At 34.2% G+C, this 121,896-nt stretch overlaps 2 protein-coding genes across 2 annotated transcripts; one reads left to right on the plus strand and one right to left on the minus strand.

The window, feature by feature from the left end:
• Positions 1-69,248: 69,248 nt before the first annotated feature.
• LOC128551018 (fibrillin-1-like) lies at positions 69,249-94,828 on the minus strand. The gene is made up of 16 exons (XM_053531270.1): positions 94,823-94,828; positions 80,058-80,214; positions 79,523-79,780; positions 79,244-79,366; positions 78,739-78,996; positions 77,567-77,689; positions 76,193-76,315; positions 73,151-73,273; positions 72,708-72,965; positions 72,368-72,474; positions 71,943-72,099; positions 71,487-71,603; positions 70,935-71,216; positions 70,325-70,351; positions 69,838-69,950; positions 69,249-69,412 (listed from the first exon to the last, which is right to left on the minus strand). The coding sequence occupies exons 1-16, from the start codon at positions 94,826-94,828 to the stop codon at positions 69,347-69,349; spliced, it is 2,298 nt and encodes a 765-aa protein (XP_053387245.1). The 3' UTR covers positions 69,249-69,346.
• Positions 94,829-100,353: 5,525 nt separating this feature from the next.
• Positions 100,354-121,009, plus strand: LOC128550913 (deleted in malignant brain tumors 1 protein-like). The gene is made up of 7 exons (XM_053530966.1): positions 100,354-100,519; positions 100,967-101,122; positions 108,055-108,193; positions 108,641-108,792; positions 109,100-109,256; positions 112,985-113,151; positions 120,845-121,009. Exons 1-7 carry the CDS (start codon positions 100,378-100,380, stop codon positions 121,003-121,005), a joined length of 1,074 nt encoding a protein of 357 aa, XP_053386941.1. The 5' UTR covers positions 100,354-100,377; the 3' UTR covers positions 121,006-121,009.
• The last annotated feature ends 887 nt before the right edge of the window (positions 121,010-121,896 follow it).

The raw sequence follows: 121,896 nt of genomic DNA on the forward strand, positions 1-121,896 counted from the left end.
ACGCTTCACTTTGTAGAATACACCATTTATTCTGACAGATGTGAGGAGAAAAGAAGCAGGTCAACAGATCACTTCAAAGTGACTTTTTCGTTTCTCTCAGGTAGATTTCTATAGAGAAGGAATTTGCATTTGTCTTCAGAACATTGGGGTTTATTGAAGCTTTGCATTATTTTATTGGTATGTAACCCCATGGAAATGAATGGTACTTTGTGGGCATCACCGCACTGGAATGTACTCTTTCACACTAAATATCAATGTGTAAAAAGCCGCAACTATCTGTTAACTGGCTCCTGGTTCGCGTAATGACACCAAGCCCCCCTACACTTTCTACAAACAAACAGTCTTATGGCAAGTGTGTCATTGTGAACCTAAAAGTGACGACCTTGCCACCAGTATATTACATTTGGCATTTGAATACAGGCAAGTAGTAGTAAAACGCCAACAAAATGTAATAAATACGAATTAAATGTCACTTGGACAGATGTCCAAGAATCTTTGTCCTATTGGGATCTTGAATAAACTAAGCGTCTAACTTCAAAAGCGTATTGATCAGGATACAGATCTTTCGAACAATATTTTTACATATGAGTGAAATTATGGGAAAATAAACCAAAGATCCTGTGTTAATATTCTACGCTTATACGTAACGAACATCATATCGTACTGGTATATTACCCATATATACATGTCATAGCATCGTAAAATGGAAGATTTATAAGTGTTTTTTTTTTTTTTTGGAGGGGGGTGGGGGGGGTGGTGGGTTCTTGAACAATAATGTTGAGTCACAGAATGAGGTAATAAGGTACAGTTACCTGCCCATCATTACCCAACTAAAGGAAATGTATCCGAGATAAAAGAGATCCCTCATTTCATGATGGATTTGATTGCAAATAGATATTCTGAGCTTCTGAAAGTAGCCAAATTTTATAAGTCTGATGTAAATGAAGAGAAAGGGGTAAAAAACTGTGGAAGTCATGGTTTCTTGTGCAAATGACTGCCTGCGGATTTCTACAAAAAGCAGGCTGGACCGCTTCACTTTGTAGAAATGCAATACACTATTCATTCTGACAGATGTGAGGAGAAAAGTAGCAGGTCAACAGTTCACTGCAAAGTGACTTTATTGTTTCTCTCGGATTGATTTCTAAAGAGAAGGAATTTGCATTTGTCTTCAGTACATTGTGTCATTGAAGCCTTGCATTAATATATTTGTATGTAACCTTATAGGAAATTAAAGGTACTTTGGGGCCATGACCTCACTTGTAATGTACTCTTTCACACTAAATATCAATGTATGAAAGAAAGCCGGAACAATCTGTTAACTGGGCTCCTGATTCGCGTAATGACACCAAGCCACTACGACTTCTACAAACAAACCAGTCTTATGGTTAGTGTGTCATTGTGAACCTAAAGTGACGGCCTTGTCACCAGTATATTACATTTGACATTTGAATACAGACAAGATATAGTAAAACGCCAACAAAATGTAATTAATACGAATTAAATGTCACTTGGACAGATGTCCCAGAATCTTTTGTCCTATTGAGGGATGCTTGAATATCTAAGCATCTAACTTCCAAATACGTATTGATCATGGTATATAGATCTTTCGAACAATAGTTCTACATATGATAGAAATTATGAAAAGTAAACCAAAGAACCCGTGTTAATATTCTACGCTTATACGTAACGAACATCATATCGTACTGGTATATTACCCATATATACAAGTCATAGCATCGTTAAATGCAAGATTTATAATTTTTTGGGTTTTTTTTTTCCTGAACAAAAATGTTGAGTCGCAGAATGAGGTAACAAGGTACAGTTACCTGCCCTTCGTTACCCAACTAAAGGAAGTGTATTCGAGAGAAACGAGATCTCTCATTTCATGATGGATTTGATTGTAAATAGATATTCTGAGCTTATAAAGGTGGCAAAATATTATAGATCTGGTGTAAATGAAGAGAAAGGGGTAAAACATTCTGGACAATCATGGTTTCTTGTGCAAATGACTGCCTGCGGATTAGTACAGAAAGTAGGCTGGACACTTCACTTTGAGAATACCCATTCATTCTGCAGATGTAGGAGAAAAGTAAGGGTCAACAGGTCACTTCAAAGTGACTTTATTGTTTCTCTCGATAGATTTCTATAGAGAAGGAATTTGCAATGTCTTCAGAACATTGTTCATTGAAGCCTTGCATTAATATATTTGTATGTAGCCCGATGGGAAATTAATGGTACTCTGGAGCCATGACCGCACGTGGAATGTACTGTTTCACACTAAATATCAATGTATGAAAGAAAGCCGGAACCATCTGTTAACTGGGCTCCTGATTCGCGTAATGACACCAAGCCCCTACGACTTCCTTCTACAAACAAACCAGTCTTATAGCCAGTGTGTCATTGTGAACCGAAAAGTGACGACCTTGCCACCAGTATATTACATTTGGCATTTGAATACAGACAAGATATAGAAAAACGCCAACAAAATGTAATAAAAATGAATTAAATGTCACTTGGACAGATGTCCAAGAATCTTTTGTCCTATTGAAGGATGCTTGAATATCTAAGCATCTAACTTCCAAATACGTATTGATCAGGGCATATAGATCTTTCGAACAATAGTTCTACATATGAGTGAAATTATGGAAAGTAAACCAAAGACCCCGTGTTAATATTCTACGCTTATACGTAACGAACATCATATCGTACTGGTATATTACCCATATATACAAGTCATAGCATCGTTAAATGCAAGATTTATAAGTGATTTTTTTTTCCTGAACTAAAATGTTGAGTCACAGAATGAGGTAACATTGTACAGTTACCTGCCCTTCGTTACCCAACTAAAGGAAGTGTATCTGAGAGAAAAGGGATCCCTCATTTCATGATGGATTTGATTGTAAATAGTTATTCTGAGCTTCTGAAAGTAGCCAAATTTTATAGATCTGATGAAAATGAAGAGAAAGGGCTAAAAAATTCTGGACAATCATTGTTTCTTGTGCAAATGACTGCCTGAGGATGTGTACAAAAAGTAGGCTGGACCGCTTCACTTTGTAGAATACACTATTTATTCTGACAGATGGGAAAAAGAAAAGTCCCCAAATAATTAAAATACTTTTTTGTTTTTTCCAGATTTTTAAAAAGGAAATTTTCTTGTCTTCAGAAATTGTTCATTGAAGCCTTTCATTTAAAATATTTTTATTAACCCATGGAAATTAAAGGTTTTGGGGCCCGACCCACGGAAAAGTACTGTTTCACACTAAAAAAGTAAAAAAAAAAAAAAAAAAAAAAAAAAAAAAAAAAAAAAAAAAAAAAAAAAAAAAAAAAAAAAAAAAAAAAAAAAAAAAAAAAAAAAAAAAAAAAAAAAAAAAAAAAAAAAAAAAAAAAAAAAAAAAAAAAAAAAAAAAAAAAAAAAAAAAAAAAAAAAAAAAAAAAAAAAAAAAAAAAAGATTGAGGGAAAGAACAGGTCAACAGATCACTTCAAGTGACTTTTGTTTCTCTCAGTAGATTTCTATAGAGAAGAATTTCATTTGTCTTCAAACATTGTGTCATGAAGCCTTGCATTAATATTTTGTATGTAACCCTATGGGAAATTAATGGTACTCTGGGGCCATGACCTCACGTGGAATGTACTGTTTCACACTAAATATCAATGTATGAAAGAAAGCCGGAACAATCTGTTAACTGGGCTCCTGATTCGCGTAATGATACCAAGCCCCTACGACTTCCACAAACAAACCAGTCTTATGGCCAGTGTGTCATTGTGAACCTAAAGTGACGACCTTGCCACCAGTATATCACATTTGGCATTTGAATACAGACAAGATATAGTAAAACGCCAACAAAATGTAATAATAACGAATTAAATGTCACTTGGACAGATGTCCAAGAATCTTTTGTCCTGTTGAAGGATGCTTGAATATCTAAGCATCTAACTTCCAAATACGTATTGATCATTAAAAACTCCTTGTAAACTAATAGCAATATTTACGTTACCAATAACAACGTTAATATCTTATAACATAAACATTAGTCAGTGGAGTTAGCTTATCCACTTTGTAAAACAGAAACCATTTTTTTCCTTACTGCTTCATTTACAACAGTATGAAGTAAAAATATCAAAATCAGTACTTCCCTCTGTCTTCACCTTCCCTTTAATGCCACTGAAAAATTCAAATGACCGAGCTTTCTCAACTTTTTCCCGCCACAAACTTTTAACAAGTATGGCTGCCAGGTATTGTAGTACGCCTTACTATACAAATGGTGCATATAGCTACATGAGGGACAACTCTGAACGCACGTTAAGATCCAATATATACTTTTTTAAAAAATCATGTATCGTAAATATCGGTAATGTAAATATTTTTTCAACATGTTTACTTACTTTAAAAAAATTCTTCATTGATAAAACAGTGAGTTTAATCTATGATATGTCATGCATGATTTCATCAATCTTTTAGCTGATATAAAGTTCATATACAGTCTAGTGGTGGTAGTCTAACTATACTAAGTCACGTAAATATTGCAGGAAATTGTCTCTTGCAGAAAGGAAAAATGGTACAAGATTTACTTGAAAGATAATAGTGTTTCACTAAAAATTTAAATTGCATTACAAACTGGTGTCTGTAATATTTTGTATGAAGTTGAGACAACTTGTTTTTATCGTTTAAGTTACTCGAAATTTATTGTGTACCTTTATGATTCATTCTAAATGTTTGCAGATTGAAATTATGAGATACCGTTTTGATTGGCTATTGTGGAAATATGATTTCTCTCTGATTGTTAGAAATACCGATATCATATTCTCTGGTATTTTCTATTTAAAGATATATTACATCAGAAAGCAATTACCTATATACCTGTCTTTAACGTCAAGTTCTTATACATCTTTTGGCTTTGAGACATCACGTAAATACCGCTTTTCAGCATAAATGAAATATTTAATCAATTTCGTTTATTCGCAGTTCAACATAAATGAACTTACTAATGATAACATGTAGTTTTCTATTAAATGTATAGGGAAAAGATTTGAATACAATATAGTCCGTTTCATGAACTAGCTATGATAATGAGAAATCCAGGTTTACTCTGAATTGGGGAATTTTGTGAACTGGCCTGTTTAACACTACCTTTGGAATATCGTTACATATTCTTTACTGTCTTTAAAGACCGGGACAATGCAATCTGAACCTGGCAAATATATTTCAAGTTAATATCCTCCATGACTGTGGAATCATTCCAAATGTGTTCTTGATATAAAATAACCATGGCTGTCCCCAGTGTCACGATCACAGATCCCTAATAAACGCCGGTTCACCAAATGAACAGTACTTTGCAGAGTACTATTTACAGGATACACTAATACAAATCTTTATGTATGATAACAAGATATACTGTACTGTGTTTCAATCAAGTGAGAATAATCCATACACCCCCACTGCTTATCACGCACTATAAATGATACAGCTTGCAATATACTTGTGCATGTGTAATAAATTTTAAACAGGATGAAAAATTTGTAGTCGTTTCTTTATAGTATATTTTCCGGATTCAAAATTGTTTAATTTTATGCAAATTTCATAACGTTTTTTTTATGCAACAGAAATAAAACAAATTGGAACTTTAATGTCGTTGCGTCTTTCTAACGTCAACAACACGTCCTGACATCATGTTCATTTTACGCCCGTCTGTTTCCCGCGCTGGAGATTAAAATTTGTGCAAACTGCATATCTTAATCTAATTAAACATAATTAAAACTAGAGGTTTGTTTTGCATTTTCGTGAATATGGAATATATCTCACTCTAATTGAGAAAATTTCACATTTTACTCCGCTACGCGTTCATCAAAATATTCAAGAACAAACAAATAACCCATAATACTATTAGCTTAGAAGCAAATAAGACAGGTGAATAAGATGTTAGACAAGTAAAGAAAAAGTGAATTGGTCAGTTTGAAAACATCGTACTGGAAGCAGGTAAGGGATTTTAATTAACAGGCATCAATCAGTCATGTATCGGCATTTTTCATCGTGATTTTGACAAATGTCCATAGTTTTCGTTGCAGTTCTGCACAATTAATCCGTTTGTAACACATCAACAGGTATGAGACTTCATAATAACTAACGAAACTTAATCATCTGATCTTATCGTTTCTCAAAAATAACTTTACCATCAAATTGCCCTGGTCAAGTGAGAGTAACCAGGAAGTTTACACGGATTTTGGGTATCTTCTCGTTTCATATAAGTCAAAGCAAAACATGTCTGCTATTATATTGCTTTATTGCATTTCATTCTGCGACTAAAGGAATTCCATTAATTTCCATTCATATTTTGAAACAAACATAGACGAGAAGTTACCATATTAGCAAATTTAAAAAGAACTTATTAATTTAAAAATATTTTTTTTTAATTAAGAAGTCAAAATTTTCACTTTAAAAGTTCTTTATTGTAATTTCTTGATTATCAGTGTTGATATAATAAGGACTCTACTTCACCAATGCATGTGCCACAGATTAATGGCATATACAGGTAAACTCTCCCGATATATTCATTTTATCATGCTGAACTTTTGTTTCCTCTATTCCCATATTTTGCTGCAGCATGCCATATGTTTCCTCAGTCCTATAACTGCACCTCAAACCACTATAATTGCATTGTCCATTCATCAGGTTTACGCAGAGAACACCGTCGTCCACTTTTTCTACGATCTTATCCCCTATGTTTCACAATGCTGGCCGACTCATAGCAAAAATCCGGTTAGTGCATTTTCTCCTCCAAATTTTTCCATGTCTGGTTCAATCCAGTAGAGAATCCAATGTTCTTATTTATTCCTCTCCGTATGATTTTCTCTTACCGACAATTTTTATGAGATTTGAATTTAAGTTGACCCTTGTTCCCATTAAAAATCAGTCCCGCTGGAACGACCTATTCGTGAACTGAGAAAGCATATGTATGTATACTATTATTCATAATAAAATATTTTAAGCAGAGTGATCAATTTCTCATTACAAAATATGATTTTTTATCTTTGTCAAACGTTCTATTTATTCTCAACTGTATCACAGAAGTTGGGACATGTTTTGAGACGCTTATTTAACAATTAGTACTTAAGATAGCTGCGCCTCAGTCCGATGTTTAAAGGGTCCGTTTCGACAACTTTTTTCAAACGCAAATCATCATATTTCCTTATTTAACGCGTATTTTTACTTTTTGATAGGTCTGTAACCTCTCTCTCAAAAACTAACATAATGAGAAAGCGTAATTTGCTATCGATTGGAGAAAAAACTTACGAGTCCTCGTAATTACCTTGTACGTGTTACCCGCTACCCCTCTAAATTACAGGCTAATTTTATTTAGGTTTTCCCACTCATATATCCCTTTGTCAATTTTAGTATCTTAAAGCCTCATCATTAGGTTTAAAACAGGTTATGTTTTCATCCTTTCCATTCCAAGTACCATAAAGAAGCTTCCGTTCTAGTAACACTGCAAAAAAATGAATAATCATAAATTGTACAGTTAATTTTTGTGAAAATTAACACAATCAATTATCACAAGAGTGAAAATATACAATATAGCACAAATGAGTTCTGAACTTTATTCATATTCATGAAGAAGGTATTATATGTATTTTAGCTTTGCTTTCGATGTGATGATATTCAATATACATGTATTATTAAGCTTCTAATGAATATTTAACTTTAAAATTTAAAAAAAAAATTGGTCCTTTTAGGGTATACATTTTATACTTTATGCCTGTCTGTCTACAATTAGTAAAATACAGATAATGTGCTGAAATTAATTCTGTTTGACAAAAAAATAAATGAGTCGGATTTGCCCTTCAATCCAACCAAACCGCTTGGTTATCTATATATTATTTACTATTGTTTCTTAGGATCTTCACTTTTCTATGTTGAAGAAAGCAAATGGGCCTTTTAAGCTTGTTGAGACGAGAAAATACTTACGGATATAGCTATTAGTGGATGGTTCCATAATATTATTTTGTTTACGATCAACAGTAATTTTTAAACAGCTTGAGGAGCGAAAGTCAAATTTCAAAAGAAAAAGAGCGCTTTACTCCGGGTCTGAAGAGAGCTGAAGGCCTAGAGTGCAGCTTGCAGTAGACCGATTAAGCTAGTGAAGAAAGTGCCACGTCTAAAGACTTGATTATAAAGTTGCAAACATGTAATTTGAGGTCACACAACGGTTAAAACCTGTATTTGATTAATTGATTATCAAATAAAGTGTAATTTAGCGAGCTTCACTGATCGTAAATTATACGTGCCAAGGTGATTATTAATATTTTGTTTGTCATAATGTGTTGCTTAGAATACCGATAACGTTGTAGTATTAGTCCCAATGTTGACCTTTTTTATTTCGGTTTAAAGACAGCGCCAGTGTAAAAAAAGAGGGGGGGGGTGGGGGAGGGGGTATATTAGGGGATATTTTTTGGGGGGGGTTGGTTGGGGGGGGTGTTTATATGTTATGACATTGGGTATTTGGGTATTTATGTGTGAAGGATATAATGTAGGATTGGAATTTTGTTTTGGAGAATTACGAATGTTGTTGTTTTTATTGGGTGATGTGATTCTGGAAGGGGGGTTGGGGTGGGGTGGAATGTAGGATGGGAAGTATGGGGGGGGGTGCATATGTTTGTAAACGTGCGGATAAAGTCGGTAGGTAGTTGGTGGCTGAGGGGAAGGGGTGTTATCACAGAGTTGAGGAGGGCCAATTGGTCCACGGTTATCTTGTCAAATAGCTGTATTATAACATCAATATATACATGATGGCGCGAAGTTCAATTCATGTGAGGAATAAGTATCACTAGGTTGTGGTATTCTTTAATAAAAATTATCGTTGCAAACACGTAAATGACACTTCATAATATTTGTTAAATCATATGATCATCAATGTTAATGTCCGACTACTCTCTTCCATGTAAAATTTGCATTAATGTTTAAAAATCAATAATGTTTATTCGAGCATGATAACTAAAGGTCTTTCAAATATTCGGAAGTTTGAATAACTTAGGCAAATAATTTTTGGCGCGTTGTGCTATATTGAAATAAATATTCCTCATTTATCCTTTTTCATATGTTCCGATGTCGGTTAGGTTCTGTATACCCCAGTATTATTTTCTGAACACTGAAGAAGGCTATTTTTATTTAATTTTACTAAAAAAATCAAACAGTACAGTTTGTCTGAAAAGGGGATATGCAGTAAAATACTTAATTGCTGTGCCTTGTGGTTAGGGCTAGGTGTAGAGTTATATAATTTGTACGAAGTTTTAAATTGGTGACCCCGTTTCTTCAGTCGACAGAAAATAAATTATTCTTCATTTTATCAGGTTTGTTTTTATTCGTGTCAAATTTTATCGTTTTATGGGTGTTACATGAAATAATATTGAGGGATTTTTTATTTAAAACTCAACGTCATATGTGTCGCCTTGATGTCACTTTTATCGTAAATAATTATCCACCTTTTCAAATTCAAATGACATTCACAAATTTTACACCACTTTAAAGACTTTTTGAATAGGAAAAATCCGGACGAATGATAAGCTAATTGTCGATACATCAAAATTGCAAAATAGGCATTAAAGTGAAAATATCTTAATTTCATATTAAAAGGAGGGGGGGGGGGGGAAACAAAATGTCGAAACGAACCCTTTTAACTTAAACTTAGGCGCATTTCCCACCTCAAGTTCCTCTGTTTGAAATTGATATATACCGTTAAAACGTTATAAATGTCTAATTTTAGCGTTTCAAGGGGGGTCAAAAGGTGTTAGTATTTTCTATTGCGTCAAAGGTAACAAATGTTTTGGCAATTGAAGTGAAGACAAAGACATTACAGCACCTAGCGATATCCTCACTACGTTCCCCTTTTTGATTGCAGAAAAAGACCAAATTCCAATTTTGCAATATACATAATAAAGCGTATACATACCGTCTCCCAAAGTATGACTCCAAGAAAAAGATTGGCGCAATATTTCAATTCACAAAATATGTGTCACACTTGCCATGAAACGCTTAGAGATGAACTGTGTCTATTAATGTAAAAGACGAACAAAATATAGAATGAATTTGCAACGTAAATCCAGCTTTACTTTGATTGTAAATATTTTAGCAATATCTTTTCTATTAAGGGTCTCCGATATGTGGCACTTAAAAGCAACACTTGTTTTCAGATATATAATGAATTCAAAATCATCGCATCTTCAAATGAATTAAATGAAACTTAAGGTGCGGAAAATGTTTAGTAATAAAAATGACAAAAAAGTAATAAATATAATTTACCTGAATACATAAAGTGTGACAAGCAAGTGAAAACATATTGAAAGACAAATTTTAAGGTCGTTGATTTCAAATCACTTATCCGTCACCGATGAGCACTTAAACCTCGTTAAGTTTTTCATGTGCGAAAGTTATCCGGCTTGCTCCGGTTCTTCCCAGTTGCCCGCCTGTGATGAAATAATGTACAGGACTGGCAGTCTGGGACTTCCTCCACCACCAATAGCTGGAAAGTCATCATATGACCTATAATTACATACTCAGGTATACATTCCGTTAAGTTACAGCGAACCTGAAAAGTGATTTTTTTTCCTTTTGACGTTCCAGTTTAATATCGGGTGTGTGACCTCATTTGTGACGTCAGTTCAATGCATGTCGTCACGTTCAAAAGTTTTTTAGCGATGATATTTTCAGTTTTATACAGGCTTAAGGACAATTTCTATCATTGATATAATAATTACAATGGTAATGTGTGTATTAATTACTAAAGATTTTGAGAATTTGCAGCAAGAATTTGCATTCGTTCAGTTTCGAGAATAATATCGCGCTCCTAAACTCGCGCCATATTTTCCGCGCAGAACTCGTGCATATTCTCAATACAAATCAAGAACATATATGACCTTTGATTAGTCGTTTGACGATCAATCCATATGAGTATACGAATACTAATAAAGGGTTTATGCAAATTCTTGATCAACTATTTTTATCTTTCCTTAACTCCTAACCCTGCTAAATTTTCATGTAATGAACGATCATCTTAGTTTATATACAATGATTTATTTTAGGTCGATTGTGAAAGAAGTTTTACAACTTATAACACTCTCGACACCACATTCCTGATGGAATCCATCGCCACGAGGGTATAAGGGAAGAGGCCAGTTTCCCTTTTAATGCTGAGCGCAATGCAAGGGAACTACTGGTATCATTTTCCACGTCTTTGGTATGACGCGGCCGGGTAGCGAACCCACGACCTCCCACACTCGAAGCGGACGCTGTGCCACTAGGCTATCGAGAAGGTTATCCACCTTTCAGTTTGGACAGTACCATTAACTGTTAAAAGGGGTGCTTACCAAAAGGATACTGACTGAATGGCAAACAGTGCAGATTGTGCAGGCTGATCATGATCTGCACTGGTCGCAAAGACTCAGTAGTGCTTAGATAGTGAACCCGTTAAAATAGATTACGTAATCTTGTATGATACTTTCAATTTCATAGGTTATCACTTAAGCTAATGCAATTATAAAGTTTTCTGTATCAGACGGGGAATGCCGAAAATGACATAAGAGAAATAAATAATCACACTTAAGTTGCCGATTGTCAATACGGGTTCGCAATCTCCTGTAAACATGCACAGTGAAATAGGTTATTGTTCGACTTTGTGTCTGTTTCGAGAGATTTAATGTTAATTGTTTTGCATCACACCACAAACAAGGAAATTAATTCAAAGCGTCATTTGCCTAAATTATGTACAAATCGTAAAATGTTTTGAATTGATTTCCATCGCTTTCATTGCTTTTTATACGTTTTCATCAACCTTATATTTCGGTCGTTAATGTGACATTTTCAGCAACACCTGTGATATTGTTTTGCATTAAACTACAGCAAAGAGAACAAATCTGACACTTTATTAGCGTATATAAGGTATTTATCGTGAAACATCGTTTCAGTTGAAATATAATCATTCCCATTGCATTTTCTGCTTCTTAACTTCTTTCATCATGGTTCTTCTCTTCGGGCGAGACTACGATTTGGAAGTTTGTTCGCAACTAACAATTTTAAATGTGGTAGTTTTAGCAATGAATCAGATGACCGCAATTATAACTAAATGCAAATGTAAACGTGTTTGACTTTAGTTTGTTTAAAATTTCTTATCTACTATCCGTAAAATGCTATATTAAGGTTGGGTATTCTTGCCATTTGAATTAAATGATGATGTCGTTCAAAACTATGTTATAATTTCTGTTTTGATCAACTTACAGGTTTTATGAGAGGCTCGTTTCTTTGTAGACTATATTTGTAAATTGCGACATGGTTTTATTTAAATTTATAGAACGACTTATTTTATGAAATACATTGATAACATGTTGATGAATGCTAGTCAACATTTGAAACTACTCGACTGAAACATTTTGTGGGTTTTGGATGACATGAAATCTTGGTAAACATTAATGCATTTTGTTATCTTTTCAATTGATTTATTTGTTTTGTTTAGCGTTGCACCGACATAATTATAGGTCAAATGGCGAATTCCAGCTTTGATGGTGGAGGAAAACGCAAGTGCTCCTACGTGCATGTTTTTCATTACGAGCGGGCACATGTTCAGAACCATTGACCTTCCGCAAACCAGCTGGATGGCTTCCTCACATGAACAATACAGCGTCCTGAGTTTGGCTGGAACCCACATCGAAGATGGGCAAGTGATTGAAGTAAGCGACCTTAACTACTCAGCCACGGAAGTGCCGTTATCTTTCAAGGAACAATTGTTGCATTATTTTATCTAAAACATTCATCATTTATTAGGTTTACATCAATTAGATATGGTGCAAATGTATCTGTTTCATTTGTTGAAAAGTTTATATCATCATCAACAAATTATGTAAATAATCTCTTGAAATTTAGATAATGTATATACTATATTACCGAAAAATATCTCAGAGTTTTTTAGTTTATTTGGACTCGAGCTTTCTTTTTTCATCTGATCTTCTTTTTCTTATTTCTATTACTGTTTTCTCAAGGGGTTTTATAAAGATATTGTTTTTAAAATTAATAGATACCATCAGCTTTTTAACCAGATTTTATTCTATGTTTCGAGAACCTTATTAACAGCGCAACAACTTGTCGTTAACCATTATTACGTTGAGTGTATGTTTCACTACTTCAGAATCTATGACAAGCGTTAGAATGTCACTCGATCTTTTGTTCATTTTACTTCGATAAAATGTTTTTTCTCTGCGTTAATACTATACATGTTATGAAAACTTCTCCAATCCCTAAACCTGGTCACAAAGCTTAGAAACATCATTATTATTTGTCTGAAACTTGCACTTGGTCCCCTTTACTATGTTACAAGATGTTAGACTGGTAATGTTTCTGCCATTTTCTTTCAATACCTATGTGCCGCTATCACTAGCTACAGCTTCTTTTTTCTGTTTCTTTTTTCTCCTCTTCCTCTGTAACATCTTTACACTGTAGGGGACACAGTTAGTCTAATAACAATTAACGTTTACACCTTATTTGCAACAATATTCCTTTAAGAGTCTCTATTACACTTGCGAACATTTTTGTCCTTTTTAATGAATGTCATTTTATTGGTTTCTTCATATTATCACATACCCACAATCAATCTCCGTTATAAGTCCTTATATAAGAATGGTTATTAGAATTATTAGATATTAGAATTATGTGACACATAAATATTTTTCAATACTGTTGATCAGATTTCATATTATGTATGTAACATCATTTGTGACGTACTTTTAATGTAGGTCATCGTTTTCAAAGTGTCATTATTTGTAATTTGTTTCATGTTATAAACATTGTTTTTTTCTGAACCTAGATATAAGTACTCTTGTTTTCGCAGATTTTTATTGCCAGATATTCCATTGACAAAGTATTATGGAGTGAAATATACACCAGTATATGCATTCGGCAATTGTGTCATACTTGTAATTCAAATGCTTTTCATGTAACTATGTTAATGTTAGATGTTATATGTTAGCTGCTTAGTGACAACTCGAATTACGTAATACCGAGATGGTAACTAAATGAACAAATTTCCTGATTTCAATTAGCTCCATCTCATTTTGGCAGCAAAAAGATGTTTTCTTCAATGTCAGTTTTAAATGATTACAATTTGGGGTCCCTAAATCAAGTCTCTTGTCACAATGCACTATATCAAAATAAATATTCCGGGAATAATTTCACAATAGTTTATAAAGAAAGGTATTTTAATCCAGGAGTTGTGGTTTCGAGTCCCACTAGGGTCACGACCGTGATCCCTCATACGACACAAGTACCGACTTTCCCAGGAAGCGGACTCGAGAGTTGTTCCAATAAGCCTTAAGCTTTCATAACAATCGAGCTAAAACAAATTAATTTAAACTAAATGTGTGCTATCAATATCAAAATTTTGACAACGGCTTTTTTTCATCTACTAAAAAAACATGTACACCTGCTCAATATAAAAGATGTTCATGAAATGTTTGTTTCCTAATATGTCAGATATTACAACAGGACAATCCATAAGTCGTAAATAAAGCAAATATATGGTGAAATAAGGTATGCTTAAATTTGTTCTACATTGAAGTTAATTTAAACTCACATTGACACATAATGCAAGCATTAGGTATGAGATTATACGTTTCCTGTTACTGACAAATGTCCGCTTCAGACTTGAACTTACAAACGTGCGATATTGTCAAAGTCCAGATTTCAAAGTCCATATACGTATTCGTTCGTAAACGAGGTACTGAAACAACCTAGAGAAATCAAATCGAATGTAATGAGGAGACATCGTGTTTATTTTCATATGATACCCTGAAATCGCGAGAATAAGCCGGTTTTGAAAAAATAAAAAAGCCGGTCTCGAAAATAAGCCGTCCAGTTTTTGTATCAGTAATAGTATCAATGACTTTGTTAGGACACATTTTTGCTGATTTTTAAAACCTGGACAAATTAAGTCTTTAAAAGCAATAAAATGCCTGTCTCAAACACTTCCTGTCAGGTCAGTTTTTCTTATTAACATGACCGGTCTTTATAACTCAATGCAGTGTTTATCACGTATTGTGTAAGTTATTCATATCCGTTGGCCGATTAAATCATAGTTGGCCAGACAAAACTTTTTAATGGGTAATTATCTGTTAGCATAGGATTATTTTTCTTGTATGTAAACAAATTGAGCATTTGTTGGATAAACTTTAATTGAAACTTAGAAATTGCAACAAATTGTAACTAAACTGGTATGTCAGAAGTATAAGTATTTACCGACGTCGATGTTTTTACTTAAAAGCTTAATATATGACATCCATATCTTCTGTATTGGGGTACTCGAAAATACGTCGGTTTTAAACCTTACTGAATATGTGTACTCAAAAGTTCGCCAGGACTCAAAAATAAGCCGGTCTCGATAATAAGCCACCAATCTCGAACACCACACACAAAAATGAACACAAAAGGACAAAGCAAACTGAACAGGAACATAGTGGGGGACCGCCTTGGAACGGGCAGTGGCAAAAGCATCACTGGGGAGTTTAAACTGGTTTATGGTGCACCTAACCTCATTCTTACCCTCCTTCATGTTCCAAAGCCACAAGACAGTGTAAATAAATGTAATCCCCACCAGGTGAAAACCTTACATACGTAAAGGCAACAGAAGGTATGTACTGTAAAACACAAAGATGACCTTGTAGATATAATATAAAAATTCAGTCCTTCAGAACCTAAAACGCATGTACTCAATGCCTTTGCAGAAGACAGAGCAACAAAGAAAACAGCCTTAAGGGCCCGACGAAACAGGCCAGAAGACGGAATCAAAATAGCTCAGTCCTGGTGGAATTTAAGAACTACTAATCATAGAGTCCTCCATCTGATCCGTCAGACACAATCAAAGAGGAAAGCGTAGCGTCCAACTGTAAGGGTTGAACACCAAACATGCGGTGTGTCTCAAAACAGTAGGGTCATAACCTCTTTTCATAAAACGTTTAATTACTTTACTAAATTGCCAATGACCCAAAATCTTACGAAGTTTGTAAACCACATCCCCACAAAAAGCGGGTTTTGATATACCTTCTCGCAGAAGTGATTTTAAATTGCTATTGTATTTTAAAATCAAATATGAATTACGATAGTAAAATTTGGAAAAGTATTTACGTAATTTATAATAACGGTAGCCCTTAGCCTTACAAAAATTTAAAATAAATTTGAAAAGTATTGAAAAGTATTAATATGTATAAATGTGATCATATTCCACTTAAATGAATTACAGCGGATCAAAAACAACAAGAAATAGGTAAAAAAAAGTCAAATCTGCACAAAAATAGGGATTGTGTTCATGTGGGAGTCGAATATCATATTTTTCTACAAAATGATATGTTAAATTTTATTTCAGCTCAATTTATTGTTTTAGTTTTGATAATGTTCTGCCTGAAGTGAACACATCTACAGTCATCGAAACATACTATTATGCAGATACACAAAAGAATGAAAATACAAATCTAAGATAATTACTACGCGTTAGTTACTTGGTGAATCGTTTAAACAAGGAATTGAACACGTTAATGCAATCTGAAATGACCGATAAATTATATTATGTTTCCTCTGTATCCGACTTTGTCATTTACCTGTGTGAAAGAGAATTCGTGGTAGCTACAAAATTTTCCAAAGAATGCCGAAAGGCTATACACAAACACATATACTATACCGACTGCCATTTCAACAGTGCAGACAATTGTGCATTTCAACAACACATCCACAAACAACTCGAACTGAATTGCACTATGGAGTCTCGTCAGAGGTAATGAAATGTGCAACACAGCTCACATCCCCTAAAACCGGTTTAAGCGGAATTCTATAACTGCCCTTGATCCCAAAGGACCGGGAAATATAACAGCAAATGTGACAACACTGAACAGTAAGAATTCATGTCAATAAAGCATATCTTTATATCAGGATGACCATATTGACAGCCTGGGCCGATCTAGTTTTAATCTAACAAAATCTGTAATGTCATTTAGAATTATATAACTCAACAAAGCGAAATTATAGCAGAATCGCTTTGATTTAACTCAGTTTATTGGAAATAATGAAACGTGTAAACACATTTCAAATCTCCTAGGACCGGCGTGAGGCAACCTCTGTTATAAAAATGAGTGTGATTAGCTTATTTGTAACAATACTGAGTCTAATTGTGGGAAGACTATTTACAATCGCAACGTTGCTTTTAAAGGTCGATGTCCATAAAAGTCCATAACATCATAAGAAAGCGATTGTTTTTTGTTCGTTTCTTTTTTTACAAAAAGGAGCATGTTTCTCATAGGCAACTAGATTACTTATTCGCTAGCTGATCTCTTATAATTTCTGTCCTTTTGGAATATATAAAGGGCATTTTAAAATTTTTTTTAAGAAAGTGTCTTTAAGCAGAGAACAGCTTTGAAAAAGCGTTTAAAAGTTAGGACACATGGGGGAATTCCCCAAAAATCTCATACAGTGCTACCAACGAGTAAGAAAAAATCTGGTAAACCCGGGGATATGAGAAGCACACGACTTAACTTGAAATTTCACCCCCCCAAAATTGGGTTTCCCCCATTTGAATGAAAGGACCATACAAAAAAAATCTGGGTTTTCAATAATAGTGTCCTTTTCAACACCCCCCAATCTCTTTAAACCATTCCTCCTTTAAAAAAAAAAAACAAAATGTTTAGAAACCTCTTACCCGGGATGGTCAAAATTTTGCACTACAGCCCACGACATAATGACAGTTCAAAAATTTCAGACTGTAACGATTGAACGCAATAAATCGCATGTAATTCCCGGTCAAGATTCACTGACAACAGAAATTTGATAATGATAAAAGAGAGCCAACCCATCACATGCTTGCCTTTCGGGCATATGCGAAAAAACAAGACTTGCAGTTGTAAATTACAAAAGCTCAGTAAAAGTTAAAGAAAAAACCATTTAAAAACTTAAACAAAAAGTGACTTGATTTCACAAAATCTGGATTGAGGCTTTTTTACACGATGGAAGTTATCACGTCCTATCCAACTTACCCAGAGAAATTTTCATTTTAAAAAAAAAAGGAAAATTTTGATGCAATTTTGTTATTTTTTTTCCACTTTTAAACTACTGCATTAAGTACTGTCATAAGAGATTAACTTCAGGTCGCGCCGACATTTGAAATTTCTAGCTGATTTTGTTATTATTTAAAAAAACCCTTTGTTTTATCCGTTTATGAATGTATATGTGACGGCCTCTACCCAAGTACTTCGACCTTTTTTAACAATTGTTAACACAATTAACATTTTTTTTCGCACACTTTGAAAGGGGAATCAATATCATTTTTTTTCATATTTGTTGTAAACTTGAAAATTTTCCAATGACCTTTCCCCTAAAGATTTGAAAATTATTTAAATGACAAAGTTTACTCAAAATATAAAAAACGTTTCAATTTTCCCAGCATATTCTTCATTTGAAGGAGTTCATCACAATATTTTGTGCGCAACCAACGCGCAGCAAGCGATAACCAAAAGTAAGCAAATTTCCGATTCGCCCCCGAAAGTGAATAAAGAGAATATCAGCGCATTTTGATCAAGAAAAAACGATATACTGACATTAAAGGGTCGGAAATTTTGCCCCTTAAAAGTGAGGGCTTTTTAGGGAAAGGCCCAGTCGTAGGAATTCACTTGCCAATCGAATACATTGGACATCCAAGAAAAACTATTTTCCCGAGTTTAGTTTCAGTCGACTCTAAGTCACATAAAATTCCAGAAAATTTTAAACGAGATCAATCCTTAAGCCCAATGGACTCCCTAAAAATGTCGTTTAATTTTTTTGTGCCCCACCCCGGTTTTACGTAGTAAGCCAGAGTTAGGCCCCCTTGACGTAAAAATGACAAAAAGGGGCCCAAAAAATTTGTGTCGCATTTTACCTCAAAAATATAGGGCTAGAGTCACGAAACCATACAAATTAATTCACATGCAAAGTTGTGCCCCGCACTTTTATTTTGTTTAAAACTCAGAAAAAACGGTTTGATGTCCCTTGACTTAGTCAACTAATACGAGGGGTTTCCAAAAGTAAGTCCTTGCATGGGTTTTTTGCTATACTGCAAATGTTCTAAACTTTTTAAAACTGCCTGCCCTTCAAAATACCTCCTCAGCCTAAATACACCTTTTAGCCGGAAAATTCTTGGGAAGCTTTGTTCATACTCTTCAATGGGGGAAACCCACAGAACTGATAAACAACAGATCCAAGGGCATTTCCGATCTGTTTCTCTTCCAGACAGATAAATTTTTAATTTTGGGAAACAGAAAATAGCGCGGGGCCCAGTCGGGGGGAAAAGGGAGGGTGTGGAAGGAGGGAACCTCTGACTCCAAAAATCGGTCAAAGCGTGCCTTGGAGGGGGTGCGTTACATGCAAAAGTGGAGGTACTTAAGTCCTGTTTTGGGGAGGGCTTTTGTAGTATTCTTCAATTTTTTAAACAATTTTTTATAAATTTTCCTATGACCGTACTACCTTTGGAACGGCTTTTTTGGAATTTTTTGGACCCTTATGAGTGAAAAAAAAAAACAAAACCTTTTTTTCACCGTTCGTATTCGTTTGGCAATATTTGGCCCCCCTCTCCAAATTCGGTTGGAATACTTCCGTTTTGGGTTCAAAAAAAAATCCAGGTCCTTAAACCAGTAATATTTTATAAAAAAACCTTTTTTGCTGTATTTTGGTACTTTTTCAAAATTTTTTTTGCCATTGTTACAGGGGCCCCTCTTTTGTTCATTGTTAAAAAATGGGGTACCATTTGCATTTTTTTTTTAAGTTTTAGGTGTTTCTTAAAAATTTCCATGACCTGTGCAAACGAAAGTAGTCAGTCGGGCCAATTGCCTTACGGTGAATGGGGCACCTTTTTTTTAGAAATTGAGGTTTTTTTTCGATGTTCCCTTTTCGACAAGTTGTTGCAGGACAAACTGTCGAGCGAACTTGATTGCTGCGCCGCCCAAAATTTTAGCTACCCCCCACAAATAGTCCTTGAGACATTTGACCTTCCCCATAAATTCGCACACCTCACGGGAATCCCACAAGCTTCATCCGGAGTACGACCCCCTTTTTGTAGGCCCAATTTCAACATTTTCACCCCTTTTTTTCCCAGTCATTTTGTAAAAAGTGTAATGAATACGCAATAAAGCAATGTACACTTAAAAAGCATAAACGTGTGAGCGCGATTTTTACCTGTTTTAACGTTTCATAACCGTTCTATCGACACGGTGGTTTTTTGTACACATGACACGATTTCCGCAAAATAAAACAAAATGACTTTTTTTTGGGAACCCCCCGTACGTAAACAGCATGAAAGCCTGAAGCAAGTACTAAAAAAATTAATTAACCTAAAGGCATGGGACCAAAGAGATTTTTCACATGTAGTAAAAAATTATTTAGAAGCTGCTTACAACTTGTGCAATTTTTTGTGAAAAAAAAAAATTGTTCAAATTTATGTGCTGAGTAATGAAAAAATATTTTGTGGGGGAGTAAAACATTTTTTTTTTTTTTTCTTGAAAAAAAGACGGGATGTATTATTTTTTTTAATTTTTTTTTTGCCCTAGTTTTGGTTTACATAAATAAAAAATTTGGTAAAATGCTGCCCCAATTTTTTCATACCTTTAGGAAATAATTTGGTTTTCCAGTTTAAAATACTTTCGACACCCAAGTTTTTTTTTCTGTGTTAATATATCTAATGTTGATATTTTATGCTAGAAATAGTAATGTCTTTAAATTTGTGAGAAAAAACCAATAACATCAGATGAAATTTTAAGAAAAGTTTTTTGCATTTCTAGTTTTTAAAATATTACAAATATATAAAATTTGGTGTCTTAAAAAAAAAATAATAAGAAAAAAAAAGGGGTACCTATCATTTTTACTTTTTTTTTTTAAAACTTGTGATACAAAAAACATAAAAAAGCAAATCTAGAAAAATATGTCCGCTAAAAATAATTGTGATAAACATCTTTAAATCAAATAATCTTTTCAGGGGAATCCCGGGACAATTATTACACTTCTATGCCGGCCCCTTTTACAATGAACAAAAAACATTAATGACAGCAAAATGCACAAAAAAACAATAACGGGTATGTGTTAACAAATAATTTTAAAAACCCCAAATAGATTTCATTTAACTATAAAATTTAAACTGTGCCAACAGCATCTTTAGCGCCGTGAGACGGTCTCGAAAAGCCCCCCCGTTCAGGTTCGTACTTATATTTTCTGTCCTTTGGATTTGGAATCTATTCAAAAGTATGCGAAAAACCCACCACTTAAGGTAGTGACCCATTATTCAATCGACGATTTCCGTTTGCTCAGTATTCTCTGGGGGCTAACGGCTTTTCCAGTATTCAAAAACAATTTTCCCAACGAACTTTTTACTTAATGCGTTTTAAATACACATTTACACTGAGTTGCCCGGTCCAGATTAACGACTTTTTGCACAATGCCGACGACTTTATAAAGAATTTTTAGTTATAAAAATTTCCTACCTAAAAAATGTATTTTCTTGGTTTTTTAACCCAGTGCAGAGCCCGGGGTTTAATCTATTCTTTTCTTGCATTTTCTCTTTTCTCCCAATTTTTCCATAAGATTGAGCAACTTGATCGTTTTTATTTTGGTTTCCAGTCCCGCTAAAACCCCCTTTCCCGTAAATTGAAAAGGTTTTCATGATGCTTTCTGTATAAAACGTTTGGTAAAATAATCAATTATTATTAAAAATGATTATTAATCTTTTTTTTTTCATTTTTAATTTAATGTACCTTTTTTGCATGAATCGTTTGTACAATGTTTTTATTTACAAAAAAACAAGGATAATAGTAATGGGAAAAATCACGTTTCAAACAGACTTCCCCCCCCAAAGTAAAACGCAGAGCACATAGCACAAAAGTTAGCACACAATTATAAACACATACCAGAAAAGACTAAGAAATAAAGACTCAAAAAGACGGTAAAGGAACACATGGGGTTTCCGCCTTTGAAAGGGGTCAGGGGAAAACCCAACATTAATGACAAAATTCATTTCTCTACGCGAATGTGCATCTGTCAAAATTGATATTTACTTAACAATATTATCGGGTTCAATAAGGGGATTTTAAAATTTTCCCGGACAACATCTTTTTTTTGCATGGTTTAAAGCTTTGGGAAAATGTGTCAGTATTCCGGCGATTTAAAGAAAACCCGGGGGTGCCCTTCTGGACATATTACGGCAACATATGAACCCAAAAAACCGTATTTAGCCATTTTCATTTTCAGCTCAGGGAAATTTTATTTCGCTTTGAGGTGGAGCAGGTACTTAAAGTAACACTTTTGCAGCTTGGTATGTAGGCCCCTGAAATATTTCGATCGTCATTAGAAATTATATACATACGTCCTCTTTGCGGGTACCAGCCCTCTAAATTTTTTCCCAAATACACATTATATTTTAAAAAAAACCACCCCCTTAATGACCAATTAAAACGAGTCCTCAGTTTACACAATTGTGCCACCCCGAAAATCAATATTTTTTTTTAATACTTTTTTTTAAGTAAAAATCTTCTGTCCGAGATTTTATTATATAAGCATTAAAGAAATACTTTTCTAAAAAAAATCTGAATAGCACCAGATCACAACTCAAAGGGGGAAAAATAAAAAATGAAATAAAAAACAATAAAAGTACATAAAATATATAAATTACACAAGGGCAAAGCGTGACAAGCCGATGAATCATATTTTAAAAAATTGATCTGATCAAAATGTAAAATTAATAAAATTTTTTTAAAGGGAATAAAATTTTCCCATTTGCTGTTTATCTAAAAAACCCATCTTAATTTACTTTTGTTATACATACAAACTTAATCGATATCGCATTAAAAGAACTAATAAATGGTATGTTTTGGCAAAATGCTTTTTAAAGCAGACGCAAACGATGCGAACGAATCATTTTTGCGGAGGGGGATCTAAAACCCCTTAAAGTCAAGAATGCTTATACATTTTCTATGAACAATCTGGGAATTACGGGTCAGCCCTCCTACGACAAAATCAAAAATTTTTCTCTGAAATCATTTTGTACTTAAGCAGCTGTTTTAGGGGAAGGGGGGTCCCGCCCTGGGAAAACAACTTTTCTGTTTTTTGTAAAAGATTTTTCCCTTTTCATTTCCTTATCATAGCGAACGCTGAATACGGGTGAGTTCCTTTTTTTAAAAGTAATTAGTGAGGGTAGTTTTTTCCACTGGGGATTTTATGTAAGGGTGGCAGGCAATCCATAAGCCCCAAATGCACCATTTTTAAAAGTTTTGCCCCGTTCTTTGCACAAGTGGCATAAATTCATCTTCCCCTTGCGTTTCCCTATACTATTCGTTTTTTTTAAAAAGGGCATGAAATAAGTACTTTTATTTTTCATCTGAAAACGCGAATTCCTCTTTTTTTCGAAAATGCCAATTTTTTCCTATCTGGTTTCTGTTAAAATTAAGATCGTGCCCCCAAAAAGGTGCCATTTTTTATATTTCGTTTATAGTTATGGATGAAATATAATTTCTCCAATAAAATTTAGATTTTTTTCCGACAACTTTACATTCACTTTCTTAACCCTACCCCCTATTTTGTCGGCGTCCCGACCTCTTAAAATCTTTAAAATGCGCCAACTTCAAAACTCCTTTTTCCCCCCACTTTCGCACCCAATGTTCTTTTGGTCTAAAATTAGCTATTTTATAAAATTTTGCCTCAAACCTTCTCCCTTATAACCCAACAGTTGGCAGATCGTTTGACAGTGAATTCATTTTGTCGCAATTGAACGACAGCTCCTTCTTTTGACAACATGGCTGAAAAAACAACGGATGAAACCAAAATCTTTTCAGCAAAAAAGGGTTTTCAAAATTTAAAAAAAACTTTTTCATAGTAAGAATTATATTTTAATATATCCATGTTTTTGACCTAGTAAATTTCTTTTATACCTTTATAGATGTTTGTGTTTAATTTAACGCCGCAAAATTTTGCATTAGCTCGGTTAAAGTCTGTTTTTGACAAATTGATTTAAATACAATACCCTACATACAAAAAAAAACCAAAAAGACATGTTAATCAACTTTTAGTAGTTAATAAGATAGTGAAGAATGGAAGAGAGCAAAAGACGTTTTTTTAAAAAAACTTTTTGTAAAAAAGCAAACACGGTTTGTTAAGTCTGTCAGGAAGGTAATGAATGTGAAGAAACCCTAACGCCCCACGCTCTCCCACGGCTTACGGCATTGGCTATAACGGAATTTGTAAATAGCAGACAGGGTTTGGTTAAGTCTGTTCGGAGAGGTAATGAATGCGAATACCCTAACGCCCCACCCCTTCCCACGGCAAACGGCTTTGGGCATAACGGAATTCGTATAATAGAAACCCGGGTTTTGGTTAAGTCTGTTCGGGAGAGATAATAAATTTTGGAAGTACCCCAAACGCCCCACGCCCCCAGGCTTTACGGCTTTGGCTAAAACTGGAATTCTGTATAATAGCAGCCACGGTTTTGGGTTTAAATCTGTTCGGGAAAGGGGTAATGAATGTGAGATCCCTAACCCCCACGTTTCCCCCAGGGCATTACGGCATTGGCTATAAGTGGAATTCGTAACAGAAAAAAAAAGTGTACTCCACGTTTCCTACAGGCCAAAAAATGTAACAACACTGGTCACGTATCTACGAGGAGACTTTTAAAAAAAAAGCCAAAAGGAACAAAAGACGCTGTTTAATGGTTAAATCTGTAAAATGACCTTTTTAAAAGGGGCCTTTCCCCCCAGAAAAAAATAATAAAGCGTCTTTTTGTTTGACGTTTATGAAGTAAATGAAAGTAAAAACACCCCCATCCCCTTTGGCTATACTTGATAATAAGAAGCGAATTTTATTACAAAAATAAATTAATTTATCCCGAAAGGACCAGAAATGATTATAACAGTGAATTACGCTTTAAAAGCTGAAGGATGACTAAGTAAAATAGAGAAAAGGGGAAACTTCACGGGCGCTAAACACGATAAAAAACGAAAACGGGGGAAGACCTTATCTTGTTAGGTAAAAAAACTTTTGGGTTAAAGGTCCATGAAAACCCAAAAAACCTCACATTTTTATAATTTTTCATTTCACTTAAAATAGCCTTTTTAAAACCCAAACGGATAAATTCAAACACAAAAGTCATGATTTTATTTTACTGATTTAGAACCTTGCTTGGCGCCAAAAATTGAAGTGCAACGTACCATTTGTGCTTTGGGAAAAATGTATGCCTTTGTTATCATTTTGATTTATGGTTTCCAGGCAGCTTACTTTTATTACACGTACCTTTTAAGTAGAATTAAAATACAAAAAAAAACCGAAAAACTTAAAAGAGCTGTTTTTGGCATTGATTTTTTTTTCCCAAACCGACCTCCACGTTCCCCTTTTAAATTTGTTTTTTGACCTTTTTTTTTTAAGATTAGCTCTCAGACCCTTTTTTTTGAATTTCAATAACTTACACTCCATACATAAACGTTTCAAAGGGGCGCCCCCATCTGATTGTGTAAAAATTCATAGAGAAGAATATACAATGTTTCGGGGGAAACAAAGTTTTTTTTGTTTTTTTTGGGGTTTAACGCCGTTTTTAAACAGTATTTCAGTCATAAAAAACGGGGCATTTAAACCTAACATGTTCCGGGTTCTGTCCCCAGTACAAACCTGTTTCTCCGCAATTTAACTGCCCTTCCCCACAAAATTCAAAAGGGGAGGACTAATAATTTCAGACACAATGTCGCTTTTAAATAGTCCCAAAAAATACGCCCCCCCGAGGATCGAACTCACGACCCCGCGTCCGTAGACCGACGCCTACCTACTGAGCAAAGCGGCGGGCAAAACAGAATTCTTTTTTAAAACGAACATCAATATACTAATGCAGTAACTTTGTGAACAAACTTGAATATTTACCTTAAACACCTTCACCCCCCCCCTTTTCGAAAGGAGAACAAAGCCCTAGCACTTTTGGTTTTTAGCGGGGTTTCAATTAAGTCCTCTTTACACCTAAAATGCTAAACTGCCGGTTTAAAATATTTCACCCTGCGCTTTCCTCTCCCCCTGAAATTGAAGGAGTAAAACCCTACATCATTTTAATTTTAACCGCTTTAATTTCTCTAAACTAGAAAAAATTTAAAATTTTTTACATTTCTTTTCCATAGATCGTGCTTTTTCCCTTTAAATTTAAAAATAACGAAGCTTCTCTTACCTTTCTACAAAATTAAGTCATTTTTTGTGGGAAAAAAATGCATTTGGTGTGACGACGCGGCGGGGCGTCAACGTTAAATTTGTATGTCAAATCTTTTTTCAAAAACACCTTGTTTTTTTGGTTGGAAATACAAATGCTTTGGGCATTAGGCGCGGGACCAGGCCCAATTTTCCCTAACTCTACATGAATTTTTAAAAAAATTATTTCCCTTTTGTCTTAGAATTTTCAACGTTGGGGCTTCGTATTTGTATTTTTCTCAAAACTGGGGAAGTTTTTTGGGCTGAAAAATTCACCACGCCTTCAAGATAATTTGGCCTGTACAAACCCAAATTCCAAACTTGACATGAAATTAACAAAAATTTTTCCCCCCTTTAAAAATTAGAAAAGAACGTAAATTTTTAGTCCCCAGGGAAGTTTTTCAATTTTTGTCCCTTTTTGGCCGCATGCTTGATTGGAACTTGTTTCGACTTATATAACGCATTAAAGTTAAAAAGCAATCCATGTAGACACATCGATTTTTTTAAAAAAGAAGACCCTTGGGTCATAGGGGAACAAGCGTCTATGTACTTGTTTCCCCCCGGAAGGATGAAATTTATCTTGGCCAAATAGTTTTCAGTTGCAGCTGATAAATCCGTAAACGGGGGGGCAAAAACGATTGCTTTACACCCCAACAATATTGTTTTACATGCACATTTTGGCAGTTCTTACAACATTTTCAATTTGTGGATTGTTGTCCCGTGCACTACCAAAGGTACCTTTTTTTTCTCCCCCTCCCCCCTTCAGAGGATTTTTACTTCCCTTGGGAAACAATGCCTGTCTTTTTAAACCTTTTCCCGAAAACTTGACACTACAACAAAACTGTAAACCCCATAAAAGAAAGCAAAAACTTTTTTCTTTTTCCATGGCCAAATGATTAAAGACATCATTTATGGGAATCCTCTCAAATTTCCATATGTGGGGCTACCCACAGTTGTTCAAGACAAGATCTTTTTGCTAAGAAAAAACATAATAGCTTTGAAAAGCAGTTTTAACACATCTGCCCTTTAAATTTTCAGCAACCTGTTTTATGACCCCCACAACACTGCAGCTAAACATCCCTTTCGATTCCTCAGTTTTCATGGCTCGACCTTCAAGACGTTTTCCTGGCATACAGTCTTTTCCTTTCTGGCAAAAAATTTCAGTTTTTTGTGTGGCATGTCTGTCCCCCCCCGAAAAAAATAAAAAGATCAGTCTTGTTATCATTATCCCCCCGAAACTGCACCAACGAGTGGGATTTTCCCGTTCTATAACCCTTCGCAGCGCCATGACCCCATTTTGTTTTTGTTGTCATTGCTTTTCAGATTTTTTTTTAGCTGGAAGAGTTTGGCCCTTTAAAGCTGTGGGGGTCTTTTAAAAAGGGAACAAAATTTTAAAATTTGGATTTCCCCAAAATGATGTCATCAATCAATTTGCCAGTCAATCAGTAGTGCACGTTTTCCCGGGAAAAAGGGTTTAAAAGGGGTTTGTAGAACTTGGGAAAATTTTCCAGGAAATGGGAGATTCTTTAGAACCTAGGGAAAAAGAGAGTGATGACTAATGAAGACAAGATGGTTCTTGAAATGTTTGTGATCTTTATTCTGTCAAACTGGACATGTTTGCACAAAAAACAGAGGTCATATGATGTTATTTCCCCAAACAAGCAGTTTTTTCCCAACACACAAAGGGGCGCATAACAAGCGATTGGGATAGGGGACAGGCACTGTTTGCCAAACCGAAGTCAGAATCCGCGAATTGGATGGGAAAAACAGAGACCTTTTGGGAGATAAACTGACAACAACCCCCAATAGCAAACTGTTTAAAGAACTGACCATATATGATTTTTAAAAGAATGGTGGTAGGGGTAAATGCAATGATTTTTGGCCCCCCCTATGGATTTAACAGCTGAAAATGCAAAAACATTTTGGGCCAAAATATAGTCTTGAGAAAGGCTTCCGAGGAAAAAGTACGGAAGATCTGCAAATTTTTCTCCATGACACCAAGCCGACCTTTTTTTTTTATCAAAATTGATGGTCTACGTGCATTGCTACATACCCTTTTTTAAAAATTTTTTAAAAATTCTACCCTTTTTAAAATTTGACTAAAATTTTAATCCCGCGTGACGGGGATAAAGTGAAAAAACTGGAATAATTCCAGTAGAGAAAAAAAACTTATGGTTCAATTTTCAATTTTAAAAAGGGGGGAAATTTTTTTAAATTTTGTCAAAATTGAACTTGGCTTTGAAAAAGTACCTAAGACATGAAGGAGTGTGAAATTTCAACCCAAAAAAATGTATTTCTGAGAAAAAAAAACTTAATACGAAGACCCAAAGTTAAAAAATTTTAGTTGAAAAAAGAATTAAATTTGTTAAAAAGTAAGCAGAAATTATCAAATATGGAAAATTTTCTTTTTACAGCGCCTAATGATTCAATCCAATTTACAGAGTAGTTAAGAAAAAAAATCTTGACATGCAACCCTAACGTTTACATCACCGCCGTCGCGTCATTTCTGTCCCTGAAAAAATACCCTCAGTCCCCCATCAGTTTTAGAATTTGTAGGGGAGACCCAAAAAGACATTCAAACCTAATATGTTATTGTCCATCATTAAAAATTTATTTAACTAGAACGTCAGTGTAAATGGGAAAATTTGTTTTTTCGCTAAAACGGCGGCCATCTTTAAAAAAAGACCCATATAGGGTTTTTTAAAAAGGTCTTCTTGTTTCGAAAAAATAGGTTTTTACACGCAAAACACTTTTAAAAGATAGTTTTTCAAAAAGACAAAGATAAGTCGAAAGGTATGTTAAGTCAAAAATCACTTTCTCTGGCGACCATCTTGAAAAAAGGCCCCCCTTTTTAATTTTTAGTGGCTAAGGCTTTTTTAAAAATGGCTCATCCCTACGATACACGCAAAATTTCATGCTTTTACACTAAAAGCGGGATGTTTAGTTATCTGCCCGCTATAATGGCGTAAAATTTCAATATCGTAAATCTTAATGTTTTTTATTTTTTAAAATCCGCCCGCTTTTGCTCGTAGGGGGAACGCATATCCCTGATCCTGGGGCGTGAGTTTGATCCCCCCTGGGGTTTTGCGTTCCTGACAATTTACAGAAGGGATTGCCTGAAATCATTCGACCTTTACCCCCGTTTCCTGTGGAAAATTGGAAGTTACTTCGGAGAAAGGTTTTTATTTTACAGACAAGGAACATGGTTAGGTTAACTGCCCAACGTACATAACAAAATACCTTTTTGGGAAAAAGGGTAAAATCAAATAAAATTTACGTTTCATGTATACAGAGTGTGTAAGACAAGTGTATATCTAAATCTTATTTTAGAACAAAGTGCATGATACTTGATTTATTCATAATTTTTGAATACAATTAATGCAGGGAATACACATTATTTTAAAAATAGTTATAAATGAAGATACAGGCTCTATAAATATATTAATTTTCAAACGGCTTGATTATACAAAGCGTTTTTTACCAGAATCAATTTATGTGCACTTTTAAACAAAAAATGATAATGTTCAATACACAAAAAAACGCCTAAAATTATAACTCATTACAACAAAAATGTTGGGTAAACTCCCACTTGAATTTGGTTTATCAACCCACACTCTACAAAATTCCATCAATTTTTCGTTTTGTTCTTGTGACGTGGGAAACCCAAAAAAGCAATATTTCCCAAAGGGTCGTTAAGGCAAATTTTTTACCTAGTTTGCGAAACTGTAGAAAGAAAATTTCCCCTTTCTCTATCATTTCATACACAGGTTTTTAAGAGGCTCTTATTTAAAATTTTGCATGCAGGAAGGTTACCATTACACCAAAAATATTTCCTTTTTAGGAGGTGTACGTACGTAGGGGGAAAAAACCAGCTGCAACACAAAGGGGATACATGTGCTATACCCCACAATTTCCCAACCAACCCCTAAGCAAAATCCGCCCCCCTCGAATTTTATTTCCATAGCTTCGGCCATTCCGGTCCTTTAAACTCGACTTAAAAGTACCATCGCACAATCCGAAATCGTAAACATATTTTAATAAGGCATGCTTAAAACGCCAACATTTAAGTTAACTAAACTCAAATTGACATAAAATCAAACATTGGGTCGAGTTTTTAACTTTCCTTTACTGATGTAAGTCCCCCTCCTTACTAGAGCGTTGCCAGTATTTTACAAAGTTTCGGTATTTTCATAGTCCAGATTCAAACACTATAAACATATTTTTTTCATAAATGAGTTAGGAAAAAACCTAGAGACATAAAAGGAATCCACTTTAAAAATTTACAAAAACAGCTCGCTCAAATTTGTATATTTAAAGTTTAAAAAAAGAATGAAAAAAACGTATTAATAGCATAAAGCGATATATTCCGTTTAAAAGAATTTCAAAGAACAAAACAAAAAGAATAAAAAGTTAGGCCAAACAGACAAAAAAAATTTCCCAAAAATAGGGGCGGTTCATGCGGATCGGTATTATATTAATTTTTTTAAAATAAATGTTTTATTTTATTTCACCTCAGTTTATTGTTTTTGCTTGACAGTGTTTTGTTTTTTAAATGAAACGCACAGTAACAAAACATTTCAGTTGGCAAATCACAAAATTAAAAATCAAATTTAAGACATTTACCAAAAAACTACAAAAGCAAAAAATTTGAGACTGCGATTTCGAATCCCTTTCCTTAAAAAGACCCGAAAAGCAGGGGGATGTGACACTTGTTTAGCATTTTACCTTTTTTATTATTTCGAAAGGGAACTTTCACTTAAAAGGGAAAAAATTTAAAACTTTGCAATTATTTATGCCGCGTTTTAACACAATTTTTCAAAAAGTTTTTAACAGTGTATCTGTTTTCAACTCTATGGACAATGGTTTTGAATGCTATCCAAAAATTTGTGTTTTTTACTTTAAATCAACAAAAGGGTGTAACCATCTGTAAAAAACATCTATAGGCCGCTTAATAAAGGTGCTTTTTGTCCCCAGAAAGGAAACGGGAACGTTGGGTGTCGCCCGAAATAAACATTCTTGAATATGCAAAAAATAATAAATTCCTTAACTTGCCTATTTATAATTAGTCCCGTTAAACCTTTGATGAGATGTCGTTATTACTGATATTTCAAAGGAAACCCCAAAACATTCAGAAAAAAATAGTCACATTTTGAAAACATGTATAACCATAAAAAGTGACATTTTATTCGGGGATGAAAATTTTTTCAACCAAAAGATATACCCTGGAAAGGGAGTAAAAATTTTCGACAGTATTTTTTTTTTTTAAAATGACAACAACCCTTTTTTTAACGAAAAAATGTACAAAAGCTTTTTCAGGTTTAGTTTTTGCCTAAACACGTATGGTTCATGTTCTTTCCCTATAGGCATTACGAACAAACAAATGAAACAATGAGTGGCGTTAAACAAATAGGGATTCACCGTTGAAAAAGGGGGGTCACCATACCACTGTCTGTGATAAAACAGCAAAAAACTGCTGCGTATAGAAAACGCACTAATGCTCATTTCCGCCGTAAAAATCCATTGTCATCACGAATTGCCATGAGTCAGCCCAATTCCGGGGGAAAACCCTCTCATTCGAAAGTAGCTCGTTTTTTAGACAAATTTTTTTCTTTTAAATTTAACCCCGTTTTCAACAACAAAGCCCCCAAATTTCACCCGCGCCGTTTTCTAGTTTCAACATTGCAGGAAAACCAAGCAAAAAAACAAACACAAATCGTTCAAGTAAAAAAAAAAAAGAAAAAAACAAAAAAATATTTTCAATCCAATAAAAATTTCAAAAACCTAACAAATTAAAAGTAACTTTTATAGATACAAAATTTTTTTTTGTGATTCACCTATCATGCATCCACTTGCATTAAGCAGCCAATTTCTCTAGTTGACATTTTGGTCTAATTGTCTTAAGGAGCCTCCTGCCTTAAACTTCTACTAAAGTTTTTAATTATACCTTCTATTACACGTTATTAAAATGTATCAAAGATTTTTTCACAAAAAATTGTGTAAGACAAAGATCAATTTATAGGAGCTTTGGATAAGCTGCGACTGTAAAAGTCATAACTTTGAAAGGTTAAAAGAGTATCAGTACGTACAAGTAAAGAAAAGCGTGAACATTCATTTTACCCATCAGGGAATTTGTCGCAATCCATTTCTGTCGTCAAATGTAAAGGCCCTTTTTTAATCATGCCCTCCGACCATTGAATAAAACTGCTCCGCGCAGCCAAAAAATTTTTGGGTTTTTGATTTTGAATTGGCTGTCATCATTGCCTTAAGCTTGGACTTGGGGAAAACATTGGGATAGTTGTGTCATTAAACGAGAATATATACTAACATCAACATGCACGTCAGGTAATTGTACGAAGAAGAAAACATAGGAACATTGTATTATTTGTTTCATAAATCATAAGTTGTAAATGGATATTATAATTGAAAAGCATAGAAAGTTAACACAGATATTTCGTGTTATACTGCCCATTTCTGAGCTTGCACATGGGTGAATTTTCCCCGCTCCTCAAAGTCGGCAAAGTAAATTAATTTTTTTTTTTTTTTTATTGTTTATTTATCAAGAAGGAAAACTACAAAGATTTTCTGTTTCCTCGAAATATAACTTTAAAAAAGGAATTCCGAAGCCAATAATAATGCAAAAAAACTTAAATCCTTAATTTGGGATTAAAACCATGTCGGACTGAAAAAAAAATCTCAAAAGGGGCCCAATTAAAAAAAGAAACAAATGCTTTGATTAAAAATCTTAAAAAAATTTTTAAAAAATTTTTTGAAAATTTTTCATTCTTGCCACAAGGAACTCATTTTTTGCTTGAGAAAATGGGAAACTGATGAAAAAGACTTTTACTATCTTACACTTATATTTTAAAGAAAAATTTTTGAAATGTTTCGATAAACAACATCATAAGCAAAACCCTGATTCCATTTAAAGGAAACATTGGTTGATTTTAATGTCGGACTAGAGTTATAAAAACAAAGTGTAAAAAATAATTAAAGGGCTACTTGCAGCATAAATAGATTTTGTCCCGAAGCTGTTACGATTTTCTTTTTTACATACCTTTTTTTTCCCCAAAGTTTCTAATAAAGCTCCAAAGGAACAATCGTCCCAGAAAGAAAGACCCATCCGCCCTTTATTCCCTGGCCCTGTATCGATGAGACGACCGCAGCATGTTGTCGATTTTTTGACAGAGAAGTCGTATGGATAAAAGAGGGACATGACTTTTGGGATGTGCGACTATTGCTTCACAAGCAAAACCAATTTATTTCCAAATATTTTGTAATTGGAATATATTGATAATTTAACAAACAACAGAATTGCTTTCCATCAGTTAGAAAATTTAAAAAAAGACCATTTATTTGCACAAAAGAGTAAAAAAAGCAAAAGCAGACTTTTTGTTTAATTCAAGTAATTTCTGGAATTGTTTTTTCCGTGTTTTTACTTGCAAATCGAGAAATAAAAAAAAATTAAAAAATCCCGATATTTTTAAGTTGAAATATATTCAGGAACTTTTCTAATCATCTGTGAATATGAAAATAGTTCAAAGGTTTTCATAGACTGGGGACAGTCTTCCGTCTTTTTATAAACTTTTTTTTGAATACATTTACAGCCAAACCAATAAAAGACCCAAACAGAAAAGATAAATGAGAAAAAAAAAAGGCTTTCCAAGTCATACATAACCTTTTTGTTAGCAACGAGTTTTCCGGGTGGGTATGGACAATGTGCCATTTGGGAAAACGAATTGCGCAGTGGGCGGAAAAGAACATGGTCAAATTGATTTTCCACTGCAGCATGTTTTTTTTTTTCTGTTTGTAAACATGAAAATTGCTAATGAACCGAAAATTTTTGGGAAAACACTTTTTTGAGCTTTGCGTTTTAGGACGAATAGTACAAACCAGAGTAAAAACCAAATAACCCTTATCTTTTTTTTTTTGTTAACACAAATTTTCCAAATTTGCTCTTAAAATGCAAATTTTAAATTTAAAAGCATAATGCAAAGACGTTTAAAAAATAAATATTTTTGTTTAAGGGAATATGAATTGTTTCAAACCTCAAACTTCACGTCATAACAAATTTAAAATTACTGTCAAACATAGCATTTATGATGACATTATTTTTTTATACAGAGGAAAACAACCCGGTTTTTCTTTTAAAACCCCACGTGTAACGTAAAAATCAAGAAAAAATAAATGATTTTAAAAACTTTTTAAAACATTGCTAAAGTACAATACATCTTCTTAAAATAAAGCATCTATTTTCGGCATCAGACATTTTAAAAAAATATTTGCAGATAATTTATCTATAGGATATCTGTTTTATGTCATTTTTAAAAAAAGTGTTATTTTAAGAATTAAAAAGATTTTAAAATAAAATATTGCCGTAGATTTTTTTTAAATATTGACAAACATACCCAAAGAAACCAATAACAAAATTCACGAACATCTGCTAAACATTTTGCATCGGTTATACAGACAGTATAAAAATGATATGCTGAATTTCAGCTGAGCAGATCTGTAACGTAAATATCAAATGTTAAATAAAAACAACTAAAAACAAATCCATCAACCTATACCAAAACATATTGTCGTTACGTATAACTAGATTTGTACATGAACATTTTTACAAGTATCTGTAAACATGTATGTCTTCAATAAACACATCATAATCGATATTGTGGTAACGTAAATATCACTACTGTTTCAGAAATAAAACTCGAGAATATATATGGTTTTCCATTGTAGTCCAGTAATGTAAAGGCATACAGTTAACCTTATCAGTGTTCCTGGATTCTGTATCAATATAAACCATATTTTCAACAGAATAAATTGTCTGTAATATGTGTTTTGGATTCAAGGAATTCAATTAGGATCTTGATAGTTGAACAAATGAAAAAAATATATCCAGACATGCAGCCACAGAAAAAATAAATCTTCTTGACTGTTTTAGCAAATTATCATTAAAATGATATTTCTAATTGCTTATTTTGCATAACACACAACTCAAAGACAGGTAAGCATTAAACAGTTTGGCTTTGATCTCCTGTCTCCCCACCCACCCCCATATTCCTTCACCCTGACCCCGCCCCCCGCCCCCCCCCCCCCCCACCCCCATCTCCCAAGTGGAAAAGATTGAAAACAAAACAATCAGCTACCATAAAAGTGATCTAAGCCTTTTAATATATTGAAATGACAATCAATGTTCTTTTTTATAATTTTACCATACAGATAGTCTGATATGGCTAATCTTACCTTTGTGATCAACATTATTTCATTTATTTTCATCAACTTTTCACTATAACATATTGCTTTAAACAGAAATCACACCGTCCAGACATGCAGTACGTTTGAAAAAAAAAACTATCGTTGCTAGCGGCATGCATTATTTCAAATTTACAGTCTTTAAAACTTGTTTTCATACTTGAGTATCATAATTCATGCATTTCTAAAATTAATATTATTTATGAAATGAATAGAAATCAATTATATGGATTTGAGAAAGAAATGCGCACAATTAGTTTTGATTTTATATAAAAAACTTTATAGACTTTACGAAAACATTATATGTCTATGACGTCAAATTTTCAATTTTATCTTCAGATCTGCATAAAAACTCCTTGTAAACTAATAGCAATATTTACGTTACCAATAGTAACTTAAATATCTTACAACATAAACATTAGTCAGTGTAGTTAGCTTATCCACTTTGTAAACAGAAACCATTTTTATTCTTACTGCTTCATTTACAACAGTATGAAATGAAGATATCATAATCAGTACTTCCCTCTGTCTTCACCATCCTTTAATGCCACTGAAAAAATCAAATTACCGAGCATTTTTTAACTTTACCCGCCACAAACTTAAAAAACTAATGGATGCCAGGTATTGCAGTACGCCTTACTCTACAAATGGTGCATACAGCTACATGAGGGGCAACTCGGAACGCACGTTAAGATACAATATATACTTTTAAAAAAATCATGTATCGTAAATACCGCTTTTCAAGCATAAATGAAATATTTAATCAAATTTCGTTTATTCGCAGTTCAACATATATGAACTTTAGCTATGATAACATGTAGTAGTTCTATTAAATGTATAGGAAAAATGATTTTGATACAAATATAGTCGTTTCAATGAATAGCTATGATAATGAGACAAGGTTTACTCTGAATTGGGGCATTTTATTGAGATTGGCTGTTTAACAGTACCTTTAGAATATTGTTACACATTCTTTACTGTCTTTAAAGACTGGACAAATGCAATCTGAACCTGGCAAATATATTTCAAGTTAATTATCTCCATGAACTTTGGAATCATTCCAAATGTGTTCTTGATATTAAATAACCATTGGCTGTCCCCAGTGTCACGGATCACAGGATCCCTAATAAACGCCGTTTCACCAAATGAAAAGTACTTTGCAGAGTACTATTTACAGGATACAAGCTAATACAAATCTTTATTGTATGCTTACTAATGAAATACTGTACTGTGTTTCATCAGTGAGATATAATCCATATCACGCACTGCTTATCACTCACTATAAATGATAGAGCTTTGCCGATATACTTGTGCATTGTGTATAAATTTTAAACACGCCCGATCGCTCCACCTCTTTGATCACGTGGTCTGGAAATGCGAAGTCAGCCCCCTATTGTGGTCATTGGACCAAAACTGATGCTAACCTGTCATTGGACCAAAACTAAAAAGGCGGGCACTGACTCCCATCATCTAATATGGGTCTTGAAATTTTCACAGTAGGCGAAATTAACAGTAATTGTATTTTATTACCTTGCGCATGATTTATCAGATACGGCAGGTTTTTGATATTCCTAGTTTTCAATAATTTTGTTATATATTTATACAAGCCTCTCGCAAGTGACCTCGGGACGGATATTTCGACCCGATTCGTAAACATATTATTATTATTATTATTGCTGCTGTTGTTGTTGTTGTTTTCATCGTTGTTTATGTCGTTGATGTTAACTTAACTTCCGTGATTGTGTTTCAGTTTCACCAGTATATAAGATCATTTTTAGCCAAAATCTGGAGGTCAGTGCCTTTAATATGACGTTCTGGTACCTTTACACCTTTACAGTTTGGACGAGTCATATATATGATAAGATCTGAGAAATGCGCCCCCACCCACCCACACACACACACTTAATAATTAGAATGATAAAATCTCTTTAAAATTCAAAACCAGTTTATAAAATTATTATTTGTACGACCGAGACATTTCAATAAACTCGAGGTCCACGATTTTTACCGTTTTTACCCAAGGTTTATTCATTACATGCTCGCCTTTCATTGTGAGCCGGACCTTGTGTCAAGGTAGAATTTTGCTGATAAGACATGATTACTAAAATATACACTTTCAGAAACAAAAAAGAAATATCTTGACACCAGGCCCGGCACATAATTATGGTATTTCCACTTTTCTTCGCAATTTTGGTCGTACTTTCCTTTGAGAGAAGCTCATCAATCAGATACCCGGGAGTTTGTTTTAATCATGAGGCTGATGACTTAAAGTTGCTTTCTATAAGAAAATCTAATGTTTAGATCCAAGTTTAATGCAAACGTGAATCTGAAAGTAAACATTCTACTGATCAGTTACATGTTTTACTGGAGAACAAACTGTAAATCTATTAACATTGATTTTGTTCAAGTGGAATTTTTAAAAAATAATGTTAAATTAGACCTTTGTTTAAAGAGTTCATTGTTGTTGTTTACATAAGTATAACTGATGTGCAACGCAACTTGTAAACAGTTGATTTATGTAACACTTATTACTCTCTGTGACGCAATCGGTACGCACAACGGTTCATAATATTTGTTTTTGCTTGGTGTCAATGGATGCGAGATCGACTCCTGACAAATCCCGTAAACTCTTGTTCTGTCAATGACGGCAGAACGTACTATTTTGATGATGAACATTTTTAATGGTTGATTTTCGAACCATATTTAGAATTTTTAGCCAGCGTTCAAATATTTTAAACCATTTGTACGCGTTATTTTTATATTAAATTAGAACCAAGTCAAATTATACATTTACTGTATGTCCGTAATAAGTTATAAACATGTATTTTTGTACTTCTTTTATTTAACGTAGATGTTCACGTACGAAAAAGCGTAAGTCAACAACTCCGAACCCAAATACAGAGAATTTTTAAGAGCTGTCAACTTCTGATCCAATCAATCATCCCTTCAACTGTCTAGTTGTGTGGCAGCAAAATGCCCCTGATTGAGATTTCGTATAAGCACAAAATTACTCGGTACTTAACGTAATTTTCGATAAGTGCTTATCTTTGAACTTTTGAATCAATGTTATGTAATGTTTCATATTTTACAAACATAAATTGAAATATGGTTTTGGCTCAGAGATATTTTCACATCAGTTTTAAAATACTCCCTTTCAATCGTAGGCCTACGTATAAATAAACTCAACCCGTTTAGGGTTAAAGTAGCAATATTTACATTCGCCCTATTCTTTTTCTATTGAAAAAGTTGGTATCTACAATTATCTACATTGATTACTTGTATGCCAAAATGACGACTAGGTTACACGATCGAATCAAAATGTACTGGAGGGCTTGTAATACACCCCACTAAACCAAAAAATAAAACATATAAAAAACTATGTAATTTAACATTCTCAGTATGGTATTGAGGACCAATCACACACAAACTACATACTGTTGTAATCTAAAATCCTAAAAAAAAAATATACATGTGAATCATATATAGTATCTCGGCGCCTTCCTGGCTTTTGGCACTGCACTTTACCTTGTTTGTATGGAATCACGGAGGTGACGTCAACGTAAACAAAAGGCTTACAATCGCCAAAATTTGTGTACATACTTTCTACTTAAAAAGAACCGCGCTACTTACAGAAAGCTAAAGGTTTCCACGAGAAAACTTGAGAAAAATTAAAATAAACAAATAAAGGGCGGTAATAAATCAATGATGTACATTGATAATTATTTGAAATAAATACATTTATTTGGAAACATCTTAAATATTGTTAAATATAATAAATATCATAGGAACAGCAAAAGTTACAGGAAAAAATAAGATAAAAGAAACCTGTATACTTGTATCGGTAAAACTGGTATAAATTAAAAATGTTTATTAATCTACTACTTATAAAAATAATTCTAAAGTTAAAAACTCTTACCATAATACGGAGAGGGTGACAATTTTAGTTCTTCTACATGCGGCAGCTTAAAATTGTTCAACGCTTTATACAATAGCATCAAATACTTTTTACGCAAATAAGGATTGCTTGATGTTAAAAACATGGAAACAATTCTTTAGTGTATGCGGACAACAAAGACGATACGGATGTTACCGTCTCGAGGATTTTAATCCCCGGCGCTTTGCGCCGTGGATAAATCTATTATGACACTAAATGTAAACTACAGTTTCTAGCGAAGTTTCATTTTCTTTTGAGTGGCGAATAGTTTCTTTGTAAGCGGGTATATATAACAGATAAATACCCATGTATATCGCCAGTTTGAATATTGAAATATTCTAAACAAATAGAATAATTCCACAATGATAGAATATATTTGCCTACTATAATTTTCGCTCTATAGTCCTGTGTCGCGTTGAGTTGTCGTGTGTCACACTAAGAACGCGACACACGACATTTAACGCGACACACGACAGTATACAACGGCACTCGACATTATTTCGCGCAAATGTCGCGGAATTATCGCATGTCGAGGTAATTTAGTGAGGGCGACACACGACATTCAACGTAACACGCGACAACAAGCAACGACACACGACAGTCTATCGCGCAAATGTTGCGAAATTGTCGCATGTCGAGGTAATTTATTGAGGGCGATGCGTGACAATCAACGACACGACGCACGGCATTGCAACGCGACAGATGACAATGTTCAACGACACACGGCGTTTTATCATTTGAATGTATCATTGTCACTTTAGGTTTTGGCAAAAAATGTTGCAGTAAAACTTGCGTGTCGTTGTTCATTGTCGAGTATCGTGTCGTGTGTCGTGTCGTGTGTCGTTGACTGTCGTGTGTCACCCTAAGAACGTGACACAGGAGTAAGGTGGGGGAATGGTACAACTTTGCATGTTGATAAATATTCATTGAAGGTTTGAAAAAAATAAAATGAAAAGGAATGAAAAATAATCTTTTTTTGGGGTGGGGTGGGGGTGGGGTGGGGAGGGGGTGTGACCAAGGCAAGGTGGTGACCAGGTGTGGGCACACAACTTCACATGTTTATAATAAATGTTCATAGAAAAGAATGAAAGACGTTTAATGAAATTCTACCAATTGGTTGATTTGTTATGTACACATCTGTAGATTTTCAAACAATTAAAGGGCAGTATCTCTAAGGAAAATTGACCAATTAAACAAAATGACAGGCATATTTATTTCAAGTTTCATGAAATTCTACCAGCTTATTACTGAGAAATTGCTGCTTGATCATTAAATCAAGGGCAATAACTCTACGGGAAATTGACCGATAAAAAAAGAATAAATAAAAAAAATAAGAGAAAATTGACGGGCACCATCGCAGTATGTTGATGCATGTTTATTTCAAATTTTATGAAATTTTAGATGATAGTTACTGAGAAATGGCTGCGGACGGACATTTTTGGACATTTTTCATTAAATCAAGGGCAATAACTCTAAGGAAAATTGACCAATCAAAAAAAACAAAAACTTGACGGGCATCATCGCAGTATGTTGGTTCATGTTTATTTCAAGTTTCATAAATTGTACCAGCTAGTTACTGAGATATGGCTGCGGACGGACGCACGGACTGAAGGACGGACAACGCCATTTTAATACCCCCCTCCCGATTTCATCGGCGAGGGATAAAAAGTAAAGTTGGAAAAGTTACCAGTGTGTTCGTGTCACAATTTTGGGTGACAGTATTCTATGTCATTAAGGATAAATGCGAAAAACTATAACATACATAATAAACCTGAACTATCCGTAAAAATGAGCTGAGAGCTATTTTTCTATTTCCGTTTATTACTTTTCTAGAAAACACATTACAATTTACCAGGTGTTGGCAAAATTTGTCATTTTTCTGCACATGCACACATTAAAGAAGTCCTAACTATAGGTATGGTGTGTGAGAAGGGCATGAGCGCTTACGTAGAGCTTATTTACATTGATTGTACTGTTCAGATAAATATATACATTATATATATAACTTTATCATAAGTCCGCGAAGTGCAGCAAAAAGAAATAGCAGTATCAATTTTGTATGATATTATTTATTTACAAGGTAAGTTTGATAAATGACATCGAGAATTCTAACTGACCTTTTAGAAAGCTGCATTTTCAAGTACCTGAAATTTTTCACTTTGGTTAAAGGAAACATGGCGGACATATTTTTGTAAAAAAGCGGTACACGTGTGATTTGTGTAACACAGTTTAACGATTTCTTAGAAAACTAACACACAGCTCATTTACACTGACATATCCTTAAATGATGAATATATATATTGTATAGATATAAGAGACTTACGGTACCAAATACTGTCTTCGAAAATTTCTATGCATTTTCTTCTAGTGCTCTGTTGGGGCATGCTTTTGAAAGTCATTGATAGATCTACTTTATAATATACTCGGAGATACATTTGTTTTATTATTAGTAGTTTCTTTTTGATTCCCGTGCATTTCTCACGCTGTTACGATAATCTCAGTTTTACATCGGAATTTCGCATTGTCAAAATAGCATAGTTTTTAATAGATTTCCTAAAGTTTTTTAGTCTCTCTGTACTTCTAAGATCGTTTATAATATTTCGTAAAAATTAAAGGGAGGTAATAACATTTACAGTATCTGTTTAATTTTTATCTTAAGATTAATTTTATAATTTTATAGTGGTAAATTATGTTAAAATAAAACAACATTTTTAGAATGTTTTATAGATTTTAATATATTATTTTATTTTATAACCTTACAGATAAGTACAATTTAGCCGAAATATATAGTGGAAAACTGTGATAGTTTGAAATCATATTGCCAATTTGCAAATACGTCATGGACATCCATGTATCATGGTGTAGAGACCCACGAATTTGGTCATCACTACTGTACTAATGACAAGTATTGTTACTAGTCAACGCTTATTTGACGCGTTACAGTTTGTTCAACGCTATAGTAACGCAACGTCATATCCGTATTACCAATGAACATTGTCGAAATGTGATGTGATTATCTCGGAACATTTATACTTGATAAAGCCGACACTTTGTATAAAACAGAGTTGTGTATTATTAATTGAACTCTAATGTATTCCAGTTTTTAGTGCCATTTACCAGAGTAGTGAAGGCAAATAGCTTCCATCGATGCTTCCATCGAAGAATTCTAATTGATTTAATTTGCTTCCAAGCTTACGCCTGAAATGTCGTGTAATTTAAATTGGTATTAAATTTTCCTGATACAGGATAGTTCCCGGTGTGTGTGTATACGTTCGTTATGCATTGACACTAACTACATCATGTTTAAATTCAAACTATCATGCTATGTATGCTAAATATGCGCAGTTTGGAGACCATGAAGGTAGGCAAAGGTAAATAAAACAATATATACTTCGTACCTATTGCAGTCCGGAGATAAAGGGTTTTATGAAAAATCTGTTGTAGGAGGGTGCACTTTTTACTTCCTTTCTATTAAGCTAGCATTTATAGCAACGCGATAGTGTTCACCTTAATTGTCTGCAACCACCTCTTGGATCTCTGTCGTTTATGGTCTCATTAGTCGTGACAGTGACCCACTTATTTGGACTTTTTGGTTGATATTTTACGGAAACTGCGTCCAGGTAAATTTTCTTCACCACAGATTTCCAAAATTATCTTCAACTGTATGCCTGGCGATATACCGGGGGTCTAATGCTATACTTCCCCTGAAAGGGCGGATGGACCCTTATTAAACTTAAACACTGACTGACCGTCCGCCTTAGGTGTGATAGGTCCCATCAGGCATAAATGTATCAACATGTTGCAAATCATATTCACCAAGAGATATATGAAAATTTGACTATGGCTCCAGCAGAGGTCTGTATTAATATTTGATTCATATTAATTTATCGTACCGAAAACTAATAAAGAATTAATATTTACAGAAAAATCAAAATAATTAGTTTAAAGATTTATTGAATGGACAATTCACACCATATCCAATAAAGACAGTACGAGTTTTGTCTATAGAGCACACCGAAATTGTGGCGAATTTTCGTTAGCAATATGATAGGTCACATAATCTAAAATTCCATACATTTTAGCTTGTTGCGTCAAAGCAGAAACCAACACCAGTAACATTCGAAATAAAAAACAAACGACAACTTCTTACTTTCTAAACGAAACATATGCGTGATATCTCATTTTCTTAATTTATTATTGTTTTCTATCCGATCATCATACATTCGATGACAATTTGGAGGGTGAGCATATCATTAAAAAGAAAATAAAACGACAGGGTTCAAACATGCACAATTTAGATTCATATTATATATATATATATAAGTCATAATTGATCATTGCAATATTTCATCAATGCGAAAGTATTTATCATCCAATTAGTATCACACGCGCAGAAATCTAAAATAGCACTGTTGCGCATGTGTTATGAAATTATAGATCATAATCCTATCACATGCGTTATTTTCTGTTCTGCGCATGTGATATGATCCTTAATTTTATAGCACATAAGCAACAGCGCTTTTCTGTTTGTCTGCGTACGTGATATTATTTTTCATATCTCCTATTCAGATTGATACTGTAGTGCTCCCCGCCCCGGTACTGTGCTTTACTTTGATTAGGGTAAAAAATGTTAAATTAAACAGACCAAGGCAAGGGGACTACAGTCTTGGGACTAAGTCCACCAAATACAATACTACAAGGTTATTCATTTTGGGGATAAGCAATATGTTGACTAAACTAGGGTCTGGTCGCGGCCCTATAGGCTAGTAGCGCCTAAGACAAGGCTGGTAGCGCCCGAGTTCAAATTTATTTCAAAGTTTAGAATAAACTACTGACAACGTTCCTTTCGGCTTCAATCAACTTTTTATTTATGGGAAGCCTTAACAATAAATATCAATTAAAACTGCAAAAAATAATCAGTAATGAAATATCTGGCATAAGTCGTGTAGCAGGCGGACCGGAACCAACTCTAAAATTACAGAGTTTTCTATGAGAAAAACAGCCAAATGCTGCTAATAATAATTATAACTGTATAATTTAAGGATAATAAGTACCGTGCAGTTTCAAAGTTTGAATAATTCGTATAGGTTTTAGAAGTGTAAATAAAAACAATGTCTATGAACAAACTGACAAACAGCCTTACTATACGAGAGACGGGGGCAAAGTGATGATTCTAGCGTTCTAAGAATTGATATTTTGGTATGCAAATGAGGATGAATACCAAATCTAAATAAGGCCAAAGTCGGAAAAACCCGGACAGATCCGTAACCGAGCTGAGGCTACGAACTCACTTCGACCGACCATGACGTTATTCGGGATACGAACATTTCCTTATATGCAAATAAGGCGGAGCTTAACCTCTAAACAAGTGCAAACAACCAAAGTCGGACAAAAATAAATAATAAAACAATTTAGAACGCTACGAATCAACACTACATGCCAAGTATTAAATATCAAATACTTGACAATAAAAGTTAACTATTTCTACAGAATATGAAGTTATTTCGGGCCGCTTGTACGAGATTTAGTCACCCGGTGCATACGTTGAAAAATCCAATATGGTTGACAACTGTCAAAATTTCAACTGACAAAAACTTTTATCAAGCATTACAAAGTCAACAATGGACATTACATGAAAACATCGATTTAATTTAATACAGCAGGTGATTTTTGATTGAACTGTCGAATAACTCAGGCTGTAATTGCGTACTTTTATGGAGAATCCCTGTGAAAGCTAGAATTACAGTTTCACTAACTGACACAACCGCATGACATAAGTAGAGTTCTAACATTTTGAAATGTAATTTAGTAAACAACAATTTAACAATGCGACTGGTTATCTGTGAATACCTAGAAATGTTACAGAACAATGAACTGTGATTAAAAAGTAGCTGACAGATAGCCTGACAACTTTAACATCAAAAATAAAAAAAAACTACTGATAGGCCGTAAAACAATGTAAAACAATTGCATCAAAACAAGGTCGTGAGGCATCATGCCTCACAATACTTTCGCATCCGATTCGATTAAATGACAGAAACTATCAGTTTTGACGTGGTGATTGCTTACATTATATATTATAGTATAAAATTACTTTTTTTTGTGTTCATGCATGCGTGAACCCTATAGATATTTCTTCTTTAAAATAATAATTTGCCGTCCGTGCCAAAGTTTAGAAAACAACTACCATTTATTGAATCGAAACTTTAATCATCGAATAGAAAATGATCTAACTAAGAAAAAGAATGCTCAAACTTATATGATTCGTTTAGAAATAAGAAGTTTCAAATGTTACTGCTGTTAGATTTGGCATTTAGCCTACACAAAGTTGAAGTACGAGCATAAATATAGGGGTCAACGGTATGTAAAAGGTCTTAGCTAAACCTGTCATATTGCTTTCAAAAACGTCTCGTCCGGTATTCATTTATATCGCGGTAAACATTTTCCATATCACCTTCTCATGAATGTAATATATATAAAAGATAACAGTGATATGTGATTATCATGTTTAATACACGGAACACTTTAAACGACAAAAAATGGTACCTTTCCAAAGCATTCCCTTTCCGATTGAATGCATTTTATATTCATAAAAAGGTATATGCTCGTATACAAGGTCGAGATACACATAAACACCTTGTTCAGACATGATTTCGCGCTGATCAGCGCAGACAAAAGGCTTGTACTATGCATTGTGGATAATTATTTAAACGCACGTTCTATAAAAAAAGAATGTTTCATCAATATGTCCCCGTTTTGATGCTTTTGGTGGAAATTAAAGATAAGTACGCGTGTCTGTCAGTGTCATTCCTGCTTAAGTAGGCCTACAAAACGTAATGACAGCACATTGCTCCGTGCATTTTGACGTCAGCTTGTTTTGAATGTGGTATTGTTTTCATCTCATTACATTTTCCCTATTCATGACTTCATACTTCCGATGCATTTAACTTAATTAAACAGAAGTTAATGGACCAGGTTACACCAACTAAAGAAGGTAACCAATACTAGCGCGTAATACTTCGTGTGTTGCTGTAATCTTATGTGTCTTGTCTAGTATGTAACTTCAAGTAAAAAATACATAATTGGATCTAAAGGTATTTCGTTCTGTTTATCGTAGTCTTAGTCCTATCCTTTCGGTAGTAGTTTGCGTTGCTGAGTATCTAATTATTTAGTATTTATATAAGCTTTCTAAAATGAATGCAGCTACACATGGACCACTTCATTTAACTTCGCTGGCAACCGGCTAGTTGCTAGTATGATTTCCCGGCACTGTCCCGGTCTATCCGTCGTACAATGATTTTCACCAGACTAAGCTGCAAATAACATACTAGTATTTGCGCGATATAAATTCGGATAAACATTTGAAAATTTGCGTTTATTAACAATGAAGGAAGAAATATAATTCAAGAGATATTTGCTTTCTTATTTAAACAGGATACAATAGGAATCGATGAAGGTAAGAAGTTTTTTGTTGTTTTTTTAAAGCTCACGGGGCATTCGTTGTTTTAAAGACCGGTGAGATTTTTTTCTTGTCATTCACGCGACCAGCAAAACCCGTTGGGAGGGAAACAAATTGAACCAAAGAGAATGAGCGTATTCGACGGCTATAGCTCCAGAACTTTTTTTTCATTTGTCTGTTTAATCAACAGATATCGGAGCTAAAAAACAGCAGTCGTCCTCGTTTGACTTTTTATCGAAATATCATGTACTAGTATGCATGCAGTTATAATCAACACACGTACCGCTATGAAATACAGTTAAAAAGATGAAAGCGTGTTCCTTAAATAGACCAGTAGATGAGGGAATAGTTCAAGATTAGTTCAAGATGGTTGCATTTGGTATTGAAATAGGAACAACATTTGTATATTCACCAGTAATAAAATATAATTATACCAAATGACCGGAAAAGTAGGTCTTACTTAATGTGCTACCCGTTTCTACTTGAACAAAAACCTAATAATTAACTTAGTATCCGCATTTACAGACGGTTATATTCCGCATACCATTCTATTGCAAATCATAAAAGCCACAATTTCCAGTGTTTAATCACAACTAATGAAAAATAAGACGTAAATAGTGACTGTTTGAAGTCGTTTAAATAAAGTAAATACTGAAAATCACCTACTTTGAAGATACAAGCTATTGATTTAACAGGGTTACTGTCACGTAACGTCATAAGTTTCTGCTGTAATTATAATTATTTTGGCCTTATTTAACAATTTAGTGTTAAATCAGAGACAGGTTTACGTAATTGTTCATAATAATAACCATCTTTAGTTGTTGTAAATGTTGTTATACACCATATTCCTTTCTGGATAGACATAAAAACATTAGATTCTTATGACATACTACACAATTAACTGGATTGCGTGATACCTGAAAATTTGTTATCTTTTGATAGGCATTGTCGTCTAAACTATTTGAATTTATAAGATTACCATTCAGGATTATATTTAAATATGATAATAAACAGAAATAAAAGAATACGAGGGTTGTCCCAGAAAATGGCAAACTTTTTTATACAGTTAGTGCTTGTCGGCGCACACTTAATTTTACCAATACTTCCTTTTAAATTCAGGTGACTTTCCTGATATGCATCTCACACAATTAAAAAATTTATCGTCGTTAAGCATTGACTGCCGTCCATTATTGAAAGAATACTCAAATAATATTAGAGCTATTCAATTTTAAACTCTATAGTACTGTTGAGTATACATTGAAATACCAACAGTTAAAATAATTATTTCGTGCGTCGCATAATTTCGAAATAATAAGAAAAGTTTCGCGATTTTCTGGGACAATCCTCGTATATAAAGATAATATTCACCACACACCCCGATTGTGTTATATGAACAAAAAAACAATAAAAAAAACTTTTTCCCAAAAAAAGACTCCAAATGGATCTTTTTCCAATACTTTAGATTGGAAAAAATCCCAATTGGATTTTTTTCCAATCGGAAATTTGTCCGGGCGGATATTTTTCCATTAACTCATTAAGGACGCAGATCGCATTTATGCGTTCATTTTAACTCTTATCGAGTACCGCATGTCGTATTTATCCGTCAAGAAATAACAGGCGTTTATGCCGAGGATCGCATAAATGCGCTATCCGCCTGATAGTACTGTATGCCGCGTGACGTGATTTTACGTTTGTAAGAGTACCAACGATTGGACTGCTGTCAATGTCAACTAATGAAAATATTTTACTCTAAAGATTTATAAAACCCAGAAGCGATCGAAAAAAATCAAACTATTTATTATTTAAGCATGTTTTTTTTAAATATACTCATCACTAAATATCGGAATTAGAATTATTGCCCGCTTTATCCTCTCATTCTATTATACCGTAGAATCTTTCTTTTTAATTCAGTATTTTTAATTTTATTAAATAAAATATAATTTTGTTCTTTCATAATGTCATTTGCTTTAAAGTTTAGCAACAGATGATATTTCAATAAATATAAAATAATCAAATAATGGCTGTTTTTCTATTCCAATCTTTCTTGAATATTGCAGTTTTCCATATTCATGTGACTTCAGTTGGCCTGTAAAACAATATTGCAAATCCAAATAATAGTAAATTTTAAATTATTGATTAGATCATGAATTGTAGTATCAGTTGTGAAAATTTCAGTTTTATTCATCTTTTATAAACAGATGTTTGTTCCTAATTTTGATCAAAGAATGCCTAGATCTTATCGATTATTGATTATCAGTGAAAATCCACAGGCATACAAAGCAGATAAATTGATAAGTGGCTCAGGAATGTATCGGAAAATTGATACCAGTAATTAAGCGGCGATATGGCTGCAGGTATTAATGAGTTAAAAAATGTTGGAAAAAAATCCCATTGGATTTTTGAAAAGTTTTCAGGAGACCGCTATTTGATACAAATTACGTTTTCATATACATTATATACAATAACCATTCGTTTATACAACACACTTTGAACAAAAAAATGTTTTCCGCCCGGAAAAAAATCCAGCATGCCAAAATATGGGAAAAAAATCCAGTTGGATTTTCAAAAATTCCAATTGGACGCCATATATCCGATTGGAAATTGGAAAAATCCAATTGGACAATTTTTTTAAATCATCTTTTTTGTACATAAGAAAACTAAAACTAATGCAAAACTATATCATTTATTGCTCATTGGCCATCCAAGCTAAAACAGAAGTTTCTATGTCACTTAGAAATGGTAGCGAAGTTTGCCAAAATCCTGGTGTTGCAAAGATATCCTGGTGGCTGTTACAGGATGAAAATTGTAGTCGCTCATTATTGTATATTTCCGGATTCAAATTGTTTAATTTTATGAGAATTTCATAACGTTTTTTTATGCAACAAGAAATAAAACAAATTGGAACTTTATGTCGTGTGCGTCTTTCTAACGTCACAACACGTCTGACATCATGTTCTTTTACGCCCGTCTGTTTCCCGCGCTGAGATTAAAATTTGTTGCAAAATGCATATCTTATCGTAATTAAACATAATTAAAACAGAAGGTTTGTTTGCTTTTCGTGAATATGGAATATATCTCACCTCTAATTGAGAAAATTTTCACATTTTTACTCGCGCTACGCGTTCATCAAAATATTCAAAACAAACAAATAACCCATATAAAATTATCTATAGAAGCAAATAAGACAGGTGGAATAAGATGTTAGACAAGTAAAGAAAAAGTGAATTGGTCAGTTTGAAAAACACCGTAAAACATAATTCGGTTTTAATTAACAGGCATTCAAGCAGTCAGTGTATCGGCATTTTTAATCTTGTTTTGGACAAATGTCCATAGTTTCGTTGCAGTGTCTGCACAATTATCCCGTTGTAACACATCACAGTATGAGACTTCAGAATAACTAACGAAACTTAAGTCATCTGATCTTGTCGTTTCTCAAATATAACTTAACATCATATTGCCCTAGTCAAAGTGAGAGGTAACCAGGTAGTTTACACGGATTTTGCTATCTTATCTTTCAGAAAGTCTGAGCAAACTGTGTCTGCTATTATATTGCTTTATTTCATTCATTCCTTGCAACTAAAGAGACTTTCATTAATTTCCATTCATAATTTAACAAACGAGGTCGAGAAGTTACATCTGTAGCAAGAAAAAGAACATTATTCATTTTTAAAAAAGTCAAATGTTTACACTTTACAAGTTCCTTATTGTTAATTTCGTGATTTTCAGTGTTATATTAATAAGGACTCTACTTCACCAATCATGTGACACAGATTAATGAATCTACTGGTAAATCTATCGATATATTCATTTTATCATGCGTAACTTTTGTTACCTCTATTCCATATTTTGCTGCATCCTGCCATATGTTTCTCAGTCTATAACTTCCACCTCCAACCACTATAATGAATTTTCCATTCATCAGGTTACGCTGAGACACCTCGTCCATATTTTCTGACGTAGTCTTATCCTCTTGTTCCACAATGCTGCCTACTTTATAGCAAAACTCCGGGTTAGTGTCATTTTCTTCTCCAAATTTGTCCATGTCTGGTTTCGAATCCAGTATAAAATCCAACGTCTTATTTATTCCTACTCGTGTGACTTTCTCTTCCGACAGATTTTCTTCAGATTTGAATTAAGTTGACCCTTGTTCACATTAAAAAGCAGTCCCGCTGGAACGACTTATTCGTGAATTGAGAAAAGATAATAGGTAAGGGTAGATTTCTCGGAAGCACAGAACACCAAAAACACAGCCCCAGAGCCACGCATTTGCATAGGAGGCCCACAACAAAAAGAAGCTGTCATGGAAAAATATTTCAGACGGGTTGCTTCAAACATTCAAGTACATATTAATTTATGCTAAATATTGATGGAGGGAAAGGAAATGGAAAGGGGCAAAATAGGGTCGGGGGGAGGAACCCGAAAGGGAAAGTTGAACAAGAACGAATATACAAGGGAATGCCATGTTCTTTAAAAACAGCCGCACTACAACGTATACCACAGTAGCACAGACACTCATATACCAAAGATAAACACACAACTACGATCAACAGAATAACATAGAAAAAAGAAACAAGCAACACATAAGAAAACAGTAGGGCACCGTTATAGACTCACAATCATACAAACACACCCACACAAGTAGGAAAAGACAATCAAGTACCGTCTTAGGTTTCGACTGCCAAAACAAGGGGGAGCCACGACAACTGTAGCGTAAATGCAAGGAAAAGGAGAGGGCAATAGGGGGAGTGAGGCGGAGGAAAAACGCTAACAACAAACAAGAAAACATACGCAACAAACAATACAAGACAGACAAAACAACCTGTTGAAAATAGAGGCACCGCCTTGAAACGGTCAGTAACCTATATAAAGGAAACTGGGGGTTTAAACGCGTTTAGAGCATGCCAACCCCGCACTTACCATATTTTCAACAAGTTAAACAACGCAATATAAATAAAATCCCCGCTGAGAAAGGCTCTAATATTAGTTCAAAAATATCAGATAAATAAAGCAAAACGTGAAATTAAGGTAAATATAAGGTATAATTACACCAACGTACTGAACAACTTGTCTGAAGTCAGAGAAACAGGAGCCTATCTTTTAAGGACACGGCTAAGGAAACTGTAAGACTAAAATCAACTCCCTCTGTTCATTGTATGTAGGATTTAGGGAAAAGCATCATGGAGTCCTACACTTTATTAGTAATCGCACCATCAAATAGGAAAGCGTAGCAATTAACTGTAGAGGGGTCAATCACTAAAGATGCAATGTGCTTTACGATTTTCGCATCGTATCCTATTTTAATAAATTTTTAACTAGTTTTACAAATATTTGATTAAAATAAGGGGTATGTTTAATTTTACGAATTTTATAAACTACACCTCCATAGTATTCCGGGTGTGTAAGTCCAAATTTTAAAAGTGTTTTAAGAGAAAGCATATGTATGTATACTTATATTCATAATAAAATATTTGAAGCAGAGTGATCAATGTTTCATTACGAAAATGATTTTATTATCTTTGAGTCTATTTTATTCAACTGTATCACAGAAGTTGGTACATGTTTGTGTCTTTATAATACTTAAGATAGCATGCGCCTCAATCGATGTTCAAAGGGTTCCGTTTCGATAATTTTTTTCAAACGCAATTCGTCATATTTCTAATTTAACGCGTATTTTACATTTGTGATATTTCTGTAACCTCTCTCTCAAAAACTAACATAATGATGAAAGCGTAATTTGCTATCGATTTAAGGAAAAAACTTACGGAGTCCTCGTAATACCATGTTACGTTACCCCTACCTCTAAATTGCAAGCTAATTTAACTTTGGTTTTCCACTCATATATCTCTTTTCAAATCTTAGTATCTTAAAGCCTCATTCATCAGAGTTTCGACAGAGAAAGATATTTTTTTTATCAAAATAGGTCTTTAAAACTGTATTAATAGCCACTTCTATGCGAAATTATTCCAATGCAGAATATATAACATGCCTCAATGCGACAACTCACTGGCGCCAGACCAGAAAGAAAATGCCAATGTACATGTTATACCCTACCCCTAGGTATTCTATAATAACCATTGTCATGAACGGGAAAATATACTAACCCGTTTCAATCGCGCATTCCATACCTAAAGCACGCAGTTCGGTAAATGTGTACTATGGATATCAAACAAGTGGTAATTTATCTTCCATTGTGTACCCATTTCTTCAATACTTCTTATCTTAGAAAAACAACGCGTAGTTTATAGCTTTTTTTCAACGTTACACAAAAAAACTTGCTTGACCTTCCCTGGCGAAGTTCCGTTCTAGATTACAAAACCATTTTGATTGGCTGTTGTGAAAATCTATGTCAACTGTTATTTTACTACACGTGTTCGCTGATATGTGAAAATGCAGCCTAAATGTGCAAAATGAATAAAATAAATAGAACAGATGTATACCAATGTATGATTTCAAATTAAAAATCATATACAAGATGAATTTCAGTCATCATTTCGAGTTTTAGTGTAAAATTGTGATTTTTTTAATTCTGTTTTTGTTTGTTTACGTTTCGCCTAACATGTGCATACTGCCGTGTAACGTTGACGAAAGCATAAAATATGTCGATAATCTCAGCAATATTGAATATTGAGACAATGTGACTGGTGCACGTTAGAAGATAAATTATCGTTGTTCAATATACTAGGTACCCATTCACCGAACTGCGCGTTTAAGTTGAGAAATGTACGATTGAAACGGGTTAGTATATTTTCCCGTTCATGACCATGGTTCTAATAGAATACCTAGGGGTAGGGTATAACATGTACAGAGGCATTTTCTTTCTGGTCTGGCACCAGTGCGACAACTGTGCTTAACATACGGATCATGTCATTTTTTAAATTAGCTTTGAATATAGATTTTCTATATAATAAAGGTTATGTTTTCATCTTTTTTATTGAAGGTACCAATAAAGAAGTTTTCCGTTCTAGTACACTGCTAAAAATGAATTAATGCATAATTATACAGTCATATGGGAAAATTAGACCCATCAATTTTTCACAAGAGTGAAAATATTCAATATAGCACAAATGAGTCCTGAACTTTATTCTTATTCATGGAAAAGGTATTATAGGTATTTAAGCTTTGCTTACGATGTGATGATATTCAATATAATATTAAGTTTCTAATGAATATTTAACTTTTAAAAAGAAAATGGTCCTTTTAGGGTATACATTTTGTACTTTATGTCTGTCTGTCTACAATTAGATACGTAGTAAATACGGATAATTTGCTGAAATTAGTTCTGTTTGATAAAAAAATAAGTAATTTATTATTTGCCCTTTAACATCACTGCAAACGGCTTGGTAATCTATATATTTATTTAACTATTGTTTCATATTATCTTCACTTTTCTATGTAAAGAAAAAAAAGGTCTTTTTAAGCTTTTTTTCTTTGACGAATATATTACGGATATACCAATTAGTGGACGCCCCATAATATTATTTTGTTTACGATCAATAGTCAATTTTATACAGCTGGAAAATCGAAATTCAAATTTTTAAAATGAACAATTCGAGCCCGCTTCGACTCCGGGTCTGAATGGAGCTGAATTCCGATATTCGAGCTGGCATAAGATCCTATTAAGCTAGTTAGAAAAAAGAGCCACGTCTAATGACTTGATTATAAATGTGCAAAAGGTTATTTGATTTCACACCAAACTGTTTAAAACCTGTATTTCATTATAATAATTATCAAATAAAGTGTAATAATAGCGAGCTTCTATCTGATCGTAAATTATATTTGCAAGGTGATTATATATATTTTGTTGTCATATAATGTGTTTGCTTAGAATACCGTTATAACGTTATAGTATTTAGGTTCCGATTGGTTGACCAATTTATTTCTGTTAAAGACGCGCCACAAAATAACAGTACCTAGTTACAAATTGACAGGGACATATATAAGGTCAAGACAATGTCTTCAATGCCTAAATATATTATAAAATAAATGTAGCAGTATGTACTGTACATGGTGTGTTAAAGTGAGTTTATGCCATACTTTGCTTGTTTCTACAGTGCTTTTTGTGCTATGTTTTTAAAACTATGCTGAAAAAAGACTGACTTAATAAGTTTGCAGGTGACGTTGTGGAATCACATTATTTTAGGGAGGGCCTAAATTGTCCACCTGTCATCTTGTCTAATAGCTGTATTATACCATCAATATCAGAATGATTTGCTCGAAGTTCAAGTTCATTTGGGCGGAAAAAGTAGGTCACTAGGTTGTGGTAGATCTTTAATAAAATTTATCGTTGCAAACACTGTAAATGAGCCTTCATAATATTTGTTAAATCCATATGATCATCAATGTTAATATAACGATACATAGGCGAAGAACGGAGTAGACCGAGAATTGCCGAACAGTCTCGACAGTCAATTTACCTGTATATGCACTAAGTCTTGTACAAAAAGACGTCGTTACTATAAAATATCATAGATCAACGTGTGGCCGTATCCTTATAAACTTCTGAGAAGTGCACCGCTAAATTGTTTGAAATTTTGACATCTCAAACGCTTATAAAAATGTAAATATTGAAATCTTACATATATACACGTACTCATACAAAACCTAATATCTCTTATACACGAAACAAGGGGTTGCAAGTTTTAGCCGCCGGTCCTCCTAACAAAGTTACGACTCTTGAGTCGTCCATATAGATAATAGCAACACAGAATTAAAAATGAGATTTACCAGCTCTACTCTATTTGTGATATTTGCTAGGTTTCTTATGTTAGGAAACAATAAAGTAAAACTATATGGGATATGTGTCTATTATGTCTCTATGCATACAGATGTAACGTTCTTAACACACATCTCTGGATAGCCTAAAACTCTTTGCAAATGATAGTCTTTCAATCTAGCCAAGTTGCTAAATAAATAAACCTCTTCAGAGCAACAGCATCCTTACAACAAACATACTCCATATGCCCTTTATTTCAAATCGGAATGTCCGACTACTCTCTTCCATGTAAAATTTGCAATAATGTTTAAAAATCAATAATGTTTATTCGAACATGATAACAAAAGGTCTTTCAAATATTCGGAAGTTTTAATAACTTAGGCAAATAATTTTTGGCGCGTTGTGCTATGTTGAAATGAATATTCCTCATTTATCCTTTTCATATGTGCCGATGTCGGTTAGGTTCTGTATACCCCAGTATTATTTTCTGAAGACTGAAGACGGCTATTTTTATTTAATTATACTAAGAAAAATCAAACAGTACAGTTTGTCTAAAAAGGGGTTATGCAGTAAAAATACTCAATTGCAGTACCTTGTGATTAGGGGCTAGGTGTAGCGTTATATAATTTGTACGAAGATATGAATTCGGTGGCCCCGTTTCTTCAGTCGACAGAAAATAAATCATTCTTCATTTTATTAGGTTTGTTTTTGTTCGTGTCAAATTTTATCATTATATGGGTGTTACATGAAATAATATTGAGGGATTTTTTTTATTTAAAACTCAACGTCATATTTGTCGCCTTGATGTCACTTTAACTCCCTGAGGCCGATATCGTAACATATCTGCTGCGGCGAGATAAGAATTACCACCTAACGTCGAAGAACATTTTCTGATCTTATCGCAATCTCACGCGCATGCAGTGAATTGAAATCGTGAAGGGAATCATGGGTGATTAAAATAAATTAAGATAAACTTACAAAATCTTCGAAGTTTGAAAAAATATTTTTATATCCTATTTCATCCGTAACCTATATCCAAATAGAAAAATATTTTAACTTCGAAATATTCACAATTTTAACGAACCTTCTGCGTTGAAAATATTTGAACGTTTCTGGTTCGCTTACTTTTTCACATGTAAAGGCATTGAATTCCAATGAATAGAAATACAATATTTACAAAGAACATTTACATAATCATACTTAAAATTGACACCCGTTTTTGTGTGAATATCGATCATGGTTAATTTTGATGTATATATGTACACAAACGTTTTGTGACACACGCTGAGACAGTTAAGTTATATTTACATTTACCTTTATAAAATACAAAAACAACGTGACTACATAAACATATGTCACGTTGTTTTTATATTTTATAAAATATGTTTTGTTGTGTTCATGTTTTTCAGTTTGTATTGTGTTCGATGTAAGTGTACGAATATTTCAGCCTTCTAAAGCTTAACTTTTTCCGACCATTCATTTAACTGATAATGGAATTTCAACGTCTGAATCATCATCGGACGGAACTAATATGTCAGAAGCTGCATGATAATGAATATTTTCTTTATTTTAAGAAAGATTTTTGGCAGACGACATTATTTTACTCCTTTGAAATACAGTATGAACGAAGCACAGTGGATTTCGTCTTTACATGGCCGCATAATTGCAAACACTTATTTTAACAAGGGAACTAATTAGCACTAATTATAACATCTAAGAAATAATACCCAGTATGCAAAAATAATTTTGCTTTTGCCAAGATTATCAAAAATTAACAAGTACATGTCACAATCAGCATGATCGCGGTGCCGCGACTATACTCGTCAATCGCCGTCCTGGGGAGTCCTGATAACGCGCGTATAGTCGGATATCGACGCTACGGGGGTAGAAAATATTACGCCTATAGTCGCATTTCGGCCCCAGGGAGTTAACGTAAATAATTATCAACTTCAACTTTCAAATGACATTCACAAATTTTACACCACTTTAAAGACTTTTTGATATGGAAATCTGATGAATAATAAGCAAATCGATACATCAAAAATGCAAAATAGGCATTAAATGAGAAATATGCTTAATTTCATATAAAACAAAATGTCGAAACCGAACCCTTTAACTTAAACTTAGGCGCATTCCACCTCAAGTCCTCTGTTTGAAATTGATATATACCTTTACAAACGTTATAAATGTCAGATTTTATATTTTCAATTGGACAGAGTCTGGTGTTAGTATGTTCTATAGCGGTCAAATTTAAAAATGTTTTGGCAAGTTGAAGTGAAGACCAAAGACATGTACGAGCACCTAGGTGATATCACTCACATACCGTTCCCCTTTTTGATTCCAGAAAAAGACCAAATGTCCAATTTTGCAATATACATAATATGCTATACATACCGTTCCCAAAGATGACTCCTATGGAAAAAGATTGGCGCAATATTCCAATTCACAAAATATGTGTCACACTTGCCATGAAACGTTTATAGATTAACAATGTCTATTAATGTAAAAAACGAACAAAATATAGAAAGAGTTTGCATCGAAAATCCAGCTTTAGTTTAATTGTAAATATTTTAGCAAAATATCTTCTATTAAGGGTCTCCGATATGTGGCACTTAAAAGCAACACTTGTTATCAGATATATAATGAATTCAAAATCATCGCATCAATGAAACTTAAGGTTAAATGTTTAGTAATAAACATGACATAAAAAAGTAATAAATATAATTTACCTGAATACATAAAGCGTGACAAGCAAGTGAAAACATATTGAAAGACAAATTTTAAGGTCGTTGATTTCAAATCACTTACCCGTCACCGATGAGCACTCAAGCCTCAAGCGGGGCGTTTGATTTTTCATGTGCGAAAGTCATCCGGCTTGCTTCGGTTCTTTCCAGTTGCCCGCCTGTGATGAAATAATGTACAGGACTGGCACTCTGGGACTTCCTCCACCATCAATAGCTGAAAAGTCATCATATGACCTATTATTACATACTCAGTTATACATTCCGTTAAGTTACAGTGGAACCTGAAAAGTGAATATTTTTTTCCATTTTGACGTTCCAGTTTAATATCGGGTGCGTGACGTCATTTGTGACGTCAGTTCAATGCATGTCGTCACGTTCAAAAGTTCTTTAGCGACGATATTTTCAGTTTTACACAGGCTTAAGAACAAATTTCTATCATTTATATAATAATTACAATTGTAATGTGTGTATGTAATAAAAAGATTATTAGATTTGCATCGAGAAATATGCATTCGTTCAGTTTCGAGGAATAATATCGCGCTCTTAAACTCGCGCAATATTTCCGCTGCAGAACTCGTGCATTTTTCTCAATACATATCTAATATCTCTATGACCTATGATTTTGTCGGTTTGACATTCAATTCATATGAGTATACTGAATACTTATGCAAATTTAAAGATCTGACACTTTATTAGCGTAAATAAGGTATTTATCGTAAAAAATAGTTTGAGTTGAAATATAATCATTCCCATTGCATTCTGTGCTTTTTAACTTCTTATATCTTGGTTCTCCTCTTCGGGCGAGACTACGATCGGAAGTTTGTTCGCAATGTAGTAGCTTCAGCACAGAATCAGATGACCGCAATAACTAAATGCAACGGTAAACGTGTTTGTTAGCATAAGGTCGTCTTCAATTTGTTTAAAATTGCTTATCTGCTATGCGTAAAATCCTTATCTTAATAAAAAAGCACAAATTGGTACAATTGTTGTCTTCTACTTAATTATTTATTTTAAGGTTGGGTAAATACTTTTTTCTTGACATTTGAAATGAACGATGATGTAGTTCGAAAGTATGTTTTAATTCTGTTTTGATCAACTGACAGGTTTTATAAGAGGCTTGTTTCTTTGCATGCTATATTTGTAAATTACTACCTGGTTGGAAAATAACAACATTTTGATTGTACGAAAATGTGCTTGGTTGACATTATCCAGTTTGTTTTATTTCATTTAACGACTTTGTTTATGAAATACATTGATCATAAACTGTCGATGAATGCTAGCCAACATTTGAAACTACTCGACTGAAACATTGTGTGGGTTTTGGATGACGTGAAAACTTTGTAAACATAAATGCATTTTGTTATCTTTTCAATTTATTTATTTGTTGGGTTTAACGTTGCACCGACATAATTATAGGTCATATGGCGTCTTCCAGCTTTCATGGTGGAGGAAAACCCAGGTGCCCCTACGTGCATTTTTTCAATACGAGCGGGCACATGTTCAGAACCACTGACCTTCCGTAAGCCAGCTGGATGGCTTCCTCACATGAAGAATTCAACGCCCTGAGTAAGGCTCGAACCCACGTCGATGAAGGACAAGTGATTTGAAGTCAGCGATCTTAACCATTCGGCCACGGAAGCACCGTTATCTTTCAAGGAACAGTTGTTGCATTATTTTTATCTAAAACATTCATCATTCATTAGATTTACATCGATTAGATATGGTACAAATGTATCCATTTCATTTGTTGAAAAGTTTATATCATCAACAAATTATGTGGATAATCTCTTGAAATTTAGATAATGTATATTCTATAATACCGGGAAATAACTCAGAGATTTTAGTTAATTTGGACTCGAGCTTTCCTTTTTTATTTGATCTTCGTTTTCTATTTTCTATTACCGTTTTCGTAAGGGTTTTCATGAAGATATTTGTTTTTAAAATTAATAGATACCAATACGGCTTTTTAATCCCAGTATTTTAGTCTATGTTTCGAGAACTTTATTAACAGCGCAACAACTATTCGTTAACATTATTACGTCGATTGTATTTTCTGCTTCAGAATCTATAACAGCGTTAGAATGTGCACTCGATCTTTTATTTTCAATTGTACTTATGATAAGAATGTTTATCTTTTCGTTAATGACGTATACATGTTATTAAATACTTCTCCAATCCCTAAATGTGGATCACAAAGCCTTAGAAGCGTCATTATTTATTTTTGTCTGAAACGTAGTTTTTCATCAGCTGCGCCGAAGTTATGGAATGCTCTTCCGGCTACAATTAGAGATGCTAAAAGCTTGGATGTTTTCAAACGATCATTGAAAACACACTTTTTCTTCAAGGTCTATTGCAACTCACTTTTCACTGAAAAACAATCTTTGCAATGGAACTTATTTCCTATTGTTTATTGTCCTTTAAAATATCTAGTACAAAAATGCAGAGTAAAACCTAATTCAGGCTAAATACCTTTTATATAATATATTTTTTGTGTTGTATTGTATGTCCATATCATGCAGTTTGTACAGCGCTTTTAAACGTTTATTTTATAGATGAAAAGAGCGCTATAAAAATCTGGTAAATAATAATAATAATAATAATAAAATTCTGTCCCTTTTTATCTTAGCATTTTTTGGAATTCATACGTTGCAATGCTCTTTATTGAAAGAAAAACTCTAACTGGTAAATGTGCTACAACAACAGTCAGAACAAGGTTATTTGTAATACCGATATATACCGTGCTCTTCCTGTTCATTTAAACCATGACAACAGTTAGGGCATGGTTATCCATAGTACATATATTTACCTTGATCCAGCAGTTGTTATCGAACCACAACAACAGCCAGAACATAGCCATCTGTAATACTGATATAAACCATGCTCATCCTGTTGTTAACAAACCATGATAACAGGTAGAGCATGGTTATCTATATAACTCATATATACCGTACTAAATCTTTTGCTACCGAACCACCACTACAGTGGGGACATGTTTAACTATATTACTGATAAATACTACTCTCTTCCTATAGTACTCATATATCATGTTACAGTTGCTGCTACCGAACCATAACTACAGTACGGCTGCTGTTATCAAACCACGAAAAGAGTCGGTGCATGGTTATTTATATTACTCTTGTATACCATGTTCCAGCTGTTGCTACTGGTGGTCATGGTAAACCGTCGTGTGAGTGGAACGATGCTCTATCTACTATTTTTTAAACGTGGCGAAAATCGCTTCCAAAGTTTAACTCTCGTCTAGTTTCTTTATGTCTGGGCGAAAAAGATGATAAATATATCTACTTGTTCTTTGCGTTTAGTTCTTTCAGATTGTAAATGCTTTCAAATACCTTTCGTTTTTACTTTTCTGCAATTATACATTTTTCACTTTGGAGATAGAGCAAATTTGAAAAAAAAATTTAAAAATGTTAAAGGTGTATTGCTCTATCGGGACATAGAGCACTGTAAATTTACAAAATTGGACATAGAGCAAGATAATATTTATTACAATTGTATATGGAAAATAGGGCAAGAGCTCTTAAACAGTAATTACAGTCGTTGTACTCATTTTGAAATTATTTAAAGGAGGATTGGTTTTGGTTTTAGTATCGTCAAACTGACACAATATTATAGGCCATATTGCAACTTTTAAGATTGTCATTGTAGAGGAGGACTCTAAGTGCATTATTTTTGGCACGGGCGGATACCTGGGTATATGACTTCCTTCGTGTCAGCTAGATGGCTTCCTCACATGAAAAAGCGAGGTTTCAAACAGTGGTGAGGGGCAGGTGTTCAAAAATCAGAAGATTTGGACTGATCTGCCAGTTTTTTACCATGCTGTCCAAATTGTCCAGAGTTAACTAAACTACTACGCTACAGACGACATAATTGACTATTAAACTAGGCATATTTGTCGAAATTATTTGCAGATGGATATTCGTAAAACCCTATCGTAGTATTGTGTTAAACAACAACAAAAAGATTTTGAAGTTTAATTACTCAGTGACCGCAATAATTATCATCAACAATGAAAAACAGATCTAAAATCGTTTTTAGTCGTAACTATTCTACATGTATTTGCCAAATACAACTAGATTTTCATTACGCTGAGTAAGATTGTCCATGTTTTGTTATCGGTTGGCATTAAGTTTGACATAATACTAAGCATTATAACAATACCTAATAACATTGTCTTTGCAATTAAATATTCTCAGTAATAACTGTATTCTTTCACAAAACAACAGTTTTTATATTATGTTCAATTTCTGCATGTAACACAATGTGTTATTCATGTCTCTTTTTAGTTATTAGTATAGGTGGATTGTACGGCGTCCATCGTCCGTCTTCCTGCGTCAACAATGTACTTAAAATTCTTCTCCTCTGAAACTACTGGTTACATTTATACCAAAACTTGGTCAGTAGAATTTTCAGATAGATCTCTATCAAGTTTGATCAAATGGTTAATCTTTGCCCCTTTAAGGGCCGCCAGAGCAGAAAAAAAAAGGAAAAAACATTTAAAGAACTTCTCATGAACCTCTTGGTGGATCTTCATCAAACATAGTCTGTAGCATCATTTTAATATCCTCTCCCAAATTTGTTCAAATGGGGACGATTGGCCCCTTTGAGGGGTTACCAGAGCTAAAATTAGAAATGTCTTTAAATGATTTCTTCTCATGAACCACTCGATGGATCTTCTTCGAACTTGATTTGTAGCATCATTATAAGAATCTTCACCAAAATTGTTCTGTTGGGGGCATTTGGTCCCTTTCAGGGGCTGTTAGATTTCAAAATAAAAATACCTTTAAACGACTTCTCATGAACCACTTGATGGATATTCACCAAACTTGGTCTAGAGATCAGTATAAGGTCCTTTCTCAAATTTGTTTGATTAAGGGCACTTTGTCCCTTTTAGGGGCAACTAGAGCTACAAATAGAAATACTTTCTTGTCATGAAACCGCTTGACGGATCTTCATCAGAGATGGCCAGTGGCATCATTGGAGGGCTCTCTTCCAATTTTATTCAAGCGGAGGCTGTTTGCTCTTTCTAGGGCTAAAATTAAACTACCTTTAATGACTACTTCTAATGAATCACTCAATGGATTGTCATCATTCTCTGTTCGTAGCATCATTATAAGGTCCCTCCATTTCTTTTTAATTGTGGGTAGGGATGGGGGCACTTGGCCTTCTAAAGGGCCACTAAACCTAAAGCTAAAAATGCCCTTAAATGACTACTTCTCAACCGCTTGATGGACCTTTATCAAACATTTATTAGGTCTTTTAACAAGACTTAAAAATAGACATATCTTTTACTAAATTCCTCTCTAACTCCTGAATGGGTCTTCATAAAACCTTGTCTGGAGCATCATTATAAGGTCCTTTACCATGTTATGTCTTATAGTCAAATAGGGACACTTTGGCCCTTTTAGGGACCACTAGAGTTGAAAAGGAAATAACTTTAAATGATTTCTTCCTATGGTTATGTGTTTTGGTGCGTGACAGCAAAATGATCATGATAAAAAATAATGACCAGCTTAAAAGATTTTCACCAACCCTAGTTAGAAGCAAAGTCAGATTGTTAAGGTTTTCTTCAGTTGAAGGATTTAGGCCAATTTAGGCCTCTTGTTAACTTTTCACATAATTCTGACAATTAAATCAAGGCTCAAAGATATTACATCGCATATAATATGTCCCGGTCATACCTTTCATACTAATATTATTGTATATATTCATTTTAGTTTCTGCATGTCGTACTCAAAACTGGTGGCATACATTTCAACTTAATACTGAGTATCATAACAAGAATTCATAGCATTAATTTTACAATTAACCATTTGCAGTCACAGAACATATGTTTCATATTCCGCGGTACAGTTACATCATGTGATACTTTAATAGTTTTGTGGCATTGATTTTGATTCACACCAACCATTTGTAATAAGTATTGATTACTTGAAATTCTAAGAAACATCTATTCTCTCTCACAAACACAGTCGTTATTTATATTCCTCACAGTTTCTTCATGTACGTACTTTCATTTAGCATCCGTTTGAATTTCACCATTGCATTCCCTGTTTGATATTTGTCTTTGTTTTTTAAGTACATTTAATTTTCTCTGGTGACAAGGGTTGCAAGTTTAACGATAGGATTTTTGCATCTGGTAGTAGGGATATTGTACTGCCAGTTCTTGTTGTCCTATACTAAAAAAGTGATCAACAATAAAATTAGTTGGTGCCTTATTGTAACTTTGTAAAGTAAAATATGTTCTGTTTTGGTTTTATTTCTACTGCTTTTAATAGACAATAACACAAATTTGCTTCACGGAAACATGTTTGCAAATATCGCTGTTATATCAGACACGTAGCTGGGACATTTTACATAGTACGCAGAGGTGAAGTGGGAGTCGGGGTATCCTCCCCTTGATTATTTTTTTAATGTGAGAACGGCAAATGGTGCAAATTTTAGCGTATATTTGAAGCATAAATATTGCAAGAATAATTTATCCTTTCTCATTTCTTTTATATAAAATGTATTGTTTTACTAGATGTTCGTGTAATATTGCACATGTAAACTGTGGTTCATGTAGGCCTACATGTGTGCAAATATTTATTCAAAACAGATGGTTCGAGGTAACACATTTTCAAAATATTATTATGACTGGATATATCATTCAAGGGATATGTCTATAAGTATATATATATATGCGATAGTTGTTTACAGGAATTTTGCCATATCGCAAGCTTTGCCATCGTGATTCCGCGCTTCACGTATCGCCTGTCCATGACACGCGAAATGACGACGGCGAAGCGCAAGATCATGATTGCAAAGTGCGAAATCAAGCAATGTTCGTGATTTCACGCTCTGCTTTCTCTATGAATATGAGAAGCGCGAGGCCACGACGGCGAAATGGGAGATTTGAACAATTTCGTGCTTCGCCATTCGCGTATCACCTGCGCATGTTAGCGAAGCGTGAAGAGCGAAATAACGGTGGCGAAGCGAGAGATCACGATGGCGAAGTGCGAAATTAAGAAAATTTCGAGATTTTGCGCTTGTGGTCTCGTGCTTTGCCGTCATGATTTCGTGTTTCGCCGTCGTGATCAAACAGTTCGCTTATCACCTGATGGAGAAGCACAAAACGCAAAATTATGTTTGTGATCTCGTACCTCGCCATTGTGATTTCACGCTAGCAAAATTAATGTATACAGTTAACTTCAAATATAACGAGCACAGTTATAATGAATTTTCGATAAATTTTTGGTTATAAGGAACAATTTAAAATGTCCCTTCAATGTAAAACAAAGTGGTTATAGCAAACATTATTATAGAAACTATCGGGTGTAAGGAACATATTTCCACGTCCCAGTGTTGAATAACATATATTAGGCTATAGCCTAATAGTCCTTTTAAGAAGTTTTATGCAAGGGTTGAACATTAGCACTGGGCAGACATTGTACTAACATACTGATTCATAAAACAAATGTTAAAAACATAGCGTGATGGCTGATATATCTCAACGACATCTAAAACCAAGTACATTGTATTACACTGAAATCTTGATCTGATAAATTTTAAGAATCTTGTTTAAGGTCTTCTGAAATATAATACATATAATTTAGTTACCTATTAGGCCATTGAAAATTATGTAATTACCAATAATAAAGAAAGAAGATATTTATCTCACTGTGAACTGGATGTCACGAACTATCTGAATTAGTCTCTAACCTCGGATGACTTTTACCGGTGTCATACCCGGGCAAGAATAGGGTATAATTATTTGATTTCTAATTGATTTTATTTTCTTCAATAATGTGACCATGGAATAATTGATAATTGTATACACTTAAGTACAATTATAAGATAGGGGCCTATATCAGATATTCTATGGCGTCTGAAAATAACTTAATAACCATTATGCATGAAAATTACGTCTGCAGTATTATATATATCCTATTCAAAATTTCTTTTAGGCTTAAAAGCCACCAATTTCTTTTCAATTTTTGATATTGTGTTATAGTTCTATTATAGAAGTTTGCCTTTTTAAACCGTTAGCATAGACGGCGTACGATTGTAATATTTCACATGTTTAGGATTATTACAAAAAAAGTAATCAAATAGTAGGACAGAGCGCTCTAGATAACGAAATAAATTGCAAAACTGTACCTAAATTGTTAAACAGAATATGAAGTAAGCAATGATTGCGTATGAAGCAACTTCCGTTGCACGATATAGATTTCTTATTGCAACGAAAGAGATTAGCCAGTTTAATTGTGTATGCTTGCCAGATTTTCACTACGTAGCTGCGTATCTATAATATTCAGTGGCATTTCTCAAGATACAGCTTCAGAATGATGAAAATAGCTTCTATCTGAAATCCACATCACTACAGGTTTGTTGAAAAATCTTGCATGTATTTTCTTGCCTATAGCTTGACAAAGCTATGTGTTTGTATAAGTATTAAAATGATAAAAAAATTAAGCTATGTAAGCAATCTCGCCTATGCATGTCGTGTAGATAGGCATTCTCAGTATATTTCAAACATGCTACAACTATGCCTATCCGCCATATTTTGTTGTGATCACTATGTAACTGTGCATTCTATTGGTTAAAATGGAGTTAGAGCAATTCTGGATTAAGTTACCTGGAGATAGAACACTCCTTTACGAAGTCTAATGATGATCGCATGATGTTAGTTTATGTGTATGATTGGTCAGAATAATTTTAAACATTACAGTGCTTTAAGTCCTGGAGATAGAGTACTTAAATCGTAACTGTTACATTCGAACAGAGGACATAGAGCAAAGTAATGCCCAGGATGGATCTTCCTCTATGACGTCAAAAGTTACGTTTTCTTGCTCCAGAACGATAGAGCTCGGCGAGACAAACAAAATGATGTAAAAATCTCATTTTTCCAAAAAATGGAGATAGAGCACTATAAGAATCAGGCGACGAAACTATAGTACTGAAATATATACAATGCTCCAGCTGTTGTCATCAAACTATGATAATAGTTAGAGCATTGTTTTCAATAGAACTCATATATATTGAACCACAACAACAGCCAGAACATATTCATCTGTAATACTGATATATACCATGCTCTTCCTGTTGTTACCAAACCATGACAACAGTTGGGGCATGGTTATCTATAGTACTCATATTTACCATGCTCCCACTGTTATTACTGAACCACAACAACAGCCAGAACATGGTTATCTGTAATACTGATATATACCATGCTCTTCCTGTTGTTACCAAACCATGACAACAGTTGGGTCATGGTTATCTATAGTACTCATATTTACCATGCTCCCACTGTTGTTACTGAACCACAACAACAGCCAGAACATGGTCATCTGTAATACTGATATATACCATGCTCTTCCTGTTGTTACCAAACCATGACAACAGTTGGAGCATGGTTATCTACAGTACTCATATTTACCATGCTCCCACTGTTGTTACTGAACCACAACAACAGCCAGAACATGGTCATCTGTAATACTGATATATACCATGCTCTTCCTGTTGTTACCAAACCATGACAACAGTTGGAGCATGGTTATCTACAGTACTCATATTTACCATGCTCCCACTCTTGTTACTGAACCACAACAACAGCCAGAACATGGTCATCTATAATACTGATATATACCATGCTCTTCCTGTTGTTACCAAACCATGACAACAGTTGGAGCATGGTTATCTACAGTACTCATATTTACCATGATCTCTCTGTTAAGTACTCATATTTACCATGCTCCCACTGCTGTTACTGAACTACAAAAACAACCAGAACATGGTTATCTGTAATACTGATATATACCATGCTCTTCCTGTTGATACCAAACCATGACAACAGTTAGGGCATGGTTATCTGTAGTACTCATATATATCGAAAGACAACAACAGCCAAAACATATGCATTGGTAATACTGATATAAACCATGCTCGTACTGTTGTTACCAAACCATGATAACAGTTAGGGCATGGTTATCTATAGCACTCATATTTATCGTCATCCTGCAGTTGTTATCGAACCACAACAACAGCTAGAACATGACCATCTGTAAAACTGATATATACTTTGCTCGTCCTGTTGTTACCAAACCATGACAACAGTTGGGTCATGGTTATCTATAGTACTCATATTTACCATGCTCCCACTGTTGTTACTGAACCACAACAGCCAGAACATGGTCATCTGTAATACTGATATATACCATGCTCTTCCTGTTGTTACCAAACCATGACAAAGTTGGAGCATGGTTATCTACAGTACTCATATTTACCATCCTTACAGCATCGGAACGGTAGTCCGAGGCCCGGGTTCGAGTAAAGATCTGGCTGCATTTTTTTCCCATCCTGTGACAGTAACGTGTTAAAATCGAAATGATATATTCATTTAGTGATTTGTTTCTGAATAAAACCATTGCTTGTCGTTCAGATGCTAATTATACGATCACTCGTGATATCATTTCTTCGCATCTGAACTCCAAACAATGATTTATTCAGCAACAACCACTAAATGAGATGTACTGTTTCTTAATTAAGTATTGGCGGGAGAGTCGGGTTACATTATCTTCTGTTTTCACAAACTGCCCATGTTTCACATTGTCGATAGAAATTTTGTATTTACACACCACAACATTTCGATATATGTATACTTTTGTAAGCTTTAATTTGGTTTGATTGTCATATATTTACGATCTCAATTCCTTCTATTTATGCTACTTTTCCCGCCCTCTTATTGACAGCAAACAGTAATAAGAAGTAATTCCTAGATGCTTTTACACATGGATGTATAAATTTAAAGGAAAACACGAATGTTGAAAATTATTCACATGCTTTTACATACGTCTATAGAACACTGGTTTTCCGATTTTTATGTTCAAATTATCTTGAGTTGAAGATGTTAATACACTTTCTTTATACCAATCGAGAATTTCAATGAATCTCGAATTTTAATGAGTCACGTCGGTGACATTATCAAGGATTTGAATACCATATTTACCTTATGTCAGTAATGATAATTTCTACCAAAGCGTTCGTAAATCTTCTAAAAAATGCACTCAGCTGAAAATAAGAGATACTGTGAAGACATGTTGAATCTGGGAATGCAAGTTTGAGAAAGTATTCCAGTATACATGTGTGTAATTTAAAGCAAGGGTGTACATAAAGATCCGCTTGAGGAAATGTAACTAGTCCAAGAACATAAATCTCATGAATACTTATTTTGTACATGTTATGTGGCAAATAGTAAATTCGGATTTCATTCTAAAAACTAGTCATTAAATCGTTTCATCACTGTATTCTCACCTCACGAATTTTACATAGCACAATCATTTATATCTGAGAAAAAGTAAATAAAAACATGTCAAAGCAGTTTGTAATATTTGCCAATGTATCACAATTATTTTTACAAAACCTTTAATTTTAGCTTGAAGAATGCGGATACACAAATGTATTAGTAAACTGCTTATATTAAAAACACAACGTACTGTTGCTATTAGTTTGAATTCAACATCGATGTATACGCTAGCGGCATTGAGATTAGTTTCTGCTGGAAGATCCATTTCGATTACAACAACTGCCTCGATTAGAATCGCTGAATCTGCATAATTGAATCAAGTTATGCTTATTTTTCTCTACTGTTTATGTTAGTTTGCTATTCAAATAACTCAATAATAAGAAACAGTTAAGATGTCAAGGGATCTTTCTAGAACCAGTTTCACACTTATTGAGGATAACTATTTCAGATATGTCTATATAAATAAAACAATATTGCGAAAGCAAAATGCCAAGTATGTCATTGCGCTCTTACACATAAAGAATAAAATGTCTTATTTCATATTTTTTTCAATATTCTTGCATGAAACATATTGAGGAGTCTTTAAAACTTTATAAAATATAACTATGCAACTAAAATCACTTACACATAACTAAAATATAACAAGGCCTTATAGGTATTGATTAAGCAAAACTTACCAGGCTTTATTGTCGTTGTAGATATATCTATAGAAGAAAAATAGCAATTCATCAACTAAACATTACATATGAATATATAAAGTAGACTTCTCTTTCACGGCATGGATGTATACAATATAATCTACGCAAATGTGACATAGTTTACTTTGAGGTATAAATCACTGTTTCGAAATTACTATAAAATGAACACTCATTTGTCACTAGTTAGTAAAGTAGAGATTTTTTCAAATGCTAATAGGTGCACCGAAAAACGATCCTCTAAATGCACAAATATTTATTTAAAGTTATGTTGAGTTTAAGTTGTAAACAATGTCGTTAAGTAGTAAGAAGGTTCTGATGTGTGCAGGTATATTCATATGAGCCGTGCCATGAGAAAACCAACATAGTGGGTTTGCGACCAGCATGGATCCAGACCAGCCTGCGCATCCGCGCAGTCTGGTCAGGATCCATGCTGTTCGCTTTCAAAGCCTATTGTAATTAGAGAAACTGTTAGCGAACAGCATGGATCCTGACCAGACTGCGCGGATGCGCAGGCTGGTCTGGATCCATGCTGGTCGCCAACCCACTATGTTGGTTTTCTCATGGCGTGGCTCATATTTCGTTTCTTTACCTGCTACACACTTGTCTTCGTTGGTTTTAACAAATCCTCTTTTGCATTCACATTCATACCACCCTTCTGTATTAACACATGTTGTGTGCTCGTCATCATTACACAGTGTGTCATCGTCATCACATTCGTTAACATCTTCATCACACGTGTCACCTTTCCAGTTTGATTTACAGTTACATGTTCCTGTCACAGTGTCACATGTTTGGATCTCATTTGCTGAGTGTTTGACATTGCAGTTGCAACGATCCGTACAATTCACGCCATATGTATCGTCAGTGCATTCTGAAGTAAAGTCAAATTTTAACCGGGCATAATAATACTATTTAGCGTTTTGATTACAGGTGCCGAAGAAATATGTCATAAAAGGATCTTGAAGTACTATTGACCTACTAAATATTATCAAGTAACAAAGTTCAAGCCATTTTCTGTATTAAACATGTGATTTCGAAACGACTATCATAATAAAAAGTACATATATGGTTGGTCCATCCTTATTTCATTTCCATAGCATGTGAACTAACATTAAGTCGCCAGATAATCGCTATAACTTACCATCACAGGTAACGTTGTCTTCTTGCAACTGATAGCCATCGAAGCAGGAACAAACAAAACTTCCGACTGTGTTTGTACAATTTTGGGTACATGGTGATTCAGTGCACTCGTCAATATCTGAACGACAACAGTTATAAAAGTTTGGTAGTACGGTACAAGAAAAACAAAACATACCATGCACGCCCATTTGAACACGGACGATTTAAAAATATGATGTATCATCTAAGATTATTTATTTTATGTATCAAGCGTATGTTATGTTGACGTTCCATAAGTCTTTAGTCTAGGAAAAATGTAATATGAATAATTTAGGAGATTGAAGACGCTCGTGCGTTATTACTTAAAAATATGTAATAAAATATTTAGTTCTCAATTATCCTGGTATCACTGATAGACTTAAATAAGGTGATTTCCTTGCCCAAGCATACTCCAAGCTAGTCGCATGCAATGCCTTACCCGTGCATATATTGCCTTGTTCACGTAATCCTTCCTTGCAGCGGCAGCTGTACGATCCATTTGTGTTCTCACATATTGAATTGGCCTTGCTCTGGCACAAAGTAGAGTTTTCTTCGCATTCGTCTATATCTTCGGAGCAGCTGATACCCTTCCAACCCTAATATTGATAATTCAGTCTTAGATATAGAACTGAACGGGCTTACCATTAACCATAACCAAACAATACAAAGACGTTGCCGTTTATTAGTAGTACAGGGCATTTAAGACATTTCATAATAATTGTGTTAATTTATAACAAGTTCAGCCTGGGTATATTCTTTTGTGGGTATACATAATACTAGCAAGAACTGAACACATAGAAATGAGATAAACACAATCTAAACTATTCCGTTTTTTAAAGAAACAATGTAATTTATTATTCTAACCTTTTTGCATATGCAGTTCCCTTCTACATGGTTGCATGATTCTGTATTGTGTTGCTTGCACTTACATTCTTCACTGCAATTGCGCCCAAAGGTTCCTTTCGGACACACTGCAATGTATATGTATAAAACCATTTCTCTACGATCAATTACTTTTACCACAATCTCTGTACGGAACGTTTCGTTTAAGCATAATATAAATGCATATCATTATTTTTCAGCAAAATCCAGTGATGATTTAAACTGATTTAATTACGTTTCATATAAATATATAATATAATATTTGTGCGTTTGTACCCTTATACTATTTTTACTCCTATTATCAACTAAGTAAATTACAAACCTTCACAGTTCCTTGCATCCATCAGTCGGAAGCCATTATAGCATACACATTCATAGCTTCCGTCGGAGTTATAACACGTTGAATTTTGTGGACAAACTGTTGTATTTTCACATTCATTGGTGTCATCTGCGCAGGCTGTTCCATTCCAGCCGTTTAAACATTCACACTGCCCTGTCGATGAATTACAAGTGTCTGTGTTTGTTTTGTTGCAGCTGCAACTAAACTGGCAATTGTCACCAAATGTCCACTCCTTGCATTCTGAAAATAGGCGGAATTGATAAATTTTGGCATTATCGCACTTTTAGTTTAGCCAGTGTATTAAGTGGTGTGTGATATCACTCATTAAGCTGCATCAGTCTCGTTACTTTTAAATGGTAAATTAAAACAGCCAAATGTAGGATATAAGCATATTCACCTAAAACAGTTTTTATTTTATCTTTTACCTTGGCATGTAATATTATCGTCTTGAAGGTAGTATCCAACAGCACAGGTACAAGCAAAGCTTCCATTTGTATTTGTACAATATTGGGAGCAAGTGTCATCTCTCTCAACGCATTCGTCGATGTCTTTAATGGTAACGAAAAAATAAAATGATATACAATCTGGGATAAATAAGAAAGTTAACTACAATACTACTTGGTACAGTAAACCAATATCTGAATAAGAGGATCATGGTGACCCTGGATCGCTTACCTGAGTAATATGAGCTACATGTTTCAAATATCAAGCTCATGATAAAATATTAAGAAAGTCAGTAGGTTACATTCATGGACAATGACATATAGTTTTACAATTTGTCTGCAAAACTGAGTATGTCATCAACATTTTAAGGCTGTATCTTAAAAAAAAAACAAGAAAGTAGGTCAAGGTCACAATCAAGTGACATCATATTACTTGGGGTCACCAGGTAACTATAACTAAACAGACTTGGAAATAGAATCAGATGATTTTTAAGTATTTTTCCTATATAACTCACATAAGAACTAAGTGACCCTCGTGCTGGGCTTCCTTCAACCCCAGGGGCATAATTTGAACAATTTTGGTAGAGGACTACTAGACAATGCATTTAAAGCTTTTTCCTATATAAGTCTATATAAAACTTGGGACCCCAAGGGCAGGGCCTCTTTTCACCCAACGGGTACAATTCAACAATTTTTGTTGAGGACCATAAGACAATACTTCAAACCACTGTCAAAGGTCTAAGTGTTTCAGACAAATAGATTTTCAAAGTTTTCTCTATATAAGTCTATATAAACCATGTGACCCCCGGGGCGGGGCCATATTTGACGCTAGGGAGATTATTTGAACAATGTTTGTAGAGGACCACTAGATAATGCAACACACCAGATGTCAAAGCCATAGGCCCTGTGGTTTTGGACATGAACATTTTTAAATTTTTCCTTTTGGTTGCCATGGCAAGCAGAATTCTACATGGGATTCAATTATTTGAACAATTTTGAAAGGGGGCTACCAAAGGTTCATTCCTGTGAAGTTTAGTGTAATTCTTCCCAGTAGTTTTTAAGAAGTATTTTTAGAAATTGTTGATGCACGACTGAAGACTGACGACGCACTACGCACAACGCACGACGGACGGCGGACATCAAGATGTCAGGATAGCTCACCTTGTCATTTGTGACATGTGAGCTAAAAAGACACTAAAGATTCAAATTGGCTGTAAAATATCATGTATTTTGATTAATGGCATAATGGTCGACGAAAGAAATACAGTAATCTTACATGCATCAAATTCATTATCAGATGAAATTTAAATACGTATGTAAATTATCACAATTACAAGTTGCAATCTCGTAGGAAACATTTTAAAACTAGCTGCACTCCTATGTTTACAATGTCTGTATGTAAACGTATATCATACGATGTTAATTTACATTACACAAAAATGTATTGGAACCTACTCATTCGATTATTTGAAGGGGAATTTATCGTACAGATTTGAAAGTTTCTATTATGAAAATAGACTTAAAATGGACAACTATAGTTACATGACTAAACATATACAATAAGAACAATGCATTTTGAATTAAAGACTATGGTATGAATTTAAAACCAACAGGAAAACTGCACTTTTAACAAAACTTCCGAGAACAGAACAAATAAAGTATGTCATTATTTAGTTACATGATTCTAATATTTTAATGAATTCCCATTTAGATTTAATGGCGGGACCTTACGGAAATACTGCGCATGTACATTCGCGCAGACTGGTCTGTACCCATGCTGTTCGCTTACGGTTTCTGTTATTGCAATAGGCTTTGAAAGCGAACAACATGGATCATGACGCGCATCTTTTCATCTTTTAATCTATATTGTACTTTTATATGTCTGTATATGTTTGTATATATATGTATGTAGATTTACTCTTTTTCATACATGTGACGGATGAGGAACTTGTATGTTCAAATCCTAGAAACAGAATTCTGTTCTGTTCTGTTCCTGACCAGACTGCGCGGATGCGGATGTTCAAAACAAAATGTAACTACTGAAACATGTATAGCAAGCATTTACCAAACTAAGAAATTCGGTTTAAATCAGTTGAGATGCACTTTATCATAACTATGACATATTTTATGCATAGGAGTAGGATAATTATAATTATAATTCTTGTCGGTCGCCTGAAGTTACATTTTGCAATTTTGTAAAACAAATATATGTCAATGTCAAATAAATTCAGAATATGGGTCTGAAAAGGCGCAAACTTTTCTTGATATCTCTTGGGCATAATCACTACAACATTGTAAGAGAACGTGCCATTCTACTTATGCAATGTTTAACAGAAATTAAAATAAGGATTACAAGTGGTAGCCTAGTGGTAGAGCGTCCGCTTTGAGTGCGGCAGGTCGTGGGTTCGATCCCTGGTCGCGTCATACCAAAGGCGTAAAAATGGTACTAGTAGCTTCCTCTCTTAAGAGGATAGTGCTAGGACTGATCAACCAGGTGTCAGTATAATGTGACTGGGCGGGATATCATGCCACGTGTTTACGGCATGATATTCCAGTGAGGCAGAATTATAAAGTTGGGTATTGTGCTCACGGCTACAAGTAGACACCATCGTTTATATGACTGAAAAAGTGTTAAAAAAAGACGTTAAACCCGAACACACACACACGCACGCACGCACGTACGCACATACACGCACATACAATATAAAGCCAGGAAAAATAAATGACCACACAATGGACGGTTATAGGGATTTACAACAAGTGTCAATATCTTCATTCACTACTGACTGAAATGTCATAAGTATCATATTACACAGACCTCCACTGAGCTAACCAGTAAGTATATCTCTTAGGCAGTGAAACAATTTGATGTACTTTGGCCAGGGACTGAACTCTCCAGTAAATTTTGGCGAACTATATGTAAACCATGGCAAAACTCTAAACGATGTGTGTCAAATTTAGGGCAACAACAGTATTAAATTAATATTTCTCATCTACTTCATGAAATATAATTGAAACATTTACCTTGGCATGTCACATTATCGTTTGCTAAGAAGTAACCAATTTCGCAGCTACATTCAAAGCTTCCAATTGTGTTTGTACAATTTTGGGAGCAAGCGTCAGTGTTCTCAATGCATTCGTCAATGTCTTGTACGAAAACATAACAAAATGATATGAAGCATTCAAAAAGTACAACTAAATATATCATAGCCCGTTAACCAAGTGGCGATATCATTATTCAGTACTAACTGAAATGTCATAAGTATAATATTAGACAGATTCCCGTTGAGCCCACCAATAAGTACAATCAACAACATTCCTAATCGGTCAGTTTTTTTGTATTACTTTTTTGTTAATAATGCAAGTACTTACACAAAATTTCACATACCGACATTTAAATAGGTACTGCAGCTAATTGTTGATTTATTTTTAACCGACTCATCGCGAAAGTACCCGCTTTAGGCGTTTTGGCCAATTTAGCATATTTTGCACGTGCATGTCATGTGCACCAATATGCACGTGTTAATGAACACTTTTGGTATTACAGAAAAACAAATATCATCATTAAACCGACACAAAAGCAACGCGCCCGGGCTGTCGGAATTATACAACAAAATTCAAAATAGGTCATTTCAATGAATTTGTACTTTGGTTAAATTTAAAAAAAAAGAGCGCGGATGGTAGATAACCAACGAGTGAAGGTTCTTGTCAACTGGAATAAAGTTACACAAGGAAATAACCACCAAAGTAACGATTACAAACAAATAACATCAAAATTCTATTGAAACTGTAAAAACAAAATCACACGTGTCGTAAATGTGTTCCAGCTAGCAACATTCCGACAGCTCGATCTCATTGCTCTTGTGTCAATTTTACCATAATATGTGTTTTTCTAGTTGGACTTTCGTCAGAAATGCCAAAGTTGTAAACGAGCATGTGAAATTTTGTGTAAATATCTGCATTATTGACAAAATAGTTATACAATGTACAAATATAAACTGACCGATTAGGAATTTTGTTGAGTGTATGTCCCTTAGGCAGTGCAAAATTTGATGTACTTTAGCCAAGGACTGAACTCTCCAGTAAGTTTTGGTGAATTATTTGTAAATATAATCAGAAAAGTAGATCCCTCGGAAGCACCGAGAACAATGCAAACAGTGAAAATATCAGACTCGGTTTGATTGAGTCTGTTCATGAGCAGTAATGGAAAATGCAACACTGCCCACGCCCCCTAGCACCGGCTTAAGCAGTATTCAATCTTCATATGTAAATGAGTTGAAATCAATGATCCCGAAGGACCATGGCAAATCTCCAAACGGTGTGTGTCAAATCAAGGGCAACAACAGCATTAGATCAATATTTCTGATCTACTACACGAAATATAATTAAAACATTTACCTTGGCATGTCACATTATCGTCTTCTAAGAAGTAACCAACTTCGCAGCTACATTCAAAGCTTCCAATTGTATTTGTACAATTTTGGGAGCAAGCGTCAGTGTTCTCGATGCATTCGTCAATGTCTTGAACGGAAATATAACAAAACGACATGAAGCATTCAAAAAGCACAACTCAATATATCATAGTTCGTTAACCAAGTGGCAATATCATTATTCAGTACTGACTGAAATGTCATACGTATAATTTTAGACAGACTCCCATTGAGCTAAACCAGTAAGTTAATGCCCTTAGGCAGTGAAACAATCTGACTAAAGTACATCTCTAACTAACGCTACGCTTTGCATGTAAAGACGTGCTAATGTTAGACCAGTTCTGACGACCGATCCGCTAGCCAATCAGAGCCTTGTATTCAACAATTTGAAAGAGGAAGAAGAAATTTTAAAAAAATCTATATTTAGCCTTGGGTTTTCATATTTATAATTCTTATGACGAACACATCTTGACTGTGCCCTCGTGTTTTGAGAGGTATCACATTACTATGTTTCTGTTCCTAGTCACCGTTCGTTCTAGCGTTTTGTACAGTTGTGATACAATAAAACCCCTGAGACAGGTATTAAAAATCCAGTGATAGTATGATGTTAGAAATAAGACACATGATGCTAGGCATTAAATCCCAGAGACCGATATTAGAACCATGTTGCTAGGCATTTCCACACCGCTGATAGGCATAAGAACCACGGTGATATATATTAGATCCCGGGTAGTAGGCATTTGAACCGCGGTGATAGAAGATAGAACCCCTGTCGTTACATGCCTGAAATACTTCTGAGAAACGGTGTTGAATCCAAAAGAAAAGGAAGTTAGAACCACGGTTGTAATACGCATATACATATGAACTTTATTAATCTTTGTTGAATCCAAGAGTAAAGTAAGTTAGAACCACGGTTGTAATAAGAATAAACATATGGACTTTATTAACCTTTGTTGAATCCAAAAGAAAAGGAAGTTAAAACCACGGTTATAATAAGAATAAACATATGAACTTTATTAACCTTAGGTAATAGCAGTTCGAACCCCGGTAATAGCAATAACCCCCGTGATACCAGTAAAAGCACCGGTAATTTGTACAATTAGACCTATTGATTTAACAATACGTGGTTAAGCACCCTACCTTTACACTCTCCTAAATCTGTTACATTGAAGCCGTCTTTGCAGATGCATTCAAAACTTCCGTTGGAATTTTTACAAATTGAGTTATCAGGACACACAGTTTCAGTTTCACATTCGTTAATATCACTTTCACATTTTGTTCCATTCCAACCAGTTTTGCATAAACACAGGCCTGATGTCGCATCACATTTGTCAGTGTTTTCGGGTAAACAAGTGCAGTTTGATGCACAGCTAAAGCCATATGACCACATGTCACATGCTGAAATAGTTGTATAGGTAATGATAAAAATCAAATCAATTTCTAATGCATGTAATACAGATTCTTGTGGTTTATCGATTTAGTTTAAATGTAAATGAGCTTATATCTAGATACAAAAAAAAAAAGTTGTATTGAATTGCCTTACTTTCTGCAATTTCATTTTTTGAAATATTTAAACATAAGGTAATCAGCAGGAGTGTATTTAAGTCAAGTTAAATAGAACTGCAAATAGTTTCAGATTACTTACCCTCACAAGATATTCCGTCCGCGGACAGTTTAAATCCTGTGTCGCAAGAACAAATATAGCTACCTATAGTGTTACTACAATTCTGTTCACAACCGGATTTGTTCTCAGTACATTCGTCTATGTCTAAAAATACATATTTTTTTAGTTTAGTATTACCTTATGTAGAGGATATTACATAAGTGTCTTTTCATACTGTACAAGATGAATAAGATAATCAAATAATGCTAGGCTCTGTTTTAATCAAAAAGTTGGATTATTTAAATTTGAATGTGAGAATACCTTGGCATTTTCTAGATTCAGTCCTTGCATAGCCTTTATTGCATCTGCATTCAAACGCTCCGAACAAATTCTCACATGATGAATGGATTGGGCAAATGTCTTCTTCTTCACATTCATTGACGTCATCTTCACAGTCAGTGCCGTTCCATTCCGGTAAGCACTTGCAATCTCCTGTCACTGGGTTACAGTACTCAGAATTTGAAATGTTGCATGTACAATTTAATTGGCAATCCTGTCCATATTTCCATATATCACAATCTGCAACAGATGAACTCGTTTTACTGTATTGCATCGTAATTTGCATTATTATTGCAGAAATTTTGAATATGAAGATTATTATTGTAAAAGGACTTTATTTTATGTTTTTATGCCATACTTTATGCTAGGAATAATGATTATTCAGAAATATGTCCTTATGCTGACAAAATTTAATCGTAAAGATGTTAATGTCGTAATAAGGTGTAAAAATAAATGCTACAATCAGATTCCTTGGTGAAATAGGATTAAAAACTTTTAAATTATCTTTTTATCTTACCCGTACAAATATTGCCTTGATCACGTAATCCATCGTTGCAACGACAATTGTACGACCCATTTGTGTTTTCACAAGTTGAATTCAACTTGCTTTGACACAATGTTACGTTTTCTTCACATTCGTCTATATCTTCAGAACAATCGGTGCCCGTCCAACCCTAAAGTTAGTAAATCATATTGAGTGAAAAAAGCAAAACTGAATGTTCAACCAAATTCAGAAACAAGTCCAGTGTATTTGAATGTAGCCCACGGCGTACAAAGAACCTCAACTTACAGTGGCGCCCGCGTGTTGGTTCCCCGTGCACACGATTAAACCCTTGCGTGGCACCATTCATAAACGTTTCACGTTACACGCTTAGTTAATCGTGCAGCCAATCAAATAAGTTTTAAACCGTGTAAGCGTGCGGAAGCGGGAGACGAGTTTTTTGCATTATACGCATGCGCAGCGTGTAGATTGGAGATGGTAAAGCGCGTGCGCAGCTCGCGTCGTCTGCATGATGCCTGTGTATGATCACAAGTGGAATTTTTTAACTTTTGTTGCTTCCATTTCAAAGTTTAAATGGAATCAAAATATATTTACTAATTGGTCTTCATTAATTACCGATTAAAGCTTTGTCTTTAAGAACAAATATAAAAGTTTTTTTTTTCTTTTTACATCATATAGTTTCGTTCTAAACAAGTGTTAAAATACATTTTTGATTCCATTTCAGTGAACTTCTCTATTATTTCAAACACACGCTGTTTTACGTAAGTCATTAAATGAAAAGGTGAAATTAGTTTAAACAGTATTTTTATACAAGTATGCATAACATGATACAACAGTTCTAAAGATAAAATGAGGATTAGGAAACAAAGTTTGTGTAACTTATTGTGTCCTTCTCCTATAATTACTATACATATTAAACTACTTGTTATGACAGACTGAACATACAAGCGCGCAACAAAAATGAAATCAAAAGAAACATACTGTATAAACAGATAATAAAAAGAAGTACACGGTGAAATTATCCATATATTTCCAAATGCCTCGGTGATGATCTTATACATTTTAATGGATTTTGCTGCGTTTTTTATCCACTGTTACAAGGATGAGTGTATACCAAGTTATCATAATTATTCTTGTATGAAATGTTTTAAATAACTTTTGAGGCTGAATAATTATAAATATAAATTTACGCTGAGAGTAAACTCTGTCACAAAATAAAAGCTAGATTTAGTGTGATGATTTGATAGATTATTCACATTAGGGCAAAAAATACAGCTTTTATACCGGAGCTAGCGTATATTAGAATAGATACGTTTTTCTTCCTAGTATGTACTATAAACTCTCATCTGTCTAAAAATCAATCAAAAAAAGAAAGGGAGAATGTGTAACTTTATATAATATGTAATTTATCATTCAACTATAATATTCAACGAAAATCAGAAAATTTATCATAAGGAATGTCTCTAAAAATATCGTAATAAAAAGAAGAAACATAAGTTCTTTTCGCAAAATTGTACATACACTATCATAGTTACTAAAGATTATACATATTTAAACATGCGCAAAATGCTACTCCCGCTAAACAATTAATGGAAACCGGATGACACAATATCCCATCCTGCCAGTCAGAGAATCAAAGTGCAATACCGCCTTTGGCGGAACGTTACGTGCTGTTTGTGATCTACCTAATCATAATGAGAGTCTCACAATTAGTACATTTTTGTCTCGAATAGCTTCGGGCAATATCTCTATATTGCAAATATTGGGGTAAATTGAAGAAAACTTTTCCGATACGGCCAGCTGTTTAAAACTATCTTCATGCAGTTAAAATCGAACCCTTCTAATAGAATAAACGCACTTAGTCTATGTATCAATTAAAAAAAACTTTTTTTTTGTAATTAAACACGTAGTGTTCATGCGGGTGCACTCTGTCATATATTTGGGGAAAGGAATGGATTATGTGAAAGAATGGAAAATTCTGCGATAAGGTATATTTTCCTGTACTGAACTCGTAACTTGAAGGAAATTTATTTCTGACCTGATGCAATTAGAAACTTGATGGATCGCTTGCCGGTAAAAAAAAAGTGGAAAAATATTGCCCGAGGTCCGAAAAAGTCATTCATTAAACTTCAACAAAAATGTGTTTTAGTGTGTTTAACATATTTATCAAGTTTTCAAGTTTTACTATCAAATCGGAAATTACGTTCAAACATTAGTAAAACGCGGGGGATGAATGATTTTCTCGTCAGACGAAAAGTTTTACTGGTTTATAAAAATATAAACGTATTACACACCTGACTTATATATTTCCTAAAATTTTCAAACAGTTGTAGACCTATTTCTGCAATACAGATTAATGTATATTTCGTTTGATATAAAAAATGGGAGGGGAACCGTAATAATTCGGCCACAGCAAATTCTACCATTTGCTTTTCCATCTAAATTGCTATTCAAAGTTCTGTGTATTTGGCAGCAGAACGAGAAATTTCTCCAGTAACGAAGGTTCGATTATATAGTTTTCATTTTCCTTTGAGATTTCATTAGAATTTACAGACTTCAAAGATGATATTGTGACAAAAGAGAAGACTCAATCAGATGATATGTACGTCGGGTTGCACCACTTGAGATATATCTATCTCTTTCCGAGAGGGCGTACCCTAGAAATAGCATACAAATTGTAACGCACACGCACATTTCAGGTCAAGGTCTCAGTAACTCTGAACAGTTATATGGTTTCTGGTTGATAACTTGAGAACTCTTGGGTCTAGGATCATAATTTTTTGTACATTGGTGTAACATGATGAAATACAAGGCAGTCTGAAAGACAGCTAAATCCCCCGCCACTGCTATGGATAGTGAAAGGGTAAACCTTTGATTTTAGCTGTGACCTTGACCTTGAACTGACATGGCTGACTCATGAATTCTGCACAACGTCTTGATGAGGTGATCATTTGACCCTAGTTTCATGAAAATCCTTCAAGGGGTTTAGGAGATACAGAGCTGAAACCTTTGACCTTCAGTTGTGACCTTGACCTTGAGTTGACATGGCTGACTCATGAGTTCTTGATGAGGTGATCATTTGACCCAAGTTTGATGAAAATCCTTCAAGGGGTTTAGGAGATACAGAGTGGACACAAAATGGAAGGCTCAGAGCTTCGACCCTTAGTTGTGACCTTGACCTTGAGCTGACATGGTTGACTCATAATTTCTGCACATCGTTTTGATGAGGTAATCATTTTACCCAAGTTTTATAAAATTCCTTCAAGGGGTTTAGGAGATAAAGAGCGGACACGAAATGGAAGGCTCAAACATTTGACCTTCAGTTGTGACCTTGACCTTGAGCCGACATGGCTGACTCATAAATTCTGCACATTGCCTTGATGAGGTGATCATTTGACCCAAGTTTGATGAAAATCCTTTAAGAAGTTTAGGAGATATAGAGCGGACACAAAATGGAAGGCTCAAACATTTGACACTAAGTTGTGACCTTGACCTTGAGCCGGTATGACTGACTCATGGGTTCTGCACATTGTCTTGATGAGGTGATCATTTGACTCAAGTTTTATAAAATTCCTTCAATGGGTTTAGGAGATATAGAGCGGACACAAAATGGAAGGCTCAAACATTTGACCTTGTGTTGTGACCTTGACCTTGAGCCGACAAGGCTGACCTATGGGTTCTGCACATCGTCTTGATGAGGTGATCATTTGACCCAAGTTTCATGAAAATCCTTCAAGGAGTTTAGAAGATATAGAGCGGACACAAAATGGAAGGCTCAAAACATTTGACCCTAAGTTTTGACCTTGACCTTGAGCTGGCATGGTTGACTCATGGGTTCTGCACATCGTCTTGATAAGGTGATCATTTGACCCTAGTTTTATAAAATTCCTTCAAGGGGTTTATGAGATATAGAGCGGACACAAAATGGCAGGCTCAAATATTTGATTTGAGTTGTGACCTTGACCTTGAACCGACAAAGCTGACTCATGGGTTCTGCACATCGTCTTGATGAGGTGATCATTTGACCCAAGTTTCATGAAAATCCTTCAAGGGGTTTAGGAGATACGGACCGGACACGATTTTGTTACGGACGGAAGGACAGACGGAAGGACGGACGGACGCAGACCATTCCTATAATCCCTCCGCCACGGCGGGGGATTAACAAGTCAAGTTTGACTTTGAATTTAGTAGGTCAAAGGTCAAGGTCACAATGACACGAAACAGTTAAACAGTTCCCGGATGATAACTTGAGAACACTTGGGCCTAGGATTATGAAAATTGATAGGGAGTTTGGTTGTGACCAATAGATGACCATTTATGATTTTGAGGTCAGTAAGTCATCGGTCGAGGTCACAGTGACCTGGAACATTTAAAATGATTTTCGGACAATAACTTCAGAGTACTTTGGACTAGGATCACGAAACTTCATAGTGAGATTGGTCATGACCACCAGATGAACCTTATTAATTTTGAGTTCTAAAGGTCAAATGTCAGAGTGAACCAGTGACCCAGAATATTTAAACCTTTTCTTGACAGTAACTTGAGAACGCTTGGGCCGAGGATCATGAAACTTAATAGGGAGGTTGATCATGACCAGGAGATGACCTGTATTGACAAGGCTATATTGGGGGATATAATTCGTCACTCCTGTGACAACTCTAATTTGCTTTTGTTGCTGTTGTTGTGGTTCTTACTTGCTTTCTACGAATGACTCAAACCTTTTCCATGTGTATACGAGGGGTGCTCAAAACGTTTTCGTTATTTATCTTGGTAAGTTTAAATTCTCAAGAGAATAATTATCTCTTCATCACATCAAGGTAAACTCCCTAACTGAATGCGGCACTGTAGTGTCATCCATTGTTTTTATTTTTGATAGTTTTTTTTTTTTTTTGGGGGGGGGGGGGTTTGTAGTTTAATTTCAAGAGATAGTTACTCTCTAAAATGGATCCCTAAACTTGCCACAATCCATTTTTAATTTTCGATTCATTGCACATTCCATCTTATGCACTACAGAAAACATTTCTCTGCTTTTGACTTCTTGTCTGCAATAAAAGACCAGGCAAAGACAGAAATATTGTTCTTAGGTATTTGAGAGCTCGGGTATAATCTGTTTTGGACCATCAAGAACTCTAGAGATGTTATCAAAACGCTAAAAAAAGCTTCAAATGTTCAAATATAGGTACTTGTCTACTCTTTATACTAATTTACCACATAATCTTATTAAATACAAACTAGTAGTTTTAATTGAGAAAACATTTGCACGAGAAAACGTCAATTATTTGGCTTGCAAAGAAACTAGAGCATTATTTTCTAACAGTGGAATTAAGAGACACACTTTATGTAATTGTGCTCAGATTTGTGAAGCTTTAATGTTTCTACTAGATAACATATTTATCAAATTTGGCAATAAAGCTTACAGAAAAGTAATCTATATTCCGATGTAAACCAACTGCGCCCAACTCATTGCTGGCTTATTCTTGTACTGTTATGAACGGCATTTCATGCTTAGTTTATCTACTAAGACACAATTTGAAATTATTGAAGCTTTTGATGGAACCTCAAGGTATCTTGATGATATTTTAAAAATGGACAACCAATATTTTTTTTAGAAATGGTGAAACATATTTATCCAAAAGAGTTACAGCTTAACAAGGCTAATACTTCAGATGTAAAAGCGTCATTTTTTGGATTTAAATTTAACAGCTGATCTAGAAAACAAAATATATAATAAAAGGGACGATTTTAATTTTGAGATTTTAAACTTTCTCCGATTGTTATTTTTCCTGCTTATATGGGTGCGTTTGTGTGTTTGTGACTCTAAAGCGGTTCCCTATTGTGTTCTTGTCTCTTACGTGTTCGTTTTTTTATGTTATTTAGCTGAGTGTGGCAGTGTATTTATTTTTGGTTCATCAGTTTCTGCGTTATTGTGGTTTACGTTGAGAAAATAATATCCCATCTTGTACTCTTAACGGTGACAATGTTTCATTTTGGCTGCAACAAGAGGCCTGCCCTGACTGTTACTGTCATAAATACACTTTTTACCTCATTGAAAGGTTAAACCCAACACAAATCTCTTTAAAGTGGAAAATGATTTACAATGGATGCGACTGAATTCAGAATTTTCTCTTTTGGAAATATCCATAAAGATGTATGTAATGTAATGCATATGAGTCCTATTTGCTATTTCTTCACGTTTAATCATAGCATTGAAATAAAGACACAATGCATAAGGGGTATAATTCAACAGTAGACAACTTTATCAATTCTATCTGATGTAAATTGAATTTTCAAAGTATGTTAAGAAAAAATCCGTTAATTTTAAATGAAGTTCCTTAGTTTTTTATGTACAATAATTCTAAGGAAGGTGATTGGAAAGACAGAATAATATTGCACCAACCTCGTTAGAAAAGGGAAGCTATTGGAGTAGGATATATTTTAGACGCATTGTCTTCCTACAAATCACCAAGGATAGCATATTTTTGAATTCGCGATTTAAATAAAGCTCACCAGACTTTATCACAGCAGAACGAATATTTGCTTTTTGTGATCAATAAGTGATATAAAAGACGTAAAGGGAGAGACTAAAAGACCAACAACAAAAGCTCGTGTAAGTCACTGAAGTACTGGTAGTTGTAAATATATAAGATTATAGAGTGGCCTGTACGGGTACGTCTTGTATGTAATTCAAATATGTTTTAGGATTTTATTTCTGATCCGTAAAGCAGACTGTGCATTACTTAGCCTTATTATTTATGGAAACTGATATCCTCTGCAAATATCTTCAAGATGTTGTTACTTGGAGAAGTATGTGTGATGCACAAAAAGCTCCATGAAAAAAAAAACAACTGAGATATTGTTTTTGTTTTTGTTTGTTTTTTGCTGTGAGCACTAGGATAACCAATAATTATTGATAAAACATCTTCAAAATAAACTTATAAAACAATGATTGCTAAAGTTCCTTGAGAAGTTTTAAAAAGATCTAACTAGTAAACGTAAGTATCAACAAATACGTTTAGAACTATAATTATTTCATATGCATATGCAAACGGCTTACACAATCAACAACACAGTGAACATACAAATTGGTTTTGTTGTTTTTTTTCTACTGAATGAAAAAAAACCTGTTGTTGTTTTATCAAATTTCTTACGATTTATTGTACACTTGATTGTTTACTTGAGTTTCAATGAAATGTACAACGTCCCTAGTATCGGCATGTTTCAATAGCGGCATTCTTTTATACATTAGCAGTGGAGTTTTAACTTAGGGTTACGTTTTATATATACATATGTATGTATATTCTGATTAATATCGCCGGTTTAAAGCTATTCAATGTGAGCGATTTATAAAGATTTGAAATTCAATAGAAGGTATCATATTACGTCATATAAGTTGTCCGTTTTGTAAAAATTATTGTCGATTATTTACTTTAATATTAAAAGGTAGTTTCAAAAGTTTTGTTATTTGATAAATATCATTTTACAATTCTTTTCTACTATGGCATATTTTAGCTCATCTTGTCCTCAAAATGTCAGAAATTATGTTTCTTAAAACGTACGTTAAACGTGCTGTAACTCAATTATAAAATCAAAATGCACAAATAAATCGCTTTACTGGTTCGCTATTCGGCCATAAGAGACATTAAAATGCTTCATTTAGTCAATATAATTGAATTGTAAATGCAGCAATGTACTTCAGGTAAAATTGTATAAATTCCAAATATAAAGTAGAGATTTAATACCCTCTTGCATATAAAGGAATCGAACTGTCCGATTGTCTTTACGTAGGAAGCAGATTGTCCCGTTTCGCAAATACAAATTAATGACTCGATTTTGTTTATATTCACACTTTACAAACCTTGAGACTTAACCTACAATCTGGCATATATATAATGACATTGACTATCAACTGACTCTAACTTTCAAACTTAAATCTTAAAAAAAAATACATTTTTGGTTCTACAGCCCACTAGAATAACCCAATGCAGTTCATACTCATACTCATACCTTGTGACAAGACCTACAATCTGACCCACATATAGATGACATTGACATTCATATGATCTTCAACTTCGAACTTAAAACCTCAAGAACAGAATTTGTTCCTGCATCCAGGGAAATGATTATGACTTTGGGAAACGCAGCTATTTATTTAAATATAGAAACTTTTCTATTTTACCCGTAATTTGCTATAAATTAAAACGTAAAGAAGGGAAAAGGAAGAATTATTATTTCTCGATATGAATCGTCATTTGATTTAAATTGCAATGATAAGGGTGTTTACATTTATGGACCCTGAAATGTCTAAAGATAAAAAATGTCCTGAAATTTATTTTTAAATCCTTGAAACAAACACAATTCTACAAATGTAAAAGTTCTGATAGTTTTGTTTAATAACAAAAGTAGTCGTTTTGATATCACATTTAAAGTTCTGATCCGCAAAGAATGACAACTCGTGTCTTAGGTAAGAGTTACATGCATATGTATTTATTTTTTTACTTCTCTTGCAATTACACAATTTCGTGAAAAATGAATACGTTTTAAGGCACATTATCAAACATTTTTGTACAACAAAACCTTTTAGGATTTCTTAATAATTGTTTGATTTACCCATAAGAACTGCTTCATATGTTTTTGTCAGGTTACTTACGGTAACAAAATAACTTTAAACAAAACAAGCCAGTAATAAAATGAAAACTCAGTAAATATTTTAAAGTAAAAATGATACAGTTTAGATTCATTTAAAATGTCACAGTACAAAATGTTTGGTGAAACAGGATAGGTAAAATTAGAAAAGGTAATGATAATTATGCTATATACCGAGCGCATGATCCTGACCAGGTACTGCGCTTGAATGCGCAGCTGGCTGGTCCTGCGATTTCATGCTGGGCGCAGAGCCACTCTTTTGGCTTTCTCATTGCACGGCTCATATCATATTTAAATTAATAAAATGATAAGGTATTATAAGAATTTTCATGATTACAGTAAGCTTGAATTGAAACGCATGACAGAATAAAAGGTTGTATCCAGTATCACAATCATTTATTTTATGCCAGTATGAGATATGAAATCTAATCTTTTTTTTAATATTTTAATGCATAAAGACGATAAAATGTTTCTTCCTAGTTTGTTTTTATTATGAAATTGGACATCTTAATATTTCAAATACAAGAAAGCTACAGAGCTGATATTAAACAATATCAAATATTAAATCTTCGAATGACTTTTCTGTGTTCTGTTCTGTTCATCGCTGTGAAAAGTGACATAGTGAGAGTATGTGAATTATGCAAAAATGTGGGTTGTTATTTTCAGCAGTATATTTTTGAAAATACGAATTTTATCGATTTCGTTAAATATTAGAACGGACAGTTTATTAAGTTTGCATTGTGCTAACTTAGAAAACGTTATTAAGTTTTCTTTATATACGTTAAAGAAACATCTCCAAACACATAGCCTTTACTACGTTTGTATCTGAATATGTATGTTGCGTTTTATTCGATTAGCTGTTTGTTAAGAAATGAAGTTAAAATTGGTTTAATATTTCGATTTGCAGTTTTAAAAAGCAAGATTGCAAAATAAAATCTCGGGTAGTTTAAATGCATTTGTTATCATGGAAAATAAGATTCCACGGAGTTATTGTTCCTTCTCATGGTGAACATGTCACACTTGACTGAGCAGGTAATGAATACAAGGGTATCATCAAAGGCATCCGAATTCCAGTAGGCGCCGCCATTTTGTACTCATGCATATTCATTAGAAATAGCCTCTTTGCCAATGTGTTTTTACGCATCTTTAAGTCAATCTTTAGTGAAATACAACTACGTAATAAACAGACCTACAAAAAAAAAACAATAATTTAGTTTAAACTATCTAACTCCTAAATCTTGCATGTCATATTGTAGAATCGAGATTAACTAAATGAATATTCATCATCTAAAAATAGACTCCCGCCCAAAAATATCGTCTACTATTATTCTTCTCGGTTGCATTCTTTGCTGCTTCCGGAGGTTCTTTTTACGATTTTATTTGATACCAACTTTATTATTTTGACATTTTAAGTATAACAATCAAAACATACTGTACTAATAAAGTTATTCGAGATTTTTTACTTGTCTGCGAATGCTATTGCACGATACGTACCATCAACGGATAACAACATTTCAATTACTTCCCTTGTTTTTATCTAAAACTGTATAATGTATTTCTTCACTTTACTGAGCTATAAATATTTCGAACTTTGTAATTTCATGCCTTTTGATTAATTGTTTTCTAATTTTTATGTTTCGAACTTTTTGTATGCACTTTTTTTCAAATCCATCAGTTTGTAGGTGCCGACTTTTATAAAAGCCCCTTTTCTGCTGGTTTAGTGGTTCTGGAGCTGTATCCATTCATGCAATGAAATTACTGGCATATTGCAGATCTTTTCTTCCATTGTATTGCTAATTAAAACAGGGAAACATACGACTAAATTCTGCTCTGTGCCACTAGCACAGCTGTCGACATTGATTCCCTAAATTTTGACAGAGATATGGTATTTATTATTGTCCGGTAGGATCGCTCATCAAAAGGTGTTTGTTTGTTGTTTTTTTTTTAAGTTAAATAAATGTTTGTGTGAAATAGCTTTAAGTATTCCTATAATGAATAGATAAGAATGCACGTAAACTAGCAAAACACATAGTTCATAATTATTTTATTGAAGATCCCTTAAAAAGAATATTTAATATGCGCTAGAAGGAACCTTTTGGTAAGCTAAATCTTGTAATATTTATATCAGATAATACAAATTTTAAATTATTTACGACAATAAATGGTAGTTAAAAGACACAATTATTTGAAGAGTATACACTGCAGGAAGATCATTTCCTTATATTCACAACACTTTGTTGTGTCGAGACTATATTGAAATTGACAAATTGGCAACGGACACATGCACAGACATATCAAGCTCATTATTTTGAAAGTTATGAACTTATTTTGAGGCCATCTGCACATATACATCTAACCGAAACGATGCATTTTATTTTTCATTTTTGAATTAGCTAGGGCTCTTGAGTATATTTGCCTGATTTTGATTCGAATCGCCTATATGAGCATATTTAATCCAACTTGTGACTAAGGGTACTTCCCCGAAGTTTCTATGCTTGATAATAATTTCGTCACGTGTTGGACTACCTTAAAGCCACCAATAGTACACTGAAAACTGAGAAAGATATGCTTTGATGCAACCTTGTACCGAAATAGAGACAAGAACAGCAAAAAAATTATTAAATATCCTTAGATAGGACAACATCGATGTTAGAGTTACGGCATAAATCTTGTATAATATCTATCAAAGAAGACACACAGCAAATAAAGGACCGAAAATATAATTTATATCTAACTGCAAAAGAGTCGATAGTATAGTATAGAAGAAACCAAGCGTAGATTCGTGAAATCGTAATAATGCATAAATGAAATCACTCGTGAAAAATTGCTCAAGACCCGCAGTTACGGTTGGTTTCTCTTGACATAGCCCGTGTATGTATTTTTGTATGGTTTCATGAATTAAAATATCCTTAATACAACAGTAAGATGTACACATTTTAGAGGCCGAATCTTACAAGATAATGCATTTAATAAACTCAATCTATCGAATTAGATCATTGGAAATTCCGATCTATATCTTTGATACATGGCATAGTTCAGAAAAACATCGGTGTCCACGTATAAAAAATAGTTTACATTAATCTAATATAATTGATGTAGTCGCTAGAAAGGTTATTTCATAATAGAGGTATGTGTGCATGTAGGTTCGAGCCACAATAATTTTTAGCCGTGATATAGTTTGATATGATTTAAAATTAGTATGTGACAAAGATATGCCTAAGACAAAAAGTGCTACATACTTATATACTAGAACATCATTTGTCCGTTATATATATATATATTGTAGATATAAATCGGTCGTTTGAGTCCATTACAATTAATTTGTCTACCATAAAATCCTTTCTGATAACATTTTCTGACAAAATACACTATCTTTAATTTTTGATATGAGCCTAGAGAAAAGAGACTTCCCTCAGAGAATATCGGGGTCATTACGAATCAAATACTAATAATAGATCTCAACAGACTTTGTAAATCTATATTCCGCTTTTTATAGAGTACAATAACCTCATACAGAAACGAAATAAGGAAATTATAAAACTAAATTAACAAACATAAAAAGAACAAAAAATCAGAAAAGTTTAAAAACTACTGAAATAGCAAAACAAATGCAAAGTGTAAGATCACACGTGACATCTCATAAACAAGAGGGCCAAGGTGGCCCTAGGTCGCTCACCTGAGAAACACACCATAACACAACATATTAAACAGTGTAAACATATTTGACCTAGTGATTTCATGGAAAATAATATTCTGACCAATTGTCATTAAAATTGGAGCAAAAATCTTGAGTATAAGTAAGTATTTTCTTTGATTTGACCAAGTGACCTAGTTTTTTACCCCAGATAAACCATATTCAAACTTGACTTAGATTTTATCAAGGCTATCATTCTGACCAAATTTCATGAAGATAAATTGAAAATTATAGTCTCTATCGCATACACAAGGTTTATGTTTGATTTGACCAAGTGACCTAGTTTTGGACCCCAAACTACCCATATTCAAACTTGACCTAGATTTCATCAAGGCAATTATTCTGACCAAATTTCATAAAGATCAATTGAAAAATACAGCCTCTATCGCATACACTAGATTTTTCTTTGATTTGACCTAGTGACCTATTTTTAGAACCAAGATAACCCATAATCAAATTTGAGGTAGATTTTATTAAGGCAATTATTTTGACCAAATTTCGTGAAGATCAATTGAAAAAAACAGCCCCTATCTCATACAAAATGTTTTTCTTTGATTTGATCTAGTAACCTTTTTTTGAACCCAAGATAACCCATATTCAAATATTACCTGGATCTTATCAAGACGATCATTTTGACTTAATTTCAGGAAGATCAATTGAAAAATATAGCCTCTATCGCATACACAATTTATTTCTATGATTTGACCTAGTGACCTAATCATCAGATCATCCGTATTCAAATTTACCCTAGCTTTTGTCAATGCAATCATTCTGACCAAATTTCATGAAGATAAATTGAAAACTATAGCCTCTATCGCATAAAAAGGTTTTCATTTCATTTGACCTAGTGACCTACTTTTTGATCCAAGATGACCCATTTTCCAATTCGACCTAGATTTCATCAAGGTTATCATTTTGACTTAATTTCAGGTAGATCAATTGAAATCTACAGCCTCTATCGCATATACAAGCTTTTCCTTTGGTTTGACCTAGTGATCTAGTTTTTGACCCTAAATGACCCATATTCAAACTTAGTCTAGCTTTAATCAAAACAATCATTTTGACCAAAGTTCATGAAGATCAATTGAAGAATACAGCCTTTATCGCATACAGATGTTTTTTCTTTGATTTGACCTAGTGACCTAGTTTTTGACCCCAGAGTCCCATTTTTAAACTCGGCCTAGATTCCACCAAGGCAATCATTCTGATTAAAATTCATGAAGATTAATTGAGAAATACATTCTCTATCGCATAAACAAGGTTTTACTTTGATTTGACCTAGTGACCTAGGTTTTGACCCCAGAGTCCCATTTTCAAAATCGGCCTAGATTTCATCAAGGTAATCATTCTGACCAAAATCCATGAAAATGAATTGAAAAATACAGTCTCTATCGCATACACAAGGTTTTCTTTGATTTGATCTAGTGACCTAGTTTTTGACCCCAGATGACCCATTTTATAAGTCGGCCTAGATTTTATCAAGGTAATCATTCTGACCAAAATTTGTGAAGATTAATTGAAAAATATAGCCTCTATCGCATATACAAGATTTTTCTTTGATTTGACCTAGTGACCTAGTTTTTTACCCCAGATGACCCATTTTCAAATTCGGCCTAGATTTCATCAAGGTTATCACTCTGACCAAATTTCATGAAGATCAGTTGAAAAATACAGCCTCTATCGCATACACAAGCTAAATATTGACAGACGACAGACCACAGACGACGGACGCCGGACATCGAGCGATCAGAAAAACTCACCTGATCATTGTTGTCTTATCTTAAGCCACTTCACGTTTCGTTTGTTTAAGACATAATATACATTTGTATCTCATTCAGTGATTTGTCTTTGAATAAATTTACTAGTATTGTTTGGAGTTCAGATGCGAAGCAATTAGTTGCAAAACAGACAGAAAGTGGACGCCTCCTATGAAAAACATACTAAGCATAGTAGGCACATCCTTTGGACGATCAATGGCAAAACATAGCGGGTGTTCTCTGTTTTCTGTACCAGTATAAACCTGTTCTCCACCAGTAACTGCCAACTTCCCCACACGAATCAAAGGTGAAGGACGAATGATACCAACCTGCACCTAGCCGTCACTGGATAAGATATCCCAAACGCCCAGAGAGACACAGACATTCTGCATGGGACGACCTGATTTTTTTGATAGAGACTGGGAGCCCTACTAACTTTGTGAAAAAAATTTTGATGACGAAGTATGTTCACACATCAAAGACCAGAGCACAAATTATGCTAGACATCAGGGCAACCACACTTTTCAGATCTCTATTGAAGATTTTTCCTTGCTATGCTGCTCGTCACAAGATATGTAGTATGTCTTCCAAGACGTAGGATGTATTGAGAACAACAATCTGACACTAAAAATGAGGCAATTTGTAATGCTACGTCAAGGAAGCGATTTGATGAAATACTGAATTACCTTCATGTCTGTGACAACAATCAACTAAATCCAAATGATAAAATGAGCAAGATTAGGCCGCTGTTTTCTCATATCACTGACCGATGATTGCACTATTTTCCAATGGAACAAGATCTTTCTATCGACTAAGCCATGATTCCTTACTTTAGTAAACACAGTGCCAAGCAATTCATTCTGGGATACCCATACGGTTTGGATTTAAATTGTAGTGCATTACAGCAAGGCTTGGTTACCTCATTCAGTTCGAGCCCTATCAATGTGCATGGCCGGCATGAACTGGGGATTGGTGCCGAAGTTGTTATTGATCTGATATCGGAGCTTTCTGAGGCTCGATATCGACTGTACTTCGACCATCTTTTCACAAGTGTGACGCTTTTGGATAGTTTAACCGAAATGGGCATCGGAGGAACCGGCAAACTGCGATCAAATCGAATTGAAAATTTTTCCTTGACTCCAGCGCGGCAGATGTTGAATATGGCTCGAGGAGTGTTTGATTATCGTTATGATGAACATGGTCAAGCACTGATTGTAGAGTGGAATGAAAATAATATTGTCTATATAGGAACGAACTGTCACAATGTTATTCCAGCGAATACAGTTCGTGATTGGCCAAAAATTGGTGCCAGATAGAATAAATGCGGGTAGAGGACGGTGGTTTAACAGTGATCATAAGCACTTAAATACAGTATTCAGCCAGTTCAGCAGTGACCTTTTCCGTAAACAGTAAACCACACTAGAAGTTGAATTCAAAACTGACATTTTTCATTTCACTGTTAATTAGTTCAATGACACTCTGGTAAATATGTATCATAGTTTTATTAACAACTTGAATTGAAGAATTGCAGGTGGAAATAACTCTTTATCAAAAGTAAAAATATTTAACTTGTAAGAAATTGTAGCAAGTCGTAGCAATCTAACAGTGAAAAAATATTTGACAAGAATACGAAATCAACATTATTTGAAAAAAAAAACACTTGTTCTATGTGTGATAAATGTAAATATTCTTGTTCTGCAGTAATATTTAAATGAATCTGTTACAATTATTATGAAAATGTATGTGTATGTGACAACTGTAATTATTGGAAAATAATGTAAAAACTGGAAAAATAAACCGCATCAACATGACTAATTTATTTATGATTTAGTTCATCTAGTAGTGGTATTTTGAATAGTTTATTATAATGTCCATCAAGAGCATAGACTGATCGGACACTATTCCATATTTCATAAGGATATTTTAAATAATAAAAACGTTATGGCAATATTACTTTAACAAGTCGATTGAAAAAAAAATCTCGTTTCTGTCAACATGACGTGTTCCAGTAGTAACTATATAGCAAAACATATTCAAGATATCGGTCGATTTAACCAAACCTTCAAATGTCATGACATTTTTTAATATTTGAGATATTGAAAAAAATGGAAAACAGTGTCTAGAAAGTTTTCAAAGAGATCTTTATAACTATGTAAAGAAATTTGCAATATTTGTAACTTTGAAAATAAGCTAGGATTGCTAATAAGTACATGTATCATAAATGTTAACGTTTCTCATATTACACAGAATTGTCATACTTATGTCCTATCCAATTTTGTTTACATATTGTATCTATTTTGGTAATTGAGAGTGTTTAATATAGATTTAAATAAAACTATATGTAAATTTTTAAAAAGTTTATTATACTGAACTTTAAATAAAATTATAACTTCTAGATATTGGTATTTAACTGCAAACCGCTAAAATTCTGAACAATTAAACCGTTCAACAAAAAAATTATTAATAAACAAAATGATTAACGCGCCTTCCATGAACAGGCTCAATCAAACCGAGCCTGCAACATTTTCGTTTTTGTCGTGTTGAGCGACCTGTGAAGTTTCCACTTTTCTCTATTTCAAGTTATTTATTGAAATATCATCGTTTTTATTTAGCCAACGTTTTAAACAATTAGGTCATTGTGTTTACATGAAAAGTCACAAGATTGTGCACCATTTTTGCTATTTGAATTAATGAACATGTTTCAATTGTGTTGAGGATTTTTTCTAATTTTGTGTTTAATAAACAAAGTTACAGGTCATAGATTTCTGTCACTGCCAAAACGGAAAGTGTCTTTCTGGATACACGCGTGTCCCTGATGTAACATCGTACAATTCTTCGAGCATAATTTCCTCTGTAATCATCAAATTCCTATAGCCCAGTGCTTAGAACATTAGGATTTTCCTTTCCAAAGAACACAGGTCGACATTTGATCCAGTGACCAAATTAAAATAACAATTTAGTTGTATACAATGAAATAACGTAATTTATTTTTTTTTTTTCAAAAAATATCACCGGGAACATAACACAATAATTTCATTTTGTTTTGTAAATGAAAACAACAAATGGTGAAGGTAGCAGGTTTAATGACTCATATACTTAGAAGATTACACATGGAAGACGTGTTTGTGTATAGATTTTAGTGTATATGTATTTTTTGCCTGATCTTTGACCTTATGAAAAGTAATAAAAAGCATTATGATTATATTTTCTTCATTTTATATACAATGTAAGCTTTTACATGTCATTGAAGACATAATCATTTGAATATTAAGTCACAGAAACATGCCAAGTTCTATTCATATATCACAACTGCCAGCATTCCCGGAACTCGGCTTTGGACGTGTTTATAACTACAGGGAATAAAAGTACACAAAACATACATAAAGACATCACGGTTTGTTTATCACGATATCTTCAGATTTTTCTGATGAAAAACACGAAGACAATAAAACAATAAAATTTCGTGATATTAACATATTGTCAGAGACAAATTAAAAAAAAAACTCATAAGTTTTTTGGGTTTTTTTTTGCCTGGAAGTATAAGCAACATGTAACAAATAAAACAAACAAAAATGCAAACGATATATATAGCTCTGGATAGCTAATAAAATGTATTGATATAACGAACTTGTTATATACATGGGTTTGGATAAGTATAATCACTGATAATATGGAAGAATTTTTTCAAATCTATCTTTTACAAGGAAGTTGTACCGTAGAACATTAGATAACGGTAAACTTAGTATGAAGTTATGTTCGAGTTTTCTCCGGGATTATTTTGTGTTTCTTCGGAAATAAAACATTTTCATTGGACAGATTTTACACTGAATCTAAAGTGTTAAGTATTCATGTAACAGGAACAACATTGAACTAAATGCCAGAGGAAACGACAAAAAAGGTTAAAAAGAGAAAGGCTAGTACAATGTAGTTCACCAGGTACGGATATCGGCCATTACACACCTGGTAAAAATTGGGCGTATAATATGTTCAAATCCGTATTAAATGAAATAAGAATGAATAAGAAATAAGCTAAACAAAAATAATAAGTGTGTTAACTTACAAGTTATAAAACAAAGCATATTTGACACATACACACAAAGCTGGTACTCAAACATAAATAATTCAAGCAGGTTGTCATCATATAGCTTATTTAAACATGAATTTGAACAAGAAAAATATTTAAATACTATAAATATTAAAAATATAGAATATAGCTAAGTAAATTCCGTTTGTCATCTTATAATTTGGAAATAGAAAAAGGTAGGCATGAAAATGTCCCAAGAGAAGACAGAAAATGCCAAAACTGTTCTATGAATTTGACAGAGGACGAATACCATTCTTATTGGTATGTCCAAAATATTATCAGTTGCATCGAAAACTCTTCAAACCGTATTTTTGTAGGCGGCCTACGCTACAGAACTTTGAAACCCTCATGTCCGCTACAAATAATAAAGTATATCTAGCAAAATGTTTGTACTATGCATTAATAGAAAGGTTGTTATTTTGCATTTTTACTGCCAGTCCATTTTATTATTTTTTTGTTGCACTTCCATTTTTGAATTAATATATGCTTTGCCTATGCATTCATTTACTCATTGTTCAAAATAAAATTCTATACAATGTACGTTTATTCTACATTGTCATTACATTTATTAACTAGTAGCGCCTTATCCGAGGCAAATGTGTCTAAAGTATTGATACTTCTAAAAAATGTTAATGATTATTAGAATAATGTCACACTCTTCATACTTTGTACTTGTTAAAGAATAATAATGTTTCTCCGGGAAATTTCTCACGCTTCATATTTTGTGATCTAATAGGTTTTCGACTATGAATTGAATGTACAATTTTATGTCGAATAAACTATATGCTATGTTATGTTATATTGTGTTGAGGTACAAAGAAATCATATGTCTAGTTGTCATGTAGGAGAACACCGCAGCTGCTTTCATGAGCAATTATTCTATTTCACGGAAAGACACACAAAATGAGATTAACAAATTGCTGTATTTTGATATTAATTTCCTATGATTATAAGAGGAGGCGGTTTGCTGGGAAGGGGGTTGACGATGTTTCAATAATGTGATAATTATACTGATTAAATCGAAATTGTGCATTTTTCCTCCACTATGGGTGTTATGGGGATATATAATTTGTCTTGTCCGTGCGTCTGTCCAAGCAAACAAAGTGTGTGACGCGAATAGCTAAAAACGTACTTGACATAAATTAATTAAAACCTTGTATACATATTTAGCATGATATGAATTTGTCTATTTCCTACTTTTCGTCTGAATGATGGCCCCTGAAATAGTAAAAAAATACAGATTTACACCTTGTCAAGCGCCTAGCTCAAAAAAGTATCTCAGATAAAATAATGATACCTTGCATGAATCTTTATAATAATATGAACTTGCCGTCTGGCTCCGCTCACTATTTTTTCAAATGCACATTTTCATCTAATGGCATGCCTTGCTCAAGCGTATTTAATGTTAACTCATGAAAATTTGCATGAGTCTTTAAAAACATTCCAAGGGATGTACTTTTCAGATTATGTTTATTTCACAACAGCGGGTGTTAATTGCTGTGTGGCGGCCGGAAAAAGTCGCCCCGATCTCACTTCAGTGTTGCTATATTTTCTTGTCCTTCAGGATCATTGATTTCAACTCATTTAGAATGGAAGTTTGAATACTGCTTAAGGCGGTGCTGGGGAGTGGCGGGTGGGGGTGGCACGTGGGCAGTGTTGTAATTTTCATTACTGCTCATGAACAGACTTAATAAAACCGGGTCAGCAATTTTCACTGTTTGCCTTGTCCTCGGTGATTCCAAAGGATCCTCTTTTCAGATTATATTTATAATGATATGTCCTTGTACACTTGGCAATTTTTCTGAGATTCTATTGATAATTACACAGTTACACAAAATTGAAATAGCCAAGATAGTGGATGTTTTGGTTACGTTCATGTCTCAAACGAATATTGACTAGAATAATAAACTCTTTATATAAAATGTTTTTTGGAGCCATACCCCCTTAAGACTGCAAACATTTGAAATATCGCCTCTCATTTGTGACAGATATACCACCGTGGGCACATCCGGTGTCCTACAGATAATTGGCACATAGGACACAGTATTTCACTTTAATATATTTCATGAGTATATCACCTCACTGATATAGATATCCGTTGCTTGAATATATACTCATCTGAATTTTAGCTTCGTTACATATTTTCAATCGACTGTAATGGCTGAAGAGAATATCCCTGTGTTGATAGAATCCATAAAGTGTTATTCAGTAAAAGACCACATTGATGACTGCTCCTACTACTACTCGCCTTCAAAGCAGTATTGTTCACACAGCAATGTTTTATCTCTGTTTTGTTTACGTAAGTATTTTGTGAGTGCAGCTACACTAATACTATTTCAGTTTGAACTTACATATCTAGTTTCTTATTACCATTGAATGTGTTTTTTTATACATTAAACATCGGTGCTAGACAATAGATATTCGAAGATATTTTTTGTTATGTTACTGTAAACGTTGAAATTGTTTTAGCGTTACTTATGTTGACGACATTCGCCGTTGATATGTGAAGTGTGCGAGATTCTATTGTCGCGAAATAACCACCTTACGCCTGTTTTAATAAAACCTTGATGTAATGTTCGCGAACGTTTCTAAGATGACAGTATCTCACAATATCTGAATATCATGCTTTTCTTTGCAAAGCGTGGTTTCATGGGTTTGTTATAATTAAGTTTGTCAACATTTTCGACTGCGCTTTTAGTAGACTGACAAAAGTAACAGTAAATAATCTCTTGACATCAATTTTCAGCGTGCAATCTTGATTTTGTACATGGCTCTGTGACTGCTTTCAATGGGACAAATCTTACTATCACATGCGACGATAGATATGAACCGGAACAAACGTATATACAATGCTTTGAAAACGGAACTGTTTTCTACGAGGATGTGTGCACATCAAAATATAGTAAGCAATTAATTTAACAATACGAGTAATCTTACAATCAATATTGCAAACTTTAAACATCTCAAACGAAATGCGATCAAGTTGTGTAACTGTTGGATATTGGAAATAACATTATCGCAGATAGATGAGTTAACAGTCTCCGGATTTAGTTTGCAAATCCGGAATTTTCGCAAACTCAGCTACCTTTTATCTTTGACTTTTTTGTGATCTTTTGACACCTAACAATAGTTCGGGTCTCATAGAGAAATAATTGGCCATTTCCTTTCAAATATCTCAAACAACGAACTCTTGGGACGGCTTCAAAGTTGGTCCTCCCATGGGAGTATTTTTTTCTCCCGCGGGGTTTTCGCTATCCAATGGGAGGTCCAATCGGAGATTTCTCCCACTTTAAGAATTGCGGGAGAAATACCCCATTGGGTTTTAACAAAATTTCTGAAATTCATTATTTATCGCTGGTAAGTATTTCTTAGTATTTAATGTTGTGTTGTTTCTATTTTAGACCTGAAAATAAGCGTTCTGAAAATCTCCCACTGGAGGTTTCCTCCCACATGTGATACTGGCGAACTCCAGCGGGAGAGTTCACCTGCGGGAGAATTTCTCCTGTTTTGAAAATGGGGTTATTCTCCTGTTTTGAAAATGGGGTTATTCCCCCATTTATTCTTACTTTCATATATAGAATCAGTTCTTGGTAGTTTACGCAACAATTTGTACTTGCAACTGATTTTCTTAAAATAACAATAATAATAACAACAACAAGTTAACAGTAATAATAATAATAATAATAAATAAATAAATAATGATAACAACAACAATGATAATAATAATAACAAGAACTCTAAATGTTTATTTTCGTGTAAAGAAGAGATCTCATCTCAATTAAATGTATGCTAGCTATCTTCCATTAGAGGTAATAAATATGTTAACGCGCACCGAAATAGCCTGCGGGCGGGTTTTACGGCTTCTGCAGGAATTCACCCGTGACGTTTTTCTCTTGTTACCTGTATGGTCAAAATTAAGATTTGCATTAGTGGTCCTTTATGTCAGATTGTTTCTACGCTTTTGCTGAAAACTTTGTGCAGCCGCATCGTTTTATCTAACTGAATTTAGCGGGTAATTTGGCAGTCAGCTCTTAATTTTCAGTCTGCTTTTCAAGCTTGAATTTTGTTTCATTCAGGCCTGCTGTTTTTTTTCTTTGCTTTTCCTTTTTAAAATAGATTAGCTTTGATTTCTATTTTTATATTTTAATATTCTATTTTTACATCAGTATATTGTACTGTTAATGAAAAATACTTTTGTAGTTTGTTTAGTTAGCTTTACATGTTCATTTCCAAAGAAAACTTAATTAAACAGACCTAACATTAACAATTGTATAAAACTAATACTGTACCATAAACATTAATCATTAAATGATTTTCAATGAGCAAATAAGTTACGTTTACGGTATTATTATTCTTTGCTGGTTTAATTTTGATTTCGTACAAATGTGCAGCTGATAGATTAGCTTATTGTGCATTTTTTTTTCACCATGTTATAAATATTCGCAATTACATGATATTGCACTTTTAAACGATCAGGCAATGTCCTTGACACATCCTTGAATTTTAATCAATATAAAAATCAGCAAGTGACCAAAATACTGTAACTGAATATATAAAAGATAAATGTTTTCGAAAAATAGTTTTTCTTTGATATTCTTTTACTTCGGTGACCTTACAAACTATAAGATAAAAACAATGAAATAAATATAAATGTCTATTTTTCAAAATTTATTTGTCCGTTTCCGTTTCTAGGTCTACGAGAGGTATATGTCGCAATTAAACTGATTGCTAGTTTTCTTTGTATTATTTTCGGTTTAATCCCGTTTTTCAACATTATTTGATATAAGTAACGACAGGCAAAATATTGTCAATAGGTCAGTGCTCATCAGAGATGGTGCACTGTGACACATTTACGGCAGGAAGCAAACGGCTAATCCATTGATCGAATAACTGACTCAAAATCCACACCTGCCTTATCGGAGCGGCTAAATATGAGAAGGGCGAGCAGCTACATGTACGAAGATACAAATTACACATTAATCAGTAGATCGCATTTATACGGAATTCCGTTAGGGTCATCGCCTTTGAATGTGTTCATCTGAAACGCGATACTCGATAGTACGATGATGAAAACGCGAAATAACGAAACTACGATAACGAAAACGCGACAACACGATGTTAAATACGCGATACTACGATAACGAAAACGTAATAATACGATAGTACGATGATGATAATGTGATATAATGTCGTGTCGCGTTTTCGTTATCATAGTATCGTTATTTCGCGTTATCATCATCGTACTGTCGCGTTATTACCTTCGTACTGTTGTGTTAACACCATCGTACTGTCGCATAATCATTATGGCATCATCGCCTTCCGGTGCGCATGTGCATGCTCAAAATTACAAGATTAGAAGTTATGCTTTTAGAACTACAGTTCCCGCCCTCAAGATATGCAGATTCGAACCCGGGTCCTCATGATGGAGATATATTAGGCATTTCAAATAAGAAAGGAAGTACTTAATAATGATTTAAGTCTTTGACACTAGCATTATGACAGAGGCAGATCGGGTTAGATTTGGATATGTTTTTCTTTGTGAACTTCAATTTAAAAGGAGAGTTTCCTCTAATCTCCTGCATTTTTTAAATTTTTGGATTAAAAAAGTCCCGCGGTGCATATTTGTCATGTCAAATATATCGTCTATGCTTCAGTAAGTTTTATGACCCCGTCTTATTATGTGACATCGTTGAGATCGCAATGCTACGGTCATAATCAGCAAAGCGGCCTGTGTTTAATCGTGTCGGTGGCATTGTAATTATACAATGTATAATATTTTCGCTGAGTAGAAACCCAGATGTTACTTTATGATGGAATATTAGTATTAAAATAAAAAACTGATGTTTTGTTCTGTCAAAATGTCACAATATTTATTTTTTATTTATTTTCTAACCTCCCACTGGATTGTGCTCCCATTTAAAACAATGGGAGGTTTTCACCCGTGGGGTTTACGATTATTTTTTATTTCGCACAGTAATACATCTTTAAGTTAAATTTGAGTTGATATTGATAAAATTATAATTAATTAGCAAAAAGTGAAACATTAAATGCAATTTCAAAAATTCATCGAGTCGCCAGTGGGGGGTTTCCTCCCATAACGAAAATGGGAGTTTTTTTCAAAAGTCGTTTTTCAACGCGAAATCATGTCACAACAGTTTTTTATTGTATAAATTATTAATTTGAGTTAAAATATTTTGATTTGAAAATTTTAGAAAAAACCCACGGTTTTTTTCTCCCGTAATTGGTAAAGTGGGAGAAATCCACCCGTGGGACCTCCCATGGGTTAGCAAAAACCCCATGGGAGGAAAAAATACTCCCATGGGAGGACCCACTTTGAAAACCTCCCATGAATTCATTCTTTAACATATAAAGAAGAAAATGACCAATTATTACTCTATGGGATTAGAACTATCGTTTAATGTCAAAAAATCAGAGAAAAGTCAAAGGCAAAAGGTAGCCGAGTTTGCGAAAATTCCGGATTTGCAAACTAAATCCGGAGACTGTTAGTTCCTGTATATATAGTCTTTAACCTCTCTACCTCTTTATAGAATAAAACTGATTGTCGAATTATAACTATAAAAGTTATTAGGGTTTAATAAGTAAAGAAGATAATAACACCTTTATACAATCATGATTGGATAATAATTGGAGCGCTTTTTGTTGTTTAGAAAAATCCATCGAAACTTCCTGATGCTTATTTAAAAGATATATAAAAAAGTTTCAATATTTAATGCGCGTTTCCTCCGTTTGTTTTATCCTTTTTAGAAAATATGTCAGTCACACTACACCGTATAGCATTAACAGACGTCCAACGTATAGACAAATGCGGCGGAAATATCCGGTGATGAAAGGCATCCCCCGCTGCTGTTCGGTGCTCTAGCGATCGGTGTATAAGGCGCATAAAACGGACAATGACTGCAAGATTAACGAACATATATAGGACGAATAACGTTCAATTAACGAATATAACCGTACTAGTAACGGACTTATACCGAATAAAACGTAAGCGTAAAGCACGAGAAGCTGACAAAAACGTTCTTGTCAGTTGTCGTCCATTAAAGATATGTTTACATCCGTTGCATGCCCGGTAGTAGTCCGGCCGTGAATCAGGTCCACCCCACAAGAACGGATGCGAACCGGACAAGTACAGAATAAGGAATGCAAGAGTAACGTATAAAACGGATACCGGCTTCACAGTACATCTAACGGACAACTTTGTATGGTTGTATACGTTCAAAATTTTGAATATGCTCAAAACCTTCCACCGGATGGAAAGAACATCGCCAGACAAGGAACACAGAAACGAGGAATGGAAATGAAATGCATGCGAACGGAGACGGAAGGATTAAAAAAAATCGTTATACGTCGGACGTCCGTTAACGCTATACGGTGTAGTTTGACCAAGAGTTTATCAGTAGAATATAAATTAACAGTTTTACTGTTTTTTAATGCAGTGAAAACATGAATTTGATTTTGTCAATGTTTCAGTACTAAACTTAATTGTTAACAATATGAATACAATTTAATCAGAAATTCTTTCTAAATATTTTCCAATGAAGATATAGTTGTATTTGAACACCTACACGAACATAAATGTATACGCTCCATCGTAATAAAAGGTTAAGTATTTGAAAACTTCCAATTAATCTTTTTTACAATTTCTTGCATAGGTGTCGCGACGTCGCGACATTATGACGTCAAGTCACAGTAAACTAAAACTGCAACTGAATAATTTGATGAAACGCCAATTTTATACAATGATATATTCAATGACGCTGTACATAATTATGATAATACTATTTCTGTTAAGTAAAGAGGTGCTCTGCCAGTGTGACAGCTATATATGAAAGAGAGTATCTTGAACTCAATTCTTGCTTTCACCGGTAACCAATGTAAGTGGTACAGTACTTGTTTTGAACAGCCCAATGAATACGTTGCATATTTCGCACTTCACAGTGAGCTGCACCATACAGTATGACATTGCAATAATGCAGATGTGAAATAACTAGAGACAAATCTGAGACTAAAACATTGTAATTATTAATATTTTTATAATAACTATTTTTGTTTTTTATGTACAGTTTTTCAGTTTTAGTCTTAATATAGCATATCTATGGTCAAGGGAATCAACCAACACAGCTTCTGATTGGTTGAAAATGTATAGGGAATTCCGAGGTAATATTTACAAAGTAAAGTGACCTCCCATTGGTTGAATATCTGTTGGATGTATTTTGAAACTGTTTTTTATGAATATAAGTTGTAAACAATGTTTGATGGCCAAAAAGAAATTGAATGATGCATTTTGAGTGAGAAATATGCATGTTTCATCAGTGGGGTATTTTAATGAAAAATAAAAAAAATCACTGCCGGACTATGAGTAACCGAGTTCAAAAAGAAAGAAGTGCCCAAAAGTGATGGTCAACAGGTATATTTCTTGGTGTTTTCTGGTAGGTCTTGGATAGTTCTTTCATCCTAAGTAGGTGGGATCAAAAGTTTAAATGTTTGTAAAGGGCCATAACCCAAAACGTTACAATGTAAGCCTATGGAAAAACGGTTTGTTCACTTTGACCTATGATTTTACGATTTTGTCTACATCCGCGCAGTCTGGCCAGGATCCATGCTGTTCGCTTTTAAAGCCTATTGGAATTGGAGAAACTGTTAGCGACCAGCATGGATCCTGACAAGACTGCGCGGATGCGCAGGCTGGTCTAGATCCATGCTGGTCGCACACCCACTACGTTGGTTTTCTCATGGCATGGCTCATACATGTGATAATTATGTCACATGTTTAATTGTAAAGCGCTTTTGAACGTATATTTCATATGAAAAGGGCGCTAAATAAATCTGGTATAATAATAATAATAATAACAACAAAAACTAAAATTTCAGTGGCTGTTTTTGTTAAGTATTTTCGGACGTACATATGAGGTTGGGCCGATGGATGTAATTTCGTTAATCCATTTAATAATAATATACAAACACTGTAAACAAAAAGCATACATGTGCAATATATTTTAAAATTTCACTAAAACAAAGAAGTATTATCTAAATGTCTGTATTTACATTTTATAGTGTCTTTATATTACCATATGGTTTCGTTCAACGAGCATCAGATTAGTGTATGACAGGTCGAATTTCAATAGGTATGCACGCCAAATTTACCTTTCTATCGAATTACAGCTCCTTTTTTATTTCTAGCTCATATTCATTTATTTTCTACAGTATAAGTAGTTACTTCTCGACCAAATTTACAATCTACTGACCTGATGAGATCCGGGTATGTTAAAGTGGGTAGAATTGAATCATTTATGCCCCTGCTGTCCACTATACAAAATCTAATTCCGGCAAAATAAGTAAATAGTTATTTTTAACTGGGAAAAGGCATTAAAGGCGCATCATTTTTTTCGGGTTATTCTTATAAACTTTTTTCTCTGTGAATATATTAAGAATATATTAAACAGTTATTGACTTATGTTTCGGTTAATATGTATACAGTCCTCGGTCAATATTGTTTATACAGGTCCGTAAAACACATATTGACCGTAACATAAGACTGTAATTGTTTTATTATGTGCCCGTCTCTAATGCATTCATTTTAATTGCCCATTTTACATATATATAAGAACACGTGATATCACAATAGTCATTATCATTGTTGCAGGTCAAAAGGTGGCTTTTTTGCGGACCCATGCGTGCACTGATTTCGACCAATCAAATGAGCGCATTTGAGAAGCGTATATAATATATCCCGTTACTAATACGACAATGCAAAATTCTTTTCTGAAATCTAAAATAATGATGTGGTATAGTATAGACATGTTGATTTGTTTCTAGGTTACCCACTCAATATCACCGACATTAGTGGTGCTCGAAGTCGCATTGATATCATGGTTAAGGGAGAATGGGGAACTATATGCTACGATGGCTTTGATTCGAATGATGCGACCGTTATTTGTAAAATGTTTGGATTGAAGTAAGTATTAAAGATGGAGAATCCCGATCAAAGCTAACTTAAAGTTTACTGTAGTATACTGATACAAAGGAAACAATTACAGAGCATTGTTTTTTTGTCGTTTTTTGTCTATATGATTTATAGTACAACTCAACAAGGTTTGCGTCGGTTCATCATTTCGATTTCATTTTTGAAACGTGATTTTTCCTAATAAATATTTGTCTTGTGTTCGCAAGATAATTAAATGAGTAACTTTTTACAAGCATGGCTACGGTAACATTTTAATATTGTACACTCTCACAAAATGACCTTTATATTTACATGTAGAATGTCCTAATGTTGATTGTTTCTATCATTTTGGAAAGGTTTAACTTCTACTCAGAAATGTTTCAACATCACATAATTTTGTAGGTTTCGGTTGTTAGCTGAAACCTAAAGCCGTAATTGTGTGTATTTTTATTATCAAAGCTACAGGTCGTTCGCACGTTATTGGTATGGATCTGGGATTATCTTTATAGACAATTTGAAGTGTAATGGCTCAGAGTCACACATAAATGAATGCAACTACACCGTTTTCAACAGTTGTACGCGTAGATATGTTGCTGGCGTTTTCTGTACAGGTAAGTGGTTGTAATAACAATAATAAATAAACGTTACGCTTAACGACAAAATATGTTGCGATAATTTTTAAATTACAAGTGTTATAAACTCAGGAAAGGTGACGGGATTTTGCGCTCGATTATCATGATTATGTGCGTTTCAATCTATTGTGTCCTGAACAACTTATATATATATACATTGTGTTGCAGATGTTGATAAAAGAAAAGGTGTCTTATTTTACAATTTACAAAAAGCCCCACATTTGATAATGTCTAAGAAACAGAACATGAAATACACTTATTTTACATTTATATTTTTGTTTTCAAGATAATCCTCTAAACATTTCCGGAATACGATTGGTAAATGGCATTGGTTTATCCGATGGTCGAGTAGAAATCTTAATTAACGACACCTGGGGGACTATTTGCTCCTCCTCTTTCGGATCTTATGAAGCAAACGCTATTTGCAGCATACTTGGATACACGTAAGTAACAAAACATTCGTTTATCAATTTAATATTAAAGCGACTAACCCATACATTATGATTTGTGATTTTTGATATATTTTATCACTGAAAGACAAAATACCGCCACTGTTTCATATGTACATGAAACGTAATGGTTGGCCAGTTTAGTTTCCAGAATTACAGGAACATTCGAGTTTTTGGCGTTTTTCTCATGGACTTTTGTTAAACCGTTGGAACGTTTTATCATTGTATTCATTGATAATTAAAGAACGAGACGCAACAGTGCCTTTAGACGCTATCACCACATGGGCAGCAAACAAAAAACTGTGCATGAAGTTTGGGGATTCAATTTATAGACATGTCTATCGCGATTAAGGAAATCAGCATAATTTAGCGTGCCTTGTTTAGGTATTAAACACTATCGTGCCGACTAATAATTACTAAACAACGGACCATTCCAGTACAAAAGCATCGCTGACCTAAATACTGAAACTTTATACCCCCATCACACCAAGCTCGTTTTCAGTACGTTCTAAAAAAATGTAGCCGAACGGGCTAAAACTGTGTGGCAACGGAACAGACGTAGTAACGACGTTCTACAGTCTGTCTAAGAACTTTATGGACTGGCTTAGACGGGGTTGAACGGGAATGGTGCTCCAGAACTTTGAGCCTACTCAAAAATTTCTGCCGATCATTCCGTCCTACAGTTAGACGGACTGACAACGTACTTAAAACGAGATGGACGTACTAAGAACTGACCCACCGTACTTCGATCGTACTAGAGACGTGGTATGACGTAATGCAATCAGGGATCAATTTAAGTACGTGGGCAGACCGACCGGATCCGTTTGTAGCTCGTTTAACCCGTTCATTCTTAGTGCGTCGTTATTCTGTCTGAATACGATCAAAATAAAATACTAAGTTTGCAATACGTTTCAAAACAGTTCTAAGAGTTTACAATACGTTCTCAGTACGCTCCGCACGTTTTTAGTACGTTTAGTACGTTTATTCACATTTCCTACAACGTCAATCCCGTCTGCAGTACAATTACACAAGTTAGGGTATAAATACATGCCGTTGTCGTACAGGTTCAAGATTTGGGCACAAGTTTCAGCCAAGTTTATGCCTTTTGGTTTCTGACTCTTTCCTCCTTCATCATCGGACTTGGAGACAGAGTCGTCAGAAGGTGCAGGGAATAAATTACGACGCTCATCCTCTCGACTTTCACGTTCAGGGGCTGACTCAGGAGACTCTGTATCGGCTTTTGTAAGACATTGGTCTTTTACTGCTTTAACACCTCACACCCCGTCTCTGTTTGGCTTCACTTTTCTTTGGAGTCATATTGATACTTTCCTATTGCTGTGGAAGAGGTTGAAGAGACAAACGAGAATGAGAACTGGGCGAAACGTGATGGCTTTTAATAGCCATCGGGCCAGAACGTGATTGCAATTTACGTTCTGAACGTACTAGGGAGAGATGAGGACGTAATCAGAACGGGCTAAACTGTCTGTGAACGAGGTGGTCGAGTTAACAACTAGTTAGAACGTATTTCGACGTACTCGGAACGAAGTAGGACTAGTTACGAACTTCTTTAATCTGACTACAGACGGACTTGGACTGCCTACAAACGGTGTCCACATGAGGTGAACGGGCATTTTTTTCCGAACTGAACTTACTATAAACGTACTTCAGACGGGATAAAGACGCGATAAACGTATCGAGGACTGTTTAAGAACTAACTACGATCACATTGTACATATTTTCTGGCCAAAGTACAAACGTTCTAGCCAGATTGCAGCCCGTTTAACAATATTTTAGGACGGGTTGGGACGTTTTGAGAACTAGTTTGGTGTGATGGGGGCTTTAGATAGCGCACATCATTATGGCGTTTAGGAGTGAACATAAACGTAAGTCATTTCACAAAGTATACGACTTAGTCAGTGATTTCACGTTGACCGAGCGGTCCCGGTATTTGTATTATACCCTTTCGCCGGGAGTTCGAATCCCATTTTTCCAGTTTACATTTAATTTACAGACTTTGTGCAAGTTTCTTTTACTTTTGTTTCTAACTTATTGTTTTGTTACTTATTTTCTTATAGAATTGGTAGTAGTTTTAAATCAATCGATCCCAAAATTATTGCATGATGTGCTTTTATAAAAGTGATTACAACCGTAAAAAATATCAAAGAAAAGCTTTAAAAACACTATATCATATTTTTATCATGGTTTATCTGCAGTCTCATTGTAATTGTTTACATCTATCTGTATTATTTTTCAACTGAGGAAGAGGCGTGACTATAAGCCTTACTCTAACTAAGTTAGAGAACACATCTTTGGTCCCGCCTACAAAAAGAATACTGTAGGGAAATGTTGAACTTTCTGTAACCGTTCTCTATTTCGGTTAGAGTACGCTTGGCACGTGATAGTACCAACGCTTAAAATGGAATGTTAACCTGTCAATCAAACTTAGTAGCTGAATGCGTTGTTCATATTGGCGGACCATGATACAAAACAGAAAGCATATGAACCACTCGAATAATGAAGCTACTGTAAAATCTGGTAAATAAGCGTATACGCTTATAATAATTTTAGTGACACTTTTATGCGCTTAGTTTTGATATGTGCTTATACTTAAGCCAAAAACTATGCGCTTATATTTTATTTACGCTTATAGACAAGCCGCGTGCGCCTATTTTTGATATATTATGAATAGTAACATTTCCAACCTTTGTTTAGAAAACGAAAGTAAAACATGGCCATATACGTGAGCAGTGAACTACTTTCTTTCATTGCATAGGCCTACAGTATTTAAACATAATGAATTACATAATTTTCAAATAATGTTCAATCTCTCGGACCATTCATTTATTGTCCAACACTAAAATTGTAACATTATGTCCATATTCTTTCCACAGATTTACAAAAGAATGACAAACTCTTATGACAACGCAAACAACTTTTCTGGTATTCAAACATTTTCTATTCAAAAAGCATGATTATCTTAAACAATTATCGTTTCATCAGACAATAGACTTTAAAATCTTTTAACACCCATGGGCTATTCAACAGATAAAATCAGCTGTCACCTGTATTTACCATAAACAATTATCACGGTATAATACAAACCGTTAATAGCGTCTTTTTGCTGCATCTACTATTTGTTTACCAGTAACCAGATATGCGCCTACTTTCGAGACAAAATCATTGTAAGGTCATGACATGCGCTTATTATCCCATACGAAATAACGGCAAGGCCGTATGCGCTTACTTTTGATATGCGCTTATATTCGAATATGCGCTTATTTACATGTACCAGATTCTACAGTATTTCTCGAAGACTACATCTTCTCAAAATAACCTAATCATTCTCGTGAACCCGTACTCTTTCTATTACTTAATGTGTATTTCAAAATGATTACGTGTATTGTGATATATAAAATTTAAGATTACATGTTAGAACTAGATTTACTAACTCGTTTTGTCTTCATTGAATCGTATTGACGAAAATGAAATTAAATACAGTTTTAAAGAAAACGAACGGGTTTGGGAATCGAAACGATAAATGTTTAGAATTATACGAATACCGTAACTGATCGGCCATCGAAAACGTAACTGTACTAAGTGTACTGACTTCATTTTTGTTATTGTTTTACGTTTCTTAACGTGTGCGCTTTATTGATAATCATGTTTGGTGTTATTGTCTCTCACTGTCACGTGATGTTTGCAAGCTGCTTTTTTCATTACAGGGGATATACAGCATATTATACAAATGCAAATACATACGGAGAAGGGACTGGTCCGATTTTCGTAAATGAACTAGATTGCCCGTATCAGGCCATTGATTTCAACAACTGCACATACGTAGTTGATAGTTTATGTTCTCATTATAGTGATGTTGCTGTTGTCTGTACTAGTAAGTGCAAATATTTTATGTTTGTTTGTAAATAATGTTGAGATTTTATTCGCAAGAAAATATATATTCCATTCTTATTAATTCTAGCAAATAACAAAACGTAATGAACTAACAACACATCTGGATTTTATATTTAAGATATAATAAGTTCCCAAGTATGGTGTATCGTAGAATAACCCGTCTTTTGAGTTCTTATGCCGATGAATATACTTATACTTAGTATCACGAAGGCCGTTTTGCATAAGAACGAAAAACGGGGTTATTCTACATTCTAAATCACACTTGGGAACTTGTTATTTCGATTCTATCGACAGTGTGAGAAAAAAATGGTAACTACTTTTTACAACCGTGCTTCGCACCTTGATCGGATGACGTACATGCACGTACATGCGAGTTGTTTATTGCAGAATATTTATTTTTTATTGGAGTTAACGTCGCACCGGCACATGATAGGTCATACGGCGACTTTCCATCTTTTAATAGTAGACGATGACCCCATGTGCCCCTCCGTGCATTATTTCATCACGAGCGGGCACCTGTGTAGAACCACCGACCTTCCGTGAGCCAGCTGGATCGCTTCCTCACATGAAGAATTCAACGCCCCGAGTGAGGCTCGGACCCACATGGATGAGGGGCAAGTGATTTGAAGTCATCGACCTTAACCACTCTACATGTATGTAGGTTATCCTCAGGTCGGGTTAAAATGAAAAATCAATGCTCTTGCAATAATCAATAGTATGGAACATTTTGAAATACAGCTGAAAATCGAAACTGAATCTGGGTTCCTCAAAATGGTCAGTGTCAATTGAATTTTAAAGATTTATATAATAGTGAGCGAGGAACAAAATTGCAAGCACCCTTAAGTAAAATTTAATGCAAAAATAGCTATATTTCTGCCGTGCACTTTACTAAAACAATAATTTAGAAAGACTATAAAATCATTTCTGCCGTGCCAAAATAGACCCATTAAATGAAGAATAATATTTCCGCCATACAATATGGACTAGCAAAATTACTGCTGTGTTAACAGACAAGAACAATAGTTTTTCCCCTGAACTATACCCTAACCGTATGTAATTTAGCAATATTTCTGCCATACAATATGTCTCGGACAATAGAAAAGCACAATGTATCTGCCATGCATAATACCCGGACCATAACGTTATATTTCCGCCAAAGAATATGACCCGACAATAACCATTTTCCTGCCAACACTATATAAATATTCGGCAGTGGCAAGCACCAATGAATTTATCATGCACTAGCAATTGGTACACAACAGCAAACATATTAACGACAATAGCTATATTTAGCAATGGGGTGTCCTATCCATGTAAAAATTATAATGCCAAAGAGACACTTAGGAGATACCAAGCATAGCAACAACTTGTGGGCAAAACCCGCTGCTAAAATAATACATACTGAACTATATTAACTATACCCTGCAACAATGACCCCCGGCTGGCAGAATTTTCTTCATGATCCCTAGTATAAATTTATCCCCTATAATTCAAAGACGGGAAGCGATTTTATCCTTCAAAGCCTCCAAAAAGTATTCAATGCCCATCATTGACATATGTACATCATCTTCAGGCGTGTCAGTATCAATGTTAACAGACCAAACGTCTTCCTTGGACAATGCATGGACCTTCTGGCGGCCAAACTGTTAATACGGCGCCGTTTGCCTTCAGCCATTGTGTAAATTTGATCAGTTCCCCAATTAAGCCTAGACAAGATGTCACACTCAGGAAAACTTGCTGCCATATACTTTAGACCTTTTCATATTAAATAGATAAAGACATAACGAAATCCGGCCAATGTCATTGCCACTCAGATAAGCCATAAAAATGCTAGGTTTTATTTTTGAAATGCTATTTTAGCTGAAGGGTGTTTTTAAATGAAGACCACGACATTCCCCTATACCATACTATCCCACCATTTTATCAAGTGTCAGATTTGGCTTGCCGGCCCAATGAACAATAGAGTCACCGCACAACCATATATCTGCAGAAGAAGATTCAAAAGTATTTGCCTACCATTCATTTCTATAAACGTATATAACCCTTATAGTCCCCAGAGTGCTAACGATCTAGCTTCAAAATTGCATCTGTCGGCAAACCCATTGTTACTAATTACATTGCTTAACAAATGCGAAAACTGTGCGATCGGATATTTTCACCGACAAAGCTAGAAGAACGCATACAATTCAATAGAACACCAGAAAATTGACATCTGCTAACTGGCTTCATATTAGCACGAATGAATAACGGACCAATAATTTTCGGTCTAACAATGCAATAATCATAAAGAGCACAAACTGGGCATAACTTATCATTATTCTCACATTGAATCCTTATGGTTGTTAGGATATAAGAATGATTTGTTTTTTGACATTCTTAGTATTATTGTTGTGTGTTTTCACTTTGAAATGTAACATTTTGGTACTGAATGGGTCTGTTAAGCTCCAACCGATTTGTAACAACTAGTTCACTCACCATGAACAGACAAAATATGCTAGTACAAACATAGCCTTAAACAACTTTGGCTCAAAAAATCATAACAAGTTACTGGTAACAAGGAACAGATTTTATTTAAAATTTTTAACGTAATAGGAGCTCTAAGATCCCTTCTTTTCCTAGACATACGGCAGCCTTCTAACAGTTTCCTAATAACGAATACTTCGCCGAAGCCTGGTCCTTCGTTTAACTTATTTAAATAAGTAATACCTGCTGCATAAGTTGATATTGAATTGGGAGACAGTCCCTATTCAAAACAAAATGAAATGAACAATATTACTTGGTACTGTGTCTTTGGCCATTGCAACGGTAATTTATAAAGACGACAAAACTATTGAAATGTGGCTAATGCTGTCTTATATGTACTCAAGGTGTTAGCTGATAAACTTGAATTCAAAAGTTGTTTTGCTCTAGATTGAAGACATTCCACAGATGGGGTTGGACTAGACATATTTCGAGTGCTGCGTCTAGAGCTAAGGCCCTGGACCTGTTGAACTGTAAGCGAGATAATTAACCATAAATGAGATTTTTTGAACCTTCAACATGTTGCTCTAATCAAAGTATTGTTATCCAAACATGCCAGAGTCAATAACCTCACAATACACATAACATCTGACTTTGCAGACATTGTATTAATGGTATGAACTACAGCTATGTTATCACAGTTAAACCTAATCTTTTTGTTTTAAAACTATTTACCCCAAATATGCAATGAAACTAATATTGGGAACAACTCTAGTGCAGTTATGTCTTAAGTAATACCATCAATATGCCAGTCAGCAGGTCAAGGTGCGTAAGACCACTGTCCCTGAATGGAAATACCAAATCCCAGTTTAGGACTACCGGCACTATCAGTATACAGATTCATATCCTCATGTGATAACCAATACCTGTCATGGAAAACAGAAATTCCGTTGAAAGCTTTAGAAAAAATTAACCACATAGCAAGGTCTAATTGTATGCCTTTATTAATGCGCAATTGATGGTGCGGTATTGTTAAGCCGCAGATAGAATTAATAAGCCTTCTGCAAAAAGGCCTGCCAACTGCAATAGCCCTACAACAAAATAATTAAAGAGCCAATCAACGACTGTATTTCTCTCAATGTAGTTTTCTTTTTCCCCATTAGGTCTTCTATTTTCTTAACAACTTCGTCCACTTTACTTTTAGGGATACGCACTACCATGTGTACTGAATCAATTTCTAAGCCTTGAAAGCCTTCTGTCTTTTCATGCGCTAGTGGAACACAAAGAGTATTAGCACAGTTAAAAAAGGTTTGAATGATAGACTTACACGACAAGAAGGACTTATCACTTCCCAAAAAGTCATACAAATAATGAATCAGTTTACCAGATTTAACTTTCTTTTTAATACAGAACTCTAAAAATGTAGAAATTTTTTCAAAAAGACTACAGCTGATAGAGCGACCAAATGGCAAGCATTTGTCAACATAGTACTTAACATAATATTTGAAACAAAACAATTCAATATCTTCAATATTTATTGGCAACATCTGAATGCAGTTTTTTAATTCAACTTAAATAACTTGCAATTTGGACCCAGGTCTTATAAATAAATACTGCTTCATCGAAACTAGTATACTGAACAGAGCATAAGTCTAGATCAATAAAGCTCATTAATAGTTTAAATTTAGGATAAGACAGATGAGGTATATAATTATATAAGTCTACATTCGCCAGTAGTTTCCTTGGGAATGAGACCAAAAGGAGAAACTTGTAAATTTGTTAACGGTCTATGAATAAAAGGACATGCAACTCTATCAGCTATAATTTCTTTGTCAATTTTCTTTTGAACAACTGTGGGATTATCCAAATTATACAGATCTTTTTTTCTTTATTTTCTTGCTGTACATGGACCTTAATAATGTAAGATGTAACCAAAAGTAAAGCCGTTTAAAAGTATGACTGCCTCCTCTGATTGGTATTGTAATAATTCATCACGTAAATCCGAAACATTGATTGGGGATTTGGCTATTTTCTGGATATCCTGATTACTTATTCACAAGACCTCTGTAAAATCCTCTTCGGGCAGACCCCCTGTTTGACCTATTCCATGGTCTAAAAACTGGTTACGAAAAGGCGATGGGTTTGACCCTACTGTTTGTGAACTTGCAAAAATGTAGTCTGCATATTTCTATTAACATGACAGTATGACGCACCATGGCGACTACTCCCACATGTACGGCATATATAACTATACCTACAGGTCCGACAAAAACATGAACCCGTATTGAAACAGTTGCTAGTAAATTTTCACATGTTGTTACCTGTTGTTAGCTGCTTTCTAAAGTACAACGCCACCACACATTTTGATTTATGTGTGACCAATTCGTCTTGGATGTAGTTTGAGGCAGCCTGAACTGCTCGTCATATATACGCCAAGCCAGACCACCATATTTAGCTGCTGCTTCAAGAATATTAAACATGTAATGCAATAAACCGGCCGTTTCATCAGCTTGAGCTGTTAAATAGATGGAAAATAAAATCACAAATGCATCTGTCCACTTATCAATAGAACAATAGAAGAAATAACCTCTTTGTTTGCCTTAGGCCGAGACTCAAGTTTTCCACTTTCATCTAAATGCAATGAAGAACCACCACAAGCCTCAATTATTCAATGTTACCCTTCAAAAGTATTGACATAGTTTCCCCTGCAAATCTGCTGTTTTAATGAACATGGCACGATGGCAGCAATGTCATCGTCACTTCAGCGTGCGCTTGGCAAACTATGAAAATTGACAGGCTGTGGATTTTTATCAGCTACACCACACACTTCACCTTCCTTTTCATTTATTAACTTGACGCTCGAATTATTTCATCAAAAACAATGATAGATTGTTGGTTTCTCGGAGCCACGTTTTCATTAACAACTTTACCTGTGTTTTCCTCCAAATCCGGAGCATTTGGTAAATTAATGCGTTTGCTGTTCTGGGATTCTTCGCCTTTCTGCTGACGCCTTTACCATGGCTAGGCATGTTTATTGTGTAACATGAATTCCGGTAAGTCTCGATAAATTTTGTGTATATTACACCAGCTGATCAATTAATCAATGCGAAGAACCGAAATGACTCCGAGTGATGTTATGACGTCATTTATAAAATATACAGTCGTAACCGAACGATTCCAAATAAACAATTCAGACTGTGTTACTTCCATTGAGTTACAGCTAATTTATTTACGACTAATAAATAAGTCTGTTAAAATGGCATCTACTTGAAAACCAAAATAATTCTTGCCTAAATAAACACGATTTCATTTCTGTTACAGAAATAATCGGTATTACATTTCAATAAGAGCTGTATGACATCATTTTAGTAGGGCAGATTAGTGAACTATACATTTCAAATTATCATTGTTTAAAGTAAGTTTAATAACGACAAGTAATGTCATGATCACTTTGATATTATCATTGTAACGTGCTAATGTGTTTCATCTTCTCTATCGTTATATAAGTTTTGGGTGTTTAAAATCCAAAACGAAATAAAACGAAGTTCCTATAAACTACTTTTGTCTGATAATACAGTGTATAACGTTAAGCATTCATTTTTAAATTTCAAATTGATGTCATCGCAAACTTAAATGATCACAAATCCATTGAATATGACGTACTTTTATATAATTGTTTACATACTTTATTTTAAAAGCGTATGCTAGATAAAATTTCCACGAGGCAGAAATTGCACCGATTACGACACCGTTTCCGGTAAAGTTTAATTTCAACGCTTGGTCAGAACTAGTCGAAATGATAGGATGTACGTTTCAGGACGGCATGATAACTTTTGATTATCGCTGTCCCGTTACGTCCATGCTTGTTCTGAGTATTTCTGTAAGGAAATCTGCTATGAAAACGTACGCAAGATGAAATTTTCACGCGGCAGAAATCGCACGGCTTGCCGTTTCCGAGAAAGTTGCATGGTTTTGGATATTCGGACAATCGATGTGTTTATTTCTAATGCTTGATCAAAACAAATATAAATAGAAGGATGTAAGTTTCGGGACAGAGTAATAATGTTTGACTGTCACAGTCCCGTCACGTCCGAGCTTATTCTGCGTATTAATGGAAGGACAATTCCGATGAAGTTTGGAAACGTTTTCTGGTATATGTACATAGGAATGTACTTGTAAAGATGACAGGTCTGATAATGGATTTATGTTGACATTAAAGCATACAATTGTCTCGCTGATATTTTGGAATGTATGTTTTGTGTTTTTGTTTCTGTCCGTTTAGTGTCATCGGCTGAAACCGGTGTCGAGGTAGATATCTCCTCGCACTTGTTCACATATTTCCAAAGCTTTTAGTCTCTTATTTAAAATAATGACCCATTTGACGTTTTTTGTGAATATTTATTTGTAATCGATTGGAGTCTGACCAGTATTTATAACTTTTTTGGGTTTATAATGGTTTTGTTTTTATTTCTCGGCATGAAGATCACAAACCAGTATCATAAAGGGGCTATAATTCACAATGAGAATGTACAAAATCTAATTCGGTGACCACCCTTTTTCTTTTTATATTTCAAAAGTAAACATTATATTCTGCTATTCTTGCAAGTTTAATCAAATTCCTTTATGTAGCTTTGGAAATATTTACTGCTGAAGGAAATATACAATATTTCATAATTATGATGCCATATTGACTTGGAAAACAATAACAACATACAAGTATAATGCAACTATTTCTTGAATTTCATTAAAATTTCTATTTGTTTTGAAGGAAAATAATCTTATGAGATTTGACTAGCAGTTATACTTCATGAATCATTTATTGGATTCCTTAATCTTATATGCTATGACAGGCACGCTCTAGATTTCAGGATACACTTATACAATGGTCATGCATTATAATCTCAAATGAAATGAAAACGAAGTCGGTGACCCCCATATTTCTTTTTATCTTTAAGTTACTTATAGAATGAACTAACAATATACGAAGTATGAACAAAATCTGTTATTGAGAAAAAATGGTAAAATTCTAGCATATGCCTTTAATAACGAAATCCTAAAACTATCTGCTTCCGTGTACTTTTATACAAGATAAAATCCTTGAAACTTTTAATCTGTCATTCTAATATTTCGGGGAGTGCATGTTTACCAAAAAAAAAAAAAAAATCCGCGACCTCCATTATTTTTGTCTAACAAGTTCGTTCTGCTTATTGCAGATACCCCTTTTAATATCACAGACATACGTTTGGTAAATGGCACTGGACCATATGATGGTCGTGTTGAACTATTGACTGAAGATGTATGGGGAGCAGTATGCTCTAGATATATCGGCCAAGAGGAAGCCAGTACATTATGCCATATGATGAACCAAAGGTAAGAAAGCAACAAGAGCTTGCTTTATGAATACAATCACCTGTACATTTGAAATATTTGTGAACTGTGTAGGATATATAATGAATCTTAGAAGTTATAGTTATTACAGAATCAGAATGTAATGCCTCCGACGGTTAATAAGCAGTTTGAAAACATTATTATTAAGTACAATTGTAACTGAGAAACCAGTTTACTTAAAAACTCATCAGCTAAAATTCCTCGGTAAACAGTAACATGATAATGCCTGAAATCAGTATTTGATAACCCTGCCATGTAGTGTATAGAAATAATGCTTATGCAGGGAAGGCTTTAAAAGGGGCATAATTCAACAAAATAAAATGTAGAGCTTAGGTACTTGCTATCTGGGAATATCTTGTAATACAGAAGACATGTTCGAATTACGAAAGCATTTGTTCGGGCATTTGATGTGAAACCTGACTGCATGCTATATATAAACAAAAACTCTGAGCCACCAGTGGATATACTTTTGACAAGAAAAAGCTCGTGAAATTTGAAATCTACAGTTTACAGAAGTTTGTAAAGTTACAAAGGTTTGTGAAGTGGATGCGGACACAAACGTGACAAAAGCTGAGTTTGAAAATGTTTGTTATTTATTTATAATCGGTTCACACATTGGACACTGTCTTTGACTTTTAAGTGTTTTGTGGGTATATCAGCTCACAGATGTTGATATACGTTGCTTGTATATATAATCATCTGAATTTTAGTCTTTATACCTCTTACCAATCGACTGTATTGGCTGACGAGAGTACTCCTGTGTTGATAGGATACATATCTTGTTCATCAATGAAAGACCACATAGATGACTGCTCATACTACACACCAAGAAAGCAGTATTGTTCACACAGCAATGTTTTATCTGTGCTTTGTATAC

The sequence above is a fragment of the Mercenaria mercenaria genome, chromosome 19 (assembly GCF_021730395.1).
Source record: "Mercenaria mercenaria strain notata chromosome 19, MADL_Memer_1, whole genome shotgun sequence".
NCBI classification, from domain to species: Eukaryota; Metazoa; Mollusca; class Bivalvia; order Venerida; family Veneridae; genus Mercenaria; species Mercenaria mercenaria.

Excerpts from the sequence above, each read along its gene's own strand:
- LOC128550913 (XM_053530966.1), top strand. The coding sequence starts at position 100,378 with ATGGCTGAAGAGAATATCCCTGTGTTGATAGAATCCATAAAGTGTTAT. Across the intron at positions 109,257-112,984 it reads TGCAGCATACTTGGATACAC|GGGATATACAGCATATTATA; the intron begins GTAAGTAACAAA and ends TTTTCATTACAG. Across the intron at positions 113,152-120,844 it reads TGTTGCTGTTGTCTGTACTA|ATACCCCTTTTAATATCACA; the intron begins GTAAGTGCAAAT and ends TGCTTATTGCAG.
- LOC128551018 (XM_053531270.1), bottom strand. Across the intron at positions 72,100-72,367 it reads GGAACTGCATATGCAAAAAG|GGTTGGAAGGGTATCAGCTG; the intron begins GTTAGAATAATA and ends TATCAATATTAG. Across the intron at positions 70,352-70,934 it reads CGAAGACAAGTGTGTAGCAG|ATATATCTACAACGACAATA; the intron begins GTAAAGAAACGA and ends TTTCTTCTATAG.